We start from the raw sequence: 144,179 nt of genomic DNA on the forward strand, positions 1-144,179 counted from the left end.
AAGCACCTCGATGTGTTGCAGCAAGAGAAGGTTTTGAGCACCCAGCACGGCATCACCCTCTTTCCTCATTGCATGTGGCGCTGGGGGCGCTGGGGCAGTGTGGGTTCCCTTCCTTTGGAAAACATTAGAATGGCATCCAGGATCCCCATTGTTCTACTCCCTTTCCATAAACATTCAGGAGCTGTTAAAACATTCATAGGAAACTCATGTACCAGCAGGTGGTTAAAATAAGCACAAGAGATGTTTAGGAGTTTGTCTAAATTCATAGGGAAAATTGCCAAATCCTAGAATCAGAAGTGAAACATACTGGTATGTTATGGAACCCAATGAATCCTACAGTTTCCCTGGCAAATAATAGTAAAATTCTTCCAAAATCTTTTCTTGTCTTAAAATCATCTTTTGATGCATAGTCTCAACCTAGCCTGGGGTCCCCTGAAAATGTGGATTCTTGAATAGAACCCAGCTCCTTCACACAACCTGAGCAGCTCTCAGCCTTATAGGGCCATCTTTTTTTCTTTTCAGGACCCGGACTCTGCACATCTATTAATATCATCTTTATAATAAAGCACTAGCAATTTCAGCATCTGAACCACCTTGCAGGTTTATACTGGATTTATAGGAAAGCAAAGACCCCAGACTCTTTTCACTCCAAGTTCTCTCATATCTGAAGCACACAGTATGCCCATATTTGGGGGTTTCCCACCTTGACAATGCAGCCAAACCTCAAAGTGGAGGCCCACATGACTTTGCACTCTGCAGCTTTTCTGCTAAGGGGTGGAGGCTCAACTTGGACAACCCCTCCCCTCTGGTAAGTGTCCCTGTTGTAGAGAGAACTTGATATGGAGACTGAGCATAAGCAGTAGGACAAAAAAAAAAAAAGTTTTCTTCTCCCATCGTGGATTTTCAAGGGACCCTGTATCTAGAGATAAAAATAAACCCTAAAACTCTCACAAATGTTTAAAGTGGTAGGAGATAATGAAAGATCTCCAAGTGATGTACTGCTACTGTTTGATCATTGAGAAAGAGACAAGAACAGAATATTTGTGTGAGTGACAGCTCTTAGCTAAAAAGGAGCCCTCTGCTCTCCCTCTTGGAAAAATGAAGACCCCCCCCCCCACACACACATTTTTTATCATAGCTAAAGGGTTTCTGGGTTGAGGACTGGGAGATTCCCAGGGTCCATCCTCATAGCAACTGCAACCCCCAGCCACCCACCCAAAATCTAAACCACCTGTGCTGAGTCAGTATGATGTTGGAAATCTGAGGATTTTTGTGATTTGCACAGGTTAGACATCAAGTAATTATCCATTGGATGAGTGAATTTGATGCAGGGATTTTCAGCCAGACCATGATCTGTTTCTAGGAGACTTGATAGAATTTAAATAATATTTGAAAAGGACTGTCTCAAATGCTTGGGATAGTTTCTCTCCTCTCTCTCTCTCTCTCTCTCTCTCTCCCCCCCCCTTCCTCCCTTCCTCTCTCTCTCTCTCTCCCTCTTCAGGTTGGAAATAAATGCCTGAATGGGAAAAGTTTCCAGTTCCTAGACCCTTGAATATTTAGGTGGAGACTCTCTTGGTTTCCTCATTTATGGTGCCATTATTGCATTTTTAAAGAATGACTTTTCATCATGCAATGTCTCAGTTGAACTGAGAGGTTCATAGATCAGGAAATTTGGACCTTTTTTCCTTCCTTCCTTCCATCCCCTCTTCCTTCCTTCCTTCCATCCCCTCTTCCTTCCTTCCTTCCTTCTTCTCTTCCTTCCTCCTTTCTTTTCCCCTTCCCTCTCTGTCCCTTATAATAGAAAGTGTGTCATATCAATACCATTATTAGAAACAGGGCTACTACTAATGAGTAGTGGCTTAATGAAAACATTTGCAGAAATGAATTTTCCGACTCCACTAGATCAGTATGAACGTAAGAGGCTACAACAGCATTCACAGTGGCTGCAGATCCACAGGTCTGCTTCACCACAGATTCCAGGAGCATTGAGAAAATCACAGGTAGTCATTTTCAGGCTCTAAGGGCATTAAGAAACATGAATGTGGCCATCTTTATAAGTCGCTGTACATCTTTTTGTCAGGTCCAACTTGTCACCAAAGTAGAGCACACAACTAAGAGTTTAAAAGAACTTAAAATAAAAATTCTTAATAGGAGACAGATGAATCTTTAACATGAATTATCTCCCCCATGGGAAAAAGCCAACTTCATCAGTTTTCTCCCAATTATCCTCAGTTTTATTCCACAAACATCTCCTCTGAGCTACAAAGAGATAGAGTGAATATGCTGTTTGGAGACTGTGGAAGGAAGTTGCAATCAACAGTCCAGGGGTCTGATCTGTGTTGAGTTTGTTGGTTTGCAGTAGCAAATAGGATCCATCTTTTGGCAACTGTGAAGCATGTATATCTGTACAAGGTAATATCCTAAAAGGATCCCTAAAGATGCAGACACTTACAAAGTACAGAGTCCTCCTAACCAAGTGGCTATTCCTTCAGACAGAAATACCCAAAGAAAAAAATAATTAACACTCAGACCACAGTCTCAGAGTAGGGACACTATGGTTTGTTTTCCAAAGGAAGTAAGGGGCGGGGTGTGGGGTGGATAACACACAAAACACACAACGTAACACATGAAAAATGTACTGACCAGCAAGCTTTGTTAAGATCCAAATGGAATTTCAACATCTGAGGAATAAACCAATATGAGGAATGTGTTAATAAGGGTTTCTTCCCATGCTTCAGCTTCAGAGAGAAGACTAATATTTTTTCCCTCTAGATTTTTGGTTCTGATGACTGACATAAAAGCAAAATGAAAAATTTACCATGTGGATCTTTTAAAGCACAATGCCAATCAAGGAATGTAAAACAATTTTTAGGTTCCTTTTATGCTCTTCTATGAGAGACTGTATTGCCATTTCAAGCTACTAATGGTGAAGCTATTCTGTCTTTTCACATCCATATTCATTGTCAAGATGAGCTCGTTCATGGTAAGCAAGTGGCTGTGAGTCATTGGGCTGGAGCCATTAGTCACACGCAGAGAGGCAACGTGTAGTCTGGTTGGTTAATTAGAACTCGAAGTGAGAAAGGCCAAGTATCATTTCACAGCAGATCAAGGCTTAAAGGTTTTTGGTGTAGAACTCTGTAACACTGCTTTTCAAGATGCATACACATACACACACGTATATGTATATATACACATGTATGTATGTATGTGTGCCTATATACACACATACATGTGTGTGTATATATACCTATCACATGTGCATGTGTGTGTGTTTTATATATATATCCCCCACCCCTAGTAAGGTCTGGCAGCTTTCAGAGTAGCAGTCACCAAAAACACTCTGTTCACACAAGTTAACAAGGTAACAATGGAATGACTTCTAAATCTTCAATTTATCAAAAAAGAACTTCTAAAATCACAACATTTTTGGTTATTCTCTCTGTAAGTGCACAGTGAACAACATTTTTTACAAAATGAGAAAACAGTGCCTTAGTGATTTAAATTATAAAAACAACAGCAGGTGCTACTTTCTACAGCATGCAACACTATAAACACGGTGGGGCAAAGCCACAGTGAACCTTAGGGAGACCATCCTGACATCTGAGTTTTTCAGCTCCCAGCAGAAGCCTGAGAGGTGATGAGGAATGCGCATGAAACCATTTTCTGTTCTCCCTTCCATCATCTTCAATACACAATTGTGTTTTCTTTCAGAAATCCATACCAAAAATACTCTCTCCTTGTCAATGTATTTCATATTTATCTTTACAATATAATGATCTCCAATTTCCCCAGAGCAACCCAAATCAATGATTGCTGTACATCAAATGAGGGTAGAATGAGCTTTGTGACTGATGGGCTAAGTCACCAGTTTCTTCCTAAGGACATTCTTTCAACTTCCTTTGGCAGCAAATTATGCATATGGAGAAGTTTTCCAGGAAAACCTGGAGTTTTGGCTTTTTAAAATATGGCTTTACTAGGAATATGGCAGATTCTTAGATCTAAGAAGTCCTCTTCTCCCAATGTTGGCGCAGGAAAAAAAAAGGTATTCAAAAGAGGAGCAAGAAAGGATTGGTATATTGGTACATATCCCCATGATATGTGAAACAACGTTCTCTAGTGCTGTCTGAATTGTCCCTGACAGGGCTTCCTGAGGCTAGACAGATCCTTTCGATCTTTGATCTGCTTGGATGGTCATTACTAGTCTTTGGAACTAAAGGGTATTGCGTTGGAGAACCTTCCATGGCAGGAGTTTCTTGCCTGTTTGGCAGTGCTTATCACCACAGAGAGAGTGGGAGTGATTTGGCTAATTGGCTGAGAAAGAGGGAAGTTCCAGCTAGGGTAGTTTTTATCAGTGACCACACAGAGTCCTGGGTAGAAGATTGGAAACCACTACAATGGGGCAGCTTTGTGGCTGAGGGACACTGAGTTGATTCTTCTTTCCTGGAAAGAATTGGTTCTGTCCCTCTATTCTGCCTCAAGAACTCCATAACTGAAACTGGGCTTTAATGATATTTTGAAAGGCAGGTAATGGAGAGATGAGAATCAGCCTCCATCACAGGTATGCCTTTCATAACCTTTGATGGATTGACTTTCCTGTACTCCCAAAAGAGTTTTCTTTCCACAGTAGGTCCAATAAACTCACAAGAAAAACTTATGAGGTGAGATTATGCCCTAATAATACCTTACTTAAGTTATGGGCTAAAAAAAATGCTGGTGTTTGAAAAGGTAGTGAAAGAATTTTTTTGGCATTTTTGATCTGACAAAGAGCATTTTTAAGAGCATTGCTGAAATCATTAATAGTCATTGAATGATGGTAAATATTACAGTTTATATGTATAAAAAATGACTCTTATTTGTGCTTGTTGGTTGTCACAGAAGTCTCCATTGCTTCTTTTTAATCTCCTCCTCCTGCTCCTCTGTTTGAATAATGTAAATATTTATGGTTGTGGAATTCTATTGGTCTTCCTTAGCACTTGTGCATCAGGCATTCTACCACTGCTGTAAGTGAAGGTCCATGGGAGAATTCAAATTGAGATCTGTGACATCCAGAAAATCAATGTTGAAGATGCTTGGCCCACTGGTGGTGAGGGAGCTGAAGCTTGGTGTGGAACTTGGCGGAGTGAGGTCCAGCCACTCCATGGTTTCCCAGGGAGATTCGGTGAAGCTTAATGGCAGCCCATTGCTGTCCACAGAAGAAGGTGAAAACTGAGTGTGCATTGGGGAGAGGGGGCCTGGCAAGATCTCATGCGCATTGAAGAGGTCTTCTGAGGCCTTCCCCGAGAATCCATCCATCATGCCATCGAAAGAAGGCTCCTCACTCCCAATTTTTAGAAGGGCAACATCGCTCACCTTTCCTAAGGGGCTCTGGGAATTTAGTAAGACTTCAAGGTGCTCATCACTGTCTGTGCCATAGTGATCAAAGGGTAGCTGGGCCCCTGAAGGCACTTGTTCAAAGGAAGCTGAAGGCTTGGGGAGGGCAGCAGTAGGGCTTCGGGAAGACCTGGGCATCTTCGGGACTTTTGGTAGACATGAATGATCCTCTCGGGCATCTGCGGGCATTTCTGTTGTTAAAACACAATGCAAACTGTCAAATCACTTCACAGAGAGCACACCACATACTGTGAACCTTTGGAATGAATGAGTTACATTTAGATACAGGAGTTGGCTCTGCTTCTCTGGTCATTGATTATCACCCTGTCTCATCCTGAGCTGCTCTATATATCCCCAATTCTTCTCCCCACCCTCCACCCCCAGTCTCTCTCCAAATCCTTTCTTTCTGGAAATTTCATTGTGTTTATTAAATTCTCAAAGTAGTTTCCTTTACCTGCTCCTCCACTGACACCTGGCTGTCCCCTGAGGACATTGCATCCTCTGTTACACCCTCAGTGTGGGCTCATTTACTTCAGAGCCAGAAAGCAAGCCTTCCTGGGTGCCACCTGCTGCCACTCTCTGATTGTCACTCCATCACCTTCTTATAACTCCTCAGTGGTTTTGAGGGTCATGCTGCCCTCCCTGCAATCCCACCCCACCCCAGCCTCCTGACTACTCTTCCTCATCCACTGAAAACTATTCCCCAGTTTATTGTCTTTTCCTCACATCAACTCTTGTCATCCCATGTAACTTCAGCATCCTCAAAAGTGACCCATTGTCCACCTGGCCTCTCAGTTTCTTGATACCACCATTGCTCTCAATTTCAGTGATTCCTTCAATCTCACTCTTGGACACATGCTGGACCTTGTCATTTCCAAATACTGCATTCCCCTGAAAGCTCAATTTCAAGCAAAATTTCCCACCTTCAATCCACCCCCTCCTTTTCCCGCAGCTTACCCACGGACAACAACTTCTCTGCCACTTGGAGTCACTCCAATCTACCGACTCTGCTATTTTATCACCATCCATCAGTCCCTTCTGGTTTTTATTTCTGTCCTTGTCCAGGCTATGTACTCTGGTCCACCATTATAATTATTCCTTTATAAATATCCTCTATATCCTTGTACTTTTCCCCTTCCACCATTCTCCCCTGGCAAAACCCCACACTTGGGTGAATCTTACAATCTGTATTTTTTGAGCCTGCCCTGGATCAGTTGGACATTGTAAGAGGAAAATTACACAATGAAGCTGACTGGTTTCCCTTTAAATCCATGGTGTAGCAATCTACTGTGTTTCTCTAGAAACTCAATTAATTCATGAATGATTCATAACTTTCCTTCTTTCTTCGAATCCCCCATGCTCCCTTCCTGTACAAGTACTCTTTGCTGACCTCACCACACATTTTACTTAAAATATAAATGTGTCTGCTTTGAACCTTCTCATCTTTCCATCATAAAATGTACAAGGATACCCACATCTGTGCCCATCTTTGCCTTCTTCTCTCTTGTTACAGTGGAGGACCTGCCTGTTCACTCGCTTGTTGTCAGTCTGCCTTACCAGACTGCAGAGTCTGCAGAGGTGGGGACTTGGTCCAGCACAGCATTGAGCCAGCCACCTGGACACTCTTTCTCTGAAACCTTGTATTGTTACTTAAGGGTCAGACCTGAGGTTTGTTCCATTCTATCAACACCTACTCCTTACGTGACCTTATTTTTTTTGTATGGTTTCAAATTATAAGCACATACTGTGTAATTTTAAGTAAATAAATAAATGACTTAAAAAAGGCAAAAAGAATATGTTGATAAATTTTATTGCTAGCTTGAATGATATTTAAGCATGAATGGACCATCCAATGGGACATTACTAATTGAATTTCATTTTGAGTAGGTGGCACAAAAACTTGCTTTATCCTTCTTAATTAAGAAGATACGGACATTGGCATTAGAACAGTAGAGAGAAATAGTATAGCAAGGAAAACATTAGGGAAACAGGGACTGAGTTGAAACATGAAACCTGTTAAAATGATTGGTGAAAGTGTTCCTTGGACAAAGGGACAAAGGCAGTTAGGGATCATCCAGTAATGCCTTCCTCTATCTGCTCAAAGTGGACAGGAAGCTCAGATGGAGAGACCACTCTTCCCATAGAGGTTTGGTCCCATTTACAGTGAGCATCCGGGTTTGCTCCCTAGAGTACATGCAGAAGCAGAACATCCCAATGGGCAAGGCACATAGCATCTCACCTCCACTCTCAATGAGGACATCCAGGAGTTCGTCCATCTGTTGACTTCGAGTCATCTGCTGTTACAAATTAACCAAAGGAGGACAGAGAAGTCAGAAGGCGGCTACCTCTTCGACAGGAGATCATTAGAAGCAGCACTACAGGCTTTTGAACTAGACTTGGTTAGTTATATTTTTCATTGTGGTAAAATACATGAAACATAAAATTTACCATCTTAACCATTTCAGAGTGCACAGTTCAGTGGCATTAAGTACGTTCACGTTGTGCAACTATCACCACTATCCATCTCCGGAACTTTTTCATCTTGTAGAAGTGAAACTCTGTCCTCATTAATCAACAACTCCCCATTCCCTTCTTCTCCCAGCCCCTGGCAACCACCATACTACTTCCTGTCCCTATGAATTTGACTACTCTAGATACCATATACAAGTGGATTCATATATAGTATTTTGCCTTTAGTGACTGGCTTTTTTCACTTCGCATAATGTCTCCAAGGTTCATTCATGGCAGAATTTCCTTCCTTGTTAAGGCTGAATAATATTCATTGTCTGTCTATACTACATTCTCTTTGTCCTCTTGGGGAAGAAACACTTGGGTTGCTTCTACCTTTCGGGTTTTGTGACTAATGCTGCTATGAACATGGGTGTAACTGGGTTTTGGCCCTTCATCCCACTTGGAAGTGAATATGGTCCAAGAATGTGGCTCATATTTCTCTAGTTTCTCATTGCAATAGTTTGTGGAACCTGTTGACACTTGAAGGAAATGGACCCCTCCCTTCTGGCTCATTGGAGTTAAGTAGAGTCTTATTTATGGATGTCCACTTTGCTTGGCCTTTCTCTTTTCTTTTGAAACTGTGAAGGATCAGTTGATGTTCATAGATACCAGGGTGAGACACAGATTGATCTCACTCCTTTGAGACTGCAGTTCCAATAAACACAGGTGTCAATAATCAATACAGGTGGGAGCACTGCTCAAAGAATGAGTCATTTGCCAGCCCAGGAGGATTCAATGCCTACACAGTCTGACAGGTTATGTGAATGGGCCAAATATAGAACAAAGGAGAAGGGTAGATTGTAAAACGTACATTGTGGTTCAAGGAGGCAGTAAATCTTTGCTTCAGGCAATTGTTTTCTGGCAGAATCATGGCCTTAGTGTAGCCAGATCCCCTAATTTTTCAGAAATAGAAAGCTTACACTTTGCATAAAATCTCCTAATATTTAAAATACTTTCTAAGCCAAGTGAAACCTGATGTAATGGTGGGGTACCAGTATGGAAGAGCCCTTCATATTTTGCAGATATTTTTTCTGCAAAATATGAAGGGCTAGCTGTTACTTGATACCAACTTAGGCCATCCAGAATATAAGATCATTAATTGCTTCTCTTTTTTACCTTTTATTTTAAAAATTTTCACACATAAATGAAAGTAGAGAATACAATGAACCTCCATTGTCACCCAGCTCAATAACCAACATTTTGCCAGGAACAGTGAAATCTGAAGTAGGGAAGGACCTTACATAGTGTCACCCTGACAACTGCTTGCATAGGTTTGAGTAGCGCCAGGACGAGGTGCTAAGTGCACCATTACCTAGAATCATTATAAAGGAGAGATCAGCCCTAGTTCATGTCAGAGAAGTTGAGCATTGCCCAGCCTTAGTGACAGAGGCTGCTGTTTGGTGGCCCAGCTGGCACCAAGTTCAGCCATCTGGGTGCCCATACAAACCTCTTCCCTCAGCCTCACACAGCTTATGTACACATCAGCACCCTTCTACAGTTAGCACCTACACACTTTATCCATTCTGGTGGGCAGGCACCAGATGTACTCGATACTGGAACCCACAGGCATGAAGTCACACCCTGTAAAACAAGGTCCAATGTACCCAGCCCATTCTTCTATAAAGAACAATTCATGCGGTTACCTGCTTTACTGCATCTTCATAGGATGGAGGCTGTGTTATCTCTGGAACTGCTGAAGCTGACTTAGAAAATGTTGGGGATGGAATTGAAAATTTTGGCCCTGCCTTATCAGAAGAATGTAAACCAGCCATCTGTGTGAGTAAAATGCAGAAATAGACAACCAATTCATGAGTCAGAAATGGGACTACTTCTGTATTAGAAATTACAGGCTAAATTTTGGAAAAATTGATTTGAGGGGGAAAAAGGAGTTAGCACTTAGAAAACAAATCTAGTATGTTAACAATAGTATATATCACCACAGACTTATTGCTGGAGACAATCTTTGATGAGAACCTCACAGATTCATCTCTCTCTAAGGTACACCCTCTTCAGTTAGGAGAAAGCATGATGAGGGGAGGAAATAAAGTAAAAGAGTCCAATACAAAGAAGCCCATCACCCCAGGAGTTTCTGCAGTAATTTGTCCTCCAGGCTATTTCATTCCTAACTGGGTGTATTTGCAGAGAGTTGGAGGTGCTGCTAGGGAAATCCCTTCAAGAACCATCCTCATGTATTATGGATGGGTTTGTGCTCTGCCTAGGCCATTTCAGGGTCTCCGTCTTCAAAGGATGGCTTGCCCTGGCTGGTGGTAGGTAGTACTTTTGTGTCATGACCATTATGTTTGCTCCATCTTATCACCTTTTCATTGCTCCTTGGAACTCCCCGTATCCCGGGACCTTCATGTCCCTGATTCTTCCACCTGCTGATATGTACCATCTCTTCCTTTTTCTGCACTGTGACCCCAACTTTCTGTATCCTTCCAACCCTTACCACAGATCCATGTACTTCCCTCTTCCTCCAGCATTATTTTTCCACACTCCCCTATTCAATCTTCAACTTCACTGAAGCTGGTTTCTTCGCCATGTAGTGTCACAAACATACGGTGGTCATTTTTAGTCATCATGACCACTGGAATGATCCCAGGAAATGACCAGTTGGAGTACCTGGGCATCCCTTTGAGACCCTTTCGAGGGTACTTGCTTCTATCTAAAATGTCATTTATGTCATCTTTGAACCTCATAATTGGGAGGACAAGGGCCACAGAAAAGAGAAGAGGCAAAGTCAATCCCAAGTTTAACCCTTTCTTCAGGTGCCTACCTTTTGCTGTACACCTGGGCTTTTGGGACAAGTGTCTCCCCCAGTACCATGACTGCTGTCTGCTGGAGCTCCAGAGAAAGGGTGGTGGAGGCTGGAAGTCTTTGGAGAGAAGCTGGGAGGATGGCCCTCATGCACTCCTGAGCTCTGTGGAAAGAAAGAAGTAACAAATTAAATTCCCACCTGTGGTGTGTTTGATAGTAGCCTTACTGGCTCTGGTGTCTTATCTTAAATTCTATGACCAAAGTCTCAATTGCAGCTGTGTATGTATTACCTTCTTCTCAGAAGCTTGCAGTGGCTCCAACATATCCACAGTACAGGGTCGCCACTTCTAGCCAAGGTTAGCATTCAAGACTTTACACAGTCAAGGATTAGTTCCTTCTGCAAGTTTAAATTCTGCTAATCCTTCTTTGAGCTTTCCTGAGCATGCCCTGTACATTCTACCTCCTTAGCCCTTTTTCTCATGGAATGTCCTTTTCCCAACTCTCCTTTTTTAACTCTACACTTCCATTTAAGTTCAACCCCTTCCTAAAGCCTTCCTGGACTTTTCTATCCCTTCATGATCAATCTGCCACCCCTACCTCCACCACAATGTCATAAACACAGGTCAGTAATGTTATCCTATATTGCTCAATATCTTTTTATCATGTAATCATTCCTGTCTTTAAAGAGTGCTTTGTAAACCATAAATCACTGTATAAATTTGGATCTTCTTGAGAGTATCTATATCATTAGAATTGAATGTCTCATGGTCCAGCACTGCATAAAATGAGTTACTTTTACCTTGGTTGCCAAGGACACAATGCATTCAATAAATGTTATCAATGATGATGATAATGCACTTAAGTCCCAACACCTCCCAAAGTGCCAATTCAGGGATGAGCATCATTAATTCGAATGTGTTGTTCCACTAGGTCTATAAAAATATATTCTCATTACCTATGGCCACACCTCATACTCCCAGCATAGAGAATATTCAGTGAAAAAAGAGCTTGCATTTTTTTATTACTATTTTTTAAATTTTTATTGTTATTCAATTACAGTTGTATGCCTTTTCTCCCCATCCCTCCACCCCACCCCAGCCGAACCCCCCTCCCTCCCCCAACTCCACCCTCTGCCTTGATTTTGTCCATGTGTCCTTTATAGTAGTTCCTGTAATCCCCTGTCCACGCAGCAGAGAGAAAGAAGGAGCTTATACCCTTTGCAACAGCACGGATGAAACTGGAGAGCATTATGCTAAGTGAAATAAGCCAGACGGTGAGGGACAAATACCATATGATCTCACCTTTAACTGGAACATAATCAAGAGCTTGTATTTTATAATCAGCTAATTCCAGGTCCGTGCAACCCTGGGCAACAGCTTAACCTCCCTGAACCATATTTTCCTCAGTGGCAAATAAAGAATAATGACTTGAAGCCCAAAAGATTGTTTTGACGATGAACAAGATTGCTCATATACATGCCTCAAAGACATACATATACATAGACAAAGACATACTTACATTACATAGACATACATATACATGGCAGGAATGCAGTCAATAAGAGTCTCTTTCCCATTCTCTTTCTAATGATATAGAGCTCAGAACCTTTTGATAATATAATTTTCTTTCTCAGATAAGCTCAAATAGAGGCTCCTAATAATTCTTTGGCTTCACACACAAAGCCAAGTGTTTGATGATGACCTTAGTTTAGTCTTTGAAATAGTTCATCTTCTGGGCCATCTCCTACAATTCTCCTCTCACTTCACTCCAGCCACACTGGCCTTCTGTCTGATGCTTGACATTCCATGCATGCTCCCACCTCAGGGCCTTTGCCCTTGCTCTTCATCCTTTGCTTGACATGACTTCACCCCAAATATTCATAAGGCTTTTTCCATTACTTCCTTCAAAGCTTTGCTTAAGTGTCCCTGGACTTTTTACTTAAGGTTGTAAACTTCCAAACTGCTCATTCTCCTTCTTTGCTTTCTCTCCATAGGATGTATCATCTTCTAATACATTATGTATTTTAGTTATTTTTTTAAATTTGCTGTCTGCCTTCCCATGAGCATAGAGTTTTTTGTTGTTGGGTTTTTTTGTTTGTTTGTTTTTTTGCTAGTTCAGTACTAGTCCCCAGAGACTAGAAAAGGACCTGGTCTGGCACACAGTAGGTGCTCAGTAAATGTCTACACTCTGCAGATCACCACACTGAGAGAGCAATAAGGTCTGCTAACTCCGCATTTGGCTCTCCTAATGCATTGCTTTGACCTAGGGTAAGGAATCCTGAAAATAGGTGTTGGCAATCTATAGCCCTGTGAGCCAAACTTGTTTTTTTTGTAAATAAAGTTTTATTAGAACTCAGCCATCTGCATTTGTTTATAAGTTTCTACAGCTGTTTTTGTGCTATAGTGTGGAGTTGAGTAGTTGTGGCAGAGACCATAATGCTCTCAAAGCCAAAAGTATTATCTAGCTTTGTACAGAACAAGTGTGTTGGTCCCTGTCTCAGAGAAGCCGGTTGGTCTACTCTGAAGGCCTGAGAATCTTGGTGTCTGGGAGTTGCTGTTGCACTTTTGATAAACACTTCCCATTGAAAGTTCCAACATCAGCTCTTTTGTTTTCAATTCTCACCTGAGAATATGTTTACTGATTTGAGAGAGAGAGAGAGAGAGAGAGAGAGAGAAACATCTATGCAAGCAAAAAACATTGAGCAGTTGCTTCCTGTATGTGCCCTGACTAGGGATGGAACCCACAACTTAGGCATGTGCCCTGACAGGGAATTGAACCCACAACCTGTGGTGCACTGGATGCGCTTCAACCATTGACCCTCCCAGTTAGGGTGCAACATCAGTTCTTTAGTGTTGCAAATCTATATCCCATTTCCAGGAGGAGGGGTGCATTGGGCATGGAGCAAGGAGTTCTTACCTGTGCAGTACACCCCTGGGTGCTGACAGGTGAGGAGACCCTGTGCCCTTCTCCTTGAGTGCCTGAAGACGAAGCTAGGAAGTAATGGTTGTTTGGTGATGGGGGCAAACTAATATGCTGCGGGCTTTTCACAGCCCCAAGTGGTGAGTGCTGCGGAGAGCACTGTGGGCTGAGAAACGTGGAAGAAAGAACGTTGGTTTGACCCGAGGACTCCACACAATGGCTGCTCCCAGGGGGCAGGAGGAGTGGGGCAGCTTCGCACGCCTGCGCTGGGCTGTCCGAGTTGTTGCTTTGTCTTTTCCCAGGTATTTGTTGGGATGCAAAAGGGCAGCTGGAGACAGCATCTTCCTGCTTGATGGGGGCTCCCAGGAAGGGCAGTGGCTTCTTCTCGGAGCACTTGTTCCTCTTCTGCTTCTGCAGCTGCATGCGCAGCTCCTCCACGTGCCTCTGCTCTTGCTGCAGCTTCCAGGTGAGCTCATTGATGACCTTCTGCTTCTCCACCAGCATTTTGTCCTTCTCTGAGTCCAGCCCATCCAGCTCAGAAGGCACGCTGCCCCCGTTCAAGCTGCTCACGAGGCTTTCCTCGGGGCAGAGGTGCACGGGGGACGGGTGGAGGCCGAAGGAGGGTGACGCATCATTGAAGGTGTCCGGCAGGGACCCGGCCATCGATAGGTCGGATGAGGCAGGTGAGATGGGGGGGCTGGAGCTGGTGCTGCCAAAGTGGTAGAAGCTGTTAGACAAGGCGCTGGTGGAAGGCGAGGACTGGTAATTGGGCAGGGCGTTGGTAGGAGTAACAGGAAAAGTGACGGTCGTTATATCGCTGAAGTTGGGCACGGGGTTCCCAGGACAGTCCTGGAAGGGCCGAAGCCTGTCCATGAGGGCCGTCTTTGTGCCTGACACTGGCAAGCCTCGTATTCGAAGCTGTTGTCTCAATTCAGAAACCTAAAGAAAGGGCACTGTTAGTGTGTTGTTTAATGACGATGTTTTAAAAAGTGCGCTTATTATTACATTAACTTGAAAACATCACAAGTGGAATTTCACAATGTCCACGTCTCTTTTTAGTACTTCTTTGTGACTTCCTCCCCTGCACCTAATATAAATTGGTTCTGCACAATTTTAATAATGCTCTTAAAATATGTCATAGACCACATTTTCATGGTTCCAGAATCAGAGACATAGCCCAGAAATGTGGAGCTCAAATGAACCACAGAGGCACCTACTGTGCTGCCCCGCAAGCCCCATCCTGGTCCCTGGCCCCATTTTACGGATGAGAAAACGGACGTCTAGCTAAGTTCAGAAATGAGGGGCACCAATCATCCTGAAATGTGCTGATGCTCTGGTGCTCTGCCTCCTACTGTCACCACACGGTCCTTTTTGTGGGTGATTCTCACACCTGAGCAGGACCAGAATCACTGAAATGATATGCTATTAATTTTTTAAAATTATTGACTATTAAGAGTTGTGAAAAATGTTCATGTGTTAAACAAAAAAGCATGCCAGAAATTTATGCTCACATAATTATTTTAACACAATTATTTTAAAACAAAATAATGTCCATGGGCACTTTAAGTGTAGAAGGAAATACAATCTGTAATGCTACTTGTGAGTCAACTATCTTTTAAAATGCTCTTTACTTCTCTAAACCCTATTATATTTCAAAAATGAATATATATTACTTTACACTCAGCTAAGTTATTTTAAAAGGTCTGCAACAACTTACACTGCCACAAGCAATAAATGTGCTCTCCTCCCTTCCCTCAGTCTTGCTAGCATTGTTTTCATTATTTTCTTTTAGATTGGCTGGCTTGAAAAAGTACAAAATGGCAACTCATTGTTTAAATTTTGAATTACTTAAATTAATGAATTCTGTATTTATTTTTAGAATCTGTTCTGGCACTGAATAACTTAAACTACATTATTAAATATTGCAGCTCAAATTCTAAAATAATATGAATGCTTCTTAAGTGCAGTTTTCCTTAAATTTCAGAATGTTTGGGACAAAGTCTTGTACACCCTCTTTCTTATATTCATCATTCATATGTTTCAATCATTGAAATTTTATACCACTTATAATGCAAAATTTCAAACATACATGAAAGTAGATGCAAAAAGGTAATAAATCCCATACACCCATCACCCAGCCTCAACAATGATCAACTCACGCCCTCATGCCCAGTCTTGTTTCATTTATACGCAAAGCATATCTTCCTTTATGCTTTTGGAATTATGTTGCAGTAAATCATTTAATTTAATCTTTAAATATTTTGTATGTATCTCTAAAAGATTATGTACTTTAAAGAAACACAGATACAATGCCATTATTACATCTAAAAATATGAACCATTATTTCTTAATATCCATCAAATGTTGTTCCAGTCTTTAAGCTTCCCACTCACTTTCACATTCCCTTTCTCTCTCCCTTCTCCCAGTTTGTTAGAAACTGGATACAAAAACAAAAACAAAAAAAATGGACTGGGATATTACCACTTATAAGTGTTTAGTGAGAAACCAAACTCTTCATTACCTTACCTTTCCAATTACTTTTTTGGAGGGTCACCTTCATTAATTCCTCTTATTTCTTCCTTTCCCAAAGTGTGATCACATACATTACTTGCTTCCCTTATTCCTCTTCTCTCCTTCCTTTTCTCCCATGTCCACCCTTCCCTCCTCTTTCCATTTTGCTCTTCTATCTCATCCACTCTTCCAGTTTCAACCCTCCCTGTTATGAAAACAATCCCAAAATTTCGGTGCCTATGCCTGACAACACCGTTGAGCCCAGCCAGGTTGGTATATTCATAACAGATGGAAAGCAGACAAGTTTTTCTCTATGTTGTCCGGCTGGTACCTGCAACTCAACTTTCCCAGACTGAATGAACTTGCCAACGCCCCTTCAGATCAGTTCCTCAAGCTACCCTCCTAATTTTTGCTTCTGGTATAACTCTCCCAGGTGCACTGGATGAAGGTTTCTTCCTCTCCCCTCTCCAACACACCCAGTGGTCAAGTCCAGTTAACGTTTCTTCTGTCTGTCCCTCCCCTTGTTTCCATTCTCATCTGAAGTAGCAAAGCCTTTGAAATCAGTCACTTAAGTTCAGGTCCCAGGTTTGTCATTTATTAGCTGGTTAACTTGCATATTATTTAACCTCTTTAAGATTTTGATTTTTATGTTCACATTTAAAACTTATCTTGCAGCATAAAAATTAAAACAAATCTAAATAGAATGGAAGACTGATAGTTTATATTAAAAAATGGTAGTTGCCACTGTCATCATCATAATCTCCTAGTACCTATGCTAATTATTATGGCAACAACCAGCCAATTACCCTGTGGACACCACGGTGGGGGTTCTGACAGCTGGCACATCACCCCTGGACTATGTTTGTTCTGGGGCCAAGGCATCTCCAGTCCTACCTGACCCAGGTTCCCATCCAGAGGTAGACTACTTTAAAAAAGAAATCTTTTTTATTGTGGTAAAGACATATAACATAAAATTTACCACTTAATAATTTTTCAATATACAGTTCAGTGTTGGGCAAAAATCACCACCATCTACCTCCAGAACCTTTTCATGATCTCAAACTGAACCTCTGTCCCCATTAAACACTAAGTCCCCATTCTCACCTCGCCTGCCCCTGGTAACCACCATCTACTTTCTGTGTCTCCAAATTTAACTATTCTAGGTACCTCATATAAGTAGACTCATTCAATAATTGTCTCTTTCTGTCTGGTTTATTTCACTTAATGTAATATTATTTTCAAGTGAGAGAGCCTGCTTTTACCTCTATGGATTTATGATCTCAGGAGTGGAAGGTTACTCCACTCTAGAGAGTATTATCATATGCTTGGCACTCTCTTCCAGGTTATGGGCGCCAAATTCAAACCTCTAAGCTCTTGTACTCAAGTGGAAGGTATAGAGGAACCAAGATACATTTTATTTCCTGGTGTTGGCACTTGATAGCCATAGAATTTCCTTTAATTTGAAATGATCTCATCCTACTTCCCAAAGAAGATAATGGCTGAGAATGGGAATGAGAGTGGCAAGGGAGGGCTGAGAAAGGGCTGTCACACTAGCACAGTGAAGACCATGGGGACTTTTATGATTTAGGTTTTTGGAAACAATGAAAAGATCCTTTGTGAATCATTTCGAGAACCAAGATGGCGGCGTAGGTAGACACACTGCGCCTCCTCGCACAACCAGAACTGACAGAGAATCGAACAGCAAGGGGGACCAACACCAAGGAAATAGAAAATAAACATTCATCCAGACTGGTAGGAGGGGCGGAGACGGGCACCGGGGTGGAGAGGACTCGCGTGGCTGTGGCGGGACTGAGACTGGCGGAGTGTGGGACAAATGGCGCAGGCAGTCCGAGCACTGGCAGACCCTGTGGTCCCACATTTGCACAGATAAACCCAGAGGGCCAGACTCAGAGTGGCGGAGAACGGGGCAGGCAGAGCGGCGGGTAGCACCCCGCGGCACCACATTCGCCCACAGATAAATCGGACGAACGGTGGGGAGCGAAGCAGACGGTGTAACCCAAGGCTCCAGCACGGGGGAAATAAAGCCTCAAACCTCTGATTGAAAACGCCCGTGGGGGTTGGGGCAGCAGCAGGAGAGACTCCCAGCCTCACAGGAGAGGTCGTTGGAGAGACCCACAGGGGCCTAGAGTGTGCACAAGCCCACCCACTCGGGAACCAGCAACAGAGTGGCCCAGTTTGATTGTGGGTAGTGGAGTGAAAGATTGAAAGCCGGAGGAGAGTGAGGCGGCCGCCATTGCTCCCTCTCAGCCCCTCCCCCACGTACAGCGTCACAGCCGTAGAGACCAGCGCAACCCCGCCCCGGTGAACACCTAAGGCTCCGCCCCTTAAAGTAACAGAGGCGCCAAGAAAAAAAAAAAAAATGGCCCAAATGACAGAACACTTCAAAGCTCCAGAAAAAATACAACTAAGCGACGAAGAGATAGCTAACCTATCGGATGCACAGTTCAAAGCACTGGTTATCAATATGCTCACAGACTTGGTTGAATCTATTCGAAAAACAGATGAAAAAATGAAGCCTATGCTAAGAGAAACAAAGGAAAATGTACAGGGAACCAATAGTGATGAGAAGGAAACTGGGACTCAAATCAATGGTGTGGACCAGAAGGAAGAAACAAACATCCAACCAGAAAAGAATGAAGAAACAAGAACTTGGAAAAATGAGGAGAGGCTTAGGAACCTCCAGGACACCTTGAAACGTTCCAACATCCAAATTATAGGGGTGCCAGAAGGAGAAGAGGATGAACAAATAATGAAGGAGAACTTCCCTAATCTGGCAAAGGAAATAGACTTCCAGGAAGTCCAGGAAGCTCAGAGAGTCCCAAAGAAGCTGGACCCAAGGAGGAACACACCAAGGCACATCATAATTACATTACCCAAGATTAAACGCAAGGACCTACATCCAAGATTACTGTATCCAGCAAAGCTATCACTTAGAATGGAAGGGAAGATAAAGTGCTTCTCAGATAAGGTCAAGTTAAAGAAGCTCATCATCACCAAGCCCTTATTATATGAAATGTTAAAGGGAGTTACCTAAGAAAAAGAAGATCAAAAATAGGAACAGTAAAAATGACAGCAAACTCACAGTTATTAACTGCCACACATAAAACAAAAATGAGAGCAAACTAGGCAAACAACTAGAACATGAGGGTTGTCAATAAGGGAGTGGGAGGGGGAGAGGGGGGTAAAGGTACAGAGAATAAGTAGCATAGATGATAGGTGGAAAATAGACAGGGGGAGGGTAAAAATAGTGTAGGAAATGTAGAAGCCAAAGAACTTATAAGTATGACCCATGGACATGAACTATAGGGGGGGAATGTGGGAGGGAGGGGGGTGGGCAGGATGGAGTGGGGTGGGTGGGAAATGGGACAACTATAATAGCATAATCAATAAATATATTAAAAAAAAAAAAAAAGAAAAGATCCTTTGTTGGGGTAGAATAGTACATGAGGTGGAAGCCAGGTAAACAGGTGTAATTGCTGAAAATGGAGTGAAGCATTTCAGGAAGCATGGGAGCTCACACATTAGAGAAGTTGAAGGCACTGCATTCATCGTTTCCAGTTCTTCTGTGAATACTGGATGAACGCATATGCAGTCCTGAGGATCACTCTGAAACGCAGTAGGTTCACCTCAAAGCTCAGGGTCATCTCAGTGACCTGAGGTCTGTGTGCTCTGTGAGCCACAGTAAATCACTAGCACATTTCAGAAGGTCTCAGTCTGGGGGATTTCTGAAAATAGTACATTGTTTTAAGTCATATAATGGACACAGAGTTACCAACACTTTATCTTGATAAATAAAGACTAACATCCTTACTTGATGATATTTCTTTTAATAAAAAGAAACACGACTTTCCCAGAAACACTCAGCTTTCATCTATTCTCATCATTTCCTACTGGAAAGTATCCTTTAGCATTCAAAACACTGGGAGAAAATAAGTACTTTGAATAAAGATTAGTCAGATCTGTTGAACATATTTAGATTTGTGAAAAGCCCTCCACATGGTTCTTATTTTCTCATTTCATCATTTTGGTGAAAAGTCACCAAAGAACTGACCTCTGGCTGAGAGCTCATGTCAGCCCCACAGCTGCTCTCTGGGCAAGGCTGTATCATGTATGTATGATTGCATTTGATTTTCACGATCAATCACTTGTGCAAATGAGGAATCTGAGGTGTAATAGGATTAAGAAACTAGCCCAAGGTTGCATGGCCAGCAATAATGCTGAGACAGGCCTTCAACCCCAGAAGTTAACACTTTCACCTCCTTGAGTCCCTCCCATGTGCTTCTCCAAACTGCTCTTCTATACAAGAAATTGGTTGGTCAGAATGTTATTGACAATGTACGGATGTATTTGTTAAAAAAGAAAAAAGAAGAAAATCGTGCCAAATCCTATACCTTCAGATCATCTAGGTTTGATGGGAGTGGGCCTGGTTTGAGAGAAGAGACACCAGTTTGTCCAGAAAAACTGTTTTTGACAGGAGACAAAGGGGTATTGCTCAGTGGTGTTGAAGAAGAGTTTGAATTTCTGACCATCTGTTCATTTGGTTCCCTGAAAAACAGACAAAAAAGAGGCACTTAAAATACAGTCAAATCTATATATTATGATTTATAAGAAATAACCATATATATTTGGTAATCATATGTTTTCTGACTTACAGTTCTTAAAACCCTTGAAATTTCATAAGTGATGAGTGACAAAGGTACCTTCTGTCATATGAATGAGGTGACTTTTGGACTCTATCTAAGGAGGGATGCTGGTTGCCAAGAGACTCGGTCATGCAATGAGAGGGTAAAGCTTTTCTTCCCACGCCCCTGACCTCCAGGTAGGGGAGGGGAACTGGAGATTGAATTTACCAATGGCCAACGATTTAATCAGTTATGACTTTGTCATGAAACTTCTGTAAAAACCCAAAAGGTTGGAAGTCAGAAAGTTTTTGGGTTGATGAACATGTGGAGGTGCTGGGAAAGTGGCCGGCTTGGAGAAGGGATGGAAGATCCACACCCTTTCCTCATGCCTTGCCTTATGCATCTCTTCCATCTGGCTGTTTCCTCAGTTATATTCTTTCATAACAAACCAGTAATCTAGTAAGTAAAATTTTTCTCTGAGTTCCATAAGCATCTCTAGCAAGCTAATGAAGCCCAAGGAGGAGGTCTTGGGAACCTCTGATCTATAGCTGTTGACAATAAGCCCAGGTGACAACTTCTGGACTTGCAACTGGCATCTTAAGGGGGTGAGGATGGCAGTCTTGTGGGACTGAACCCTTAACCTGCAGAACTTGATGCTATTTCCAGGGAGCTAGTGTCAGAATTAAGTTGAATTGTTGGACACCCAGCTGATGTTGGAGAATCGCTTGGTGATGTGAGGGAAACCTCCTCCACACACAGGAATTGGGTAACCAGGACCTTTAGGGGGATGCTATATTTAGATCAGATCACAGGTTAATTGTCTACCAGGATCAGGCAAGTAATAAGTCAGCAGAAAGTGCAGGGTGAGGAAAATCCAAGCAGGTGAGATGGCAGGTGGCAAAAGAGACTCAAGCTGAGTTTGGGGGAGACAGGAAGGAGTGGTGGAGACTCTGGCATATGGGTGAGGCATATCCATGTATGACTTAGCAGGTGCACTGTCCCATGGAGGCAGAAGCATGCCCGGGAGACTGTCCACAGCATTATCGCCCACATCACCTGAGGCTGAACTGAGAGACAGCGGAAACCTACCTCCCAGCTTCAGAGTGAAGGAGACTGACCATTGAAAAGGTGACCTGGTGTGGAGGTCACACCCTGGGGCTCAGGAGTCAGTTTTCTTTTTTTTTCTCATTATATAAGTAATACATCTTTATTTTCGAAAATTTATGGAGGAAAGGAAATGATTTTAAGTACTGAAAAAATATTCATAATGTCACTAGCTAAAGATAACTATTATTAATATTTTATGGATTTTCTTTGAGTTTGTATATTTTTAAATTAAATCTATTAGGGTAAGATTGATAATCACATTATATAAATTTCAGGTGTACAACATTATAATACAAGAAAAACAGGTAGTCAGTCTTTGAGGTTGTCATTCAGCCACTCAACTGTCACTTCCTAAAACACAAGAGCTGAACTGATTTAAGAAACGTAACCTGTGTTGGAATTGCTCACAATTCCAGCATACGTTCTTAAATGGTTTCTCCTCTCTGTTCCACAGTTCAGTCTGCAAGTGCTCATACCTCCCCCTTTCCCAAGCAGGCCTCTGATTCAGGGGCATTGATTTACTTGCTCCCTCCTGACCTTGCTTTCCTGAAAATACTACACTTGATCTTAGCCAAAAGGCCGAGAAGCGATGCTTTCCTGAAAATATGTGTGATTTCTGAACAGTCATATCCTACACATAGCAGAGGAGGACATGATGCACTATGGAACTCGCTGGATCCCAAGGCGCTGGCCCAGGATGCCTCGGGTGGATAGAAGCCATCCCACCCTCTGTGTGCAGCTCCCAACCCCCACCCTCCTGACTCACTTGAGTGGTGTGTGATGAACCCCGGGGTAGTTGAGCCGGTGCTGCTGCTGCTGGCTGAGGATCTGGAGCTGCAGGAAGAGCTGCTGCTGCTGGAGCAGCCGAGCATAGGCAGAGTCCATGGGCGGAGGCGACTTCTCCGCCTTCTGGTCTGGGGGGATATACTGGTGATATTTCAACTTCTTCACCTTTGGCTTGGGGTCCTTGGGCTTTTTGTGGCGGTTCTTACTGTCGCTCAAGGACTTGGACTGCAAAAGGATAAAGACACACATGTGCTTAGGGTGGGAATGAATTATGGGTATACTGCGAGGAGGTTTTGTCTGACCAGTGTTCTTGAATCTCAGAAATATAGAACAGCAAAGGCATGATATGCAATCTCCAGGACATCAAGCTATCTACTAAACAAACCCATTGCAAGTGTAGTGCACTGAGAGGACACCCTCTAGATGGGGAGTCTGGAATCTCAGAAGTGGCTCCTGAAGTATTTTCTTCCTCAAGTAGAGTGAGATTAAGTCTGGGTTTCAGTGAGAACACTTTCCTCATCTCTACCCAGCTGATGGCCTAATAAAGGATGCCTTCTGATCCTGGGATTGACTAGTAAGAAGGTTCTTTCATATGTACACACAAAATCACAGTTAGTTAAGCACTTAGTAAATTGACTTAGAAATGACATAAACTTCGATGACATTAACCTTGTCTTTGAAAATCCAGAATTAGAAGCTTCGTTGCTTCAGGCTGAAAAGTAAGATAGAATGTCCCTCCCACTCCATCTCTAAACCCTGATATAAAATCAGGAAGTGATACCCTCTGAACTAATGACACTGTACTCACTACGGGAAAGGTTTACCACATACCAGGACCCTCCCGGAAGTTACCCTTTGTAGAGCATGATTTGGACACGTTCAAAGAAGTGAAGGGTACAGGCTAGGGAGCTAAGAGAAATTTCTGATCATGGTACAATTACATTACTACATCTTAGTTACCTCACCTGCAAGTTGGGGAAAACATTCTCTACTTTCTATCTCAGTGATCAAGATAAGGGAAATATTAGATAACATTGAAATAATAATAATAGGTCTCAGGGGACAATGTCATTACATCTATAACCTGCTCCTAAAATCAAAAGGCCTCCAACATATGTCAGGAAGCAATAGGTCTATACCATGATCAGTTGAAAAATATAAATTTTCAAACCTTGACTGTATTCCAGAAGGTTGAAATAAAGAACATGGATGTCAGGACACAAGACTAGAGACTGGGGAAAAATTGGAGGAGAAGTGAGGTACCAGCAGTGCCCAGAAGAGGGGGCTCCTGAATAGCTGGCAGTCGTGTTCTGACTGGGCAGCATCCCCATTTTAACCACAAAACACACATCTGAATGTGACCTCTCCAAAGGAGCCGACTGCTGGCTTTTCTCTGACTCAGCTCATCCCACCACCGAAGCCTCTTTTGTGTTTTTCTCAAGGAGGCTGCTTCTTGGAGACTAATGAATAGTGAGAACAAGTACTTCTCCCTGCTCATTAATTGAAGAACATTTTAGTTTAGAGTCCATCTTCTGCACCTGGGGAGTTTCTGCAAGCCCTGTAGTCTCAGCTCTGCCAGCTTTGCTCCAGCTCAGCTTCTGTCTCTACCTCAAGCTAGGACTTGCCTCGTCCTGGGGAGCTGCAGCCCTGGGCGTAGCTAAAGGATTTACGCTCCATGTTGCCTTAGCACAAGGACTGAGCCATCCAGAAGATACTAAAATCAAACCATTTTCTCTGCATAGTGAGGGCAATGTCTACTGAACACCTGGAACTCTGAATTCATGGACTTGTGTAGTTTCCCCTCTTTCTGAGACCAGAGAATAGTAAGGTTGTGGATTTGTTCTTCTGTCTCCCACCCAGAACTGCTTGGCCAATCTAAGGAGAGAACATTCATCTTTTTAAAGCAGAGGTGCATCCAAAGTCCAGTGGCTTAAGAACTGGGTGTAAATGTGTAAAGCAGGTAGAGTAATGCAACTGGGAACCATGTGGCCTGTGGTCTCAAAGGCGTTCTCATTGTAATCTGCACACACACATACTGGAGCTGCCATACCGCACAGCAGCCAGGATGGCTGCCTTCTGCTCTGCAAGGCGAAGCTGCACACTCCAGTCTGCCAGAGCAGGCTGTTCACCAAACTGCCTAACCTCCCTTCTCCAACAGCTCACCCCTCCTGCCTCTCCTCCCTGCAATTTTCTACATGTGCAGCTCCCACCTCCACTTGCTGCCTGACTCCAGCTCAGCCTTTGAGTCCAGCTCAAACCTCAGCTCATCTGGGAAGATTTTCCTAACTCCCAGTTGTGTCTGTCATCTGCAGGCCTCATGCAGCATTTCCATTTCAAGGCTGCCTAATAACTGAGGGGGTGAGGGGGCCTGAAATCCAGCCCTCATCCTGCTTCCTAGGCTGCTGGCCTGCAGGGGAGCTGTGGCTGCCTGGGGAGGGGAACCTCTTTCTATATTGTGGTAAAATACAAGTAATATAAAATCACCATAGTGACCATTTTAAAGTACACAGTTCAGTGGCATTTTAGTACATTCACAATGTTGTATAAGTGTCACCATGGTCTAGTTCCAGAACATTCCCATCACCCCCAAAGGAAACCCTGTACCCCCTGAGCAGTCACTCCCTGTTCCCTCCCTGCAGTCTCCGGAAACCCCTACCTGCTTTCTGTCTCTGTGGCTTTGGCTGTTCAGGACATTTCATAGAAATGGAATCCCACACTATGTGGTCTTTTGTTTTGGGCGTTTTTCACTCAGCACACTATTTTCAAGGTTCATTCTGGTATATCATGTATCAGTACTCATTTCTCTTTACAGCTGAACAATATTCCATTGTACAGATAGGCCACATGGTTACCCATTCTTTAGCTGACGGACATTTGAGTTAGTTTCAACTTTTGACTGTTGTGAATGGTGTTACTATGAATATTAGCGCACAAGTTTTTGTTTGAACACCTGTTTTCAGTTCTCGTGAGCACATATCCAGGAGTGGAAACTGGGTCACATGGTAATTCTGCACTGGATTTATTGAGGAACTACTACCACTCTCCGTAGTGGCTTCACCGTTTTACATTTCCATGGGCAGGGAAGGGGAGTTCCCCTCTCCACATCGTCAGCACTGGCCATTTTCTTTCTTTCTTTCTTTCTTTTTTTTTTGACTATAGCCATTCTGGTGGGTGTGATGTGGTATTTTGTTGTGGTTTTGGTTTGCATTTTCCTGATGACTGATGACATTGAACACCTTTTTATGTGATTGTTGGCAATTTCTTTACCTTTGGAGAAATGTCAAGTCCTTTGGGGCACATTTTTCTTACTTTCTAAAAACACCAAGTGGCTGTGACACCCAACTGGACTGCAGGCTCCTGGAGGACAGGAGTCCTGTGTTACACAGCCTTGACGCTCACCGACCACGTAAGAGATGTGACGGTTTTCAGAGCACTCCTCTTCATTCCATCATTGGCCCTTCATGAACCTTACCGAGTCACCAGGGCAGGGTGGTTTCCCCAGCTTGATTGCCTTCTTCTTTGAGAAGCCCCCCAGTAGTATCTTCCTAATTTGGAGATGATGTATATCGGACAACTGAGAGTTCACAGGCATTGAGCAATCAGAAAATGTTGGCTCTTACATGAACAACAAATCCTGCTCTTTATTAAAGCTGACCTGTCCTTCCTCAGGGCAATGATCACATTCTCTTACTATACTGAGGATGACGGCTTTGCTAATGTGAATCATGAAATTTTAATACTATGGTACAAGTGTTAATAAAATTTCTTTGTACACAACATTGGAAATAATGTAGATCATTCCCTCTTTCCCCCTGCAATGAACAAATGACATCAGTAGTCATATAATTTCAAAGCTGTTGAGCTGAGTGAATTGTAAACTGGGTTTAAGCTGCTGCAGTTTGGTGGGGGCCCTCTACAGGCCAGCCGAAAGACCTGCCAGCCACTTTTCTGTCTGCTGTGGAAGGGACTATGGGGCTGTTACTTCATCAATGATTCTTACTCAGTTTACGATCACTAAAAAATATTTCCTAAGAGTCATTTCAGGACTCCATAAGTGGTGGTACTAGAGGTGAGAAGACATGCTCCCAAGCCAATGAGAAATTCTATGAGATAAAATATTATGGAGAAGGCTAAATGACTACCATGCAGTTAATTGAGGAGAGAACACTCTGTGAACTATTAGATATAGTAATGAGAAACTTAAACCAAAAATATGCTATAATGCTTGCAGTTCTGTGTCTCCTGTGAATAAAATCCCTGCCTTTATCTGTATTTCCATATGGAGACGTGCTTGGATGCCACAGGTCTTACCTGTGCAAGGCCTTCAGGTCTGCCTCCCCTGCATAAAAGCCAGCTCCCCTACACTGATTTCATGGCCCTTACAAATTCTGTGTGCATACAATCAGCTGTGTCCATCTCCAGTATGAGCTTATGAAGTCTTTTCAGTCAGGAACATACTAGCTGAGCTGTGATTCTAAAGAAATGCAAACGCATAGGTTTCTCCTCTGCAGGGAAGACTCATGCGATGCTGCATAGTTAATAGGATCTTGGTCCATACTCACTGGTGGTCCATTGCTCAACTCTTGTCACACAATGTTCATAGTGGACTAAACTATTCATGGGTCAGAGTGTCTCTCCTCGTGTTGCCAGACCTAATTCAGTGCCTGCTCAGAGCCGGCTCAGTGAGTGAGCTCTCAGGCAGGGCTCGGAGGCTGGCCATCCGTACCTTGACAGCAGAATGCACGGGGTTGGGGGTGCTGAGGGGCCCAAGCCCCTGCTTCCCTTCATCTGACTGGTTGCTGGGCTGTGAGATCGAGTCATTCCTGTCATTTTCAGAGCCAGAAGTGAGATCCTGAAACCCAAATTTTAGCATTATTAGGATGTAAGAGTAACAACTGCGTGACAGAGAAATGTTAAGAGTTCCCCCCAATACACACACACACACACACACACAGCTCTACTGTTTCAATCCTAGCTTCATATCCAAGTACATGTAATTCTACTTCCTCTGGGGGAAGGAGTCACATATACAACTTGTCAACCATTTGAGGACATTTTGAGGAGAGAAAGCGGTCATTATTAGCAATTATTCCACAAGACAGGTACAGAACTGGCCTATTCTTGGCAAACTGGGACATCTGTCAGCCTGTGTGAGGGTTCCTCCCGTCTGCGACAATGCCCACCTGTTGGACTTGGTGATGGGATTTAAAAAAAAGGAAGAGGGAGGGGTGGGTGTAAGAATGGTGGGGAAGGTGGGACAACAACTACATGACAGGGCGTTAGCAGATGGAGAATAAATGTGTGTGTGTTCTGTGTATAGCTGTGTGTGTCCCTGTGTAGTGTGCACGTGTATAGTCATGTGCATGCATACATGTAGGAAATGTGTGTGTGTCTATGTGTGGATGGGTGATGTGTTCTGTGCATGTGCATGTGTGTGTGTGGGTCTGTAGTGTGTCTTTGTGTGTATGCATGTGTATTCGGTGTGTGCCTCTGTGCATGTGTGTTTGTGTGTATTTGTGTGCGTGTGTGTACACTTGTATATATGCAGGTGTGTGTGCACATGAGTGCGTGTAGTGTCAGGACAAACCTTTGTGAGAGGCATGTTTCTATATGCAGAAGACTTGGAAGGAAATATAATCATGTTCTCTCCCATTTTCCTTCATTCCTGCGCTGTGACATTGACAAAAAGGGCAGGGGCTGCTCAGGATCTCCCCCTGGGACTGCACGACCCTTCCCTGAGCCCTGGCACCTGCAAGCAAAGGTCTGCAGGACCCATTCCTCCAGAGCCTCAGTGTCTCCACCTGTCACATGGGGTTTCCAGGTAAAAGTACAAAATGATCCTTGCCTTTTGCCTGGCATTACTCAGTGTTCCCTTCTTCCCCTCTCTAGGGTTCAGTGGGAAAATGCTTGTCTTCCCCTCAAACCATGCTTACATCAGAGACTGAGGAATTTGCTGTCAGAACAATAGTACACATGGTCTGAAAGACTCTTTGATGTTATCAAAGAGGTCTGGCTGTGGAGACCAGCTACGGCAGGCGGGGAAGGAAAAGTGCTTTGATTACCAGCTCCTGCACAGTAGATGCGTGCATATTTTGGCTCTCCTTTTTATGTCTCCCTGTTCTTCCCTTTCCATGTTTTCTCCTTGGCAGCCTCAGGTTTGCTCCCACAGAGGGAAGCAGGACATGACAATGACCAGTGAGTGGCACCATTTCAGGAAACAGGGCCCAGGATGATAATTACCAAACTGTCCCTGATACCTGTATGGTGCTTTATGGTGTAAAAAGTATTTTCAGATGTAATGTCTAATTTCAGTCAATCCAATAATTCCTGTGAGGCCAGTAGGAGTGAACTCTGGCTAAAGGGCAGGGACTGAAAATCTGGAGGCTTCTTCCCAGAATGGGTGTGCCCTAGAACCAGGGCCAGAAGACCCCCATCTCATGGCCACACCAGCGGGTGTCCTACCCCTCATGTGTGGGCACCCCCACACCTGCTCTTATGCCTCCATGAGTACCAGCATGCCGGCTGAGGAAAATGAGGGTAGGCCGGGTGGCTTCTAGAGGGGGCAGCTCCAGGGGCCAGGGGCACGGCAGTGTCCCACACACCACACAGCTCTGCAGCCTTGCAGAGGGGCCTTACTTCCTCCCCTGTCAGAATCAGCATCAGTGCTCCCTGCCTGGGGGCCTGTGGTAGCCAATAGAAAATGCATATGAAGTGGCTAGCACTGACCCTGGCACACAGTGAGCCCTTAACACATGGCTGTGGCTGCTGTTCGTAATCATCACGGTTCTTTATAAATGTGCTTTTCACAATATTTTCAATATACATTCTTCACATTTTAGGAGTTTCTCTCCAGAAAAAGGTGAATGCTGTGCCGGGTTTGGGGCTGGAAGTGGACCTTGCAGTGGTTTGGCAGGTAGAAACCTGCTCACAGCAGGACCCGAGTGGGCCTCCGTTCTGTAACCCAGCACCTCTAGTTACTGTTCAGTGCATGGAAAGGCTGGGCTCTGAAACCAGTCCTGCTTGGGCACATTCTGTCCAGGACATGGTTGGTGGGGCATCTAATCTCAGTGAACCTCATGTTTATTTTCCCTGTAAAAATAGAGATAAAAGATATCTACTTGGCAGAGTAGATGCTCGTAAATTAAGTCAGAGGGGATGGTCCTGGGATTTTCTCTCAGGGCTTTCTGGAGGTTTTTGCCACTACACACAGAGCCCTGGACCCCAAAGGGTGAGGAGAGGCATGGAGGTAATAGGCTGTCAAAAGATACTTCTGGATCTCAGCTCAAAACTGTGTTGATTTTAAGACTGAAGAGATGACAGGCTGAGGTGTGGTTAGTTTACCTGGATTGTGCCCAGAGGACCTGCCAAAGAGGTCTCTGTAGCTTTAGTGTCTGGGGGGGATCTCGCTGGGCCCTGGGGGTCTTCACTTCGAGTATGATCTGGAGAAAGCCCATCGCTGCTGCTGTCTTCCTCAAAGGCAAATGCATCTGCAGATTTGGAGAAGGTCACCTGGTTACCTGAGGGGTGAAATCCAAAACTGGGTGAGTGGCTTAGGCACATCAAATGCTCCACTGGGTCACTCCCCTCCCCATCAAGATTAGCTCCATGCTCTGTATCCAGTTCAAGGGAAGAATGAAGATGAATTTTAAATTATTTCATTTCTCATCTATTTACTCCGTATGGGAACTTGGGTTTTTAAAAGTGATGTTTGGCAGGGAAGAATGAGTTGCATTACTTGTTAAACTGTATTTTCAGGTTTATCCATTCCTGAACATTTTCTTTGTGAACGCATATCTTTCTGGAACCAAATCAGGGAAGAGGAAAGGCAGAAAAGGGGCCACTGGACGCAGCCTGAGGCCAATGGAGCAAGCCCTGGGAGAATGCCCGTCACCCTCAGTCTCACAACGAGAGACAGAACTGAGATGACAGCGTGTCATGCGCATCATCTTCAGATACAAAGCAGAACACAGCACAAAATGTTTAGCAAACTCTGCTAACAGGATAAGCTATTAAGACAGCTACTAAGTTTAAATTCCTGAATGTCAGAATTAGCTAATGTCACAGGGTGTCCCAAAGACCCATTCAACTAATGCATATCTGTTTATAAGAGCCATAAATGTGTCTCAGAAAAGTCAGGGTCATCTTTACTTGCCTAGTATTTAAATTTTCTTTCAATTCCTCATATCTCTGTGTCTGTTTTGGAAATCTGCATTGGCTTACACATGCAGAGCTGCTTCCTCAGCGGCCCACATGGACTTTGGAGCAGGACAGGTACCTTAGCTTGGGGAGAGGGGTTCCCAGACCAGACAGGACTATAATGGCATCTTTGTATGTCCCTTGTGGTTCTTAACCACTCAGTTCCATCTGGTTTATTATCCAGCTGCACTTTGTAAGCTGTGCTGGGGCTGCATTGCTCATCTGGCCTGACTGTAGGCCCGGCTCTTCTGAAGGAATTTGGGTGTTATCAGGAAGTTTCCAGCCCCGGTATTCTGCAGTCACACCAACAAGAACTTCTGACTCCTGCTCTGAGCAGATAAGAAAGAGGAGCTTTCACCCTGTGGACTGGAGAGGCAGCGAAGAGCTAGAAGTCATGGAACAAATGTGGTTTGGGGCTTGTCATCGCCACCACTGCTGGCATCTCTCACGGCCCCTCACTCAGACATCCAAGGGTCAAATCAGGAAAGAGGCCAGACAAGGACAGGGCAGGTGGAAACTCCAGTTGCTGGCCCATTGGGCAGCCTGCTGACCTGGAATGGCTTGGGGACCATATTGCTGCTTTTCTATGATTATAAAAGTAATATATGCTTATCATAAAAATTCATATAATTAATATGGAATGTCCATAATAATCCCCCTTCCCCAGAGTAATTTGTTTCCTCTTCTAGATTAATTCTATACATATAGCAAGACATGCATACAAATTTTAGAAAAGTATTTCATCCAGATAGGACTGGGTAAGACATATTGTTCTAAAACTTGCTTTCTTTTACTCTAAAGTGTTTCCTGGTGATCTTTCCATGTGAGCACATAAGAGATCTTCCTCAATTAAAAATCATTATTTTATTGGTAGCAGCTACACAGTTTTCCATTGCATTAATGGGAACTTTTATTTTTCAACTTTTATTTTGTAAAGTGCACTTTTTTAAGTACAAAATACCTGAAATAATAGACAAGTATGGAGAATAATATAAAACATCTGTTTATATATCAACTGGAATAAATACAACCTATCATGTTCTTATATTTGCATCAGAAACCTATTCATTTTTCAACAGGGGCATTTCATTGGGTATTTGACAAGTATCAGCTTTTTCTTTGAGGTCAGGGTCACTCTCCTCCCACCCCTTCAGTACTCTGGTCTCAAATAGCTCCCTCTCTCTTTTAAAAGTCCAGAATTAGTTCACAACCTTCCTTTCTTTTTTTCTCACAGCAAAGCCTGCACTTCACAAATAAAGCTGTATTTGTCATTTTCATGGAATGTGAAAAAAATGTATATATTTCTTTCTCCAGGGGAATCATTGGCCTGAGATCTTCCCAGGAAGGTCCTTCCAGTTGCCTCCCTGAATATGCTTCCATTTTAAACTCAATCTATAAATTTCTTCACTTTAGACACCATGTTTTTTTGAAATTTCCAAATCCTACTTACATGTTTGGGATTAAACACTTTGTCCCTGTTAGAACAATTACATGCATTATTGGAGGCAGGTGGGCATGGGTGCTGGAGAAGGTGGATGCTACACCTTCCCCAGCCCAGGAGTCACAGCACTTCATGGGGACCCACCTGGTAAACACCCAGAGCCAACACCATTCCTGTCCTCAGGGGTTCCCGCATGTGGCTGTGCTTGCCCCTTGAGGTGCTGGTTTTCTCTGCCCAACAGGGCTCCCATCTGACAGCTTCATTATCCTATACCCCCCTCCCCGCTTCTTCAGTCTAAATGAGGATGGATCTTCTCTGTGCAGTTTGATACTTCAGGTGACAGACTCCCCCCACCCCCCACCTGCCACACCCAGAGCATCACATCTCAAATGTGTACAAATTAGAGGGAATTAGCCCAACTGCCAAATTGTTGAAGTAGTATAACATGGGTAGAAATGTTGCGAGAAGGGTTGTTGGGGGGGAGGGAAGAGAGAGAGAGAGAATGGGGTTTTTTCTTGGCTCCCAGCAACCCCCCTTTTCAAGTGGAGTGACAGCAAATGATAAGAACAGTAAATTGTGTCAGTAGTTCACTCAATAGAACATCAATAATAAAAATAATCAACGTTTTTTAGGCCTCGTGTGGACCAGTAAGTTAGAGCTGGGGGCATGTTTTCTCATCTCCCTTTTGAGGACCTTGCAAGGTCTAGTCTGCCCAGGTGTTCTGAGACTGGGCTGATGGAGGGCCCAGCCTTGGGACTCTCAGAGCCACAGCAGAAGGGTGGGAAGTCAGTGCCGCTCCCTGGCAGGGACTGTGTTTAGGGACGCACTGGAAGATCTTCTGGCTGGTTGGAGAAAAGAGCCAATGTCTCTCCTTTTTCTGCACACATGTCCCAAGGACATCCCCATATTCCACCACATATTTTGCTTGAGTTTTTGTGATTTGAGAGGCTGAATGTGACACCTTGATTGTGAGAACAGAGAAGGCGGGACACTCTGGGAAGGGTGATTGCGATGATCTCACTGGGACTTGTCTCAGAGAAAGGCTGGAGGGGTTGGGGAAACCCTGTTGTTGCTACCAGTACATCAGCATGTCCTTTGCACTTGAAATCTGGCACTGGGTGACCTCAGATTGAGGTCTAGACTTTTCCACTGGAATCACATGGAAAAGTCTAGAAGTCAAGTGTCTGGAATAAAGGAGTCACTAATCAGTCCCATTTCCCCAGTACCAGGCAGAGCACTCCTCGATTATTTTATTCATTTCCAGCCTTCCCACTGTAAGAGTAACAGAGAGAAGCAGACACATAATCAGATGCAACGTAGTGAAGAGATGGCAAACTGAGGGAAGGAGGTGATTTAGCTGTGGCCATGGGACACAACCGGAAAATTGTCGAGGACTAGGCTGGGGAGTGCTGCTGGCAGCCAGATGAAGGAGCCAGCAGTGTGGGGCTGTCCAAACAGACTCCCGGAGGAGGCAGGATTAAATGGAGGTTGAAATGACCGTCAGCTGTGGAGAGGCAATTAAAAGGGGTGGGGGGAGTTGGCAATAATGGAGAGAGTGGAGGGGAAGTGACAGAGTGGTGATTAGTAGAGCTGGGCTGGGAAGGGTGAGGGAGAAACTCTCCCAGCCAGGGCAGAGATTTATTTTGAGAGCCAATCCCTGGAGAGACACAGCTTCTAAGAGTCTACTTTATCAAGTGACATCAATCATGTAAAGAGGTTCTTCTGCTTAAATCAATGAAGAAACCATTAGTATGTGCAACCACATATAGGATACTTGTTTACACCTGGATAAAAAAAATAGAAGGGTGAAGGCCAAAGCCCCAAATATGACTCCCGTGTGGCATCTAAGATGCATAATGTGCCAGGTGTGAATATGCCGACAGACACACTGAGACCCGTCAAGTGCTGTCTAGGCCAAAAGACCCCACCAGGGGGCCCCAGCCACTCACCACTCCCTGGACGCTGCCAATGGTTTGAGTCTGATTGCCAGGGCAGGAAGGGGTGAAAGGGCAGGAGCCTACACACAGCTACACACTCGGCCCAGACTCTGTGCGTGAATAAACTGAAAGACTGTAAGAGCAGAAAGGCCCCAAGACCCAATGGCAGTGGCTTCCCTTTGAGGTGAGGTTAGGTAGTGTTCAGTGTGGTCAGTGAGAAGCTGGGTTCTGGAGTCAAACAGAATTGGTTTGTTTCTTGGTTCTGCCACTTCAGTGATAAAGTGACTGTTGGCAAGTTATTTGATCTCTGGGGCCTCAGTTTCCCCATCTATAAAATGAAAAGAATAATAATAGCTAGCTTTCAGGGTTTTGAGGATGAAAATAACACAACGTATGTAAAGCACATTGTGTGTTATTTATAATACAGAGTCCCCGATGTGTAATTGTTCAATAATTTCTAGCTGCTGTTATTGTTAGATTGTCCTCATTAAGCATATCTGCTTGTCTCCAGTTTACCATTATCAAAATAAAAAAGGCCACCCGAGAGGCAGTTTATTCTGTGGTCAGCTTTGCAAGGTCAGCACAACTCCAGGGACAGAAAAACTGGCTTGTTCCGAATGGTTCCCTCTGGGAGAGCAGAGACAGACCTTCTCCAGAGCAGGAGGAGTATCACAGGAAAGGGTGCCACATTCTCCTCTCCTTCCTGGTTCAAGTCAGATGCCTGTGGACCAGGACAAAGGCCAGCTTATCTCACCGCCTCTGGAACAACCAAGCCTATCACCTTTGTGCTGTGAGCCTGGGCCTCTGCTCCAATCTCCCCGGTGCTAGGCTCTCTGGGAGTGTTGTGCCCTGGCTATTGTCCCTGTAGACACTTTGGGGGTGTGATGACAAGGACCTGCTTTGGGAAGCCCTGATATCATCCCCCAGCTATGTCCCCGGGGCTGGCTCCGGGCACTGGCCCCTTGGGGATCTTGGCCTGGTGACTCTTAGCTTCCCCTCTCCCTCTTGCAAGTGATTAGATGAATGAGTCCGTTGTACTTTCCTCTGCATAAACATTTAAAATTCCAAGATTAGGGTGAGATAATTGGAGTCCTAGTTACCTTTCGGCTGGGCCCATACCAAGGGCTGGAAACCACAAAGTGGAATGTGAAAATGGGCTGCGCCTGCTTATCTGCTAGCAAGCCGGAGCCTGGCCCTGCCGGAGAGTGGCAGGAGAGCTATTTTAACTCATGGGCAGACCATCCCTTCACATCCTCCTGGAAGAGACTGAAACAGAATCCATCCCCTCAGTGAGAAGGCTACCAAGTGAAGGTGGATATAGTTTAAATGTGGCTCTTGTCTTGAGATGTTTCCGTACACTGAAGATACCCTTTTCTGCAGAGGATGGATTGCATCGTCCAGCAAAGACGAACTGCACTGCTCTGGAAGGGGATCAGGGTCTTCATTATGGAAACAGATGTCAGTGGACTTTTGAAGGAACAAGGATTCCTTTTCCTCACTTTCCTGGCTAGAAGTTTGCCGTAAGTCTCTAGGCAGATCCTGATCCTAAGACTACAGAAATTGGGAAAGACAGTTAACTTGGTTTTAAGCACTTGATGTAGCTCTTCGGACTAATTCTCTTGGCACCAGATCCGCAGGGGTGTAGAGATAGTTCATCACTTTCTCTCACTTCCCGTCTATAGGACCCCACACTCTCAAAGCACCCTCTCAGATTTCTAGAAACTTCTTCCCAGCTGCAGGCCCCACGTGGGCATGCCCTGCCCACTCCCAAAGATGACTATGATCACTGGGCAGCAAAGGCCAACACCAGTGCAAGCACCTTTGCTCAGTGCTAGGTAACTTTCCTTCTTGCCACTCCCACCCCACCCAAAGATCCTGGCCCCTAATTCTCTTGTCCCACCTGTTTCCCAGAACCTTCCTCCGAGAAATATTTTTCATGTATGCCTCAGTGTGTTTCTTTCCCCCAAAGATTTGCGCTTTGAAAATTATTTCTCATTATGGAATGATAGAGTTGGTCCAGAAGAAAGTTACTCTGATGCAAACCTTTTCTTTTTAAGCCAAAGAAAATGACTATGATCGGGCTTATTGTCTATTTGCCTTAAAAGTGAATAGGAGAGTGTCAGGACTTCCAGAATCTCAAAGATGACTGGATTTTTCAGCAAATATGATTCTTTTAGTTTTGTTTTATCATAAAGTCTGAGCCTTGGAGATATGAGTAAGCAAAGACTAGTGCAGTGCCTTTTAGAAAGGTCATGTGACAGTTGTGAATGGAGGACCTCTGGACCATCCCTGGTGGACTAGAAATGTTGCTTCCTGTGTTAAAGGGTTAGGGTAATAAAAATAACACCTCCCTCTGTGATAATGAGGCCGTATGTCCTGAATCACAGATCTGATTTCTTTTTTTAAGTAGCTGAAGAGCTGACTCAGACATTCAGGTGGGAAGCCTGGCTCAATCCAAGGCCAAGATGAGGACCCCTGGGGAGAAGGTGCTTGTCAATTGGAGCAGAACCCCAGGACCCTTCCACTGATTGGAGAGTTGGGAAAGCCAGCTGGATTCTCTTTTCCTCAAGCACAAACCAGGACTCTGGACAATAAACAGCTTCCTTGGTAGCTAAGGGATGGTTCTATCACATGGAGGAAACACTTAGATAACTAGAAATAGAATGAACAAGCTTGGAGTAAGCTAAGGGATCAATGAGTAACAATGACCCATGCCTAAGCTGAACAAGCTCAACACCATCGTGGAATTTCTGTTCCCATAAATCACTACTCCCACATACATAGCCTTATGTTTGTTGTGTGCAATATGCTGGACTGAGAGAGGGTGGCTGGCAGGGATCTATGGAAGAGAAACAGGGAGTCAGGTGCATGCTCTGAGATGTAACCCCACCTCACGTGGAAATCCAATTGGAAAGCTCCCTGTTCCTCCACATTACATCATTCCAGTCATACCAGCCTTTGTCTCCACCAGCTGAAGTCAGCAGAATTCTCCTTGACTCAGGAAATGCACTTCCAGGCTGGGAATGGTATTGCTAGCTGACTCCATAAGGGAGGGGGAAGTTTTTGGGAAAAGACACTGCTCATTCAGCTGACTGCAACAGGAGTCGACATCTGGGAATGAGAAAAAAAATGCCAGGGCAACAACGGGTTCTCTGTCAAAAACTATCCTCCCCTGTGTTGGGAGAAGTGCTATATATTTTTTATCTTAGGACTGGAGAATAGTTGGCCTTTATTAAAACCTGGAGGGAGCAAGACAATGACTGAGCATTCTGCTCAGAGCTTGGCAGAAACACAGAAACACAGCTACAGAGAGCTGGAGAATGCAAACACATCTGGAAAGGCATGTGGATAGAGGGAGGGGGACAATAGATACCAGGAGAGTGATACACAGTAAACCTCAGCCTGAGTCACCACTTCATCAAGGGGAGGTGATCTGATCACAAGAAGTGACAAGAAGGCGGTTGGACCATCATCACCATGGGAAAGGCTACACAAAGTGCTGTTTCTGCAGCTGGTCTCTCAGCAACTCCTTCTGCCTTTGTGACATTTCATATGATGACATCACCTTGCCCTCAAAAACTCATGCACTTTGAAAGATTACCAGTAAAGAGGCTGGTGTATGGGTTGATAACAGGTGCTCTGTTCTCCATTACTAGTGCCCACTTCTCAACTCCTTGGATTGGGTCAACCTATATCCTCCACCTCTCTCAGGAGTCATTCCTATCTTTATTCTTCACAGAAACCCTGCCTCTGTCCAAATATTGCAACAGAACTTCATTTTAGCCCTCTTTCTATATATCCTCCATTCCCCCAACCACGCTCTAGTGGGTACTTTTGACTCTTTGTACCCTGGATTCTACTTTTTACAGCATTTATTGTCTTTTATTATGATATATAATTATGTGTTTTTGTTTATTGTCTGTCTCCCCCCACTGCTAGAGCAGAAATCTTTGTATGTTTTGTTCACTGAGATATCCCAAGCACTTAGAATAGTGTCTGACACATGGAAGATGTTTGATAAATATTAAGAAATAAATGAATCAGAGGACAATCTTATGTAGTCCATCAGCTTAAATTACCATACATGCTAAAGTCTCCCAAGTCTGTAGTTCTAGACTGATACTTTCTTCTGAATCCTGGTTTAACAGTACCCATTGCTTAGTTAATCCCTGCCTATGGAACTCTTGTGAGCCTTCCAAATCCAAGAGTTAAACAAGCATTCATCATCTCTCCCCAAATCTGCTCCTCCACTCACCGTCCCTATCTTAACGAATAGCTGCCATTTACCCAACTGCCCAAAAAGGAAACCTGGATGTCATCTTTGCTTCTTCCCTTTGTCCAAATTGATATAGCCTACTGATCATCTAATCACCCAAAATCAATTGGCTCTCAGATCCTCTTTTTTTCACACCTGCCACCATGACTCTGGTTCAGACTCTCATCAACCCTCATCAAACAGTCCAATAGCCTCCTCAGAGAGCTCTGTAACTCCATTTCACTTCTACTGAGTCCACACTGCAGCTGAGGGATCTTTCTACATGCAAAACCACTGCCTTGTTCACACAAAGCACAGTGCTGATCCCCACTAGGAACCCTTCCAATGGCTCCCCACGGCTCACTGTTAGTACTAGCATTTTAAATTATGTTTTCCTCATATTGGGGAATTAGAAGAGTGCTTGAATTTGTTCCCTTAAGTGATGAGAGAAGTTTGAACCTCTCTATTGCTTTTAAGATACAATTTGAAATGCCTGTATAGCCTGACCGGTGCTACATCTTAGTCCTTATTACTAATTTCCGCCTTCTCCTTTCAGGGCTCATTGAGGAAGCCACGTCTCCCAGGATGCCTTGGGAGGTACACACATTGCATTGCCATTGTGACTTGTATCTATTCCCTGCATAGCAATTATCACAAGAGATGATAACTTCTTTCATGCCTCTTTTCTTGCTGAAGTGCAAAGTCCTGCAGGTCAGAAATGAGATGAAATGTGCTACATGTCCGCAGTGCCTGGCCTAGTCTTTACATACATTTCAAAATTGAACACACCTTGAAAAAAGCCCCATGAGACAATCATTATTATTGTTGGGGCTTCAGAGAGGAGCCACTGAGGCCCAGAGAGACATTTCCTAACTCAGTGGCCATTTGGCCAAAGTCACAGAGTCCAGCTTTGAAAACCAGGCTCCTGCTTTCCTGCCTTCAGGCACCTGCACATCCTGTTCATTACTTTTATTTTTTTTTTAATAGGCCTCATATTTTTTGTCTTCTATTCATTCCACTGACCTTGACCTTGCTCCTGCTCATGCCTTCCTGACTACTCACCTGGATGGAGTGCATTGTTTTTAACCATCAGTCTGCCTCCATACTCTCTTCAAACCTGCATTCGAAGCCACTTGATGTAAGGCCAAATTAAAAGAATTCAAGGAAAGACAAGAAACCAATACAATTCATGAGCAAATTCTTGAATGGCTTCTTTGTAATAATAATCATTGAAAGAAAAAGATTTTTAGCACGTGTTATGAAAAAGAGAGGGAGGAAGGGGAGAATACTCAAATTAGCATATTTGCAATGAAAAATGGACCATAACCCTGGGTTCAGAGAAACTCAGAACAACTGTAAGCCGATACTTTATACAACTTTAGGTTAATAACTTTGAAATTCAGGGAGGATGGTTAGAATTTTTAGAAAAATTTAAATTGTACAAATTGCCTTAAGGAGAAAATTTGAATACACAAAGAACTATGAACAAAAATGAAGAAAAGCTATCAAAGAACTACTAAGAAAAGTAGGAAGCCCCAAAGATTTTAATAGGCAACATTTCCAAGCAACAGATCATTGTGATCATATTTAAGTATTTCCCAAACATGAAAAAATATGTAAAGGTAATTATAACACTTTGTGAAGCACATGCAGCGTTGACATTTAAACCTAAGACATATAAAACAGCAACGATATAGTCTAATATTATTTGCAACATTGTAGCAGAGAGGATTAGCTGTCCATCAAAATTTATGTTCCCCTGGCCACAACATAGACACATTGCTGGGAAATCTCTTTTCATACAGAAAAGAATGTTCCCAGCCATATGTACTATTTGTAGTATTTGCACCATGGAATGTGAGTGGAAGTGATGTGTTCATTTCCAGGTTGCAGCTTTTTAAATATGTATGTGGTCCTTTTCGTTCTTTCTTTCCCCTGCCCCTCAGAGGATAGTGGAGCTCTAGGGCACAGGTTGGCACATCATGGCCTGTGACCCTGCTCTGTTTTATAAACACAGCCCTGCTCATGTTTTTACTTACTGCTATGGCTCCTTTATGCTATAGCAACTGAGCTAAGTAGTTGTGACAGACAGCTGAGATGGCTTAGTTTATTTACTATCTGGCCCTTTAAGAGGAAGTTTGCCACCCTGCCCTAGGGGCTGGTGGGGCAGTAAGATTAAAGGAGCCCTCCGTGCCTGAAAGATTTGCCATTGAGAAACACTCTGGGTTGTTTATAAATAAGATACACTTCTGTGGTTAAGCTGCCAAGATTTTGTGGTTTGTTTAGCAACTACCATTATTCCAACTAATGTTACAAGAGATTCAAAATCTCAAATAAAATACTAGCAACTTCTAGAAAAAAGAATCTGCCCTGGCTGGTGTGGCCCAGTGGTTTGAATGCTGGGCTATGGACCAAAGGGTCGCCATTTCCATTCCTAGTCAGAACACTGCCTGGGTTTCGGGCCAGGTCTCCGGTAGGGGTTGCTCAAGTGGCAACCACACATTGATCTTTCTCTTCCTCTCTTTCTCCCTCCCTTCCCCTCTCTAAAAATAAATAAATAAAATCTTTAAAAAAAAAGAATCTATGGAAGATCTTTTCCCCAAACATGCAAGGTGATAAATAAAGATAGCAATATGACATTACTAGGTTTAAAAAGAAAACCCATGTGATCTTTTCATGCATGTCAAAAGCATTTAAAAAGAGTCTCCATGTTATAAACTACTCCTAGTGGAACAGATCAGAGAAATATTTTCTCAGAATATCTACTTACACCAACAACTAATGTCATACATGGAGGTGAATGACTAGAGAAATTCCCATTTATGATAAAAACCAAACCAAACCAATGTTATCAACGACATAACAAAAAACACACCATACATGTAACAATGTCATGCTGCTTTAGAAGCACCAGCAATGCAGCAATACTAACAATTTTCTACCATGCGCTGTATTAATAATTATTAAATTGTATAATACATTTTTGCACAATATGAAGTAATATAAGTTATATGTGCTTTATATTCATACATATAATTTTACATATAATATGCATCTACATATAATGTAAATATTTAATATACAATGAAATATATTTAACTTGATTTGTATAATATAGTATATTATACTCCATAATTTACAAAATTTAACAAATTTCATATAATTTATAAATACATATATGATATATAATTTATAAATAAAACAAAAATTACGTATAATTTATGTTATAAATACTCTGTATATAATTTTAAAAATTATATTAACTATATAATCTATTAATAAAACCATAATGTCACTTGTCAAGTATCAACCAGTGCATGAAGGCAGAAAAACATACAGCAGGAGGCAGATTTTCATTGTTTGCAGACAGTATGATTGTGTTCCTACGTAATCTAAGGTAAACTGAGAAACTACTGAAACTATTAAGAGAATCTGCAAAGTTATAAAGTAAATGTGCAAAATCAATAGGTTTTCCATATGTCAGCAGTAATTGACTTTTAAAAAAACCTATTTAGGAAATTAAAGACTTGAATAGGTAGAGAGAGAGAGACTGTATTTTTGCCTCAGAATTAATATATTTTAAACATTTGAATTCATTATAAGTTAACCTGTAAATTCATTGCAGTCCCAAAGAAAACTCTAATAAGACTGAAATTGGCATGTGATAAACTGATTTTAACTTTCACCCAGCACATACTTGTGAGAGTAGACAGGAAATACTAGAAAGATCAGGCCAATGTAAAGAAACTCATGAAGACAGATATTAAAACAAATTGTAAAATATCAATAAAAGTGTATAATACTAAAACTCAGTCTTTCTCTTAAACCATGCACTTAAAAAATATCATGTCTGCTAAGGAGTAAATTATAAAAATAATGTATGTAAATGTTAGAAGACCATATAGGAGAATAACTATATTCTTGAGCTAATTTTTTTCAATAACTATATTCAGAAACCATAAAGAAAAAGATTAATAGATTTAACTATACAGAAATTTAAAAACTGCCATAGGTAAAATATACTCTACATACAAACCCCAAAAGGCCAAGGACAAACTGGTAAAAGGACCTGCAATACCTAAGGCAGATGGAGGATTAGTATTGTCTTCCTTATATAAATAGCTTGGACAAAGCAGTAAGGGAAGAAGATGCTCAGTAGGAAGAAAAGGACTAACCATGAATTGGCAAAGACACAAAATCATGTGGAAAATATAATTTCACCGTAAACCAAAGAATGCAAATTAAAATGAGGTCTTTTGCCTATCACACAAAATCAATAATAAATTTACATGCATGGAATAGAATGTTCAAAGCAATGATGAGAGATGCCCGATGGAGAGCTTTCCCTGTCCTGGACCTTATCAGAATAAAGATGGAGGAGGTAGTGTATGGTTGAGTGGGCTAGTCCTAATTCAAAGGCACAGGACAATTAGTGTGAAGGGAAAGAGTGTAGCAGATGGTAAATCACAACGGCGTATTTAGGGGCACTGACAGGTTAGCATATTGTCTCTCTTAGAGTTGATATTTTTATATTTACAGCTCTAAATATAAAATTCATGTGGCCTTTGAATGGTTGGTTGAGAGAGAAATTTTAGAATGTGGATAATGATAAGTTATTATCACACTTAATGATAAGTTTGATAATACACTTAGTGTTTGATAAAACATCTTTATATATACAGTGGTACCTCGGTACTCATCTTTAATTCGTTCCGGGACTCATGATGAGTGCCAAAATCAATGGGTACTGAACAATGAAGCATTTTCTCTTGCAGGGCAGCTTTGTGACTAATACAAGTTCTAGGGAGTGTGACTAGTCCCAAGCAAGCACCAAGGGCTGGAACATTTTTTTCTCATCAAAATGAGATGAGGTCAGTGTTTGGTGGGTTCTGAAGCCAGCGAGTACCAAGGTATGACTGTACTTTTTCAAAACGTGTTGAAACATTTAAATGTTCATTGCTTGTTAAATACATAATCCTTAGAGCCCTTTATGGGCATAACTGGAATAAAATAAGTTTGTCTATGGGAATGCTAAGCTCTCCTTTCTCCCTTCTACCATATTTCCCCAGTTTCACCCCAACCAACACCTCTATGAATGGATTCAGTACACTCAGGCTGTTTGGGTCCATTTGCTCTCAATTGTTCAAAAAGTCTACAGAATGATTTTAAACAGTTTATGATAGAATTAATGTTTGTGTCTCCCCGTTAGGTATTTGTACTCCTCTTAGCACATATGAGGGTTGCCAAAGAGTTTTCACAAACTTATAGAGCCTGAACTTTGCTCCCAGAACCTAGGAGTTGGGCAGGTTTAGTGATTCAGGTTTCTGAGAGAGGTGAACTAACCTGGGGATTCCCCAACACACCGCATGCAAACTGGGCTTAGAGTTCAGGCCTTCTCATCCAAGTTTTGGCTGTTTCTACTCTGTGGTCCACTCCCCTGTACAAGAGGAAGGCTGAAGACAGCCATGGCCCCTAAGTGATGGATGCTTGTAGAGCACATGTTTTGAGGATTATACCAAGTCCAGTTCTTAACTTGCTTAACTAGAACAAAATTCATCTATGTTTACCTGCCCTTGGAGGGTGAGTGGATGGGAATTTGTCCTCACTCCGAGGACCTCTGGTTATGGGAACATTCCTGGACAGCAACCCATGGCATGAATCTTGGCCAGGCAGAGACCTGCAGTCCCAGGGCCCAAGCATGTCTGCGCCATGGCTGCCCCACATCTCAGGGTACAGAGGGAAGCATGCCACGTGCTCTCCTACCGTTTATGGCCTCTTTCACAGTAGAATCAACAGGGAGGATGTTCTTCTCCACCAGCTCCAGCGGCCCTGGCCGGAGGGCAATTTTTTCATTGAGGTCGTCTGCAAGTCGGGCTCTTTTCAGCTTCATTTGAGCAGTTGGAATGGACCTCTCTGCAGTGGAGGCTGAGGGGTTGGCAGTAAAAGGATCAGCTGTAGAATGTGGTGTTTTTATTATTGTTTTTACTTTGTAACCAAAATCATGTGTCACACTGTGCCCTACCATCCTAGTAATTTTTCAACACAATTATCAATTCACATGGAATACCAGCTAAGACTAGACACTTCCAAATAAAGTCAAATCGTGAGTCAGGCACACAGAAAAGTTAGAGAAACTTGCTTTGTGAGGATTTTGAAGAAATGTGCGATTTGGCGATGCTGTAAGCAAGCAGTCCCTGGGGCCTGCGGTGCTTGCTGACCCTAAGCTACGACATTTGGATGCACACCCTGTCTGTATGTTCCCAGGTGCAGGCTGAGCCTGCAGTAAGTATCATCTATTATTATAATTAGTTGTAGTAGTATGATTTCTTCAGGCTTTTATACTTGTCAGTGTGATGCTGATTCAAATATCCAGGTCAGTTGTAAAAGAAAAAATTTCCTTTGAAACAGTTATTTAATTAAACTGAGGGATTTTAAAAATTGAATTTATCCAACAAGCAGTTGATGATCCTGTGTCGGGTGAGAAAGGTCGCTGACAGAGCCCTAGATCGCACCTGTGTTCCTCTGCCAGTTAGGCCCTAACTCATTCCTGTGGACAAACGGAGGACAAGCTAGTCAGCCAGGTGTTGCTAGGATGCAGAACTGTAGAGTTTGCAGCTTAACTCTCAGCATTGCAAATTTAGTAAGTGAGATATTCACAGACAAGCCTCTCAACCCCATTGTTCTGTTACTTTCATCCTATTAACGCAGGCCTAGTGTCTGATCTAGAAGTCTCCATATGGCAGCATCCATGGGACATCTGACTGTTGCAACAGGCCAGGCTTGTCTAAGAAGCTGTATCTGCAAAGCACTTGATGTGAGATGGAAGCACCAGGAAACAACCCACTGAGAGTCATAAGTGGGTGTCTTTCTTAATTACATATATATGTAATGTATGTATACACACATACATGTATGTATACACACATTTATATTGCTAGGGCTATACTTTTTCATCACAGAATTTGACTGAAAATACAGTTTATGTGTATGGGTTTTCTTCCCTGAACGTGATTGCAAATATAGTTTTGTTTTCTGTTTTTTTCTCTAAATATCATCTTGTAAACTTTTTGTCATGAAATCATTATTCTTTTAAAGCCTTATTTGTAGTGGCTGCAAGGTATTTAATTATATGGCTGATGCATAATTTATTCAGCCCATCCCTTATTGTTGGACATTTCACTATTTGCAATGTTTCAGTATCTAAATTAATTCCATAATGGACATCACTGTACATATATCTTTGCATGTCTAATTAGTTTCTTTGTATAAAATACAGGCAGATCTCGTTTTACTATGCTTTGCTTTCTTGCACATCACAGATGTTGTGTTTTTACAAATTGAAGGCAAGACCTTCCACCACTGAAGAGATTACTACTCACTTTATTGTGAGACTTGCTTTATTGTGGTGGTCTGGAACAGAACCCGGAATATCTCTGAGGTAGGCCTGTGCTAGAAATTTATTACTGGGCTAAAGGACGGGCACATTTTAAAGGAATTTGCTATATGTTGGACATTTGCTATGTGCTCGGAGAGAGTTAGGAAGTGGCACAACTAAGACTGAAACCCACATCTGATACCTTTCTAGCCATTATATGGCTTCCCGAACTGGTTGTCTAAATGGCCTAGAATGACTAAGTGACCGCTCAAAAGCACCCATTTCTAATGGCAGAGGACACTTTCTAAGAGAACTTAGCAACTGTACAGAAACAAAGAACTCTCGCAAATGGCCCACCATTTGGGGGGCACCCTGGTTTATGATTTCCTGCAGACTTACCCTGGAGTATGTGCATATTAACCAAGCCAGCACCGTAGGACCTGTTTCTGGCCTTGCGCTTCAGGGTGTCTTCAGTCTGCAGGTGCAAGCAGAGAGTAAATTCTTTTATCAACAGTTGAGTCACCTAGTTTTAATTTTAAGAGAAACCTGACTTTCTCAAAGGAGAGGGTATGCTTTTGATGACAAATGGAACATGAAAATATCCCTGGTCTCCAATGATTTGATGCAGAAACACTTACAAAAGCCTCTTTAATAGTTTTAGGATGGAGAGATAAGATAAAGAGGTGAAAAGCTTGGGTCCACATCAGTTCCACAAAGTCAAAGGCCAGGTAGTTACATGTTAGTAAAATATTAATGAAATCGTGATGGCACCAAACTGCTTGTATTATTGTTAACCCTATCCCATTGCTTCTTAAAATGGCCACAGCATTAATTAGGGTTAGAGGTGACATGTAACCTGAGTCCATCTGGTATAACATGACAACATACACCCTCCTCCTGTTATTCACCTGACTCCTCTCTTCAGTAAAAATGTAAGCCCTGCAGATTCGGACCTGTTATCAGTTGGAAAGACACTTAGAAACAGGCTGTTGACTAAGAATCATCCCTTTCTGTGGGAATGAGGTGGGCTGTGGCAGGGCCACACTACCCCTCAGGCCCCTGATTTCCACTTCTGGGTTTTCATCCCACTATATTGGCTCTCCGATTTGACCCCTGGGAGGGGCCTGGGGACCACTCCAAGTCTGATTAAACAAACAAACAAACAAACAAATGCAGTTATTCTCCAGGTATTAGGAACCACAGCCTTTCATGAGTGAGCACCTGGAAGAGTTACGGAGCTCTGTTTCTTCCTCCACTCAGACTAGTTGCAAGGCTAGAACTCTTAGACAAAGGAATCTTGGGAGAAAGACATCTGCTTTGCGTTTATGGACATCTTTGCGAAGAAGACATCTCCTTCCCATTTATACTGCGGATGCTTGCTAAATAGCATTTACATTATTGAGATGTTCAGGTGGCAGAGATTTGCTATGAAGGTATAGAATACATGCCAATCTCCCCTCAAAATGCCACCCCTCCCCCAGAAACAGAAAGAGAAATAAACTCAATGCCTTTTGCCTTAAGTAACTGCAAATAAGGTCTGTATCCACAGGCCCTACCTTAGCACTAAACTGCATTTAAAAAATCTGCTTGTTGCTAAGAAAGGACTGTAATGAAAGGCAAAGTGCCTTGCAAGCCAACTTTTGCTTCCCTGTTTACAATTTCTTTGCCCTCTTTTCTTTTTTTTTGAAGATTTTATTTATTTATTTTTAGAGAGAGCAGAATGGAGGGAGAAAGAGAGAGAGAGAAACAATGGATGTGAGACAGAAACATTAATTGGTTGTCTCTGGGGCCCAAACCCACAACCCCAGCATGTGCCCCGACCAGGAATTGAACCAGCAAACTTTTGCCCTGTAGGATGATGCCCTTTGATTTCTACTGCATCCTTGCAGTGATCTTCCCAACATCAAAAAGATTGGGGACATTTTTAAGCTAAAAAAATAACATTTTTAAAGCTAATATAGTTGACCGCATATCCACAGCTTTCAGTTTATAGAAGTAAGATTTCAGTTTCATGGGGATGGGGAACTGGCAAACTGATTGAGCTCCCTCTAGAATTCTACTGGCTTTAGCCAAAGCTTAGCATTGAGGGACCTATACCCTGGAGTCTAAGTTCAGGAAGAGGGCAGTTTGCAGAAAATTACCTTGTCACTATCCAAATGTTTTCTTTGCTCATGGAATACAGTTGGACTTTTCAGTGCTGAAACAGAAAGACAAAGACGTGAGCAGAGCTGGCCCCGGAGCTCTGGGCAGCATTGCAGCATCTGCTGGTGCGCTGGCTGAGCTGTGCACAGTACGAACGTGGTCGCCTTTATTAGGCCACAAGCAATTGAAGAGGAAAGGCCTGGAGGACACCAGTTCCCCGAAAGCCACAGGACACAGAGGAAGGTGGAATATAGGCCTAAAACAGGAGGAGCAGCAGAGGCAGGTGTGACAGGAAGAGGCGACAGGGCATTCCAAGTTCCTGAGGAAACACAGGCCTATGGGAAACCAGGGGCAGAAGCAATGCTCTCTCTAGTCTGAGAGGACGGGGAGACTGGGGTCAGTAACACCCTCTGTGACTTTGCTGTGCCCTTGAGTGCCAAAGACTGCGTGGAAGCTGTGGTCTGCGGGCAGGGGTCCCATATTGTAAGAAGGGACTTGCCCCTTGGATGGGGTATGTGGCTGCTTGGTAGGAATGTGCAGCTAAGAGTGGTGAGTGAGAAGCACAGAATCAGACTTTGAGGGCTAGAAGGGACCTTGGAGATAATGAAATACAGCTCCAACCCTGAACAGAATGGGGAAACTGGGGCACAAGGAAATTGGTTGCCTTGCCCAGGGTCACACAGGTAGGGTTAGAAGCCTAGTTGCTCTGACAACCTAACTTCTTTCAAGGTGTGTGTCCAAGATATTAACAACCAGTGGACACAGTCACTGGTCAGTCATGTCACGTAGCAGCCATTTACAACCTTGACCGAATGCCAGCCTCCATTCTTCCCACTACTTCCTGTTTCTCCTACCACATCCCAGCTCCTCCTCACCAGGATTTACTAAGCTCTTTGGACTTAGCACAGAAGTAGACTCATTCAGCAAGATTCTACATTTTTTCCTTAGGCTTTCTGATCCTCTGCAACAATCTCAATCAGGAGCCACAAACAATCACTTTCCATTACAAGTAATGGGGTTAATCAGAGATTACAGAAATGTATCGAGTATTTTTCTGTGTAAGTCTGAACAAGTGGATGAGTCATGTGACCCACAGTTCTAATATTACTCCACCAGGTGTCCACTTTTAAGCTGTAGGCAATGAAATATTCTTCCAACTTTTGGCCAGAATAAAAAACTTGGTTTCTGGCCAAATTGGCACTTGGGGCTGTGCGTGTGTGTTTATGTGTGTATCTGTGCTTCATTCAGTCCTTAAGATCTTGCTGGATTTGAACAGTTCTCAAAAGGGCGTGCTGGACATTAAGTCAAGTCCTTCATAGTCCAGACTATGTTATCCTCTCATAAGGACACTGATTGGGAAGGTGCTAAGCAAGCTCTCTCTAAATCTCACTGCTTCATTCCAGCATTAACAATGTCATCCAAAAGAGCATGCAGAATAGTCCCAGCTGGCTGCCTTGTGCCAAGTATATGGGACAAGCCCCTTCTACCACTTTGAGCAGATTAAGAGGCTTCCCTTCACATAGGAAAAAAAAATGTGTTGATTGAATATCACATTTTCTATTAATCTAACAACAGTTTCTCTTGGCTATTTTTACTCTTCCTATGGGCTTCTTTGTAAAACCTGTCATTTCAAATGGCCCCTCTCCCTCCCTCCTTTTGTCCTCACTGACTCCAAGAAATCATCTGGAGACATGTGCAATTCTATTGTGATGCTCATGCATTTTCTTTGATTTGGGTCTAGTCCCCATCCTTCGTAAGGAGGCTTGCCTTTTCCTGTATTTAATCACAGTTGCAATTTATATAGATGGAATTCTAAAAGCAACTCCTGTTTCCCTAGGCAAGATCCTACAAGTCTGCTTGAAGTCCAGTGGACCCTGGTGGGTCTATACAAGCTGAACAGATAGGTCTCCACCTGTGTCCCACACACTGGTGTTCATCTCAGTAGATGTTATATACTGGTGTGGTTTAATCACTTATAGTCCAGAAGAGGAAGTGATGTTAGTGAGGCCTGATTAGGTGGTTAAGAATAATAACACATCCTTTTCCTTAAAAAGCAACCCCTAAGGGCACAGTATATATCTTGAGATATCTCTTACATTTCAAACTAAAATGATTTTAATTGGACTTAAGACATGGGAGGAATTTATCTGGTTCTCTTGTCCCTGAGGTTCTTCAGTTCTTTCTAGCACAGTTTATTAATTGTTCTAAGAAACATTGTATTTCCTGTATCTTAGCTTGTCGAGCTATAATTCATCACTTCTTGGTGTTAACAACTCCACTGTGAAGTGACTCATCCAGACCAGTTCTCTGATTCCAGGAGCACAGAGGTCTCCTGGAACCTTCTAGAAAACACAGGGTGGAGAAGCTATGTCTGTTTAGCAAGGACTTGGGAAGAAAGCCAAAGAGGTCAACACACTGCATTTTACCACACGCTGTTCTTCTCAGGGCTTAAGGGATGTTATATGGGGCACTGGCTGGAGGTCACTTTGTGGAAAACTACCCTGCCAGGCCCTGCCACAGACATCCATGTTTTCTGTGACTCCAGAGATCGTGGGTTTAGCCACCTCCCCTGAGGGCCAGTGCCAGCCGTGAGGCACCCACCCAAATTCACTTTTTGGAAAACGTATAAAGGACCTCTTCTGCTGCCAACCGTGAGAGTATCAAATGGCAAAATTTTGTATTTAGGGGACATTGACATTTAACATTGAAAAGGAATTTGAATTTCTAAATTAAAAAAATAAGTCCATATGATTTCAAATTAAAATATGGTTGTCAGTTCAGTGAGCCACACATCTAACTCATTCCCCCTGGAGGGAGACTAATTACTTCTCCCAAGGGAACTCACGTTCTCACCTCAGAGTTTGTTACTGGGCCTCACCATTTCTGTGCCTGCAGCTCCAGCTAACTTGGGTCAGCTATGTGTACAAACATTTGCTTTCTTAGAGCTCGGGAAAAGATCTCCAGGTGAGAACAGGCCTCCTGCAGCCCTGCTCTGCACTCTAACCTCACATCTTCATCTGGAGCCCAGAAAAAAGAGGAAATAGATCACAGGGCACTGTAATCAAGTAAGGAGAGGGGCCAGCACCGGGTGGGGGCCTGGCATCAGTCGTGGCTCCGATAATAGAGCAGGGCTGTGCCTGAAGCAGAGCTCACCTCTCCTCACAGGTGGCTTGCCCCCAGGCTTGGAGGGAGAGAACTCCAAGGCTTGGAGGGCTCCCTCAGCATTTCCAATCAGGGTCAAGAGGCAGAATCAAAGTGGCAGTATCCTGGGACAGGAGCTAGAGCAGTGGTTCTCAAAGTGTGGCTCCCAGACCAGCATATTCAGCATCTCCTGGACACCTGTCAAAAATGCCAATTATTGGGCCCCACCCTAGATCTACAGAATCCAAAACTTCTGAGCTGTGGGACCCTGGGTCTGTGTTCTAACAAGCCCTCCAGCTGACTCTGAGGCACGAGATTGAGAGCTGCCCCAGAGTTTATAAGGTCCATGGGTCCTAATGTAGGGTCCTTGGGAGTTAAAAATGTGAGTAATGATTTCTAGGAGTGATTTCCAATATTTCAAAACCTGAAGAAAAGGAGTATGGTTGCTGGAAGAAAGGAAAGGCTGCTTAGGCAAAATGAACTATCACTTTTCACTATTGCTGCCTGGATTCATAACAACATGGTTTAATAGTGGTTGTCCTCATGAAAAAGCACTGGTCGGTAAGTTTATGTGACATTCATAATCAAAGACAGACACATGGGTTAATAATTCATGTGTGTAGGGTCCTTTGGGAGGAAGACAAAACTAACTCAAACATTAGATCTATGGCAGTGATAGGTGTAATTAAAGAAGTCTTGGATGACTAACATTTGGGAACCATCCATCTGAGCTCTGTCCTGGTTTTGCCACTTATTTTTGGTAGAGCCTTGAACAATTCTAATAGTCTCCCTGTGTTCTCAGTTTCCCACTTATAAAATGGGTCTAGTAATGCTTGTCCTCTCTTTGCCTGACTTGTAAGGACAAATTGGATCATGAATATTTTTATTCCAAGTAAATGAGTCAGCTGTGATAATGCTTTGTAAATTGTCCTCTTTTTTAGGTTGACAATAAATTACCAATTCAGTACTGACTGATAGTCTTAGGGGTCTTCCCAATGCAGCTTTGTAATACTGAAGACCTGGCTTGGGGCCTGGCAGAAGTGAAAATTTTGGAATTTCTCAGAAGAAGGGTACAAAGGAAAACTCATAGTATGCCTATAATCACTGGTTTATTAGTGTCTATGGAATAAAAAACCAGGAAATTGAAGGAAAAAAGAGGAAAAGAAGGAATTTAGGATTGTTGACCTATAATGGGTTTGCCATGAAAATCTAGGGTGTGCCTCTTCCTATCTCTGAAATTGAGATGTTAGAAAGAAGGGAGGAGCTAGACAGGTTAAACCTTGTGCCGTGTTCTGCTCAAACAGCCAACAGTGTGTGGTAGGGTGCTGTAGGGATAAGCCAAGTCAAATGAATGTGCTGAGGAAAGGAAGAAGGCTTTGCCCAGTCACTTCTCAAAGCTATCATGAAGCTGCCTGTGGTGTGGGAACAGGAATTGCCCCCGTCACTCTTGCTATCTTCTTGCTATGCAGGAGGAGAATCACAGAATTCAGGGATTTACCAAGGCTTTGCAGAAAGTATGTGGCTGCTGTAGCTTGGATTAGTCTGCAAAACAAATAAAGGCAGCACCATTCATAGACAGCTCATCGTATCTTTAAATTCATTTATATCGATCAGATCATGGAACCAGGCCGCCCAGACATTTCATTCTGGCCAGCAGTGGCTTTCTCAGAGTTTCTGTGGAGTCCCAGCCTCTCTGGGCCCCAGGTCCTCCACAATCCATTTCAGTCCTCTAAGCTCGTTTTCTGTGTTCCAGGATGAGAAACTAAATGTTCTCTCCTCTCTGCCCTGGATTCATATAGACTAGCCCCACTTATACAGCAGTGAGAGAAAGAAAATGTAGTTTATTTCCTTCAATCCTCCCAGATACCCGCTCCCACATAGTGATGTCAATATTGTTAACGGGGACAATTACATAGGAGTGATTCGGGTTCCCTTCTGGGCTGTAAGAGCTTGGAAACAATTTATGTCTGACTCTTCTGTGCTCTTTGGGGCCTTCCTCACAGCAGATGGTCAAAATATTTACTGAATTGCTCTCTGATCACTGATTGCATCTAATCCATATAGCTAGCTGGTCATCCTTCTGCACTAAGGCTTCTGAAGTGGTTGGAATAAAATCATGTCATTTAAGATTCTACCAGGAGAGGAATGTCCAAGGAAAAATTTGTAGGTGAGACAATTTTTGTGAGAAATGATAAACAGATTCAAGGTCCACAAGGGGAAGAGGCTGGCTCTGTCCGGCATCCCTTAGAAAGCAGAGAAACTTGCTGTCCTCTTGCAGCCTGGAGCCAGGAAGGCAGGTGCAAGGAAGCCATTCCCTGTGAATTCCAGTTGACGGTGACAAAGTAGGCAATGTGAAATCTCCATTTTGAGATTCAGAGATAAGATTTTGGAGATAAGTCCAAACAAATTCTTAAGTATTTCTAAGTTAACTTCAAAATTATTTCACTGAGATATTATAACTGTTGTGAAAATGTGAATTTCACAACTGATATTATAAGTGTAAAAGTGACTTTCAGCTCTGGCTTAGGTCCATGTTCCTGGCTGGAGAACCCCTTTCCCACTGTTTAAAGTTATTCTAGGGGCTCAGTGCTGGCCTCGGAACCCTGCCTTTCTTGACTAAAAGTCAAGGAATAATGCCTTTAAATCCATTTAAGTCACCAGAAGGGGAAAATCCTAAACCTATAATGCACAAAAGTAAGAAATAAGTCAATGCTTAATGAAATGATTAAGGGGGATCAAACAAGAGAATTTGCCCTGGTTGCTAAGGACTCTGTTACTCATTGGCAAACCCAAAACATACAGGATGCACAGCCAAGGACAGGGAAGACATTAAATTAAATCCATTTGGACTAGTTTCACTAGTTGACTGAAAATTGTGCATTGTTTAGTTCACTGGAGTCAGTGGGTGTTGGGGGCGAGAAACCTTAACAGTTTAACAATCGATTTGGCATGCAATTGAATTGAGATCTGCCACATAGGTAAGTCAGTGGAATTTTCCATACTATCTTGGTCATAGTGAAGTATTGATTATGATATAGAACCTGAAGCCATTTCAAAAAAACATTGATTTATTCTTGTTATGATATATATTATGTGTATATATATATACTCACACACACACATATATATATGTATATACATACATACATACATACATACATACATAAAATCTTGGGCCATAAAATGCCACAAAATGCTTTATGGTAGAAACTTAAGTAAGTGCTTTAAAGTTCAAGTGATTCCTTTAGAATATTTGAGAAAAGAGTGCTGTGTAGAGATCAGAAGACACAAGTTCTGGCCTCAGTTCTCCCACTATGCACAATAGGAAGGGTGCATTTTTGCGTGGACAGGCCCTTGAGATGTAACCTAATGTAAAACTCAAGATTAATTCTGCCCAATGATACCAGTGTGTCTGTTGACCAGCTAAAAGCAGTAGTACTATACAATAATAACATAAGAACAATTAACAGTTCACTTGGCTATCAACTTTCACTTTTGGCAATTTGTGATATTTTAAAATTTGGGTGAAGATTGCAAATATTTAAAAATTTATTGATAAAGTGAAAATTTTGTTAATAATCTTGTTGTACACACACTTAAATTGTCACAGTTCTAATTTGCAGAAATTAGAACATTGTGTCCAGGCTTTGGGACATTTGAAATATCTCTTAGGCCTCCTCCACCTCAGTTTTACGAACATGAAAGACAATGACTGGGGGTGTGGACTAGGTCAGGGGTTCTCAAACACTATTCTGAAGAGAACCAGCTCTCCAGGGAAGACAACTGGGGGCATCTAGAAGGTACAGGGGTACTGAGTAAGTGGGGTGGAGGCCCCCACTCTCTTTTAACCAGTACATGCGTACACAATATATCTTTAACAATTCAAAATATTGAAACTCACAGAATTAGATGATCTCTAAGGATTATCAGCTTTTCTTCTCTCCATTCTATGCCCTTCCTTCCACCTTATCTCTTTTGTTGTGTTTCAAAAAATTCAAATAAAAGAATGAAGATATAAGAAGCCCTCCTGTGAATGTAATGAGTTCTACCTGGACTCATACGTGTATTTCTCCACCCTTCCTCCTGGAATCTTGTGTTTCCCTGAAGGGCTATCTTACTCACTCTTGTGCCCACAGTGCCTGGCAGGCTGTCCTGCAGAGAGTCATGCTTGAAAAGGGTTGAATTCAATTAAGTTGGAAAGCCCCTGAGACTGTTGGATCCTCCTTCCTTTTCCCCCTGAGGGCTGACACAGGTACCCTTAGGGCCTGAGTGAACACACTGCCTGCCCCGACCTGCCCAGCTTGCCTGTTAATTTCTGATTGGGCTGAAGAGGCCAGCCGTCTCCTCCCCACCCCCACCTCTTGGCAGGTGGAGATTCTTCCGGGTCCAGCTTCCTGAGAAGAGCTCAGTAGTCAGGGCTTCTCCAGGCTGGGTCTGTGCCGTGCACCTGCTGTGGCTGGGACATTTTCCCAGAGAATCGACACCCTGGGAAAGCCTGGTTGAGAGTAGGTGGCTGAAGGCTATGCAAAACTGATGTTTAATTAACTTTTATCATTTTGCTGAACTAAAAAGAAAAAAAAATCATTTCCTTTCTCATGGGACTTTTTCCAGTAATTACTTTAATGATACAATGGACTAGGCATACAAAATTTCTGTCAAGCAGTATTTCATTAATTTGCACACTGTCTGATTCCAAAAGTCCTGGGGAACAAAGTATTCTATCCCCATTGGACCCTGTTACACAACTGGACATTTGCTTTTCCCAACTGACATAGAGGTGTTATTTTAAAATGTAGCATAGGGTTAATCTTATCCTGTTAGGTATTTTTACCAATTTCCAGAGATTTAATCCTACTAACTTCAAAAAACAAACAAAACACCCAGTTTATTCTCATCCAAATGCCGCTGTAAGACCCAGACTCAGAGAATTTAAGCACGTGGGTGGAACTCTAAGTCAGCTGTGAACAGCTGGAGCTGACTTGAAGGTCCTTGTCTATCCCCTTCATTTGCCTTTCTAGAATTAAGACAAAGAAAATCAGTGAGGGGATAGATTATTTTAATACTATTCAAATCTGTGGCTCCTCACCTATTTAAGGGCACATAGTATAGATTATGGTCTGCTGAAAGGATCCTAATGGATCTACATTTGTCTACAATCTTAGTGAATAAATCCTGTCACTAATGTAAGATTCCTAAAAAAACTGACCTTGTCAGTGTTGAGAGAAGTTGGACGGAATTTGTGTGACCTGAAGCCTGCAGACCTCTGTCTTTCCTCCATCCCGAGCACCTGCACAGGCAGTCTGACCACCACGAGCAGGCCACACACAGGAGCAGGCCATCCTGTGCTTTCTCATCACAGTTGTACACATTGTTTAAGCAGCTTTGAAATGGCAGTGAGCTGTTTCTTTTGTGTTTAGCAAACTTCTAAAACTGTTGTTCCACTATAAGCTCACTTGTGTTTTCTGTTCATTGGGTTTAGCCATTAACAAAAAGCTACTTTTGAAATACAAAGGAAAAGGCCTGAAAAATTCTTAGTTGTGTTTTGGCTCTGAATCACAGAATTATACTTAAAAATTTTAGACCTTAAATCATAGGACTCTAATATTACTAACTGCAGGATATTTTGTCAAAAACACATTTCTACTTGTTTCACACCAAACTCTAAAGTACTAGTCATAACGGGGACTTGGATTTCTGCAAGAGTCATTATGAATCTTAAATTTTAAGTTTTGTTGGAGAAAGTTAGAAACTATGACCTAAACAAACTTAAACTATGACTTCATTCATCTAGAGCACTCTTTGTTATTTCTATTTTTTTAAAGTGAACTTTAATCGCTAAATTGGTAGAAAATTTCAAATACATCTAAAAGATTTGATAATCTTTATTCTTTGACCCACATTATGGCCAGTCATTCAATATTTATGCTATAATGGTATTGCTACTCAGTAATCCAGAAAGGAAGCACTTGACAATATTCAATTAATTGTGGATACAAGTATCTGAAATAGAAGAGAAAATGAGGAGATGGGAAAAGATGATGTGATTAATGCATCTGGAAAGAATAGTGATTATATCCAATTTTAAAAGTAAGGAAAGGGTGAGGGATGCCTGTAGTGAATTGTGCTTACCCTGAAACCAAACACACCACAATGTGAAATTTTAGGGGATCATCCCCTTGTGGGTGAGTAGCATTTGGGCCAAAGCATCCAAAATCTGGGATTTCTGATGACACAGATTCTATGAAGATCCATGGGCTTAGACTAAATGATCTCTGAGGTGCTTTCCAGTTCCTAAAACCCACAGTCCCATTGTAGTAAATCAATAAATAGGACATGCAGCTACTCACGTGGTATTATGCCTTGGTTGGCCAGTTGTTCCTGGGTCCTTCTCTGTTGAAGTCGTAACTGCAAAACTTAGAAAAAGAAGTGTTAGTTTGTGAGTTAGGCCAAATGTGATCATAACCACTTTTATTTATATTGTACTTTTTTGCATAGTATATTTTATTGCATACTCTTCGCATTTTATCTCCAGAGCAGTTGTGAAAGTATGTGCATCTTTATCTCTGTTACAGGCATAGAGAAAGAAGGAGGAGAGGAACTGAGAGGGTTGCAGGGTTTTTCAGGAAGTTGGTAACAAACTAGGATGAGGAAACTTGTCTCCTCTCTGAAGTGACTGTGATTTTCATAGCACCATGCTCCCTCTGTCCCCGCTATGCCACTTGGAAGACAAATACCATCAAATTCTTCTGGGAATCGTCCTGTAATTTCAAGAGGAAGGACAGAGTAAAGCAAGTATAGGCTTTGGAGTCTCACATGGGTTTACATTCCATCCCTAGCTCCTTCACAGGTATGAAACCCTAGGTAAGACCTCTCTGACTTTCAATTTCCTCATTTGCAAGCAGGGACAATGCCCGCCTATAGGGTTGCCATAAAGTTTGAAAAGACAACCTATGTAGGTTGCTTAGCAGAGTGCTTGGAACAAAGTCAGTCATCAATGAATGGTATTATGGAGACTCTGGAATCCATTTATAAATTCAAAGAAGGGCTACTGGAATCATGCTTTACTTAGAGAAAATAAAACATTGTAAATTGTCTAAACTATACTCTATTTTATAAATATTTATGTTACTATCCATAGCACAAATAGATTATATCATATACATATATACATATAAGTAGTATATATAGAGAGTGTATTGTGTATATATATGAGTATATAGTTTGTGATTTTTCTCTTTCTTCTCACCCCTCTATTCCAAACACGTTCTATTTTTCAATATCTATCTTCTTTCTTACAGGTATTCCATTTTCTCAGGAAGATTCTGGGTGTAAGTTGTTCAGAATAAGGATAGAAAGAGCAGACATTTGCCTGCACTGGAAAAGAAGGGGATTTCTCAGGGGCTCACAACTATAATCTATGAGGCATAAAAGGAATGTGGGATTGAATTAAAAAAACACCTCCCAAGACATACACAGGTAAGTAATTGAAAGCTGTGCCAAGAATCCTTTTTGCCCAGAAACAGAAGGGGGCCTAAGGCTCAATCTAACAGGGTTGTTGGTTTGGGTACCAAAGCAGGAGGTCAGCCTCTACCATGTCCTCCCCACAGTGGACCAGGCACTGGTTATGGTCATGGGGCTGTCTCTCTGCAGGTGGGAGTGCAAATACAGCATCTTGGGAGACCACAGGATTGTTCAGATTGTTGGCGATACCCAAGAGAGTTAAAGATCCTTCATTGTCTGAACTAGCTACTAGCCATCCTATACCTCCCTGCCAAACCCTAGAATCAAATCAAAACACAAGTGTCAGCAACACATCTTTCCCCTGTAGGCTGGGCTCGCCTGCACATCACTCAGTCTAACAGAAACTCATAGGGGCACATTGGGAGGGTACCACTGAGAATGACCTAGCCTGGGAGACATGTCAGCACCACAAAGGAAAGACTCCAAACTTAACCATAAAAGAACTCATACTCAAGGTTACAGTGTGAACAAATGCAACAGTCCTTTCTTGAAGACAGGCAAAAGAATATTCATTAATTAAAACTAAACTAAACCACTTCACACACATTCGGATGGATACTACATGTGTACAAAAAGCAACAGGTGTTGGAGAGGCTGCGGAGAAACTGGAACCCATGTACACTATTAGTGGGGATGTATAAAGGTACAGCCACTGTGAAAAACAGTATGGCATACCTGAAAAAAATTAAAAATAGAACGACTCCATGATCCAGTATTCCCACTTCTGAGTATATATCCAAAAGAAGGGAAAGCGGAGACTGGAACATCCATGTTCCTTACTCACGATCACCAAAAGGTGGAAGTAACCCAAGGGTCCATCAGCAGATGACTGGCTAAACAAAATGTGGTATATACAGGGGTGGGCAAGAGTAGATTTACAGTAATCAATTAATTAATAATACGAGAATAAACTCTGCTTTGTGTAGTCACAACTGTAAACCAACATTTGCCCACCCTGTATATACCACAGAATATTAACCTTCAACAATAAGGAAATTCTGACATATGCTACAACATAGAGAAAACTTGAAGGACATTCGGCTAAGTGAAATAAACCAGTCACAAAAGGACAAATCCTATATGACCCCACTTACATGAGGTACCTAGATTAGTCAGGTTAATAGGAACGGAAAGTAGAGTGGTGGTTGCCAGGGGGTGAGGGATGGGGGTGGTGTTGGGATGAGGAGTAGTTTTTAATTGGTGCTGAGTTTCAGTTTTGCAAGATGGAAAGAGCTCTGAAGATGGGTGGTGGTGATGGTCACACAAGATGAGTGTTTTTAATGCCACTACGTTGTACATTTAAAAAATGATTAAGATGGCAAACACTTTTCAGCAGAAGCTATAACCCCTAAATCAAACACTTCTAATTATGTAATGAACATTTGTGAATGCAGATGTAAAAAAAAACCCATTATTTTAAAAGACATTTGCTAGTATCTTAATAAAGTATGATGAATTTCATGGTATCTTTCAGTTTAACAGAGACTTAGGGTTAGCCTAATGTTAGAAAATAGAATTGAGTTGAAGTTAAAATTCAGGTTAGTTCTGGACATGAGAAAGATTACAGACAGATAAACTTTTAGGATGTGTTAGTCTTAGGTTGAAACTTTACGCCAGACCTAGAATTAACGTGTTAGAATTTTAGTGTTTTTGCTTGTTGTAACATTAGAAGTGCAGCTATACTTGGCTTTATAATTTAGTTTGAGTTGAAGATATGAATGAATATTGTGGTCAGAAGGAGAGGTAGTTCTTGTACAATGACTATGTTTGGCTCTGATGTTTGGTTTGAGTCTTGTATTAAAGTTAAGTTTACAGTAGAGTGAGTGGGGAGTGTTGAAATTTGTGTTTGGTGTGAAGTTAAAATAGGTTTAGCATTAAGTTTCTTAGGTATCTACTTGCAAACCAATGTATACACTGTGTTCTTCAATGAGCGCAAGTGAATAATGAATAGTTTTTAAAAGAGCTACTCCATCCAAAACTATGTTTGTTGCCATGTTAAAACTGTAAATGGAATTAACTATAATATTTTTGAAAAGAACAAGCCTTTTGCCTACTGTATTCATATTTAGTTAGAAACATATTCTAAAAAGTTTTTAAAAAATTTTAAAGGTTACGATGGTAAATTTTAATTCATGTGTTTTCTAAAATTTTTAAAAATAAAAAACAAAGATCAAAGTAAAACTTAGTTAATTAGAATAAACAATTCAAATGGATAACTGAATATCAGGAGTAATAGAGTTAAAAATGAACTAGCAAGCCAGAGGATTGAGCTGACCTGTTCTCTTCGAGTGTAACACAGAGGAGTAAAGGGGGAGAAAGCAGATCAGTGTGTATTCAAGGTAGAGACATTGTGAAATATAGAAAAGCTTCCAGAAGAAAATACTATTGCCAAACTAGAGATAACTGTTATTAATACAGGATGTGTGTTCTTGAGGCCCTTTTTTCCGTGTTTACATGGGATCATATTATGCTTTCTTTCATTAGCTGCTTTCTATCATTAGTAATATATCACAGATATATTCCCATGTTATTTAATACTATTCAAAACATACTATTTTAGTAGCTGCATAGTATCTTATTTTTTGGTTATTCTATAAGTTATTAAACCAAATGCCCATTATTGGATATTTAGTTTGTTTCAAATATTTTACTATGAAAAAAACAGCAGTGGGCACTCTTGATAGTTAATTTTGGTGCACGCCCTCAACATTACTATAGGATACCCTTCTAGAAGCAGAATTGTCCCATCTGAAGCATCAGATTTGAAGGGTTGTGGTCGGAAGGCAAATAGCTCTCCTGGAGGTTGTTCTGATTCTCTTCTCGCTAGCGAGTGGCCAGCTCACCCACTGCCCTTGGCCCCACCACTTTTCTCGCCTGGAAGCTGCTGTGCTTCTCTCCAGAGAAGCTGGTGGCTTGGCAGCCAGTGCAGTGCTCTGTGCCCAGAGAGAGTAGCCGGAGAGCCAGGGCCAGGAGGATCTTCTCAGTGGGATATGTCCCTGGGTGGCTTCCTCTCCAGGTCTGGCAAAGCTCTGATGCCAGAGGTGGAGCACGAATGACCCCATGTCTTTCTGTGGCTACTCTCTCCTGCACATGGGAGGGGCCCCACATGCCTGGAAGTAGCTTGTGCTTGGTGAAGCAACTTTTGCCTCTGGGCACAGCTGTCCTCAGTGAGTGCCTGGCCTCCTTCCCTGACCATCTTTTTCAGCTTTGCTGAGCAGCACCTGTCTCCCTGCGTTCAGCTTGTTGTGGCCATTTGTGACCTCAGACCTGCTGGCAAACCTTCACTGACCCACTGTGGCTAAAGAAACACTGAGGGGAGGGTTGCATTTTGGCCCCTGCCTTCCCCCTACTCCCAGTTCTAGCCACCTACACATGCCAGGTATTCGTGGGGTTTCCACTTCACGTCCTTTGAGGACATATGGTCATCTCTGGGTGGCAAAGGCAAGTGAGTTCTTGGTGCATTTTCCACTTCATCCCAGTATGTTCCTTTATGATTCTGACACTCAGCTGTCAGTCTCTGTTAGCTTCCAGAACCAAAGTTTTTTTCCAAATCTATTTTTGCATTCCTTTGTCAGAATTGTAAGTCATTCGTTTGCACTGAAGTCACCTCTTTAGTCAGAATTTCTGGGCTCTTGAGTCGGATTTCCTCATCTGCCTGGCTGTACTTGTTCAGTGCTACATTTCAATGACTCTAGACTCATGATAAAGCTGTCTGTCTGGTAGAGAGAATCTTATATTACCTCTTTTTATAAATGCTGCTTGCCTACTCTGGTCTGCCACCCTCCCCTCCCTACCCCCAAATAAATTTCAGGACCAGAGAAGCAAGTTCCACCACCACCCCAAGCACTACCTCCCCAAAGAAGAGGGAATATGTTCCTTTAATATTTTATAATCATAAGTGTAAACTCCACTAAGTCAGAGAAGCAGCCCCCTACTTAATGATTATTAAAGACTATATAGAAACTTCTGGATCCACTATAGTGAAGGACCAGAAATAGACTCCCCATATGCAGATGGGGCTGGGACTGGGTGCCCATCTCAAGAATGGGAGTTAGAATATCTCTGCACACCACTGGTTACAGCCAGAAAGTTTCACTTGCTGGCACCTAGGAGAGGAGGAACCAGGTGCAATGGTGCAGGTGTCCTGAGAGTTTCAGGTTGAAGAGGGGGGAGATATCAGGATTGGTGGACATTGTCACATTTCTCATCACATAGACAGCCCCTCTGCCACATGCCAGAGCTGGTACGCAGCACTTTCTTGATGAAGAAGGGAGGCAGCTTGATGAAGCAAGGGTGTTGGGAATGGAAAAGACTCAACTTTGATTCCACTGTACTGTGTGACCTAAGGCAAGTTGTCTCCATGTCTGTGGGCCCTGGCCTGCTCATCTGTGTACAGTCATAATATTAACACTAGCCATACATCACAATTACAGTTTCATAGAATTATTGGGATGGAGTTAATGAGTTAACCATTCCCTAAACCAGGGGTGTCAAACTCATTTTCACCGGAGGCCACATCAGCCTCACGGTTGCCTTCAAAAGGCCGAATGTAATTTTAGGACTGTATAAATGTTACTCCTTAACCAGGGACAAGGAGCTCAGTGCTGCCTCCGGGTAGAAACAAGCTGCCAGGCCAGATAAAACAAGGTGGAGGGCCAGATTTGGCCTGTGGGCCTTTTGTTTGCCACCTGTGCCCTAAACTATACAAGGCTACCTTTCTGTTTTATATCGATAATGGCTGCTTCAAGAGAAAGCCCACCTGTTTGGTTCTGGTTATAGAATCTGCAGAAGAAAAGGGAGTTTAAGTTGAAGCAGGAGCACTGATGTGTAACTTATAAAACGTTAGCCATGCCCAGGGCTTCCGGTCTCTGAGGGGGAGGCGGTGCAACTTGGGAAAGAGGAATTTGTAGGAAGAGGGCACCAAGCACATGGGTTACCTGAGATGGGAAAGGCAGGAGACAAAAGAGGAGTGAACGGAAGAAACTGAGGCATTCACTTGTGCAGATCACTTCTTTCATCTTCCTGTTCACTTCTTTTATTTCTCCTCCCCGCCTCTCTGGCATTGACAGAATGAAAAGTGCTGGTCTCAGGTTAGAAGTTCTATACAAATCATCTCACTGAAACCTCCCACATATCCCACGAAGAGTGTGAATTATTATTTTGTGTCACAGCTCATAAGGCCCAGCCTAACCCTCTTATTAAGAGCTCATCCAAGGCCACAGAGTTAGAAGTGAGGGAAGCAAATTTTAAACCCATGACTTTGGACTCTGAGGTTTTGCCTCATGGGTGCAAATTCCAAATGCAACTATTTGAATGATAAAAGAGTAACTTTTGGCATGTCATACCCCGTGTTCAAAAGAAACACATTGGTGTGTGTGGGGGGATCCTTTCGTGAAGAATCAGGATCCACTAAAACATGAGGAACATTTCATGCTACCTGCCTTGTAGGTAACTTAACATAAGGGACCCTCAGTTCAGCATCACTGCCGGTGCCTCCAAAGCAACAGTCATGAAGGATATCATTCTCTTTCTGGCAGCAGGGTGACTGTTATTAACAGACATAGGGAACAGGCCCAGTCGAGTATCCAATTAGGAGGAGACTCCTGAATGCTCCCAGGCTCTGACGTATCACACAGAGTTGTTGCCATGGTTTTGGTGAGAAGTATTGCTTTTCTGAGGATTGCAAAACACTTTATGTTCCAAACCCATGCTCGCTCATTCCTGACAGAGTGGAAAATGTGTCTCCTTGGCTGAAATGTTCCTCTTGAGTCCAGCCCAAAGATGACATTTTTAGGAAAGTTTGAGAAGAATCCTGTGGCTGTTACTGAGTCACGATAGAGTGGAAATGGATCTTTTCTATTTAAAGAGTTCTGAGCTACTGTTTGAAATGTCACATTGCTAGGGAACGGTGGAAATGGAAAACTTTCCATTTGCCATCAACAAAGAAAGATCATTACTGAATGTGAAACAATGGAGCTGAAGAGAAGCTCGGTTACCTGTCTAACTGAAGTAAGAGGTTGATGGAAATTTAATCTTGAATTAGTGGCCTGAAGAAGCTCCACTTTCTAAAAAGAGATGGCTCTTCTGGAATACAGCACATGCGATTCTAGACCCCACTCTGCTACTACACAGTTGTTACTGTAGACAGGTGCCAGAATCTCTCTGGATCTCAGTTTCAATATAAACCCAAAGAAGAGATTAGATTTTATTGAGTAGATCAGTATTTCCCCTGTTTACCTTATTAGAGTCACCTGCGCCAAAAAATAAAAAACAACAACCATTTCTTTTGTCCCTTTCCTGGAGATGGCAGTCCAGTAGGCCTAGGGTATATTGAAACTATATTTTAACAAACATTATAGGAAATTTTGAGGAAAACATAGTTTTCAGAAATAGAAATAAGTAAGGATCTTATGTGCAAGAGTGAGACCACATTTTAGTAGGGTTTTGTGCCTTGCTTTTTTACTGACAATATATTACTACATTTTGTGTGGGTGTGTATATGTAGTCTTTCATTTTTAATGGCCACCAAGTATTCATCCAATATCTTTTAAACTAATGTCCCTTTACTGTATATTTAATTTCTTTCCTCCAGAAGTGATGTATCATTTTATACTCCTGGTAGGACTATACAATTTCACTATTCATTATTAACAATAGATGATACTGTTAAAGAAGAATAAAAGCTTTGCTAATAAGTAATATGATATCTCATTGTATGAACCAAACATGTTTTCATGGATTTATTGACAATTACTATCGTTTCTTTTATGAACTGCCTGATAACATGCTTTGCAAGTTTTTCCATTGAAATTTTTTAATTATAGATTTGGGAGAGCTATTTGTATTTTAAGTACATTAAACACAGTCATCTATGTTGTAAATTTCCACCAATTTTTACTTTTTCAATCTTGTTTGTGAAAATTTTTGGCATTTAACATTTTTATATGTAATCCTTTAAAAAACTTTTATAATTTCTACCTTTGGTGTATACTCAGAAAATCTCTATATCTAGATTACATATTCACTTAAATGTACTTATTATACTTTTATGTTTTTAGTTTTTGCATTTGACTTTGCAATGCAACTGGAATTAATTCTGTATATAGTGTTAGAAAATACTTTATTTTTCAAACTCTTAACTAATTATTCTAACAATTTTTATGTTAAAGGATTTTAGATATTATGTATGTCATAAATATATACTTATAATACCTTGAATCTATTTTTACCCTTTCTTTATATTCTGACCTAAATATTTATTTTGTTTAGTGGCAGGCTGGATTAATACTTGACTTAAATATAGTGTGTAGGGTGTGGGAGTCTAATTTGAAATTCCCTGAATCCTCCAATTACACAAACCTAGTTTAGATCCTCTAAACCAAGCCTTCAAAATGATTTCCAAATAATTCCAAAGTTTCAAAGAACCAAAAAGGAGAAAGTAACTTCTGCCCAACAGAGGCACCATGTCAAATTAAGATAGTATTTTAACTTGCTTAAGTGTTATATATTTGCCTGAATTTTTACATACAACAGGAAGGGAAAGTTGCATCAGATGAAATCTGAATATGAATCAGTGCTGAAGGTACTGATGATTTTAGGGGGAAGGGGAGTAGACAAAAGAGAAAGGAACAATAGGGGAGAGGTAGAAAGAGGAAGTAAAGAGAATAAAACTAGGAAAAAAGGTTTAATATCTTTATTGTGAGTGTGTATGTGAATATGTATTCCAGTGATGGCTATTAATCATGTTTTAATAGAAAATAAAAAGCGCATTAATCCAGGGGCACACCAAGTCCTGCCCCAGGAGGGAAATAAGAGACAGGCCAAGTGTCCTGAACTCCGAATTAATAAAGCTATGCCTCTGCCTTCATCCTGAGCTGTTTCCCTGGGCCTAACGTGGAGGTGATCCTAATTCTAAAAAAAGAAGGAAGGAAGGAGGAAAGGAGGGAAGGAAGGAAGGAAGGGAGGGAGGAAGGAAGAAAAAAGAAGAAAAGAGAAAAGAAACCTACTTATGCATTAAAGATTTGCTCTAAGAACTTCAGAATGAATCTGCCTATTTGGTCGACTGTTTGGATAATTTGGAAGCGGCATCAGGCAGAGGGGGTGGTGGTGGCAGGATATTTTGCCTGGGTTATGTTCCCTGCTGTAATAAGCTGGGTTATTACCCATGCCCACCTCAGTCTGGGCCGTGTTGACAAAGCTGGCAGGTCCAAGTGAAACCCAGAAATCTCTCCTATTGTCACTCAAGGTGGAGAAGAGCTGCCTTTCCCCCCATGGTTGTGGGAGACTTTCCAATCTTCCAGTAATATTATTGTCCCCAAACGATAATACGAGATATCTTAGTGGTTCCCAACTCTCTAGTCATTGTTAGTTCTTCTTTATTCTTTTCGATCTAGACAGCATGGACTCATCCAAAGAATCTCAAAGAAGTTACTGGGATCTGTGTGATAAACTTCTATTTGGTTCATCCAAATAAATTATCTTGCCAAGAGAATCGCCATTACCCATTACTTCTCCCATGTTGCAAAATACACTGCCTTCCTGAAGACCATATTATTCATATTTGATTAATTTTTCTATTCTACCCTCCTCCACTCAACTTTTTTTATACCAAATCCTTCATTTTTCTTAAACAAATTTCCTTTAGCCTCACTTGGCCTGCAGGCTCTGTGCAGCCTACTTGCCACAGCCTCTACAGCCTCTAAGAATGGTCCTGCTTTCTCAAGTAGCACCAGAATATCTGGTCTAAAAAGAAATTTTTTTCTGAATTATAAATTAATGTGTATTTAAACTTTACCAAAGTCATAAAATAATTTATGTTTACTGTATATGTAGTACATCATATTTTGGGAGAAGAAATAAATATAAAATTATGGAAAAATAGTGATTGATAAAGAAAATAAACAATGTGTGCTCACAGTAACTAACCATATGTTCATCATCCACAGAGTCATCTTCCTCTCTTTCTTCTAATGCTCCATGAATTCTAGTCCCTCTAGCAACGGCTCTGCCTTGATGAGGAAGGGAGGTGAAACTAACTCCCAAATTCTACTAACTGAACCTAAGTGTCATCTTCCCCCAACACTTCAAAATAATAGTACAAGGATTTCATTTCTCTGGGTTCCAGCCCCTCTACCCATGAAAGGAAGGACTAAGTTAGAATTATGTGCTTTCAAACTTTTTTTTAAAACACTGGAAACATTTTTTAACTGAAATATAGCATGAAAGGAAAAAAGCAATAGCAAAGGGGTGAGCGATAAATCCAGAACCTCTTATGCCAAAGCCCCGTGGAGCAGAGTTTGAAAATCACTAGATTGCATGATCTCTAAATCCCCTGTGACTGATATTATTTTTATGATTTAGATGTAAAAAAAAATATCAAACCTCCGAAGAGATATTGCTTAGAAACAGATGGGCGGTTTTATCCAGAGCAAGGGCTAGGGGTGGATTATGGTGCTATTGCACTAACATTACCCCATATTCCCAACTCATCTTGATCTTTGAACATTCCTTGTGGGAGAGTGAAGCCTCAAGAGCACAGGAGAGTCTCTGATTTCAGCAGAAGACCAAGCCCAGGTCCCTTAGCAACAGCAGTGGAAGGAAGCCCACTTTAACACAAGTAGATGGAGGTAGGCTTCCACTACCTTCTTACAATGGACTCTTGGCTACTGTTGGAATCTCCTATGCCCTGCCTAGCAACCAGCACCCCTTGGTAACTACAGAGCAGTCATTCCATCAGGCCTGTAATGCTGCTTCTAGTTTCATTGCTTTACACTTTTTGTATGTTCTGCATATACAATAAGCCCTATGTCTAAATGTAAATTTTAATAATTGAAATGTTGGACAATAAGATGCCAAATTCCAGAATTTCATAGAAAATCAATGTGAATTGTATTTAAAAATATAACCTGCATCTGAATTCAATTTTGGCTTCACACATAGGCAAAATACTTATGAGTAGTAATTAGAAAGTCTCTCAAATTTCTGTCTGACACAATGTATCAATGGAATGTCCCTTGAAATTCACACAAGAAGGCCTCTCACTAAATAGCTATGTGACCTTGGTCAAGACAGTTCACTTTTTCAGGCTTCAGTCTCCTCCTTTGTAAAATAAGAAAGATGAACTGCCCATCTTGCAGGCTCCTTGGAGTGCTAACATTTCATGACACTTGGTTCCATTTTTGACCCAGGTCTTTCTTTGTACGTCTCAAATTCAGACCTCTGAAAATTTTCATAATTTCTAGAGTTGTCCCCATGAGATTACAATATTTCTTGTAATAGTTCTTAGTATTATGTTCAAAATGCTACAGGAGGCCTACAAAATTGCAAAAGGTTCTAAAAGTCAGCTGTAAAATGTAGGGTCCAAAACTGACCCTCTAAAGGAAAGTGTGAACTCAACTAGTTATTACTTCCACGAACACCACAGAAATCTTTAGAATATTTAAAATCACCAGCCCAGTCTGGTAATCATGCATGTATCAACCAATTCAGCCTCTCAAAAAGCATTTAGCAGTTCCTTGTTATTTGCTGAGGCATCTGTTTATAGTGAAGATGCTACAAAGCTATTTCAGGCATGAAAGATCTAGTGGAGATGAGAAGACACACACATTTGAATTAGATAAAGTGTTAGCAACATGTGATTAAGGAATGCAAATACATAGAAGGAGAATTGGACTTTTCATTTTAATTAAGAGCTGGACCTTTCATTAAGGAAAACTGTACCTTTAAATTTTCAAGTGAGAGTCATATGGGTAAGATGGGTGATAAAGGGCATTCTTGACCAAGAAAAGAACACGCATAAAAATTTGAATATGGAATAAACATGATCTGCCCATAAGAGCTCTATGCCTGCTTTAACCCTGTGCTGTCACCATCTGAAATTTTTATCATTTTTGAACAAGGGGCCTGCATTGTCATTTTGCATTGGGTCCCACAAAACATACAATGTCCTCCAGAATACGTCTGATGAAAGAAAGGGATTGTATTGCAGAGTGGTAAGAGCTACTAGTAGAAAAGAAGGTGGGGATTCAGTGACAAAAAGCCTTGACTATTATGCTGAAGTGTTTTGGACTTTATCCTGCAGAAAGAGGGTAGTGCTGGCATTTTCTGCGCAGCACAGTAATATGGTAACACTGAGATTTTAGGATGAGCAATCTTGTGCTAATGTGAATGGGGACAACACTGCTGGCTTAAAGACTCAGCACAATCCATGCATAAGACAAAAAAGTCCACTTGGACATATTGGGAATGAGGAGAGGAGGGAAGATTTGAGAAACGAGTGGAAAAAAGTTACTACGTCTTGATAATAAATTAAGGAAACAAAGAGAAAGAGGAAGAAAGGGTGAGAGAATCAGGGACAGGTGAATCAAATTTATATGACAATTTTTTAAAGCAGACTTTTGCAAAAAAGTAAAACAACAGACAAAAGGGTTGTTACTATGATTTTTCACAGCAAAATTAGGAAGGCTTCCAAGAGCCTTTGAGGTAATGCTTTCATCTTCACACTTGACAGGAAGGTGAACCCACTAACATCATTCATTCATTCATTTAATAGTTTTTGATCCCCTACTATTCTTCCAGGCACCGTATTAGACAGGGAAGATCACTGTGAATAAAGCTGGCTGGGGCTCTGCCTATGTAAATTTTGAAGTCAAGAGAGAGAGAAGGGTGTTAAACAACTACAACTGTGGGATGTCATGAAAAGAGAGTTGCATGTGGTTTGGGAACTACAGAAGGCTGTTCTGGTCCTTTCTCCCAGGAAACTTAAATAAATAAATGATGTTGTTAAGCCCACAACATTTCATTTGCTTCCTTCTGGTTCCGCCCAACAACAGCTCACAGCTCATGTGTGCAAGTGTACACGTGTACGAATCATTTTTGTTTCCTAAAGATTCGCGTGCCCTATGAGAGAGGGAGATGCTGACAGCAAACTTAGCAGCAGAGTGAAGAATAAAAGAAAAAATGAATGGCTAGTGATAGCTGCCTTTTATTCTCTTCTGAGTAGTTTTTTTCCACTGGATTTATAAGGAAATGCCCCTCCTCTTTTTTAATCTGTCATGGATGTGGTTTTCATGTAGCTAAGATATTCCCCCTGGGATGCCTCTCCCAGATCACAATTTTTGTGTCAAAGATGCATATCCACCAGCCCACACTGGGCTTTTCCCCAGGAATTTTGGAAACGGGCCTGGGAGAGAGCAACCTCAGTAGCTGTGGGGTGGTCCTTGCCAAGCACATGGACTGGGGAAAACAGGAAAGCTGGTGTAGAGAGAGGGAGAAGAATGGAGTACCACTGAGAGCCAGGGAGGTGCAGGTGTCCAGTCCCTGATTCCAGCTTACTTTCTTCCACATCCCAACCACATGCCTGTTGCTGAGTTCCATGAGACACACTTGTACCTCCATAGTAAGTGCTCTTTTTTGCTTAAAATTGTTCAAAATTTCTATTATTTGATTCTCATTTGTTTGCAAACCCAGAGGCTTCCTACTGCTCGGTGTTGAGAAGGGGCATCCAGTGGAGGTGGGAAGCTATGAGAACAACCAAGATCCATTTTGAAATCCTGTCCTGCCAAAGACTCCTAGGTATGTGGACTTACAGTTTATAAAGGTGGCTGAAACATCCACATGGAGCCAGACACTGGCACACCCAGGAACTGGGTTAAGAATGCCATGGAAACTATTTTGGATGACTGTTTATGTGGCGTTCTCTCTATACAATGCCAGGTACACACCACTAGCTCTGGACACAACAGAGCATCAGTCAGCTGAAGGCTCTTCCTGAAGAAGGGCAGTAGTACCTGTGCATAATTTAGTCCTTAAACTTCTTTTTTGTTGACTCCTACCCTGGGTTTAGCTGGATCGACCTCCATGTACAAACCCTGACATTCACCTTGTTGCCTTCAAGGACACTGTCAGATGCAGGCCATGAAGAAGCTGCTGGAAGGGGATGACATCCTGGAAAGTAAGAAGCAGGACCATGATTGGAGGTTTCAGGTCCCTTCCAGAGCTGAGAGCCAATATTGTAGGACACAAATTTATAACTCAAACTCTCTTCGTCTTGCCCAAAGGACAGCCAACCCACAAAATTCTTTCCTCGACCTGGTGTTATCTGAATCTGGGAAAAAAGCCACCCTCCATATGAGTAGCCTGAGCCACTCGTCATTCTGATTTGTTCTTCCTTGGGGTACACAGGCATCAAGCCACCTGGTAAAGAGGAGACAGGGCCACCACTGACATAAAGCTGGGAGAATGTGGCCCGATAGGTCTTGTTGTCTATGCTGTTTCTGCCCCAATCCTGGCCACGTTTCCTAAACAAGGTTGAGAACTAGGGACTATTTTTGTGTGCACTGCTGAGGCCTGAGAACACTCTGCTCCTTGCTTTCCGAGTCCAGGTACCAATAATAACTTCTCCCTGGTCAACCATTGCCCTGTATGCTGATGCACAGCCAGATGGTTGCAGTGACCAAGAATGATATTGGCCCAAATGGCTACCCATCTATTGCTGGAAGTGGCCAGAGAAGAGGAAGCAAAATGATGCTCCTATCACTGAGGGACCCCTTCATGGTCTGGAGGAAGAAGGAGCTGGAGGGGAGCTGGCTTGGCCACGGTGGCCCCGCAGGTGATCACCATGGCCAAGCCAGATGGGAGAGGCCAGGCCGGCACACAGTGCTCTTTCTTCACCCTAAGAGATGTTCTGAGTCAGCTTCCTTTAACAAGACTGAGAATCATTAGCCCAGGCCAGCTCCTGGCACTGGGCGTTTGGAGGGTAAAAACCAGGAGAATATTGAAATCCAAAGAGCCCTAATTCAGAATCATCAAGCAGTTACTTCGATGACCAGGCCTCAGGCAGGGTCTAAAGTTGTTTTAGGATGTCTGTTCACACAAACACTGGGAAGCCATTCCTTCCCTAAGCACCACACTCTCAGTTTGTCAAAATATTTGAAGAAGACTAATTCATGCCTCAAAAGGAATTCTCTCTCACTCACAACGCTGCCAGGTTTGTGAGCTTAGGGCTTTTATATCACAATATCTCAAGTCACTAGAGGGAGAGGAAGGTGGACCCCAAGTGGAAATGCGTTGGGGCTTGCCATGTCAGAGAGGGGGCAGAATTCACAGTGCGCATGCTCTCTGAGAGGACACGCTGAGGGTCAGATAACTACAGCCAGCTCTGGCCAGTTTAGGTGCCTGTGAGAAGCAGTACATAGGCTCTGAAGCCAGGGGTTCCTGAGTTCAAGTCCTAACTTTTCCGTTTATTAGTCATGACATTTCCTTAACAGGGAGGTGTTTCGGTTTCTCCATCTTGGGGGGTGGGGTGGGTGGGCGGGCAACAGTACCTCCCTTTAGGATTGTTGTGAGGGTTCAGTTAGTTACACATGTTTAGAGTGTGCCCAGCGACAGATAACTTCTGGCGTGCTCTGCTGGGCCTGCAGTGAACCTCCCCACCCGCTGCCTGCATCGAGAGGACAGGCAAGCGCAGGGCACCCTTTCATGACAGCTACCCCATAGGGATCGCTCTCCAGCTGTAGGGACTTTTCTTGTACCACAAACAGGTCCCTGAAGTACAGAACAGAAACTCAGCAACTGACATAAACAATTTCAAACAATAATCTCAGAAGACAAATCGCTCCATTTGGTCATCAAGATTCCTCTCTCAGGCTTTCCCTGCTTGTTTATGTGTTCCATGGCTAAGCGCCACAAGTGAATTAAGCAGACGCGTGCACGCGCCCTGACATAACAGGAGGGGCCCGCGACAGGAAGAACCTGCCATCTGACTGGCTTTCCTTGAAAGCTACTGCTGGGGAGGTCCGAGAAAAGGGAGTCTGAGTGATGCCTCCTTGTGTCCAGCTGTTCACTGAGAGAGGTCAGGAGACCTGGGGCCCAGACATCCAGGTTCCAGTTCTCTGCCATTTGTGTGTGTGTGTGTGTGTCTGTGTGAGCACATGCAGTGAATTTCAGCAGGTCATTAACCCTTTCTGAACATTGGTTTTTCACCCCTATAAGGATTATATCATTATAAGGTACCATTATACTAAGCGGGTAATTGCAGAGATCAAACCAATACTCCTTTAGCAGTGATACATTGCTACACAAAAACTAATGAAATTAATGTAGTTACCCAGTAAATAACTGGATGGGAATTGGAAATAAAGGGGAATTAGAACTTGAAACAAAGGGTGTATTTTATGAGGGGAATGAAAAGGAATTACCCCAAATTAAGGGGAAAATTTTCTTTCCACATTGCTCTAGTCCTTAAATATCAATTAAGTTCTTTTGAGTCCCAGTTAAGCCTATGTAGTATGATAGCATTTAGAGCACATGTTGCCTTTTCTGATTGTAACACAAATGCATGCTCATTATACAAAATTGGGAGATTGGGCAAAAGTTTCAGGGTGGAAAATGAAACTAATGGTAATTCAGGTCTGTAGGAATGCTAATACTTTGCCGTCTTTCTTCCAACTCACAAACATGTACATGTATATAAAAATATCTACTCTATGATTTCTCAAGAATTTGGATTGTATTACATATGCAATTTTAAAAACTCCTTTGTACATTGTAAACATAGTTTCATCTCGTTAGATATTCTTTGAAAGTACAATTTAATGGAACTTTCAAAAACGTGCATGTTATATTACATTTTCAATAGATTCATTCTCCTTTTGTCAAACATTTTGTTTTTCCTTCAATTTTTCTGTAGCATATATAAGACTACAAAGGCCATACTTCTTTGACCCTTCATGTGATTATATGTGTGTGTATACATATACATATAGACATGTATACAATAGACATGTATATGTATATGTATTATGTATTATATACCCACACTGTTCTATGTACTATTATTGTATTACCATTTAATATATCTTACTATTGTATATATAAATACATTTATATATTACATATGTGAGTATGTATGTGTGTATATATCTAAGAAAGTATATACATTTCATTAATATAATGTACCTTTACATTTTGGGAAAACAGTTAATGCACACATGTTAAAATTTTTTTGAAGTGTTAGAATATAATCTTGGCCTGTTTTTTTTTTTTTTTTTTTTTTTACCAGGGTTTGAAGCAGCCAAAGATAACATGACAGAATATTTTCCATTTCTGGGGCTTTCTGAGGTATCAGGTTCTAATCTATGTGTTAAGACCAGACCCTCTGCAGAGGCTGGCATTCCATTAAGCCAAAAGCTCCCTTGCAAAGCCTAGCCCTCAACCAGGTCTCCTCTCCCAGTCAACACTGTGTTGACCTGGATGAATTTTCACCTGTCCTTCTAATCTGTTTCCTTCCGTCTTAAAGCCAGTGTGGATGGCTACAACATGCAAAGAAAGTTTGAAGCAGAGGGACCACTTGGTAGAGAGCCCCTGGTTTGAAAGCCAGGCATCTGCACTTTGCAACTGTTGTGACTCCTTGGATACAAATTCCAAGAGGGGTTATGTAGGAAATTTGGTTCTGGGAGCCCAGAGTCCAGAGTTCTGGTGCTAAATCTACAGAGTGACCTTGGACAAATTTCTTAATGTTTCTGACCATCAGTCTCCTCATCTGTATAACTAGCTTTACAATCTCAGAGTCTGTGTGAAAATAAAAGCACATTAAATGATATGATTTACTTTATTTTATTTTTTTGGTGAGGAGAGTTTAATGTACCATAAAAGTAAAATGTGTTAAAGTACCAGGGACATACAGGGGGGAAATGAATTGTCTGGCATCAGGGCAAGAGCTGGAGGGGCAACTTTCTCCCAGAAAGAAGTGCTGGCAGAGGCATTGTTCCTTTGCTGAGCCCTCCCCCACAGAGCCGTCAGACAAGCACCATATTTGAGTCTCCATTAACCTGGCTCACACTGTTTCTCCACACTGGTGATTCCCTGAGGCCCAACCCCACCCATCCAAGCTGTTTCCAGTGGCTTTTCCATACAATGGCCTGTCCTGGCTCATGCTGCAGACTTTCTTAAGATCTCTCAAATAAGCAGCATCTGGCCTTGGCAAGCCCCATACCACTTGCTAAGTGGCCCCAGGCCTGGCACTAGTGGAAGCCAGCCTTGGTTTGAAACTTGGCTTCTTCCCGGCATGTCCAAGCCTAACACAACTACCAGCCATCTCTAGATCACTTTGTAGCTCATGCTGGTTGCCCCAGGCATGGGTGGTGGCTGGGCTTGGCTTACACCTCTAGGAAGGCCTCAGAGCCAGCTCAACCAGTGGACAGATTTAGACCACACTGAAGCACCCACACAATTACTAACATCAGCAGCACACTCAAGGGGTGGACTCCGTAGGCACCAGAGCCCCCACTGAAGCCAGGCCTGCTCTGTGGGGTGGGCCCCTGCACACCATGTCCCTATGGTGGTGTTGGCCAGTTCTCACAGCCGATTGGCCTGGAGGGTAAATTCCTTCCATCAAGGTGCCAACAGCAGTCAAGGCTCGACTATCACAGGAGGGTGTACATAGCCCATGTGTGGGGGGGGCATGCCTGGAACACCCAGATTGGGACACCAGGAAGGCTGTGACACTGAGCCCCACAGGACACCTACTACATAAGGCCACTCTACCAACTCCAGGAGATGTAGCAGCTCTACCTATTACATAGAAACAAACACAGGGAAGCAGCCAAAATGAGGAGACAAATATTTCCCAAATAATAGAACAAAACACCAGAAAAGAACCAAATAAAATGGCGACAAGCAATCTCCCAGATGCAAAGTTCAAAACATTGGTTATGAGAATCCCCAATGAACTGAGGGGAAGAGTAGATGAATTTAGAGAGAACTTCAACAAAGAGATAGGAAACACAAAAATGGAGATAGAAATCATAAAAAAAAGAGTCAGAAATGAAGAATACAATAACTGAAAAGAAGGATACATAACAGGGAATCAAGAGTGGAGTAGATGAAGCAGAGAATCAAATCAGAGATTTGGAAGACAAGGAAGCAGAAAACACCCAAATCAGAACAGCAAAAAGAAATAAGAATCCCAAAAAAATGAGGATAGTTTAAGGAGCTTCTGGGACAAATTCAAGTGTACCAACATTCACATCATGGAAGTATTAAAAGGAGAAGAGAGAAAGCAAGGAATTAAAAACCTATGTGAAAAAATAATGACAGAAAACTTCCCTAACCTGGTGACAGAAATAGATATATGAGTCTGGGAAGCACAGAGAGTCCCAAATAAGATGAACCCAAAGAGGACCACACAAAGACACATCATAATTAAAATGCCAAAGGTGAAAGACAAACAGAGAATTGTAAAAGCAGCAAGAAAAAAGCAGTTAGTTATGTACAAGGGGACTCCCATTAGACTGTCAGCTGATTTCTCAACAGAAATTTTGCAGGCTAAAAGAGATTGGCATGAAATATTCAAAATGATGAAAGCAAGGCCATACAACCAAAATTACTCTACCCAGCAAAGCTATCATTTTTTTAAAGATTTTATTTATTTATTTTTGGAGTGAGGGGAATGGAGGCAGAGAGGGAGAGAAACATGAATGTGTGGTTGCCTCTCACACGCCCCCTACTGGGGACCTGGCCTGCAACCCAGGCATGTGCCCCGACTGGGAATCGACCAGCGACCCTTTGGTTCGCAGGCTAGCACTCAATCCACTGAGCCACACCATCCAGGGCAAAGCTATCATTTAGAGTTGAAAGACAGATAAAGAGCTTCCCAGACAAGAAAAAGCTGAAGAAGTTCACCATCAGCAAACTGGTATTTCACAAATTGTTAAATAAGCTTCTTTAAAAAGGAAAAGAAAAGACCAAAAATGTGAATAATAAAATGGCAATAAATGCATATCTATCAACAATTTGTTTAAGTGCAAATGGATTAAATGCTTCAATCAGAAGATATATGGTGGCTGAATGGATAACAAAATAAGACCTTTACGTCTGTTGCCTACAAGAGACTCACTTCAGATTGAACAATACACACAGAATGAAAGGTAAGTAATGGAGAAAGATATTTCCTTAAAATGAAAACAAACAAATAAACAAAAGTTTTGGTAGCAATATTTATACTAGCCAAAACAGACTTTAAAACAAAGTCTATAACAAGAGACAAAGAAGGACTAGCAGTTCCACTCCTGGATATTTATCTGAAGAAACCCAAAACACTAAATCAAAAAGACATATACATCCATATGTTCATTACAGCATTATTTACAATAGCCAAGATACGGAGGCAACCTGTGTCCATCAGTAGGTGAATGGACAAAGAAGAAATGGTGTGTGTGTGTATATATATATGGGGAACACACACACACAGAGGAATATGACTCAGCCATAAAGGGGAATGAAATGTTGCCATGTGAAACGACATGGGTGGACCTAGAGGGTGCTGTGCTGAGTGAAGTGGGTTAGGCAGAGAAAGATAAATGCCATATGATTTCACTTATATGTGGAATCTTAAAAAACAACAACATCAAATTAACCAACAAAACAGAACAGAAACAGACTCATAGATACAAAGAACATTTTGATGTTTGCCACACGGGAGGGGACTTGGGAGGATGGAGAAAGAAGGCAAAGGGATTATGAAGTACAAATTTGTATTTACAGAATAGCCACGGGGATGTAAAGAACAGTCAATAGTATTGTAATAACTACATATGGTGTCAGATGGGTGTTAGATTTATCAGGGCAATCACTTCATGAGTCATATAAATGTCTAATCACTGGGTTGTGTACTTGAAACTAATATAATATTGTATGTACCTGTAATTGAAAAATAAAAAAATATTTTAAAAAATGAAAACAAAAAAGGTGTTACAATTTAGCAGACTGCTCCACTAGCTGTCTGATCCCCAAACTTTGTTTCTTCTGGAGAGAGCTGCCCCCTTAATTTTAGTTTTAGACAGAACAGTATTTTCAATCATACGGGTAGGGGTTTAGGTTTCTCAGTAGAACCTCAAAGACAGTCATGAGTCTTTGCTGAGATCTTATAGCCACCAGTAACCTTGCAGGGGTCCAGACAAGGCCGGGGATCTCGCTCTGCAGAAACACACGAAGACCTGAGCTGGACACCCCTCCTCTCTAGAGGATGAAAATAGTAAAAACTCCTTCCTCAAACATTTTTTTTCAAAGGGAGATAATAAGTGATAGTATGTATGTAAATCACTTTATTGAACACTGTAAATTCTATAATGATAATAATTATGCTCTTCACTGAAACATAGCCTGGGGTAAAAAAGAAATGGGAGTAGCTCACAGCAAATCTTAGAGGATGATAAATAACAAGAGGCTGGTTGTTGCTGTTGTTGCTAATTTAGAAACATACCAGTATGATACATTATAATAACTTTTAAATTATTTAAAAATATTGTAAATTAACATTCCACAGCATATTGAAATAAATATAATAATTAATATATAATTATACTAACCTTTAAATAAAATTACTACCATTTATGGAGTACATATAAGCCCATCCCAGCACTTTTTATATGCCTTTTCCTAAAGTCTCACAAAACTTCCACAGAGAGGTACTTCTGAACCTACATTTACAAATGGAGATGTGGAGGTTTGAAAGTTTGAAGAATATATATGCTCAAGTTCATACAACCAGGAAGAGTGGAGTCAGGATTTGAACCCAGGTCAGCCAGACTGCAGCCTATATCACAATATATACATTTAAAATTTCCAACATAAGTTAATATTAGGGCCCGTGGGTTTTCGGTCTCAGCTGAGGAGCAAGTTTTCTCGATTGTAGTCTAAAGGCGAGCATGCTCTCAAATTGGTGGGAATAACAACTTAAACCCCCAGGTGTTCAGCCAACTCAGATTTAGTTGTTCTTCAGAGAAGGTGTCTTTCATCTCCTGTTTCTTCAGGACAAAAGTGAACAAGCAAATGACAGTCACTGTTAACTAGTTCATTACCAAAGTTACTCCTGTTTATTAAAGAAGGTAATAGGAGACACTGAATAAATAATCAAGATAAAGAATAAATGAAAAAGAATATAAGAAAAATTACAAATTATTCATAATCTCGCTACAAATGCATCCTTCCAGTCTTTTAAAAAAATATTTAAACACTTTTTGTATGTTCATGGTATGTCTTCATCCCTAACTTATTGAGTTTTAAAAGTATTTTCCTTCCTTCCCTCCTTCCCTCCTTCCTTCCTTCCTTCCTTCCTTCCTTCCTCTCTTTCTTTCTTTCTTACTTTCTTTCTTTTTCCTGCCTTATGGTCAAGATATTAGCCTGATATTTAGAAAGTTATTGGCATTTCTGTGTGCACTGAGAGAGGGTGATAAATTTAAAATTCTCTCCCAATAAGTTTAAAATATGTAATCAAACTAACCTCGGGCTTCATATCCCCTAAATCCTCATTTGAATTTTTGTCTATGTGATTAGACTTACAGAAGTATATTTTTTCTACTATTATAATGTCAATTTCTCTTCTTTTTAGAGATATTTTAAAATTTTCATAAGTACCTATACATTCTTAATATAAAAGATTCAAGTAGTGAAGATAGGTCCTTGCTCTCCTCCTACTCTGAACATCATTGTGTGCAACTTGACTTAGATTATTGAATGTTTTTTCTGTGTATTTATGTCTAAATAATTTTAAGCATAAATGTAATTGTGTTGCCTGTTTTACAATCTGCTTTAAAAAATTAATTGTATGACTCGGAGATCTTCCCATGTGAGTTCATATAATATTTTATCACTTTTCTTTTGCTTTGAATTATATTTCATAGAATGAGTGTATCATAATTTAATCAACCACACCCTATTGATGAATGTTTATGTTGTCTCCACCTTCTACTTGTTAGCATTATAAACTATGATGCAATGAAAATCCCTGCACATACAATTACTTCTTTAGAGTAGATGCACTGAACTTTCTTGACTGTTGGTAAGGTCACTTGAAGTCCAGTAGAAACCGTCAGACTGCACTCTTTAAGCCTCACAGATGAGCTGGTGCACAGGATGCCCGTGCCTATTTCTCCAGCTGTCCAACACTTGATGTTATGAATATTTCAAATTTGTGTAACCTGATGCTTGGAAAAAAGGGTATCTTGCTCTTTTAATTTGCATTTTCTTGAATGTTAATAAGTTGAGTATATTTCATGGGTTTATTGACTATTTTTCCGTTTTGAATTATATTTCTCTTAGGTTATATACTTTTAATCTTATGTTTATACAATTCCTTGTAATAACTTTGACATTCTCACTTCACGTATTTTCTTTCAAAATACTTTTTGTCTTTTAAAATTTTTTGGTGATATTTTTTCCATGTAATATTTTAAACTTTGTAAGTGGCCGAATACACCAACTTTTATTTCTACTGTGATGTTGGTGACAGGCTGGGGGTGGTTTGTCCCACTCCAAGATTATAAAGTTGTTCTCTGGTTTGTTCTAATATTTTATAGATTTCCTTGGCTCTTTAATCCATATGGAATCTATTTTAAGATATATTATAAAATAGCTAAATTCATTTATTTCAGAATGGATAGTAAAGTTCCCCAAAAACCTTTTATCACATATTTTATTGCTATTTGAACAATCACCACTATTATTAAAGATGAATAATTAATTAGAGATTAGATTCATACATATACACATAAAACTATGTATATATATGTATACACATACACAAAATTCTGGCCCATTGATAATATTTGCCTTTTTGACCCCTGATACTAATTCCTAGTTTGTTTGTTTTTTACTTTTCAGTTTTATTGAGGTATGATTGACAAAACTGTAATGTATTTAAAGTTTACAACATGACAACTAGGATTCATCACCTCGAGTTAATTAACACACCCACCACCCATACATTTACTTTCTGGGGGGGCAAGGGTGAGAACACTTAAGTTGTAGTCTCTTAGAAAATTTCAGTGCTGCAATTCTGTACTATCAACTGTAGTATCCACATTCTATATTCGATCCTCTTATAACTGAAAGTCTGTACCCTTTTACCGACCTCTCCCTATTTCCTCCACCCTCCAGGCTTTGGCAACCCATGTTCTACTCTCTGTTAATAGAGGAAGGGAGGGACAAAAGTTTACAGTTGTTTGAATGAAGAAATAATACAATAATTAATAAATAATAATACAAGAATAAACTCTGTGCTTTGCATGCTCACAACTGTAAACCTACTTTTGCCCAAGTTTGTATTTCTTGAATAGCTATGTTTAGTGTTTTGGGGCAAGTCTACTGTTACAATTGTTAGTTTTCAAAAATTTCTTGAATATTTTTTCTCAAATAAACTGAGATTGAAATAATCAAGTTTCATTAAATGTCTTAGGATTTGGGGGGGATGACGTGTATAATTTGTAGTAGAAACTAGTGTCTTGGTAAATCACTATTTAGAGAATCAAGCCCAATAATGGCAATGGGGTGTATGCCTGGAGTTGTAGTCCGGAATGAGGTATATTAGACCCAGTGGGCCAGGTGTGTGTAAGTGAGCGGTGAGGCAGGGGTGCGAGCCGGGGGCTTTAGGTTGCCATAGAGATGGTCACAAATGGGATCAGATCTGGCCTCTGTCATTTATTAGTTATGTTACTCTGACCAAGTTGTTTAACATCTTACATCTTTGAGCCTCAGCTTCTTCATCTGTGAAATGGGGATAATCATTGCACTTTGGTAAGGATTAAATGAGAGAGCAAAAGTGCCACAGATAATAGGTTCTCAAGAACTGCTAGTTATATTCACTTCTCCTCTGATGAATCATCAGTCATATCTGGTCATAGGTGGTCCCCACATAACAGATGACACACAAGTTCTCAAAGTTATCAGGTAACTGTGGCTCCTTTTCCTTTAGGACTGAAAAGGTGTGAAAAGCTCATCAAATATCAGTTACCATTGGATAAGTACCCAAGGTGACTCTAAGCTAGTTCTGTTATAGGAGCAAGAGTTCATTGCCACATGGAAATAGGATTATGGTTAAGCTTTGTACATTGTTAGTACTCCAGAAATACGAGCTACCATAATGGATCATAAAGATTCATATTCATTATCCCCACACTTAGAAGTTTACTGTAAAAAATAAGTATTCTATAAAAACAATCCAGAGGAAGAACAAGATTATGTGCATAAGGATTTTCATATTAGTGTTATTTTTAATATAAAAATTATAAAGGGCTAAATTTTCCAATACAAGTGGGAAAGGTTTAGTAAGTTACTATATGCTCACTCAGTGGACTTCAGTACAGTTTTTAAAACAAGAATTATGCTGCTATGTAGTCAGCTTGAAAAAGTCCTTACAATATTACACTGACTGATAAAAAAGCTGAGTGTAAATGTATGCATATACTCAAATATAACCTTATAAAAATCTTTATGCATCTGGACAAATATCTCTACAAAATAGTAGAAATATTTAAAGCATTGAGATTATTGTTCAATCAATTAATGTGGCATAGCATTTTCTGGAATTTGCCTGCTCTAGAGCCTCATAGTGCCCTGTCGGGAGCTTGAGTCCCAAAAAGTTCCACGTGGAACTCTACTTCAGATTGAGAACCCTGCCCGATCAGTCCCGAGAGAACAAAGCTGAATGGCTTCCTGAAGGGAGAGGGTTTCTGGAATTAGGAAAGCCAGGACAGTTTATGGGCCAGTCATTTCACCTTGGGGCTGTTTGTCTATATTTTATGAGAAAGAAACCGATGATTTTTTGTACAACTAAGAGGCTGAGGGGAAAGAGATGCAGACTGAGGCATGGAAAACTTACATGGTGATTCAGATTGGTGTGCCAGACAAGAGGTGCTAATCAAGACATACTAAGTATTTGAGAAGTTGCATATTCACTCATTATTGCTACACATACCATGGATGGCTAAGTTCCTATACATGAGGGAACTCAGTAAATACCTTTTACAAACAATATTACAGTGGCTTAATCCACTGTTTCTATGGCTAGGATGCTATGGTTTTTCAAATGACCTAAGGCTGAGGAACACAGCAAATGTCACCTGGAGTGACTGAAGTGGTAAGGGAAGTGCTCTAATAGTGTCTGTAAGGAAATGGGAGAATTTATCTTCTCTCAACCTATAGGAGAAATTTATTTTTTCTCTGGTCCTAAAGGGTACCTTCCTGGGCCTTGTAAAAATAAAAGTCAGGAATTGCCCTTATTTATTCTAAATTTCAGAGAATAAACAATACATTTTACTTTAAAAGAACTTGGAGACCCTGGCATTTTATCTAAGAATAATAATCAAAGTCTGATTAAGTAATGCCTGGCATAGTAGCTATTCTGGATGATCTCAGAATAGAAGTTAGTGCAAGTTACTGACTTAAAAAAGAAAAAAACACTACCTGCTTAATAAAGTTGAAAATCAAAGTACTAAAATTGTAAGACTGCAAAACTACTATTTGGCTACAGTTTTTTGCTTTTTAAACTTCTCTTTGTGTCCACACAAACCTCTTAACTACTCCGTGCTTCTCTCTTGCGCAGTCATGCCACGTGGGGAACGGGGACTGCTTTCTGTAAAGGAAACCTTCGATAACTCTCAAAGATCTTTCCCTCACAAATGGCATGAATCACTTTATCAGTATGAAAACAAAGGCCCAGTGAGCTGAGGCGACTTCCCCAAGGTCATGGGGTCACAGTGGGGTGTGAGGAGGTCTCTCTGGAGATCAGGAATGAGACCCAGGAGGCAGGTGCCTGTGAAACACACTTGCTGGCTCCTCCTTCCTGATCTGGGCAGAGATGCAAGATACATACATAGCTGGTCAGCATCTGACCAGTAAGTTCTTGCTGATGAGCTGGAAACAAGGGAGATGAATGAGCACTTCAGGCTCTAGCAGCTCCTGTTCAGATTGGGCTTTGTGAAGTATGTGAAGCTCTAGCCCTGGGCTCCAGCACTGCTGTTTCTGCCACAGACTTGGAGGTGCTAGTCTCCAGTCTAATCCTCTTAATCAGAATCCGTTTAGTTTGGTTTAATCCAATTTAACTAAATCGTATCATATACAATAAAAGATGAGCACCACTCTTTATGGCCTTAGAAGACAATATTTTTATGTACCTCAGGTACACAAAATGAGATTAGTCATAATTCTTGGTCCATGTGGCACTACCACACTATCATCATCGGTCTATGAATCAAGATTTTATAATTAACTTGCCCCTCCCACTCTAGATGTGCCTACTGTACTTGTCTGAGTTTTGTATTTCTATTCACTGATTCCTTTTTTTTTTGCTATAGTTTTAATGCCTAAATGTATCAAAATATATTTTGTTTACTGTTTTACAGTATTCTTTGGGCATAAGATAAAATGTATTATCTTAACACATATTAAATGGTTCCTTCTCTCTGCCAATCACCAGTAAAGATGAACAAATAAATAAAAGTTTTTACCCTCATGGAATAACAAATAAAATGTCTAGTATGCCCAGTAATGATCAGAGCTAAGACAGGGAAAGTTCAGGGGCCGAGAAGGTTGGGACTCTTGCATATGAGATGGTGGGTGAAGGCCACCTGGTATCTCAGGAAATCTAATACAGTCGGACCTCCGGGGAGAGCAGTGATCCTGAGTCATTCCCATTTAAGATGAAAAATACACTCATCTTTTCAGGTCCAGCTAATTGTGTTCCACTGCGGATGTCTGAAGGTGCAGCTTGCAGAAACCATGCACAGGTGTTAGAGAGAGGCTCTCATATTCCTCGTCAGGACACAGAATGTGTCTTTTCTGCTCCCTACCTTCTCCCTGGCTCCCAGCACAGTCTCCATTACAGGGAGCCATGAAAGAAATATTTGTTGAATGAATGAATTAATAAATATATAACTCTCATACCACATTTTTCAGATTGACTGGGAGCTCCTCAGGGGCAGAGAGTTGAATCCTCTGAGGGATATTTTTGGGGTGCGGAATCAGTCCTGACCCCCAAAATAATAGATCTGAGGAGTGAAGGGTGAGCCAGAGATACATAAGCAGCAGGAAGGAAAGAGTTCTTACCTTGGGGGTGGGGAGAGCTTGCCAGCAACATCCACATAGAGATTAACCCCATTAAATGAATGACTGTTGGAAACCCATGGCTTCTCTGGTTGGAGCAGAATCTTCCACAATGTGTCTGCCCAGCTGGACATGCCCTGGGACATGCCATGTCAATACAGTGCAACACGTCTGGGAATCACTGTCCTTTAGAAGCTCATAATGTACATTAGAAATATTACAGCTTTGGAGAAATCCTGAAGTTAAAAAATACAATTTAATTTTTCAGTATATTCTGCCTCCCACTTAAAAAAAAAATCCTGCTAAACAACTGTGGATTTAGTCTTTTATGGATCACCCTAGAGAAAACACTGGGATAATGGGTAGGTAACCCATGTTATGAGAAAAGTTCTGCAGGGCAAAGTCTGCAGGACAGAGGCCTTACGGAGGTGAAAGCTGGGAACGCCACATTGGAAGTTGCTGTCATAGACAGAATACTGCCCCTCTCGACTCCAGAGGTACCCACGTCTTAATCTCTGCAACCTGTGAACATGGTCTTATGGACTGAATTGTATCCTCCAACCCCTGACTCGTGTCAAAGCCCTAATCCCCAATGTGATGGTATTTGGAGATGGGCCTTGGGGGGTGGGGGGTGATTAGTTTGTAGGAGGTGACAAGGGTGGGGCCCTGGTGATAGGATTAGTCCCCTTATGAGAAGAGATACCAGCTATTATCTCCCTCTCAGACTCTGAGCAAAATGAGGACACAGCAAGAAGGTAGCCTGCAAGCCAGGAAGAGGGCTTTTATCAGAAAGTGACCCTGCTGGCACCCTGCTCTTGGACTTCCAGCCTCAGAACCGTGAGAAAATCAATTGCTGTTGGTTTGCCACCAGTCTGTTGTTAGAGCAGCCAGTGCTGGCTAGGACTCACCGCACAGGGGAACCAGTGCTGCAGGTGGAATGAAGGTTGCCAATCAGCTGACCTTAAACTAAGAAGATGATTTGGGGTAAGCCTGAAGAGATCGCAAGGGTCCTTAAATGTGGAAGACAGAAGTAGAAGATTAGAGTCAGAGAGATGGTTGAATATGCTACACTGCTGCCTTAGATGGAGGAAGGGGCCACAAGCCAAAGGATATGGCAGCCTCCACAGTCTGGGAGGTTAAGAAACCAATTCTCCTTTAGAGTCCCCAGGAGGAACGCAGCCCTGCTAACACCTTGGCCAGAGAGACCCTTTTCAAACTCCTGACCTCGGTAACTATAAGATAATGATACATTTGTGCTGCTCTAAGCCACTGACTTTGTAGTAACTTGCTATAGCAGAAGTAGGAAACTAATGCCGTCGCCACGAAGGGAATTAGTGGTTGTAAGCAGAGGAAGGCAGGAGACAGTCAGCCATGGACAGTTTGTACAGAAGTGCAGAGGGACAATTTGCCCTTAGGTTCTTCCTGTTCTGATTATGTCTAGTAGAAATTCCTGAAAGATTTTAATGGAACACATTTCCCCAACCTTTAAAAATATTCTATTGGTCATTTCAATAGCAAGATGGAATTGGGGACAAATTATTTGTGCTTCAGTAGGCTTCACACCCAAAAGCTGTCAAAGAAATTTTGAAAAGAAGACTGAACATATGAAACAATTGAAATAATTTTCTTGAAGGCTGTTGTGTTAATTATGAAAATGGTAGGTGTGAGTTATTCATTCATTCTTTTAAGAAATATTTAGTGTGCATTTGGCATATGTTAAGTTCCCTGAGCATATAACAGTTCAGAAACATCACAAGAATGCTTTTACAAAGCTTACAGTCTTTAAAACTTTACAAAAATACTTAGGGCCATTCATTTGGAAAGTACCAAATGTTAGGGCTGGAAGCAACTTCAGTGATAAACTAGCCAAAATCCTCTATGATGTAGATGAAAAAAATGAGGCACAAAGAGGTCAATTAAATTAGATTAAAAATGTATATCTATATATCTATACCTATATCTTTATATAGTTAGTTTTATAGGACAAATAATTTAACCTATATGAGTGTCTTTTCCATAATAGACATGACAAGGCACTGGGTTAAAATATTCGTCCTAAGTTATAAAATGAAGTAACGATGAGGGTAAGGCCAGAACTTGTACTTCTCTTGAGACCCTGGTGGAATTTTCTTCAGTAGTGTCCCGATGGTAAAAACCTCTGCATCAACCTCTTAATCCAGTCTCCTTGACTCACTGAAGAAACATTCAGTCTCAGAGATGTTAAGGATCTAGCTTAAAGCAGAACTCATTTGTCCTGTTAGTTGATCTGAAGGCTGGAGGACAGAAAACACACAGAAAGAGTATGGTGTATGGCATCCTGAGATGTCCTTTGCTTTTCCTGGGAGGACACAGAGCAATCACCGATGCTGGAGGCCCATCTCTGGATGTTGAAGAATGCGGTGCTGGTGTGCTCTACCACCCAACGCTGAGCTGAGCTCCGCCACTGACTTTTCATGCCTGTTCTGCATGGCCCTCGGCTTCTTTCAGCTGTGGCCCCCAGTCTGGGAGCCCCTGCACCTGAGCAGACTGTCTGCTGAACTCATTTTCCTCTTCCCCTTCCTCAGAAAGCTAAAAGGGAAGTTGTCTTCATCTTCCCTAATCCACGTGCTGGCTCTGCCCCCAGAGACCCAGAATTCATGCTTATGGCACGCCCTCCTCATTCCAAATCTCTGCTTTCATGCCTGAAATGCAAGGTTTGCATTTTGGGGAGTCTTTGGGCACCCAAATTTTGAGAGTGTGATGGATCCTGGATGGGGCAGCAGAGAGCGTTGAGCAAAGACCTCTCAGGTTGTAGGTAGGGTTGCCAGATAAAACACAAAATGCCTAGTTCAATTTGGGTTTCAAATAAAAACACACCCTCAATATTACAGTATGCTAAAATAATCATTGTTTTTCTGAAATTCAAATTTAACTGGGCCTCCTGTATTTTCATTTCCTAAATTGGACAACCCCACATTTGTGGGGGATAGACACCAGGTCCTGGCAGGTGCCAGAGTGCTGAGCTGTTTGAATGGGAAACGGAGAAAAAGAGAAAGAAACAAACGAAACACAATAGTTCTTTAGAAGCAAATCCATCAGTGCCCATCCCCTCATTTTGATCCTTCATGCATGGTGTGTGTACACACTATAAATCCTTGTGTTTTGTTCACACAGGATCATGGTATGGAGGAAGATTGTTGACAGTGATACTGATTACTGATGTTGACCAAACAATAGTAAGATTAAAAACCATAAAACTGTAGTTAGTTTAAAAGTAACACTGTTTGTTGCATTTATGTGACCTGCCTACCATATCTGCCCAACTGCCTCGCAGCCCGGTCTCAGTTTTGCCTGTGCCCAATCTTTACGTATTTTCAGAGAACCACAGAATGTTACTGAAGGGTCTGAGAAATCATCTAGTCCAACTTTGGCATTTACACATGAAATAACCAAGACTCAGAGAGAAAGTGACCACTACAGAATCTGGCTGCTTAGTAATATCAATAGTAGAACAATATTTTTTAAGGGCTCACTAAGTGCCAGGCATTTTCCTTAGTGGTCTGCTTACAGGATCACATTTAGTCCTCACAACAATCCTATGATCATTCTCATTAGTCAAATGAGGCGCCTGGAGGCAGACAGAATTCTGTAGCTTATCTAAGGTTCCAGGCTCTGTGGCTAACAAGTGGAGATGCCCACTAAAATCCCAGCTAGTGTTGTTCTAGACCCACATACTCAACCATGAAACTGTGGCCGGCCTCTCAGATAAGATGAGTTTATATCATCAAACGTGTTCATACATGGGCACTGTCACAGGTCACTGCTCCTGTGGCATGGAGTCTTCCTTAATCACAAGGTCACTCGAATATAGCTCACAGGAAGCTGGCCGGACGCTGTGGCCATTCTGGTCATCTTCAGAGTCCAAGCAGTTATCTGCTCACTAATAAACAAGCCCCATATCACAAGGAGTCTACTATGATCAGAGAACAATTTAGTTTCATTAATTTTTTTGAAATATTTTTAATGAAATATGAAATACCAGGGTCTACTGTCAAAGCAAACATTAGCAGTCAGAATTTTATGAGTTTACATTCTGAGTAGCTCATGAGAGAAAAGAAGAAACAAGGAAAAGAGAGAGAGAGGGAGAGAGAGAAAAAATCAAAACAGGGAAGAAGGCTTCCTAATCCACTGTTAGTGACCAAATAAACCAAGTCTTCTCAGGAAGAGGCAGGCCCGTGTGTGAACGCACTGCCAGCCAGGCTTCCCCGGCGGTGCAGCTGTAGTTGTAATTACACCCAGAAAGAATAATCACCATCCTCAATATTACGTCTCCTTAGTTTTACATTCTGCTTGCTGTTCTTCACTGCATTTCAGATGATCAACCCCTTGCATCACAGATGATCAATCTGCTCAGTCCGTTTCCAGACCCAGCTTCCCTGCTTATCAGAGGTGGAGGACTGAGCATGCCCGTGTCTGCTTTGACCCCATGTTCCCCGGCGCTACCCTTCCTGTGGCACCAGAGCCTGTCCAAGATTTAAAGGGGGGGGGGAAAGAGGCAGCAATTGGCATTCTCAGAAGCTCCAGAGTCTGCCTGGGAGACCCCAGAACCACACCAGTCCATGGAGGCAGGAATTGGGAGCTATCATCTTCCCTCTGGGCTGCATCTCAGAGGGAAGGCTTTGATTGATAAACCTGTCCTTGCAATCCCATCCAGTACCTCACCAAATCCTTTGAGAGACAAATGAGCACCCCCTCCCCCCACTGCCCCCCACATGAACTGGCAAGGGTGCCTTTGACATGAATGTAGCTTTTTGCAAAACAAACCTGCATCCTCTTTTCTTCAGAAAGGTGGCAGTGTTGCCTTGCGGTTTTGACCAAATTACAAAGCAGTGGCCAAGTCTCTAGTGGATTAACAGACCAACTACATCACCTCACCAAGGGAAGGAGAGGAAGGATGTAACTAACCAACACTGAACCCAGTGGCTGGCAGACGGGCCCCAGAGTACCAGGGCCCTGAGTATTATGGCAGCTAAGCTCGAGTTTTCATCTTGTTCCAACAGTACAGAGACTAAGAAAATCTCCAATGGAACCACAGACATCTCAAAGCCAGGAACATCTAAGGCAATCACAGATAACCCTTACTTTCCAGCATCCACTCTCCTCATTCTTGAAACATCCATCCCAAGTGAAACACTGAGTGGTCCTATTAGAAAGGGAAAGAACTCTTAGCAAACTAGGCCAGCATCCTTCCAGCACCTCCTCTATGGAATGTTCACATCGGAGTTCTCACAAATGAATTCATCTTCTAAGTAAAAGTTCTGCCATTTATTGAGTGGCTTGTTACTGTTTATAAAACCAGTATTATACACACAGTTATGGAGGAAGAACTTAAGAAGGTAAGTGTCTCTGTCTAAACGTGGAACCCCACACATTCAAAGCCGCCATGGGTGCCTGTACCAACCCTTCGTGAGCAGTGCCCAGCGTTCCCATCTCTTTCACTCACCTTCACTCAGCGTCCTTTGAGAAGTTTCTCTATGCGCTACTGACACAGAAATTTGGGGGGAAACTCTCCATTTATAAATATCAGATGGTTTGGGAAAAAATATTTGTGGCACTGGACATTTTTTTTTCCTACAGTGATGTCATTTGAAATACTTGTTGTGCTCCAAATTTGCTATTTTTACTTCCCCCAAGTGACTTTTTTGGGAAATACATTGTTTGGATTAGCTACATTTTAAGTGACCCCTGTAATCTGATACACAGCATCAGGTTCATCTTCTCAGCAATTATAACTAATATTATGCAGCTCATAATCTTGAAATCCCTTATTTGTTCATTTTCAAACTTGTTCCTTTTTGGTGAATCTTCCAATTTTTTATTCACAAATACACAAAAAAAAATAAAATAAAAGGATTGGCCTTTTTACAAACAAAACCACATTCAACGACTCAAAGGACTTAAAAACGGAAGACAGGAAAGGCCCCCAAAGTCAAATAAAATTTTCACTTCCAAAATGTGCTCTTGGGGAACAAGGTTGAAGCAGCAACGGCTGGCTTTGAGCCATTTATTGGAAAGCAATCTAGAGTTGAGAAGTGCAGGAGAGGAAAGTTTAGGAAGGAATGCTAAATGCCTCAGCCCTACCTGATCTGAACTTGCTCCTAATCAGCAAAGAGTGCTCAGCCCCCAGGAGGGTCATGTTGAGTCTCAGCGAGCCGCTGGTCCCTTGGCCAGACGCCCCCTGCTTTCCACCAGGAACAGGCTCCCGGGAGCCCAGCTGACAGCAGCTAACAACCCAGAATTCATCCAACTCTCCAGAACTCCCCTGGGTAGGAGTACAGTGGCAGTCTGTGGCCGAAACCAGTGTCCCCAGAAAACTGGTGTCTCCCCCCTCGCCGTACGGGGCTGGTTAACTCTTGGCTGGCAGGACCCTCCTCCTCCTGCGTCTGGCCCGGAGCAGCGGCATCCCAGGCGTTCTTGGCTGATGTCATAGGCTGCTAGCGTTTGCGGAGTATTACCACCACGCCTTTATCAAGCTCCGAAGTTTGCTATCTGATACTTTTTTACTACTGACAGGAGCTCAGCCAATCAGGAGCGGCGAGCGGGGGCCAGAGACTTGGAGCAGCCAGAGGCGTCTTCCGAGCCGGGTCTTAACTCTTTGCAGCTGGCTGAGAGGACGTGGAGGCGCAGTGGCTGGAGGCAGGGCGAGGGTCCGGCACTGGCGAGGGGCAGAGTTAAGAATCCAGAAGGACAGACAGGAGGGTTGCAAAGCGCCTGGGCTCTCAGATGGTGCACGTAGAGGGTTTGGACTTGGGTGGATTGGAGCCGCGGGGCTTCCCCGCCGCCGGGCGGCTGCCTGGGAGGCGGGAGAGGCGTGAATCTCCTACCCGAGATGCGGCGCGCGCCTGCGGGACTCGCAGCGCATCGCGCTTTGCAGATAAACTGGACCACTTGCAGATTAACAAAGCTTCTAATAGACCGAAGTTCCCTCTTTCTCTCCCCGTTTGAGGGTCTCAGGCACAGACTTTATACACCTTGCAGCTCAACTATCAGACTTGGATACATGTCCACGGAGAAAACGAAAAGCCTTTCATTTTTGTGGGATGTGCGCTTTCTGGACAACCTGACTCAGAGTGTCTCCACATCCAGCAGGACACAGTGCTCTCGTCCGGGGAAGACGCACGAGTTGAACGCCCTTTTGTACTCTCAGTAGGGTGAGATTCGAGGATGGAGGGTGTCTGGAGCAGGGGGCAAGTCCGAGCTGGGGGGTTGGTTGTGCTTAGGGTGGAGAGGCTTGAGGGCTTTTCCTAGGAGGTAGTGAGGCCCCCCTAAGGGCAAAATCCATTTGAAATTGAAGGCCGAACATTGCACACCCAGAATGTGCCAGGGGTTATCCGCTCATCAATAAATAAAATAAAGACCCTGCTCTCAAAAAGCTGCTTAATAGTTGGCAGCACAGAAAAAAAACAAAACAAAACAAAACAACAGGCTATGTATGTATGTAAAGTAGGGTTGAATTTTATTTGCAATCTTAGATGCACGTGGGCCTCCAGGTATCATCTATTACACACATGGCTGCTTGTGTCTCAGGAGGCCCCTAAACCCTTAAAATATCAGTGGGTGACAGATGAAAACCTGACATGACAATAACTCATGGTACAACTTTTAATGTCCCAGGTCTGGGCCTCTGCCCGAATTCTCTGATTCTTGAGTCCACTCTTTGGATCTGAGCAGTCATTCATTTAACTAAGGTCTTCTGGGAGAGACCACTAATCCAAATGTGTCAGAAAGGAGGCAGCGCAAGCCCACCCATGTTCCCTTTGGGAAGAGTGGCCTGGCCGCAGAGCCTGTGTAGAGGCTGATGACGTGTGCCCAAGCTTTCCAATGGTTGTGCAGCATTCCCATATAGGCTGTATTACTTTCTTAGGCCTGCTGTATGCAACAGGCCGAGGGGCTTAAAACAGTGCAAATTATTCTGTGCAGTTATTCTGCCGTCTGGGAAGTCAGAAGTCTGAGATGAGTCTCCATGCGCTGGAATCAAGGTGTTTGCAGGGCTGGGTCCAGTCTGGAGGATCTAGAAGACAGTTGTTTTCTTGCCTTTTCCCAGCTTCTGGAGTCTGTCTATGTGTCCTGGCTTGAGGCCCCTTCCTCCATCCTCAAAGCCAGCAGCAGTTGGTCAAGGTCTTACCATGTAGTATGGTTTTCACCTCTACCCTTCTACCTCCCCCTACACACTTAAGGACCCTCATGAGTACCTTGGGCTCACCTGTATAAACTCTGGTGTGAGGTCAGATGATTAGCAACCTTAATCCCTCCCATCTGTTACCTTATTCCCCTCTGCCGTATACTTTAGCATGGTCACAGACTCCTGGGATTAAGATGTTAACATGCGAAGAGGGGGCTTTATTCTGCCTGTGAGACAGCATGACCCCTCTTTCAAACCAGCATGTTCTTGTCCTCAGTCAATCCCCAGGCTCCTGGTCTTCAATGCAAACAGGTCAAGTGGAAGGAGGTTTGGCCATGGGGATGTACAGGAGCCTGAAGGAACCCTGGCAAGCTTGGAGATGCCCGTGGCAGGGAGGTCTTGTGTGGGGAAGAGACTGGTAGGATAAGGAACATTGCTGGATTATCTGAGTAGAGAAAAAAACTATTCTGAGCAACTTTTAAAACAAAAGAAATCCAAACAGATTGTTTTCCTGAGGACTGTGGAGTTGAGAAGAAGGCAGCTTGGCAGAGAATTGTTTTCTTAATGAAAGTTGGGATAAAAACAGCTGAAGCCAGCATTGAATATAAGGGTCTGCATGACCTAGCTGAGTTGGACAGGAGTAAATTGTTTTTCCTCTGATGGCCTGTGTGTCTGCAAGTGCACATGTGTGCAGGGAAGCAAGTTTCTCTTTTCAGTGTATTTGGGAAATCCTGGTAATCATAGCCTTCCTCAATTTTCCCATCATACTGTGGAGCTGCCTTCTGGGACTTATACCCCCTATGGCATGGAATATCCATGGATATAAATTTGCTCATATAGAAGCTCATCCTTCTCCCTCTCTATGCAGGCATTTTTTGAGAAAAAAAAATTTTAGCGGGACTTGATGAGGATGTTCCCAAGGGGAACAGCATGGCCTGCGGTGGGTTGGGAGCAGCAGGCCAATGCAAGAGTGGGCCACCAGGCTCTGGCCTACATCTGGTCGATCTCCTCAGCAGCACTTCTCTGCCTCACTACCCTGTGACCCTCTCTCCTGAGGCCTGGAGCAAGCGTGGATGTGATGTAGGGAGACACATAGCAGCTTCTAGCAGCAGGGGGAGTTTCATTTGAGTCTAAGCTCCCACCGTGACCTGGAGTGAGTTATTAAAGTCCTGCGAGACACTGAGCATCTTCATGTAAGATGGAGTTCGAAATGCGCTCCAGAAAAGTTGGAAAGTTTAAATGAAATAACACATTTGGAGTGCCCAGAACAATTCTTGGCACACCTAAAGCTCCTCTCTTTACCCTCTTCTCTCCTCCAACTGTTCTTACTGATTTCAAGCAATCCTGGCACCTTCTCTTTTGTTATGGCTTTCCTTTCCTTTGCCATCAGTTATCTCTGACTGTCTAACAAATTACCAGCCTAAGACAGCACACGCGCTTGTTTTCCCACAGGCCTGGGTTCCAGGCTTGACTTAGCTGGTTGGTCATCCGCTCAGAATCTCGCAAAGCTGCAATCAAGGTGTTGCCTGGGGCTATGGTCCCATCAGAGGCTTAGGGTCCTCTTCCCAGCTCACTAGCTGTTGTAAGAATTCGGCTCCTTGCAGCTCTAGAGCACATCATGGATGCTTCCTCAGGGCCAGCCAGAGAATCTGCCTTGGGGAAGTCTCTTTTAAAGGGCTCATATGATTAGTCAGACCCACCCAGATTAGCTCCCTTTTGATGAACTCAAAATCATGCTGATTAGGAACACTAATGATGCCTGCAAAATCTCTTTACTTCAGCCACCTAATACCACCTAGTCAGGACAGTGTCTTGGGTCTCCTTCACCAGTCCTTCTGTGCTAAAGGATTATGCAGGGGTGTAACTCATTGAGGGTGACTTGAGAATTCTGCCTTCCACAGCTATGATCCTTGGCCCTCCACCAACTAAGAATGATGCTATCTGTAGGTGTGTCTGTAGCACAGCTCAGGGTTGTCAGCTTGAACTCTGACCCCTTATGGACTTCCTTATGGGTCAGCACGAGGTCAGCTACAAGGTAACAGAGCAGGGTGCAATGAGCAGAGGGACAGATGGCTCACCTCTGTTGCCCTCGGAGCCTCTAGCTATCCCCTTCTAAGCACAAGATGCTCACCCCACCCAAGGTCATCACCATCTCCTTGGGTCTCTCCATCTTCCAGTCGTAAGTGCCTGTTCCTGGTATCACCTCTCGTCTGTTTCTCTTTTTTCTTTCATATGTCATAATGAGCATTTCTACTCTTTTTTCTTTCATGTGTTCAGGGGAACATTTGTTTCTCTTTCACACATTCATTGGTAATGTACTGAGGGATCTTTGCAAGTCACTTTGGCAAGTGCCCTGGTAGACATACAGTAAAGAGACAAGTTTACAAACTCAGATGAGAGGAGCAGAGTTAGAGAAAACTTGGTGGGGAGAGGGTGTGTGCAGCAAACTCAGCAAATAGCTCGTCCGTGTGGGCCAGCCACGATCTGGCTCCAGCTCACTGTAGCCTTTTGGGAGGGACAACAGATGCTCGCCGTTCCCTCCAGCAGTCCAAACAAACTGGAAATCCAGGTTATAGTGTTCAATGTATTGATTTGAAAAGATATGAGCAACTATCCATAATTTAAAAGTAAGTTTTAAGACATAGTATGAGTCAACCAGGGGCAGATCCAGGTTGTGGGACCTGAGCCTTATACAATTGGGGGTCTTTCATAAAACAAGTGCAAAATTAGAAATGTGATGGTAAATGTAAGTGTGACCATTGACCTAGAATGATAAATTGAATTGCAATGAACTGGAGCATGGATGATTCATTTCCTTTCTCAAAAGATCCTTCAGTCAACTACCCAGAAATGGGAATGCAGACATGTTTCCTAATTGCATTCTGGCTTCCTCTTCGCACCTGGAACTCACTAGAACTCCAAGCTATTCCCAGTACCCACAGTGCCAGTACAAGTGGGAGGGGCTGTGGGGAACCCTGAAGCTTAATCTTCATTAATGTCACGGTAAATCTAAATCCATCTCTGGGGCTAAGAAAACATGGGCAAACCAAGGGAGACTCATACAGCTCTGTCTTGTGGGCCCTGCTATGAAATCTGTGCTCTGGTCTTCAAGAAGCATCATCTAGACTCCAGGAGCAAGGGTGAAAGAAGTACTTCCAGGTCACCTGTTAGGGAATTACCTAGCTAAGGAATGCAACCTCAGCCTATCAGTGTGTATCAATTCTGGAAATGCTTAGCAACCACAGAAGGTGTCCTAGCACTGTAGCGTTCACAAAGATAAAGAAGATATGATCCTGGACCTTGAGGGGCTATGAATACAGTGACAGGCACCCCCAAACTCCTAGCAAACCAGACACCCAGTGTCATTATTACACCAGTAATGCAATGAAACCTCACACGGAACTCATGGGAGTCACCCTCATACAACCTGTGTTTTTTTTTTTTTTAATGAAAATGAATATAAAAGGACTTTTGCCTAATTTAAACAAAGACTTAAATCAAACAAATGTAAAAAAATAAAAGTAGTTTCAGTTGAAAGTATCTGACCATCTCCTTCTTCCCTTGACTGCCAGCAGCTCCTCTCACCCTTTCCTCCTCTCTTTGAACGTCCTTGTTCTCACTCCTGCTCAAGAAAAGAGAATACAACTTGATGGTTCCAATTTAAAGCCATCGGGTTGGGCCACATGTGCTGGAGGGCAGGGTCACTGTGTTAAAAAGTCACGCATCCACGTATTGCCTCTTCAGCTTCTCTCTGTGTCTTTCTGAGACTGTCACAGTGGGGAGGAGCAAAGATCGGAAACAAGTAATGTGCATTCTGACAGGGTTTGAATCAATCATACCAGTTGTCCCAGCTCCATTCCTGCCTTTGTCTGTCCTGCTTATACTTCAAAACCCGGTTCAGACTTCACCTTATTCAGAAAACCTTCCCTGACAGCTCAGGCAGAGCTCATCGCACTGCCCTTGCTTTCCCACCAAAAGTATCTTGTAGGTACTCCTGTTACTGCATTTGTTGAGGGGTATTATCAGTGACTTTGTTTTTTATCCTCACCGGAAGACATGCTTATTTTAGACAGAAGAGAAGGAAGGGAGGGAAACAGCAATATAAGAAAGAAACATCAATCAGTTGTCTCTAGTACATGCCCTGTCTGGGGATTGAACTTGCAGCCTAGGCCTGTGTCTTGACTGGGAATCAAACCTGCAGCCCTTTGCTTTATGGGATGATGCTCCAACAAACTGAGCCAGGGCTTGATGACTTCTTAACATGAAAATCATTCCACTCGTTTATAGGCTACTGGGAGACAGACATTTTGTTTTCATCTATGTCTATAGCTCATTACCTATTTTTTTCTTTTCGGTTTCCTTTGCTAATTTTTTATATCACTCATCATATAATAAGGAGCCCTTTGACGTAAATTGTGTTCAAATTATTATATATCAAATAGTGTTTCTTGGTTTTGATCTTTTCATCTGCAGATAGATTATAACCTTTTTAAGGGCTCTGGCTATGTCTTACATTCTTTATATTTACCAGGGGCTGTTGGATGGTGCTTGGGGTGCAGGGATTGGTTAGTTCAGATTTGCTCCATTCAGGGCCTGCTACAACATTATACACTTTCCAGAAATGATGATGAAACCACTTGTGGTTCATAAAGTGTGAGCTGATTTGGGAGTCTGCTTTCTCTTCCAAACCTGTGTGTGTATGCAACTGGTCACATTCTGTTTCCTAACTCCTCCCTTTGCTGAGCATGCCTGCCATCTCCCCCGCTCCCCAGAAAACAGAATGGAGGCCCATAAATCCCTGACCTGCTTCAGGTGACCTTACAAATCATGCATGTCTTGTCTCATTAACCCGGCACGCCTATTATGGCTAAGGAATGGTGAAGCGCTACCCCAGTGTGCAGTGGGGGCCCGGGGTGGGGGAGGGCCACAGCCACTACTTAGTGGACCACAATTGCTCAACAGCTTTCCAAACCACCTCTTCACCTCAGCCCACGTCTCCAGGGCTGTGAGTCAGAGAGGAGAGCTTTCAGCTCTAGAGTACTGTCTGGGAAGAGTATTTCTCTCTGAAAACAACATGGCTCTCTCAGGGAATTAGAGCAGCTTAGCTAAAACTGACATCTGACTGTTAAAGTTTGTACATTCCAAGTGAGAAAGTCTGAAAAGGGAGAATTCCAAGTGGTATTGAAACCAGCTATGATAACAATAAAGAAAATTCCTGGCAGGGGCTTGTTAAGCAGCAATACTCTTAGCAGTCTCTGGAACCCAGCGCTCAGCAAAAGGTAACTTAAAAAAAAAAATCATTCAGTTTACCAAATGGCCAAGAGCCATTCAGATCCACTGAATGCTTCTGCAGCAACATTTCTTTTTCTGAATATGGTTTTGAATGGATATGCCGGTTTTATAGAAATTGACCCAGCACCTCTCAGACTTAAACCCAAGTGCTACTCAGGCTGCAAACTTTGGTACGCCTCTTCTTAAAAGATTTGTTTTTATTAAAAAAAATTTAGGCCACTTTTAGGTTCACAGGAAAATTGAGAGGAAGGTGCAGAGAGTTCCCATATAACCTGTGCCCCTCACAAGCTCAGCTTCCCCATTATCAACAGTTCACCAGAGAGGCACGCTTATTACAACTGATGAGCCTACACTAACACACCGTAATCACACGCAGTCCACACTTTCCATTAGGGCTCACTCTTGGTGATGAACATTCTATGGCTTTGGGTCAGTGTGTAACGATGTGGGTCCATCATTACAGTGTCCCACATAGTCCTGTCACTACCCTAAAATCCTCCGTGCTCCACTCACTCATCCCCCAGCCCCAGGAGGTTTTCTTGTTTTACACTTGCACTATTGCCACGCTTCTTTTCTCCAATGGCATATGTCCTTTTAGCTTTTTAAGCCCCGTTGTGCATATGTTCCTCTGTGACCCTCAGAGCAGTCCCATGCGGCATTTGAGACACTTTTGACAGCCTAAGTATCTTATGCGGGAGAGAGGATCACTGATCTGTGGAGAGTCGCCCCTCTAGGTAGAGGTGAGACTGGGCTCATATCTCAAGGCTTCTGGGTGACTATTCTTTGCACAAGCTCATGCAGCCTCTCATTTGACAGGCGACTCTGAGGCTGCTCAGGTTTCCCTCTCTGGGTATACACTGCCTTCGACTGGTGGGTTTTTTTTTTTTGTGGTTTTGTTTTCTTTTTTTTTATTCCTCTCCGGTGGTCAGTGTTCATGTCAGGGAAAATTTAAACATCCTACATTGCTTCCTGGCACATGCGGTATTTTCTTACAGTACATGACCAATTTTTGTTTTTCTTCTGAAAATTCTTTATTACAAACTGACCTTGGTACTGACCCATGCCATAAAAACAATGAAACCACAAGAACCAGGATTTTGTTACATTGTCATTTAAAGCTAAAGAATGGTAACTGTGTGTCTAAAGCTTTCAACACATGAAATTGGGGTACCTTCCAGTGTGTTTGACAGAACACTTAAAAACATGACCGGAGGAGAATCCTAGAAGATCCAATAAAATGTACACATCGGCAGATGGGTTCGGTTTGGAAAGAAGCTTGTTGAACGTGGCACTGTTGGTGGTTAATCCTTCCTCTTGTGTGCAGGGGCAGGGCAGCACCATGGATGGCTATGCGAATGATGTGGGTTCTGTAGCCAGATGCCCCACCTGCTGTTACCTGTGTGGCCCTGGGCAAGTTACTTAACTACTCTGTTATTTGTGCCTGTGTTTCCTCAACTGTAAGGTGAGGGTATCTAGTTCATAAAGTTCTAGAGAAGATTCAGGGAGTCAATAAATCCATGGGAAACCCTCAGGACAGAGCCTGGTGCCTGGGAAGTTCCCACTGAAGGACATCCATGGTGATGGTTAGCACAGTGGTGGCGATGGCAGCAATGATGATCGTGAGTGTCCTTCAACTAACCCCTTCATGGGCAGAGCTAAAATGCAGAGAAGCACCTTGTATATTTTAAAGTGCTCTATACATGCTACATGTTAGAGTCCTCTGGGAAATGACTATTTGATGTGGTGGAAATAGCCAGGGCAATTCCAAAGCAGGTGTGGAAAAAAAGTCAACATGCTTTAAACAGCCTCCAGATACATCAGACTTGGTTGTCCTTGTGTGAAATCTGTGCGTGGAGAATGGGTGTGGAACCGCAGGAGGAGCACCAAGCCAGAGATGTCGCAGTCAGACCCTTGAGTGCAAGTTTGGATGGGCGGTCATCTGAGTTTTTTCTAAAGATGCCACTGGAAATGTAAGTGTGTGATGGCCCATGCTTAGGTTGATCATAATGATGAGAACAGTGATATTTGGTTTTGAGGCATTTAGATTTTGAAAGTTTTGTTTTTGCCCTATTTGAAAAGATAAAACTCTATAAACTAGTATCTACTTGGGTAGAACTTTGTGAAGTTAAACCTAACGATTCTAAAGGTTTTGTGTCCTCTTTTGTTTTTTGGTTGTTTGTTTTTGCTCTGTAGAGTTTGATGATTGGTTATCTTGAAGACAGAGATAGAGCCAAGTGTTAAATGCTAATACACACATCGATTGTAAAAGAATTTCTTGGATCTGGGCTGCAATACACATATTGATGTGTATGTGTTTGTACATATATCCTTGTATGCAGCCCATTGGCTGATATTAAGTGAATGCTTACGCTCGCTAGACTAGGGATCTGAATGGTTTCATTATCTCATGTGATATTCACAATAGCCCCAGGAAGTAGGTGCAATTTTTTCCCCATCTTACACATAGGGAACTGTAAGAGAAAGTGCCATCCTTGGATCAGGGGCGTCACCCCAGATGCCACCTCTCAGGGACCTCCTGTGCTCTGGAGTGCCTCTCTTGAAATTGTCTTAAGTCTTCTTGTGGTACCTGTGAACTGTGGAGGCCAGCCATGCCATCTGGGCTAGGTGCTCCAAACCCAAGTCAAAAAGTGTGGGACATACTTCCTAGTCTTTGTTTCTCCCCTTTGGGTTGTTCTCTAACTCTCTGCCCCATGATGGGGTCGACCAGATGCCCAAAGGAGCTCCATAATTGAAGCCCAAGGGGCTGCCCTGAGGCGTCACAATCAGTGCTGGTTGCAGGAGGGCAGCCTCAGGAGCAGGTAACTTCCTCTGACAGGTGTGTTATTGGGCTGCCAGATGGTGTTCACATGCTGATTTTGAATTACTCAAATTATTTATATAGACAGGAGTCCTGAAAAATTTTTTTTCCAAAGCCCCTGCTCTAAGCAGCACTGTTTAGAGAGGTGGATCAATTCAATCAATATCTTCCAGCTTAAGTGGCAGGGCTGTTACCTGACTTCAGGTATATGTGAAGTGCTCTCATACTTGTTCTCTATTTTAAAAGATATGAGGAGTTATTGTCCTTATATATACATTTTATAAAATTATCAATCCCCTCAACAATATTTATTAAGTCATTTTTGCACAGAATGACCAAAAAACTCTTCCACAATTTTGTCTGTGACCACCTTCCTTGCTAAGCCCACCGTAGATAAGAAAATGAATTTAATAGTCTACCTAGGTTTACTTATGGGACATTGGCACTTCCCAAGATTGAAGTAATGGTTTGGGATTGGTATTATGATACCATCCTTCAAGCCACTCATCAATGGTGTAGGCTGACCCTTGAAGAGACATTGGTAGATTTTTAGAAATAGCCTCAACTCTTTAGCTGGAAATGATACCACATGTGGGAACACAACAAAGGCATTTCTGATGTCTGACAAAAGTATCACCAAAGAGAGAGAGAGAGAGTGAAAAACAACAACAATCTACATTCATGGCTGTGGAATTTAAAAATGACTGACGTTATTTGTTTACTAAAGATTATAACTCACTTCAACACCGTAAAGAATAAAAACCCCTTAACCAGATAACAAGCACAGCATGTTCTTTATGATAATGCCAACAATAAAACTAGAAGACTTTACTCTTTGTTATTTATCAGGTTGACTGGACAAATCATTTTTCTACATGCAAGCTTGAAAAACTCTTGATTTTCTCTTCCCTTCTTATAAGCGAAAACAGCACAGAGATGGTGAGTTTATCTTGGTGCACTTGGCCCAGTAAAAGCAGCACTAGTTGACATTGGTGCAGGGACGTTCCAGAGGGTGCAGCATCAATGTTCTTATTTTCCAACAGGTTTGTAAAAGGGATTTGTTAAGCTCATGGCAACGACAGAACTTAAAATATCATTTTTCCAATGTCTATCTTAAATTCATGCATTTTTCGGTATCTTCAGCCAGCACGCTGGACCACAGCGACATGCATTTCTTTCTTAGTTGGTGTGATAACCTCCTAAATATTCTCCCAACTTTTGCCCTTGTCCCTCTAAAATCCATTCTCTGCACAGAAGCCAGGCTGACTCTTTTTTAAAAAAATATTCTCACCAGAGGATATTTTTTCACTGCATTTTAGAGAGAGGAAGAGAGAGAGACACATTGATGTGAGAGAGAAACATCGATTGGTTGCCTCCCGTAAGTGCCCAGACCAGGGACTGTATGCACACTAACTGGGGTTTAACCCCAACTGGGGATTGACCCACAACCAAGGTATGTGCACTGACCAGGAATCAAAACACAACCTTTCAGTTACCGGATGCTGCTCCAACCAACTGAGTCACACCAGCCAGGGCTAGATTGAATCTTTTAACATAAGTTAGTTTAAAGTACTCTCTTGCTCAAAACTCTTAAGTAGCTAGCCAATGCCCTCACAATTAAACCAAATATCTTATTGTGGCTACTCTGGATATCTTCTGATAGCTTCTTTTCTTTTTTTCTCCTTCTTCCTCTGTCCTACCCTTCACTTGAGAGTGGTGATATGGGAGGTGATGGGGAGGTTGGCCACCATGGTCAGCCCGTGGGGAGCTCTGGCATGGGTTAGCGCGAGGTAGGAGAGTGAGGCCAGGGCATTTGTTTCCCAGGGTCCCTTGAACCCACCAGACAGTCTTCCCCATTCTGCTCCCTCCCTGTAGCTCTTGGAGACCATTCCATCCTCTCCCTGCAGCAGGAGGAGTGATCAGGGTGTCCTGCTGTTTCTAGCCCTCGGGGTATGGTGTTGTGCTTTGTGGTTTTCCTGCCCCACCCACATCTTGGTAAATATTGCTCTTAATGAAATTTCAATTTGCCCAATTTTCATGTGCCATCTGCTCCATGCTGAACTTAAAGCTCCCCAAGTCTGGCCCCTGCCTACCGCAGGCTATCCTTATTTACTGACCTCCAGGCACATTGACCTCTCCTTTCTACACACACCCCATGCTCAGCTCCATCACTGTGCTCTCTGCCTTAGTCCAGGCCTCTGCGCACCTGGACTCCATTCACATACGTGGACACCTGCGCAGAAAAGCCTTCTCTGATGTTCTTAACTTAGGAAGGCCACTCCTCCAAAACACTTTAAAAAAAAATCAGTTTCTACATTTTGTTTTCTTAAAGTCCCCTATCATGAAAAGAATTGATTTCATCTAAGTCATCTACTTGTCTTTTTTTTTTTTTTTTTTGTCTGCATGACTGCAATGTGAGCTGGGATCTTGCCTCTCCCGGGTTCCTATTTAACCCCAGTACCTGGAACTATGCCTTGAACATAGTAGGTGCTCAATAAGTGGTTGTTGAATGTCGAATGAGTCCATTGGACCATCTCATTTTGCAGACAAGGAAGCTGAGACCTGTGGAAATGGACTGTGTCTAGATCCTCACATTGGGACTTGAACCAAGGCTTCTGTGACCCAGGCAGGGCCGCCTTTTCCAGTTTTCAAATTTCTGTCTCATTTTTATCATGTTTTTGTTTTTTGCGGGGACAGGGGGGCAGTTAGAGAAAAGTCTCTTTTCTTTGCGGTCTATTTACTGGATATGCATTTTAAATATAATGAGTAATTTCTTCGAAAGCATGGATTTTCTAACCTGCATTTCTCCCAATCTCTCTTTATTCTCTCTTTCTTGTCCGTTCACATATCTTACTTCCCCTGCCTTCCTATAGCTGTGAACCACTGACTAAGGGAGAATGCTAGGATAATGACTTGGAAATGACCAAGCTAGTCTTAGAGAACAATTGGGAAAAGCAAGACATCAGTGGTCTTTGAGAAAGTCAGGGCACTGTACTACTACAAGTAGTAAAAATAATAATTAAGTAAAATAATAATTTAGTTACCACACTTAATTGATGAATACTCACTCTGGACTCAGTGAGGGCAGGGAGCTACAGGTTATTCAGCTTCCAAAGTGAGGAATGAGACGGAAGTATGATCCTGATGAGGAGTTCAGCCAGAGTTTGGAAAATTGTATATGGGTGAAGGAATGAAATTCAAGAGATAAAGAGCACAGAAGAGCCAATTGAAATTGAAGGGCAGGCATTAGACCTTGAGCTCTGAAGTCAGAGAATGGGATCAAGGCTTATCATAAAGATGGTGCTTTCTGGCCCTTGGATGTTCTGTCATCTTCCCTCTGCCTTTAAGAGTGTTCTTTGGAAATAACATGGAAAAAAACCCTGATATTTAAGGAAGGTCTTTCTCTCTGATCAGTGATAAGGGAAGATGCTGGTGGGACCCTTTATAAAGTAGAGATAAGTTGTGCTTTTCAGTAGCTTCTGAGGCCTAATAAAGCAGCAACACAGAACAGAGGTAGGGAAAAGTGTTCAGAAGTTCAGAATATCTGGCAAAAACAGAGGAGGCCAATTGGAGGGCTGGGTGCTTTTTGATTGCCAAATGGGAGACTTCAGACCATCAAGTGTCAATTCTTACTTGCAGCCCAATGTTCAGTACTAAATGTACTCTCTAGATGGAAGCCACCTGCCCATGCCCACATTGCCCCAGAAGTCTCTCTTCTTCAGAAAAGGAATCAATGGCCAAAAAGAATGATTAGGCTGGCCTATCAAGGGACCAAAGGCAGGTAGTGGCAGCATATAGCCATGAAATATTAATCTTCATGCTTCAAGCATCCCAAAGAAATTTCTTAATTTATTACCCTGCAGGGGCTGTTGTGCAATTAACACTAACAAAAAACACTTCTGCACTTTACTAAGTCTACTTCTGAGCCGCCCAATGTTTCCATCATAATATTTACTTCTGGGTAAATAGGCTAAATTCTCTGATTCTGATACAAAACAAAAAGATCAGAGAATGAAAATAAATAGATGACATGGCTGTTTAAAGATCATGTAAAATGTTTTCTAGCAGCATAAATATTTGATTGTAAAACTTTCAATATGTTGTGTCTATTAACTAGTATTGTTCAATATTTAAATAATTCAGCCAGCTGAAGTGGGCCAGCGTCATACGGGAGGACAGCTTGAGGGCCCAGCCTGGCGGGTTGCCAACTTGCAGTCAAAACACAGCCCTGAGCTGGCCCCAGACCCTCTTCATTCCAGCCGGTGCTCCGTGGTCAGGGCTGAGCCAAGAACAAGAGAAGAAGGTTAGGTGGAACATGCAGGGACTGTTAAAATTTCCCCATCACTTTCCATTGCTAATTTGGCTTGCACAGAAGCTTTTCCATATCTTTTATTTTTGGATCTTTAGATGTTCAACTCAGTCAGTAGTCTTTAGCCTGATCCTTTGATTTTTGTGTTTGGAGGCGGGGGAGTGGACTGCTGTTTCTGGAATATCATCCAGGACTTATGTGGATTACTCTGAAATTCTATCCACCCTATGAATATTCCTGACTCTCTACATGTATAATCTGCAAAGAGCATTAGATTTATAGTCCATAGGACTAAATTTGGGAGACCTTCCTAGCCATTTGAATGTAGGCAATTCTCTGAATCTTCCTGGGTCTCACTTTCATCACTGGTAAAATGGGACCAACAAGTTTCCTGGCTATTATACCAGGCGGTTGTGAAGATCAAAATGAAAACAAGATAGAACAATTAAAAATATAAAAGTCCTATAAAACATGGTTCAAATTGAAGGGAACATTGCATTCACTTCAGAGTGTACGCCATGTTGTATGTGCTCCAATGCCTAACACCAAGCCTAGCACATTGTAAATCTCTTTACAAGCTTGTTGATCGATTGAATGAATGAGCAACTTGGGCAGCCTGTTTCTCTACCCATTCAGTTCTCCAAGGAGGCAAAGAGGATGAACTTCCAAGAGTGAGGAGCCCCTGCTCATCAAAGCCACAATGGGCCTTTGGCATTCTCCAGGGCTACATCCTGCAGTCTTAAGAATCCTCAGCTTCTGGAATGAGGGTGAAGTGGAGAAGGACAAAGCTGTGCTGCGATACAGAAATACTGGCTGATAGACTGTGCTCACTCCCTGCTTGGCGCTCTCTTTTGTCTGGCAACATCCTAAGGGATGGAATTCTTAGGAAAATGGCAAATTTCTAGACATCATGGATTCTAGGGTACCTCATAAACAGTGAAAACCAGAAATCTTAATGAGTAAATGACAAAGTTCTGCAGATTTGTTGTTTTAAGTAATTGGGAAGAAAGTAATTTTATAAAGCAGTGTGAATAATGCATTCATTTGTTTCACCTGGAAAGTGCTTGGGACTGCTCTCGGTCGCATCTACATAGCGGGGTTGCTTCATCCCACACTTTGTGAACGTTTTCCCTGTGTTTTGTGAGGTAGTGAAAAGGCATTCACATCAAGAGGCTGACATCTAACTAGTTACAACAGACCGTATATTCTCTTGTGTCTGAACTTAGAACTGACTTTATTACACTACGTGCTCTCCCTCCTTTCACTTATCCCTGCACTCACAGAATACTTAAGGGTGCCTAACTATGTGCAAAATATGAAAAATGCTACCTCCTATGTAAGATAAAACATGAGACATTAATTTATACCTTTAAAGACCTTACCATCCTTTTGGTGGGGCAGGGGGGTGGTGAGGGTGGGGAAGGTAAAAGTCATGTGTGCAGCAGAGTATATGAGGGCGGACCCCCAAAACCCAGAATTTATTTATAAAAAATCGTGTGTTTATTCTTAGGAGTTTAAACTTCAGTCACCTTCAAAGTGCTTTCCATTTGATGCAATATACTAATGGAGACATTTTTTCCACTGCTCAAAACAGTTTTGGAACTCATCAATTTTGATGCCTTTTACTGCTTCTGCCATTTTTTTTGTTTTACCTCTTCCACATCAGCAAAATGTTTCCCTTTGAGGACCTTTTTCATCCAAAGAAACAAAATAAAGTCCCTCGAGGTGAGATCGGGTGAATAGGGAGAGTGGGGCACAGGGATCATGCTGTTTTTGGACAAAAACTTCTGCACGCTCAGCATGGTGTGGGCGGGTGTGCTCATAAATCCCTCACCATGAAATAGGTAAATACCTTGAAAGAGTTTGCAAAAAAATTCACTGAAGTGAATGCAGCCTCTCACAACGCCAGCTGGTGCACTGATACAAATGGGTTCCTGGAACACTCACCTAGCCGGGGAAGCCTGTACTGAGAGGGCCCATCCTCCAGAAGATAATTCTGTTTTTTGGGGGTCCCCCCTTGTAAACTAGAGTGTAACTGCCTTGCCAGTGTTGGTATTGTTTGGTGATACTACCTGTACAGTGCCGAGCAGATGGTGGGCAATAGGGAAACATTTACTGAATCAGTAAATGAATGAATGTATGAAATGCCTACTGTATTTTATTGATCCTAAGATGGACACTTTTCCACCTTTTACTGTCACCCAAAAAGTAATGCTCCTTAAAAATCAGTGAAATGTCCACTGTAATTGGCAGGTTTTTTCTTAGTAGTATATAAATCATGCTTTATCTTACAATCAATGCCGAAATTTGGTGGTATATGATCAATAATGACACAAAAGAGGATTTATTTAAATGTTAAAATATGGCACCCAGCTCCTTGGATGTTGGAAGAAGGAGTTTTGTTGTTGTTATTGTTGTTTTTGGACCAAGCTCGGCTACATTTGAGGAGAAGGAAGATATCTGGGGGCCTGATGGTGGGAGCAGAAGGTCAACGGTCAATATGGAAATAAACAGGTGGAAGGAAGTTTCAAGTGTGAACAAAGACGCAGAGACAGAGTGATTAAAACATATTTCAGGGTTATTGAAAAGGTAGATATTCCTGCAACAAAAAGTTCACATTAGGAGGAGTCCGGCAGAAGGCTGTAAATAAGGTAGGGTTGTGGCAGATTTTAGAGGCTTTGAATAACACACTGGGAAGTTTGGATTTCATCTTGTATATACATTTTAAGCCCAAGAGTAACATACTAAGAATAGTGTTCTGAGACATTTAATCTGGGCAGAGTGGTTGGAAGCGTGTATAACCAAAGACAGGGAGAGCTGTTAGGGGCTTATCTTTGTAATCCAGCAGAAATATAATGAGAGACTGTACTAGGATTGTAGAAATGAGAATGGAGATCAAAGGAGGGATATGAGAAAAATTTTGATTTATTGGTCAATTATGCCTCATAAGTTTCACATAACTGCCATTTATTTAACCCTTTCTATGTGCCAGGCAGTATTGTCTAAGTGCTTTTAAGCATCATCTCACTTTATATTCAAACAGGACTTATTTTTATTATTTTTCCATTATTTTCTCATTATATGTTATAATTTTCATAATTTTATAGCTAAGGAAACAGTAACAAGTACATAAACTTGTGTCATTAAACATTTCTTACCTTGAATTCTTCTTTGTTTAATGCCAGTATTACTATCCCTACATTTTTTGTTTGTACATCAATTTATTTTAATTTTTATGTCATTTTGTTCAGATATTTATCTAATAAAAAACACAATTTGGATTTTCAATCTGATTCAATTCCAGAGTCATTGAATGGAAGAGGTTTAACACATTAACATTTATTGCAATAAAGTATTTGGTTAGTATTATTTCTCTCATCTTACTTGTTTTCTGATTTTCTGTGTTCCATAGTTCTTAATTTTCTTTCTATTTTTCTTTTCTATAGTGATTCTCAAATTCTATATCTTAGGTTTTTAGTCTCTAATATTACATTGTATCTTTAAAACAAGTTGAACATATATTTTTCTATTCATGCCATGATCTTTCATTTACATGTTCCCTCTGTTAGGGACAATATGCCCCTTCTCCTCACCTTGACATTCTCCAGGACTTAGTTAATTGGCACGCCTTCTGGGATACCTTCTCTGATTCTTTCTTTCAAACTAGAGCCTAGTTTCATCTCTGTACTCTTCCTCTTCTAGTTTTTTGTTGAAATCACTAAGAATAATAAATCCAGAAGATTTAATAATCAGACCTAAATAATTTATTTTTTCACTATACAGTATTTTTGACAAGAATTATTCTTACATTTACATTCAATTTAAAAATTTTTTAACCAAAATATTAAACTTCACTCTAGTCAAAATATTACTGTTTTAATTCCTCATCACCACTTATTTGTACTCTGCCTTCTTCAATCTTGCATTATTTTTTTCAATTTTATTTACTTGTTTTTGTGAAATCACTTTCTCTGGTACTTATTGCAGGAGTAAGTGTGCTGGTGTAGTTTTAAAGTCTGCATGTTAAATAATATTTCTGTTTATTGCAATATTTTCTCATTTAAAATATGTAGATTTGTCGTCTGGTTTTTAGTGTTGCAAAGGAAAAGTTTGATGTAGAATTGACTTTTTTATTTTGTGGGTAATTTTTTTAAAAAACCTTTGGATGCTAATGGGATTTCCCAATTCCCCATACTTGAATTTAAAAAAATGCAAACAAGATATGCCTTGATATGTGTCTCAATTCATTTAATGGATGTGGTACATAGTGAAAGTACTCATGACATTTTTTAGTTCAAAAACAATTTTACTTTAATACTTTTACTATTGAATCTTTGACTACTCTGATCTCTGTTTCTGGAATTCTTGTTCTGTAAAAATACTAGACCTTCTGGATCATTCCTCCCATAGTTTTCATGTCTTAAATATTTTGTTGTTTTAATAATGTCTTATACTCCAAGTTATGGGGAAACTTCTTAAATTTGTACTGTAATTAAATTATCCAGTTTTCATGCACAATCCTTTTGCTACATACTGCACTTATTGTACTTTTTAAAGTATCTCTGTCATTTTTAAAATCGCAAGTATTTTCATATGTCAGATGGATTTCTTCTCAAGAGCAGCTTCATAAATGTAAAATCCTCCTGAATAACATTAAAAAATACACATTAGAAATCAGGTTGCCTAGGATTATTTCAATAACTGTTACTGAAATAGGGATATCTATTTTGATTTACCAGATCAATTCCTTTTTTGAAGATTGTTGAATATTTTCACATTTCTACTGCTTTTCCCCCAGGATCACTCTTACATATGATTTGTCCAATATATAGATTTGAGATGATTCTATGTGTATTCATACTAAAATATTTCAGGTCTAGGTGAAAGGAAAAGGGAAATGTTTAGATTTTCAGATCCTTGGTTTGCCAGATTAGAAATCCAGTAGCTTGTAGGGAGTAAGGAGGAATTCAGACTAGACACAACTATGGCAAGAAGGAATATTGCTAGTACAACATCCCTGTGCCTTCCCATTATTTGCATGTGTGCAGGCACCAGCTCACACTGGCTTGTGAGGTTTGACTGTTTGATTCTCTTCTCAACTCCATGCTCAGTGACACTGCAGGGCTAACCTGAAATAGATGGTGGGAATATTTATACCACAGAAATTGGCAAACACTGTAAATCATGGCTTCCTCCCTCCCTGACAGATGGTTGTTAAATATTTATCAGCATACAAGTGTTCTTAGTAAACATATTCAGTTTTCATTTTCCTGCCCCAAATGTCTAAATTTGCCTTGAGAAAATTTTTGATGAACAAAAATTGATTTTGGTGCTTTTACACATTCCTCTTCTTAGAGGCTTAATTATATTCTCCCCTAATTTATATTTTGAAGTCATTATACTCAGTACTTCAGAATAAGATTGTCTTTGGAGATAAGCCTTTAAAGAGGTGATTAAATTAAAGCAAGACTGTTACACTGGGCCCTAATTCAATCTCACTGAAGTCCTGATAAAGAGAGGAGATTAGGATACATCAGAGATGTCAAGGACTACAGAGAAAAGACCAAGTGAAGATGCGGGGAGAAGACAGCTACCTACAAGACACAGAGAGAGTTGTCAGAAAAAAACACCCTGTTGACATTTTGGTCTTGGACTTCTAGCCTCCAAACCTGTGAGAAATAAATGCCTGCTATGTAAGCCACCAGTCTGTGACACTTTGTAATGGCAGCCCTGGCAAACTAATCCACTCCCTCAGGTCACCTCACACCATCTCATATTCCACATTTACCTCTGTCCTGCTAGAATATTGGTCAGAGTCTCTTCTAATTCCTTAGAGAATAGAAGAGGATTCTGGAATGAAGCCATTCCTATTTGTCAGTTCACATGTTCAGCTGATGGTGGTAAAGGTTCCAGTTCTAAGGAACAGTCAGATCAGTTCTCCTTTATAGTGCAAAACAGCTGGCCTCTCCTTTCCCTTTAACTTCCTACACTTGGCCCTAGAGTTTTTGTCAACAGGGAGCCGGGCAAGGGAATGGATGGAATGGAACAGTGTGAAACATCACACAGGAGTGAAAATGCAACAGAAACATCCAGGGGGGTGGGGTCAAAGACAATGGACAGATACAGTTATTTTAATATGAGAAACAAAGGATTTTTTCTTTTTTGGCTGAAAGAAACTCCCTTCTTTCAAAATAGACTATCTAGGAGACTATAAAATGGTGGGCTCAGCGCTTCTCACAGGAAATGCTGAAATTGGCATCTTTAATTCCAATGACATGATCAGTTGTCTCAGCTTCTTATCCTATTTCCACATAATTATATCAAACTGCATCACTTAGCCAAAAAGATCACTGAGTGATGCTACTTCAATGTCTTATAAAGAATGGTACTTCAGTCCTATTGATTATATTTAGAAAGTTGGAAAGTAGTTGATTTTTAAATGATTGATGAATTATGATTTTGCAAAAAACCTTTGTACTAAGAGATTCTTTAACATGGCGAAATAAAAATTCGTCTCGCTACCTTATGCATGCTTTAGTTTCTGATCACAGAGACTTTCAGAAGTCACGTGCTCTTTGAGATGAGATGGCGTGATGATTCATAACACTAGACTTCTTCAAACACTTGCATAGTGGCATAATATATAGGAAATTCATTCCTTCAACACAAACTTACTGAAGAAGCTTTATTGTCTGCTAGGCACTGAAGACACAAAGGTAAGTGATATATAGCTTCTGTCCTCAAGCAGTTTCAAGGCATAGAAACAATTCCCCCTTACGCTACAACAGCTTCTAATATAGCAGCTCTATCGCTATATACCGTGTACACTTGAAGGAGACATTTAACTTTTCCAAGTTTCAATCTCTTGTTTATAAAATGGGATTACTAAATCCTGTCTGACCATCCCTGAGTTTCCATTCCTGAGTTATTCCTGAGTATCAACACAGCCCTTTTGTTATAGGCTGAGTTAAGGGAGCATTAGGACAATGTTAATGGTAAAGTACCTCTCAGGCCTTCTCAGGTCTCATCTTAGAGACAGAAGCTTAGGTACTCACTGGTCTGGCTCTTTCAGCCAGAATGGTCCTCCTGTTTGCTCTAGACAATTTGGGTCGGCCTTGGTCTACTGGAGCCTGTGTACCCATAAGAGGATGGTCTATGGTTGCTTCACTTCTTGCTTCTCCCCCTCCCACTACCCTGCCCCACTGGGACACAGATTCTGCCATCTTCATCAAATTGTGGGACAGAAGGACATAGGTTTGAGTCTGAGGAGCAGGGAGTATAGATCTTGTTTGTATTTGCATGGAAATTTATTAATTTCTCTTTCATCTATTATAGACATTTGGAAGAAAGGAAAGAGACCCACCGGTAAATCACTAAGTCAATAAACTGAATAATAAATCACTCAACAGAAGTCAGATTTACCTGGAAGGACTAGTCCAGGAGGGTCCCTTCAACCTCAGTAAGACCACTCATTTGCATTAATTGAATCTTTTCTAAATGCCAGGTGCTTCTGTGAGTTTCCACAGTAATTTTTAAGTTAAAGAAAAGCCAAGAGAGGTTAAGTATCCCAAATCACATGGGTCTGCCTGACTCCACACTTTAGCTCTGACGACTCTACTCAAATTGCCTCACTATCATCCTGAGCTCCTCATCAGTTTTCAGAAGTAGATTATTTATGGAACCCTAGTTTCTGGGCTCAGAGCAGAACATTGCTCACCCACCGTTTTCTTTCCCTCATCTTTCGGGGTTATACTTTGAGTTATACGCAAACATCTTTTGATCTCAATTCCTGGATATTCCTCTGGAATAGCCCAATTGGACTCTGGAACAGTCCAATGTTAGGATCAGGGCAGGGAGTCACTATTGAAAAGAGATGATGGGGTGGGGTGGAGGAATGGGGATAAAAGGCATACAACTGTAATTGAATAACAATAAAAAAATTTTTTTTAAAAAGAAAAGAGATGATGTTAAGGCCTGTAGATTCTGAATCCCAATTCTCTATTAACTTGCATTGTGACCTTGGTTGGCTAAGATACAAGCAGATCATAGTTTCCTAAAAAGGTGTTTGTGAAACAAGGATGGTTGAGTTGGGTTTCATGTTTAAGAGTGGTGGGCACTCAGCAGAGCCCAGGTGTCCCACCACCACCGGGGTTGTTTCACCGACAGCTCTGTGGATGGAACACAGTCCTGTGGTGGCAGGAGGGAGGTCAGGCTGGCACACTCCTTTGTTACCTTTTGCTCTTTAGTTGGCAAATCCTCAGAGAATACAAACGCCTTTTCGTGTAACTCTAATCAAAACACACTTTGAAAGAGGTGCCTGTTGCCAAACATTTATATTTATCCCAAGAAAAATTAGAAACTATTTTTGGATTATCTGCACATGACTTGCCAGCCTTACTGCAGATAAATAGGAATTGCTTGCAGGCAAATCCCTGTGCTGCCCGGAACATGGCTCACCCTCCTTCCCACAGTTCTGCCCATGGAAATGCAGGCTCTGGGCACCTGCTCCTCCCTGGAAGATGGAGCGTGTGGGACACACAAAGATCTACGTCTGAATTCTGGCCCCGCTACTTCACAGCTCTGACTACTCTACTTTGGGCAAGTTATTTAACCTCGCTGAGCCTCAGTTTGCTCATGTGTAAAATAGGGATAAGTAACACTTAATTTTAAGGTACTTGCAGGGACTAAATGGAATAAAGCCTTGTTATATGGTAGGCACTTAATGGCTGCTCTGTCCCTTATCTTTCCAGATCTGTTTTTGGCCCTGAAAGAAAAGGTCTTAATCTACATTTAAGGGAGATGGCTGTGAAATGGGGTAAAACATGCACACTTACCTTAATTTGCATGTGTTTTGTCCAGGATCATCTAACTCCAGAGATGAAAGTGGCTATGAACAAGTGTCTGTAGAGCAGAAGACACACTGAAGTGGCCTCGGGGACCAGGCGTACACTGTAGTGTTGCGAGCAGACTGGCAGAATGGAAGTGATGGGAGATGCAATGCAGTGGGGAATGTGTATGCTAGCCATGGGCATTCCAATTTTTTAAAGTATATTTTATTGATTATGCTATTACAGTTTACCCATTTTTTTCTCCCCTTTCTCTCCCTCTGCCTGGCATGGCTCTTCCCTCCAGCATCTCTCCCCTCCCTTAGTTCATGTCCATGGGTCATACATATAAGTTTTTTCGCTTTTCCATTTCCTTTACTGTTCTTAATCCCCCACTCCCATGGCAGCCCAGCAAACATGTGAGTTGGTGGAGGGAGGCCCTTAGAGCTCCAGTTTGCAACTCCTGCCCCAGATGACCTTGTTTTTCATTCCTTCAAAAGCTGTTTCACAAAGACCACCTCACCCAGAAACCTGTTCTTTCCTTCCTCATGGCTCCTGACATTTTCTAGCACAGCCACTCCTTTCCAAGTGTTTGTCAAGCACCTTGTTTGTTTTGCACAAAACATTACGGAAGAGACAGAAATCTTAAAAATGTACAAGAGTGGTTGCATCCATGCAGATTTAAAGCCAAACATCTAGAAATCAGAATAGCATTTCAAACTATGGAAAGAAAGAAAAGAGTCCACTTCTGGCTGGGGGGTGGGGGTATAGGAGAGAGAAATGCCTAACGAAGGAGCTGTCACAGGGCCCTGACAGTTTTTGACAGGCGGCAGTAGAAGATGGGTGCATCCCCACAGAAGTCCGTGCTTATGGGTTTTGCTGGTCTCTCAAGTGTGTGTTTGTTCTCTCTTTCCTACTGGAATGCTGGAAGCTTCTTGGAGGAGAGGACTGTATATTATCTTTGGTTTTTTGGTTTCCTTGAAATTCCACGACACCTATCTTAGTTCTTGCTATTTAAGAACCTTGTTCTGGTCATTGAGAAAATGAGATGCCAGATTCCTCTATCAGTGAGCAGCAAACAATCTGAGGCATTCAGGGAACACAGATAAAACAAGTGAGATTGGTGTGGGTCTGAGTGAGCCTGTGGACTCCTGAGACTGCAACTGCGACTTTGGCTGACAGGTGATGTCTCCTGGTGATAATGGCACATCAAGACTTCCTCCTCAGCTGAAAGGAGAAGAATGGCAGACACAGCAGTCCCTAATTGTCCCTAATCACAGATGTTTAGAAACAACTGAGAAGGAAGACCTCACACATTCCAGAATTTACCAGGAAGCACTGGGTCAAATTATCAGCAGCCCACTGATAAAGAGTGTGAGTCCACTGTAGGAGGATGAACCCTGGCGGATTTGGCAAAATTGATGTAACAGGGACTCATCTCTTTTCTTGTAGCCTCTGGTCTTGTTGTGACAGGACAGGGTGCTTATTTTAGTCTGCTTAAGGGCTTGAGGACAGGGGACACCTGCTCTAAACCTATTATTTGCTAAACACTAAACTAACTTTTTACCTAGATTAGCTCATTGACTCCTCATAGAAACCAGGATTAAATGAGTGAGAGGCATTGCTGTTCCCATTTTACACTGGAGGAAGATTGAGCTGTGAAGGCTGCAGCCTCTGGCCCAGGCTCACACCGACAGTAAGCTAGGTGCCCTCTCTGGCAGACCCACTGTGCAAACCTCCTTTATATTACCAGGTTGTCTGCCTGTCCTAGGTCGGCTCCTCAGGAAACAGATTGACATTCTTAGGTTTTTGTGTAGAAGGCTTACTGGGAATGACTTGGGGATAACTCCTAAAAGGGAGTGAAAAAGTAGGCAGGACTGAAGAAGGGGAGAAATTCATGACTATGCTGCATCTGGGAGAGAAGTCTCAGCAGACCCCTGTCACACCAGGAACAAAGTGAGGCAAGTCTTGCCTTGAGGCACAATTTTAGGGGTTCCAGAGAACATAGTAGTCAAGACATATACTAATTTAAGGCAACATTAAAAAAAATGGAACTAATCTAAAAAGATGCATGATGAACCACATATCAACAATTTAAATAAAGATGAAATTCAACCCTATACTTGCTGATTCACCTTGTTCTCCTCACCTTACTCACCCCTGAGGTCTGTCTTTATTTAAAACTTTGATATTTTTGCATTATTTAAAAAAATATATTGCATTAAAATTTTCTGTCATAATTACTGAGATTTTTGGTGACCCCTTAAATGTTGTGCCTGGGCAGGGCAAGAGTCTGGTTCTCTTCACCCTGGTTCTAGCCCTGAATCCTAGGCAGCTCAGAAGTTGGGATGGCCCTTCAGAGTTGTCCTGCCTTGCAAGGAGGCTGGGCCTGTTTATCCACTATACTGTGGACCAGTCATTGGGTAGATCTGCCCCTGGGGAGATTATGTACCTTGGGTAAATCTCTTTGGATGGGAATAAATCTTCTAATGTGATTCAGCTGAGAGCCACCAAACCCCAACACTCCCTGCAGCTGGGGTTCTGTGGGCCAACGGTTTTGTGACCATGTTGCTGTGTCCTCTATACTCCTCAATGCAACTTGCCTCAAGTCCAGGGCTGTCCCTACTGTGTCCTCTGAACTAGAACTCTTAGGGAAAGAAATTTTATTTAAAGCTATATCATCTACAAAATAAAATGTATCATTACAGTATGATTTTGTCAAGTTAGATGCTCAGGGTTGGAAATACTAATGCATCTACTCAAGAAAATATTTTGTGTTGCTGTTTCCATGGGCAAAGGTCACCACCATAAGACTAGACTATCTGCTCCACAGAGTTTACTGGCTTAGCTGAGACTTCTAGTTTTCAGCAGTGACGGGATCAGAAGTGTCTGAATCCATTCAGCATCCAGCTCCAACTGAACCATGCACATCCCTGCTGATAACTAATTCAGTTTTGCTCAATTTTCTCCATGCTCTCTCAGAGTAGGCTATGTTGAACCCCTGGCACTGTGATCAAAATTCAGACATGTTCCCCTTGCTATGTCCTGCCTGAGACTCCATCAGAACCAAACCATAGAGATGAACTGATCAGAAACAGAAACAAACTCTCAGCAGTAGGTGTGATCATGGAGAGCCCCTTAGCTGGGCTGTGGAGCTTGCCTCCTCAGGGGTGTCAGGTCCCATGGGGACAGGATATAGGGTCACATGGATTAGAAGGCTTAGGCAAGGGTCGTACCTGGGTGAAGCATGATAGGCTGAGCTGGGCATTCAGAAATGTTTTATGAAGGGTCCATGAGTGTGAGTGGAGAGGTGGAAAGTACAGAGCAGGGCTGCAGGTGGCTGAACTCTGAATGGAATTTGTGATAGGCAGTCCTTGGTGTCTTAGCTCACTTGGGGCTGCTGTAATAGGATACCACAGACCGTGTAGCTCACAAACAACAAAATCTATTTCTCATAGTTCTGGAGACTGGGAAGTCCAAGAGCAAGGCACCAGCAGATTTGATATTAGGTGAAGGCCCACTTCCTGGTTCATAGGTCCTGTCTTCTGGCTGTTATGTCACATGGTGGGTGGGGTAAGGGACCTCTATGGGGTCTCTTATATAAGGGCTCCACCTTCATGACCTCATCACTTCCCCAAGGCCCCAATTTCTAATACCATCACACTGGGGGTTATGTTTTAACATAGGAATTCCAAGGGGATGTAAATAGTCAGTCTATAGCATGTGGTCAGGATAGCTCAGCTTTCCCAACCCCTCATTCATACCTGCCGACAGTCACATTATCCCATCGTCAGCTCTGAAGTCTGGCTGCTTGGGTTCCAATTCCATTTTCTCTACCCATAGGCTGTGTTGACTTTGGGCAAGTTACTTAACCTCTTTGTGCTCCCCTTCTTCAGAGAGAGTAACAACATGGGCCTTGTGCATTGTTATAATGATTAAAGCAATCAACATATTTAAATCATTTAGAACAGTGCCCAGCACAAAGTAAGGGGTGCTTATTTTTCCCAGACGTCTGTTCTCTCTCCCTTGTCCTCTGATCTTTTCTCTCCAACCCTCCCTTTTCCTTATTTCCCTTCTTCTCTTTCTCTTTCCCTTAGCCGATTCTCATGGGATGCTGACATATATGTTTTCATTTATTATTTAAGTTGTGATGCCCTTTGTGCTTAGTTTAAACTCAGGTAAGGGAAAGGTCTCATAATCTTCTCTTCCAATTGTTTCTTTTTGGTCATTTATGTCCCTTAAGGGAGAATTTCCCATGGCTGTATGGCTCCAAATAGAAAACCTGTTTCCCTCCTCGACCTGCATTCTCATTACCTCATCATTAAGCCTCTACCAGTTTTTTCTGGACCCTCAAGTTGCCTAGATTAGACTTAATGTACCATGGCCAAGTACATAAGGACCCCTTTGGGCCATAATAAAGGTTTCTCTGTTTCATGAGAAATCTTGAATTCATTTTGAGATGACTTCAAGAGGGTACAGAGATGTTCTTTTTTTAAAAAAGTTATTTTTGCCTGTGGAACACACCATTTCCACAAATAATGAGCCTCATCCAAAACACTGCTCTAGGCAGGCAAATCCATGGCTTGTGGGACAGTAACTCTTTCCTCTCCCCACTCTTCCCTCTTTGATGACCTGTCAACATGGCAGAGGAGGGTTATCAGCTCTTGGGAATACGCTTAGAGACACACAAATTTAAAACATGCAAGTCAGCATTGTGAAGTCAAAATTAGTAAAACCCCAAGGAGACCAAACAGTTTTTTAAATCTAGTTACTGTTGAGCATGGGGATCTGCAATTGACAGAGGGCCAAGTAAAAGAGCAGGAGCAAAACAACTTGTGAGAAGTGGGGCCAGGTTCAGAGAAGCCCAAGACCGGAAGTTTTCTTCTGCAATAAGGCCGAAGCACAAAATAGTCCCCATCGAAGAGAAGATACTATTTGTTACTCACAAGCCAAGTGAGGCCCACTAACAGAATATAGTTGCAGCTCTAAAACTTGTCCAGAGAAAACTGAAATAGAGCAACTAGAGTTCAGTTAATCAGGATTATTTATTTTAAAGCCTAACATTCAACAGTTTCAGACATTGCAATTAATATTAGCTCTAAGTTAAAGAAATGAATAATCTTATAGGGGACATAAGTGGATGGCATGAAAGAAGAGTCTATCCATTTGTCTGTAATGTGCTAGTGGCAGTACTAGATGATGCAGACGTGCAGTCTGAGCCTCTGAGACTTCACAGACGAGCAGAAAACAATTGTGCACACAGTTACAGCATGATATGATGAAATAAGGTGCCAGCAGGTCAACCTGGGGGAAGGCAGCCTACATCTGCTTAAAGGACTCAGAAGGTTTTACAGAGAAGACAGGCTCTGTGCTGGAATATTAAGGTTTAGCAGGAGTTTAAGGGGTCACAGCACTGCTCTCTCCACCAGCTGGAATGCCTCTTCGCTCTGTCCTCTGGCAGGTGTGGAGGGAGGAGGCAACCTCGTAGGGCTTTGCCTTTGGGAGATCTGCATTGCTGAAGTATAAAACACAGGGCTGCGGTTTTCGGGACCACAGACCTGTCTGAGAATCTGATGAGCATCCTGCTCCCACGGCAAATATACAACTGGATGTGCAATTTCAGGAGGTCCCTGAACCTATTTGTGTGTATCAGGCTGTGTCTTAAGAATGAGAAAAGACCGAGATGGTCTTCGCTGTTAACCACATCAACAACCTACCTACTGAAGAGAGTGTGAAATATGTGGACTCTAAAAAAAAGTGTCAAATTCAAGCAGGGAGTGGAAGAGGTGGCTGCCAGAACCTTGGGGGTGGGGGGGCTGGGGGGAATAAGGAGAGTTTGGAAAAAGGGTAATATTTTCAGTTATAAGATGAATAAGGTCTGAGGATCTGAAGCACAGCATGGTGGCTGTAGTTGATAACACTGTGTTGTGTAACTGAATCTTGCTAAGAGTGTGGAACTTAAATGTTCTCACCACCCTCCCCCCCAAAAAACAAAGAAAAGGTAAATGTGAGATATTCAATATGTTAATTAACCCAATGGAGGGAACCCTTTCACAATATATACAGATATCAAATCATCATGCTGTATACTTTACGTATCTTCCAATTTTATTCATCCATGATACCTCAATAAAGCTGGAGAAATGATTTATAAAACCCCACTAGTGCCTGATCATTGGAGTCTGTTGTGATGGTTTCATTCAACGGTTTTGTGACCAGCATGTATTTTCTTCTATAGCATATAAATAACAGACACAGTTATTCTCAAATAGCTCCTTTATTTTCATCAGGATATATTTTGAAAGAACCCCTCTAAGTATCATCTGTTAAAATGGAAAGGAATACTTAAACTGAAAGACCCACTGAACCTTTGCAGTCAAGACCTCAGGCCTCCTGGGCAGCAGCCCTGTGTGGAATGCTGCATGAATACAGCCTGATCCCGGGGTGGCACCTGCTCTGCAAACACTGGCTGTGCAAGAAGATTAAAAATGTTTCCAACACTGGACCACCTCATGTAACAACATTGCCTCATCATGGGAGTAGGGGTTACTAAACTTGAACTCACCAGATTTTGAATAAATCCTGGACATCATATTATTATGGAAATGTACCCTGAAGACAAGTTTTACCACCTCACTTCCCCTTTAGCATCTACCCCTCCCAGCCAGACCGGCACCTCTGCCACCATTCTGGTAAGGTTTATGGCAACTGGGGACTTCCAGTATGAGTGCTGCAGGCACTGGCCGTAGGTTTTCTAGAAGCCAGTGGTTTTCTCATTTTGCTTCAGATGTGAATTTAGGACATCACACAGTTAGTAGACTATAACATGGGCCTTCTTTTCTTATTCATTTCCAGGGAAAGCACAAGATAAGAGATACTCTTACCTACCATTTTAAGGATTAAACACTCACTATTTATTATAGTTCTAGGAAAATGGTATTCTTTTCAACCTTCCAGATTATTTTTTAACGTCCCACGGTGAGCAAACAAAGAGCCTTTTGCAGTCTAAAATGTTAATTTTAGACAAGTGGGTACTTCTGGAAGATATGAAAGGCTCACTGCAGTCTCTGTTTGTGAAAGAGACTGCTGGGGATGCTTCTGAACCAGCAACTCCCAACCTCCATTGCAGCTGGTAATTAGCAGGTGACCAAACTATGACCAATGAGGCATAATGCCACATTGCACGAGACTCCTGGGACATCTAACAGAGAGGGGACCACACTTTCCCTCATTCCCCTCTCCATCTACTTGGAAGGTCATCCTGATGAATAGTAAGTAGCCTGGCAGCTGTCTAGCATCATGAGGTAACCTGCAGAATAAAAGTCACATGCTCAAGGTAGCAGAGGATACAGTAAACAGCCAAGGTCCCTGATGACACTGTGGTCCCATCATACCAGCCCTGAGTCTCCCCTTGGACTCTTTATGATTAAGCCACTATTATGAGGGTTTTTTAGTCTTAGCAGCAAAACCTAATTCTCCCTGTTGCACCACTCACTCACTTTGCTCTGCCCACAGAGATCTGTCGCTATGCCTAGGGCAACAACCACATCAGTGACGTAGTCACCCACAGCTTATCTTCCTGACTGGCAGCTTTCCAAGCCTATCAGTCACTCCATCAGGCTCTGGCATCAGAAGACCGGGGGTCATCAGCCTGATGGAGAGTTCCAATGTGCATAGTTTAAGAATGGCTCTGCCCTGGCTGGTGCGCCTCAGTTGGTTGGAGTGTCATCCCGTACCTGAAGGGTAGTGGGTTCGATTCCCTGTCAGTGCATATACCTAGGTTGTAGGTTCTATCCCTGGTCTGGGCATGTACACAGGGGGAGGCAACTGACCAGTGCTTCTTTCTTACATTAATATTTCTCTCTCTCCCTTCTTCTCTCCCTTCCTCTCTCTAAAAAAGCAATGAAAAATGTCTTTGGGTGAGGATAAGAAAACAAATAATGGCCCTAACACTGCTCTTGTAAGATCTAAGAGAATCTCCAAAGTTCGGCCTTCATTCTGCTGTTTTTCAAAATCTCCTGGCCTATTGAATGGGTCTAGATAACCTTGACTCCTTCTTCTGTTGTAAGTGTTCTAGATATAAGAAGCACAACCCATTTTTCTTTCAATTATTATCGGACTCTTATGGCTATTTGACTTTTCTGTGTCAAAAAGCAAACATAGAACATTTGGATGAAGCTAGGTCTGTCTGCTACAAATGCAAAAAAAAAAAAGAGAAAGAAAGATTTTTTTTCTCTTACCCTGAATGTTTTTCTAGTGACTCCTTTTGGAATGTTATTTTGAACTTACAAGGTTCTTTAAAAAAAAAAAACTTTGTGTATTTCTTTTAAACATCCCTTGAGAAAGTCAGATTTAAACTTAGCCAATGCATTGGCTTTTTAAAAGCACTTTCTTAAAATAGTTGATGTAAATCTTGGTGGGAAATCTTTAGGTGCCCCAAATGGACAGAAATAGAAATGTTAATGGAAATGCCATTTGTGAAGACAGTAGTGACAGCTCCATTCAGATGGGCCCAGTCAGAAAGGACAGAACTTGCAAACTATTCCAGGGTGAGTCTGACTTTAGGAGCCCCAGAAGGAGGGTATAGGAAGCCAGTGGAAGACAGTAAGAAGGCAGGAGATCATAAAACTGTTTGGACAGGACAGGCTCCTAGGTATGCATGCTAACACATTACTAAAGTCACAGTTATTTTCTAACTCCTTTTTATGGAGCAACCTCATCTTTCAAAGATTACGAATATTGCTAAATGAATCACTCCAGTAGGCTGCAAAGGCCTGACATGTTGCCAGCTGGTTTGCTGTAGGTCAGGAGGAGAGTGAAGTCACAGAGACCCAAGCTGAATGGAGACCCAGTGGCAGAGGCCTGTCTGCTTGGCTTTATAGATGAGGACTTGAGGTCCAGATGTCTGTCAATCTTGGCTATGCCAGCACGGAGGTGTGGCTTGGTGATGGTGCTGTGGGGGCGGGGGATCCATACATCTACTCCAGACACTCCCCTTTTATATGACTCCATATAAAAGAAAATTACAGAATTTGCTATGGCAGTTCAGACTTTCTTAGTCTTATATTTAAGGGTGTTTGAAAGTGTCCATGGAAATGCAGTTTTGAAACACATCTTCCTACCCTCACTTCCTTGGTACTTCACCTCTCTCTTCCACCCTGAGGCTCCCTTAACCACAAACCCCATCAGGTGTTCTGTATGCACTGGAGTTCCAGCCAAGGGTGTCTGTATGACAGCACATTGCTACATATCTTGCTAGAGTCATCGAACATCCTTTAATAACACCAGGCAGATATCAAGCCCATTAATAAATGTTATTGTTTAGAATCATAGATTCCTCTATAAGGCTGGCCATTTTTACTAATGGTGCACTCTAGTGAGGGAGCATAGCTGCCTATCAGCCCTGTTGTGCCCATTATCATTATGGTTCCCTTTCACTTGTAAAAGTGCCCTAGTTTGCATGGTAAGTCATATGAATACCCTACTTGCAGGGGACCCCCAGGGCCTGTGGTCCGGACTCAGTTCAGAGGTTCAAGTGGGCCATCAGTGCCCTGTGCCTGGGCCAGTTGGCTCTGGTCAGAGATGCTGGCTCTGCCACAAAGGTGTGCTCTTATCAGAGAGGTAGAACATTGAGTTGAAACTCCCCCCACATGGAGATTTTCCCTCTATGAGGCTGTGGACAGGGTCCCTCAGGCTTGGTCATGGGCCTCACTTCAGGAGGCTGCACATGACATGCAGATCTATGGAGGTTAACCGTTCTTCCTAAGATGGAGGGGAAATCTTTCTCCCAGAGGGGCACAGGTAGTCTGCTGTCCCTCTTACCTGACAGCACTTGGATATTATTCTGGGAAGTCAGAGGAGAGAAACGCTATTGGACTGGAGGGTCGAGGGAAACCATTTGCTTCCCACCTTTGAGGTTGTGCCCTGAGGGCAGAGAGGAGGTGTGGTTCTGAGCTCCCTTCCCCACCTGCAGCTCCTTGTCCCAGGGGCAGAATGTCTAGTGCTCATGTTTAGTGCTAAATGGCCAAGGAGGGCACAGGGCTGAGTCCAGTGCTTGGTTTGTCTAACTTCTCAAACATCAGGGTGGACTCATCTGCTGGTTAAAGCATCTCCAACCTACAAAGGCAGGTGCTATTACATCCCCTGTCCCTTGTGTCCCTGGAGGTACTGCAAAGTAGCTTTCTACACTTCCTGGAACCTCCTTCCTCAGGCGACTCCAGAAATGCCTCCAGGGTCTCATTTTCTAAAGCCCTTTCTAAAGCCCTTGGAGGTTCTGTTTTCTGCATTTCTTCTGTCCAGTAGTTGGGGAAAGACTTCTTAATGACACTGACCCTTCAGTATTCAACAAACATTTTTGAGGTTTGGGGACTAGCTGGTGAACAAGACAGGTACATGGTCACCTTCACTGGGCTTTAATTAACAGGGGTGGGTTGGGGTCAGGCCTGCGCAAACCATCTCTGGATCCATCCTCATCAAGGCTAATGAGGGCTGAAAGGTGGGGCAGTATTACTGTTAAATTTTAAAAATCACAACCTTTTTGGTTTCACAACTTTCCCCCAAACTTTATTGAGATATAATTGACATAAAATGTTGCATTAAAGTGTATAATGTATTGATTTGATACAGCTGTTTGTATGAAAAATAATACAAGAATCAATAAATAATAATACAAGAATAAACTCTCATGTACTCACAACTATAAACCTACTTTTCCCTACCCCTCTGTGTTGTATCACATTTTCTTTCTTTCTTTTTTTATTTCTAGAGAGAGGGGAAGGGAGGGAGAAGGAGAAGGAGAGGGAGAGAAACATCAATGGGCAGTTGTCTCTCACGCACCCCCAACCGGGGACCTGGCCCGCAACCCAGGCATGTGCCCTGATTGTGAATCAAACTGGCGACCCTTTGGTTTTCAGGCCAGTGCTCAACCCACTGAGCCACACCAGCCAGGACACATTTTCTTTACCCTTTCATCTGTCAATGGACACCAGTTATTTCCATGTCTTAGCTATTGTAGTTAACGCTGCAATAAACTTGGAGGTGCAGATATCTCTTTAAGACGGTGATTTTATCTTCTTCAGATAATACCCGGAAGTGGAATTGCTTGTGGTAGTACTATTTTTGATTCTTTGAGGAACTTCCACACTCTTTTCCACAGTGGCTGCACTCCCACAAACAGTGCACCAAGAGTTCCCTTTCTCCTCATTCTCGCCAGTACCTGTTATTTTTTGTCTTTTTGAAAATAGCTGTTCTAACAGGTATGAGGTGATATCTTATTCCAGTTCTGATTTGCATTTTCCTGACAATTAGTGATGCTAAGCCTCTTTTTATTATTCTGCAACTTTTAATTAATATAAATATTCAAAGATAATTTTGATAAAAGGTAAAAAAGCTTTCAAGCAAACGCCCTAACAAAATTTATTTTTGTTACGTTACATCCTTGGATTTTCCTTCTTCATTGCAACAATACTGGACACACTCTTAGGTATTTTGGGGCATGGAAGGCTTTCCATATACACGAAATTGTTATCATATGTGCCCTGACTTATCACCCATGCTCTGTGTGCTCCCTGCCCCAGAGCTCAGGGCTCACTTGAGAGGCCTTTTAGCTCCTGGTCATTCGGTTCCTCTAGACTTTTTGTCCCTGGTTGAGATTACTCAGCAGCTTGCACACCTCTGTCTGACTTGCCTAAGAAAGAGCAAAGATAAGAAAGGCTTTCATCCATTTGCTCAGAGTCTCTGAGTGGACTCCTGACAGTGCTGTTTGGGAACCTACTTCTGTTATCGCTGTCAAAGGTGTTAGCTGTCTAGAAACCTGCCAAGAGAAAAATACCACTGAGATTAGCTAAATGCAGATGGCCGGCCACTGTGAACCCTTCTCAAGGGCTGGGGGTGAGAGCATGCAGCACCTCCCTGCCAGGTGTAATCCAGAAACTGTCCATTTAATGTCTCACTAGTGGAGCTCACCACAAAGCCATTGGGAGGCAAGTGGCTCTGTTCTAAGAACAGACCCAGAGCCTTTAACTTCTTACTTATTTCTCAAACAGAGATGAATCTCATGCTTTGTTGTAGTGAACAGCAGGAAGGGGAAGCAAGACGTGTTTCAGGAACTTTGTGTCCCAAACACCAGAAAGGTACTGCCCCACGATGTCATCCTTAGAACCAGTCATCAGCCTCCCAAGGTCGTGACATTAAAGGTTCCATGTAGTTGGATGTCCACCATCTCATTCCTAGGACCTTGGCAGATTTTATTCTCTTTTCCTGGAATGCTGCCTCCTCGCCTCTCGGCAGACGCCCTCTCTCATTCCATTCGTGGGTCTGCTGGGAGTGTCATTGTCACACAAGACCATCCTGACTTCTTCATCATGACAGTGTCCCCCTCGGCCCTGGAGCTACCCATACTCTGCCATTTAACATGCTGACCATTAGTCACATGTGGCCATAGAGCATTTGATGTATGTGACTAGTGCCGCTGAATTTTTAATTGTCTTTAATTTAAATTTAAAGACTAAAGGCATGTGAAAAATTTTCCTGTTGAACAACTTTATTGTCTGATGGGATACATTTCACTTTGCTGAAAATTTAGTATTACTCTAATATGAAATATGCTGTAAATGTAAAACACACTTTGGTTTCAAAATTTTTTAGTGGATTGTGAAGATTTAGTATGAAAAATAGTGTAAAATATCTCACTGTTCATATTCATTACACATTGGCTATTTTTGTATATATTTGGTTTTATCAAATGTATTATTAAAATTTCACCATTTCTTTTTTTCAACTTTTTTCTTTTATTGATTTTAGAGAGAGGGAAAGGAAGGGGGAAAGAGAGGGAAAGAAACATCAGTGAGAGAGAGAAACATCGATTGGTTGCCTTTTACATGCACCCAAACTGGGGGCCAAACCCACAACCCAGGCACACACCCTGACCAGGAATCAAACCCACAAACTTTCAGTTTGCAGGACGACACCCAACCAGCTGAGCCACACCAGCCAGGTCCACCACTTTCTTTTTACAATTTAAATGTGATATTAGAAATTAAAAACATCTACTGGGCAACATCGCTCTCTTTCTATCCCTTTTTGCTACCTGACATTACATATTTTAACAAATTCTACATTATACAATATAAATATTAGGTATTATTTATTGTTTGTTTTTCTTCTCTAGAAAGCCTACTAGGGTCTTATATTTTCTTAAGAGCAGTATTGAAATGCCTTCCTGAGACCAATGTAGAGGAACACACTGGATTTGGCCCCCAGCAGTGAAAAAATACTGACGGTGCTGGGAGTCAGTGAAGATGAGCAATAGGTAATAGGAAGTTTACAATAAACCAGAAGATGCCATGAATTTTTTTGTCCAAACCTTTCATTTTATCTGGGTGGCTCAAGGTAAAGTACTTGAATTTCTTTAGGACCCAGACTATGGGAGGATGCTTCTTTTCAAAGTGAAAATTATAGATGTGTGGTGAGATTCCTTGGGGGACAGTAACTAAGGGGACTGCCGCTAACTAAGAGGAAGGGCCTCTGTGGTCACCCAAAGTCAGGACAGCTCTATGTGCACACCTGCCCATGCAGTTCACAGAAAGATAGTGTTCTCTCATTTTACCTATAGATTCACATATACCACATCAAAAACAAACTAACAAACAAACAATTTTTGGAGTGATAGCTGCAAGCGAGAAAGAAGATGTAATAGTGTGATAATGGAGGCCATTCTGAAGCTGGCTGGAGGGAGGCTGTGGAGATGGGCCTTCTCAGGCTTGCAGTGATACACTGTACACCAGGAAACGCCACGGTGTCTTTGCCATGTGCAGAGAGTCATGGGACTTAATGATTGTATCCCATCCATTCATTCAACAGATATATTTTTAGTGCCTTCCATGTGTAAGGCATTGCTTTAACTGCTGGGAATGTTGCAATAAAAAAGCAAGGTCCCTGCTTTCATGGAGAGCATGTAAAGTGACCATCTCCAGAGGGTACAAGCCAAAGTGAAGATAGAAGCCAAGAGGAGAGAAGGCAATTGATGTTCTGTGGACTTTGGAGCCCTGGGTTTTTCTCTTTCTGGAGATAGGATCCACTCTGCATTTCCAAACCTGGCAAATGTGGATGAAGTTAATTAGAGCTAGACCTCTGCCACTTGCCTGTGAAGGGCTAACACATGAGGATGCTTCCACTTGGTTTGCAAGTTTATTGAGAGGGTTTAATAAAATAATAATGCAAAGTAATTCACGCATGACTGGCATACACAAGTCTCTCAAGAAAGAGTAATGAAGAAGATGATTCAAAAATCTCTTAGGGTTCTCCAAATCTTTCTCAAGCTAAAGACCCTCAAACAACGCAGAGCTCTATGAACAAATCTGGCCGGTGCTGAACATTTCAGAGAAATCTATGCTGATTTTGGCTGCAGAAGAGCCTGGTTTATGAAGAAAACCTAATGAAACATGTCTTTCACCTGAGTGATCTGGGCTCATCAGGAACAGCTGTGACATGTATATATCAAGCCCTCATGTTCACCCATTATAAAGTGAGTCCCAGAAGCTTACCTTCTTCAAATTTTTTTTCCTGAGAAGCAGGATTTTTTTCCTCCTTGCAAGGTCTTTTACAAACCCAAATCCTAGAAGTGGTGCTGCTCTATGCTTCTGTGGCAGCTCTGGGTCCTTTAGCTCACCTTGCCCTTGGATATCCTGGCAAATCTCTCTGGAACTTCCCCTCAGAACATATTTGGAAAACACCACTGTAGACAGTGAGGGAGAACAGAGTGATGCAGAGGTTTTAGCTTGGTACAAGTAACTGTTGAATTAGTGTCAGAGGACTTGAGAACAAGGTGAGGAGCCATTGTAGTGGAAATAGGTACTGATAACATAGGGCATTAGTCCTTACCGTTTGTCTGTTATGAACTCTGAGAGACTGAGTGGGGGCAGGTGGGGGCACAGGCACCACAGGGGCTTGAAACAGGTTTATTAATGGGATAAAAAAGAGACAAGGTTAGAAACTGAGCTTTATTAGAGTTAAATGGCAGAACATAGTCTTCTATTTAGATGTCTCTTGCTTCTCTTTTTACTTTCTAAAAACAACATGTAAGTTTCTATATTACCTTACAATTTATAAAGCCCACTCATTCACTATCTTTGCAGATTTGTATATACTTAACTTTACATGGCACTTGATCATTTATACTTAATGTGAAATTTAATTTATTCTACTTCTAAATAATTATATTTCTTTATATAATGCACTAAATGATTTTCTTAGTATCTGAAGAAAAGCCAGAAGTGTGTTTCTGCTATGCTATTCTCTCTCCCTCTTTTAAAAATAAAGCCTCTTTGTTATGGGAAATTTCAAATATACACAGACTTGAGAGAATAGTATAATGAATGCTCATATACCTTTTATACACCTTCAACAATTTATTTATAGCCAATCTATTTCATTTATATTCTCACTTTCAGTCCTTCAAATTATTTTGAAGCAAATTTCAAACTTGTCTTATTTCATCCATGTTTATGACTGATTCTTATTATTCATGGTAGCTATGTTCTTAAAGTCTCGTAAACACTGAATCATTGCTCTTGGGAAAATACAGGGGTAAGTTCCTGGGAGCCTTGGTCACAACATTTTTGTCAATGAATTAACACATAACTTTGTTTTATGTATGTGTCTGTTTAACTACACCTTATTTATCATAAATTGTTGATTTATAAACATTGATTTCATTGTCAAAAGCACTATAATTTATATCTGAATGAACCTTATCTAACACACTTATTTTTCCATAAGGCACACGACAGCTTTCCTATGCTTAGGGACACCAGACAGCCTTTCAGCACTATGCTTGAGGGCCTTTTTAAACAAAAAAAAGTCACCAGCCAAGGGCACAAGCATACAAAAAACATGACACTAAACACTGAAAAGGACACTTGTTTACATTACGAGAGGTCAAACAAGAAGACAGAACATCACTATGTGGATCTCAGGTGGGACCACAGGTGTTGGGTGGCTCCACCCTCTCACCACTCTGCTCCTGTCCTTGTGTGCCGGTGGGAGCACCGCCAGTGCTGGGTGCAGCCAGTAGTCAAATCTGCAGAGACGGAATGATGAGGAGGACTGTGTTTCCATATGTGCTTCTGAAAAATGAAAACTCATTCTAAAAATCATAACCAAAGTCCCTCTAACAGTAATTACTTGAAATTACTAAGTATCCAGTCCACGTTCAAATTTCCCTGTCTCATGATTCTTGTTTTACATGTACAGTTTGTTTATTTGAATCACTATTTAAAGATTTTGTCGACTGGTCTCGACTTTCTCATTTCTTCCAGCAATATTTTAGCATCCTGTATAGAGCAGTCCATGAAGGCCTTGCACCAGGGAGCCTTTTGATGCTCATTCCAGGGTGCTTTTCCAGTTTCTGCTCAAGTGGGAGCTGCATTGCATGTCTCTTAAACTGTGGGTGCCTTCCATCTAACCCCTTATATCTGCATTATGTTTAGCAGAAATCCTTCACAGTTGTTTTCATGCAGATAAGGCCCTTCCCCTTTTATAAAGCTGATGCAGATTTTTTTTTTTGGCTAATTTTTCTCTATGAGAGAATGGTGGTGTATGGATATTTGGAAGGGGAGGATATTAAAAACATATGCTTAACCAGTCAGCCTAACCTGGAAAGACTTAGTTTTAAAAAATTTATAAAACTCTTCATTTGTGACCAGTTAAATAAGCTTACACATATAAAACAGACAAAAAAAGCATCCACCACTTAGAAGACTGCTCAGTCCTTTAATTTGTAGATGCAATTGAGAATTCATTCATTTAAACAAAATTTTTCTACTAAGATTTCTGGACTATCTACCATGTGCCAGACTCTATGTTAGCTGTCAGAGATATAAAAAAGAATAGGCACAGTTCCTGTTCTTATGCTTCTCACAGTCTACACAGCAAGCCACACACACAGCTTATGAGGGGCAGTGGGATCCATGCTGGGCTAGTAATGGGAGCAAAGGATTCTGGGAGCAGAGGATTTGGGAGCAAAAGAAGGTGATTCATTCTGTCTGGGGCTATGCTCTTTGGAAAGCTCATGAAGAAGGTAGTATTGAGGGTAAATAAATGGACAGTAGGTAGAAGGTAAAGGGTGTGCTTAGCAACTAATGGGCAATCTGGTGCTTTTGGATCATAAAGATATGAAACTGAAGAGAAAGTAGCTCTGTGATATGAAAACTTTTAACATGAAGACGTTGGGCTTTATCTCTTAGGCAGGAGAAATCCATGGATATTCTTTAAAACAGTATTGTGGCATGATCAGAAGTTCAAATAAATGAGAAACAGTAGCCAATTGAATCATTCTTGAGTGGCCAAGAAAAGACTGGATTCACATGAACGCCAAATCTAACCACAATTTAAAGGTGTTTCAGATATGAGACTAACAGTATAGAAAAATCCCAATTTTTTGATTAAAATAAAAAAAGATCATTTTTTTTCATTCTTTAACTTGATTTTCATTCCAGTTTAGTCTTAACCTAAGTTCTTATCAGGTGCTTTTATGGAGAAAAAGAAACAAGTCTCCCAGGTTCATATTTTGATTCTCATATTTTAACTTTACAGATAACACCGACTCAATCCTCCTTAGTGGTGCTGACATTTTCCTTATGATTCAAGATCTAAATATTCTTACAGGCCAGTGAAAGCAGGAACTTCTGTCACATACTCCCACTATGTACTTTCTTTCTCTTGGTTTCTGCAATACACAGCATGTGGGGCAAAGATGGTGGTTTCCTGATCCACTTTTGTCCATATTAATGTGTCTTATCTAAATGCTTAGTCTTCTGACTTTCATTCCAGATGAAAGGATGTTTTCTCTCTAAATTTATGCATGCTTCCCAATGCCTCAAGGTTTAGAACACACCAAACTTTATCATTATTGTTGTTGCTCTTCCTATTGTTGTTAAGAATGTTTGACATATTGACAATACTTTTCAGATACCAAGCTTTGTCCTAATAATTATTGTAGAGTCCTGAGTAAATTTGGTATTTTACAACATGGTGTTCGTAAAACTGATGATAGCAGGGATTACAAAAATTGACACAGATCTTTGTTTGCTTGAAATTGGTAATTATCTGTAAAGCTCATCCATGGTATGCAGGCAGCCTAAAATTAAACCCACGCCCAACCCCAGAAAAACCACTGCCTTGTGGCTGATAGTCTTCTCTTGCAGTTCTGGGTGGAAAAGACGATGAGATTTATGGGGTGTTACAGGAAATGTCAACTTGCTAAAGTGTGACATAGGCCAATGGCATTGGCATCACTGGGAAATAGAAAACCTCAGGCCCCACCTCAGATATTCTGGATCAGAATCTGCATTTTACCTGCATGTCCTGGATTGTCTGTATGCACATCCCTGTTGAGAGCACTGCTCGAAAGGGCTCAGAAGAATTTGTCTATTATCAGTGGTTTCTGACAGTCAATTTTGCCCTCCTCATAACTGATTTATAAGAACTGGATGCAGAATCTCAGTTCACTCAAAAAGACATCTGGCTGTTTTTTTAGGTAGCTTGTCTATGTTGAAGCATGATGGGAAGACAAACGCAGGGAACACTGGGTGGTGGCACATACATCTATGCAGAGTATATTTCCTAGAATTAATTTCAGTTTGTGGATTTTTCTTCTGGATAAAATTTTGTTACATCTCTCATATCTCCATAACCAAAGACTTCCAGCCCCAGCTGATTTCCCATTTGTACTGAAATCAAAACAATAAAAGGACTTGAAATGGCCCCGTGGGATGCTTAACAGTGTAACTCTACCCGAGTTGGGAGAAATCATTTTAAATCTTTTCTCCCATTCAAGTCCAGTTCCTCCTTTGGTGTCACCACCCGTCACAAAGACGTGGTTGGGTGGCTGATTATGGATTTCCCCATACTAGATATTACTAGACTAGATTTTACGACTCGATTAAGGATTTTTGACTACTTGCTCATGGCTGGCTATTTCCCTTTTCTTCTGCCAAAAGATTAAACCTTCCTGCTTTCCTATGATCTCCTGCATATGAATGTTTTGCTCTTGATGGAGTTGCAGAGCTGAACAAACTTCCATCTTAAAGTGAAAGATCAACATAAATGATTATTTCATATTATAAGTATTCTTTTTTAAAAAGCAAGGCATTCTTATCCCAGGCTCCCAGAAGGATTTGAATATATGTTTACTTAGTTCACGTTGCCCAAGTGTTTCTGGGCCTCACAGTCTGGGGCTGATAAAAGGGTTACAATTACATATGTCCTCAAGTCGTAATACTTTGAGCTCAAGCAAGAACAAAGTCTCCTGTCCTGTTGTCCATCAGTTACTTTCCCGTGGTCCTAAAGGGGCTCCTCCTAGGGATAGAGAAACTGGGCAGTCAGCTATGGTTTCTATGCAGCCTCTTCTGTTCTAGTTTTTCCTGTTGCAAAGCATAATTCATAAACCTAATGCTTTGTATAACTAGACCAAAGGATTTAGACATATTAATGAAATTTTTAAAAGATATTTGGGGAGTATGTGATAGCTAGTATTGTCTGAACTTCAGCTCAGATAATGCCAAATGCCAAGTACCTCCCTCAGCTACCTTATGGCCAACCCTTTATTACGTGAGACAATAAAGGCAGAAGGGCAGTGGGTTTGTTTTTTTTCTTTTCCAGAGCTACACGTATTCTTGAAGCAACTTCAGCTAGGCATTCAGCAAAGGCCTAGTCTTGCTCTTCCAAATGCTGTCACTGGAAGTACAATTCCAGAAGCCCTGCAACAGATGAGACATCTGGATTGTTCTGAGAATGGGGACCAACGTGACAGCTTTCATGGATCAACAGAAGCCTAGCAGAGTATGTGACATGCTGTAGGTCCCCTAGTGTTTGCTGAACAAACAGGGTACCCTGTCCAAGCATGGTCTCCATACCCAGGGCACTCCTGAGCCTCAGGGAGCTGGCCAGGAGCCCTGGCTGTGCCTGGAACCCCAAGCAGGGTTGAGGGGCAGGGTGAGAAAAGGAGAGGGGAACGATTGACAGCATTTTTCTTAGTTTGCACTACACTCCTATAACAAGCTTCCAGCTGAGTAGTTTGGATTCTAAAAACAATGCTTATTCTTATTTCTCTTACACTGATTTCTTATTTTACACATTATTTCTTCTTATCAGCCTCTGTGTTAGTATCAACCTCTTATCAACCTCTGTGGTTTAAAAGAGTGGCCTTCAAAATTGTGAACCTTATATTATAAAAGTCCATATCTTCATGTCTCCATTTCCCTATTTGAAAAATCTACACTTGAACACCTCCCTTTGGTTCCTCAAACTCGAGCCAAAATGGACTCACTCATTCTCCCCAATTTAACTCTTCCTCTTTGGTTTTCTTATGTCTTTGGCAGCTGCTTCCCACCCCTCACCCCCTGACTTGCTGAAAAATATCTTTTTCCTTTACCTCTTCTTTTCTCTCACTACTAGTTTCCAACCAATCTTCAAAAACCATTGAATCTATTTTCTAAATCTCTCTTGAATCTATTCACTTATTTCCATCTTGTTTACCTGTCCACTGTGCACTGTGAAGTGTGTAGTGTACGACCTGAGGGCTGATTTGGAAGCTGCCCCTCATGGCTGTGCTGAGCATGGCCTGCACTGACCCTCAGAGCAACCACAACTGTCATCCGTCCCTCTGTTCATCAGCCAGAGAGTTTCTTCAGAAAGATAAATCTAACCATTCTCTTTCTGCCTTTTTGCCTGTTGAAACATTTCCTTGCCCTTAGTATGAGTTTGCTAGGGCTGCCACAACCAAGTGCCAGGGACTGGGCTACTTAAACATCAGAAACTGATTTTCTCAGGAGGCCTGGGTTCTTCTGAGGCCTCCTTTCTTGTCTGGCACACGATCATCTTCTCTTTGTATCTTCCTATGGTCTTCCACTCTGTGTCCTCATCACCCCTCAAAAGGATTACGGTCCTATTGGCTTAGGGCTTATCCTAATGACTTCATTTTGACTTAATTGCTTTGTTAAATTCCCTATCTCCCAATACAGCCATGTTCTGGGGTACTGTGGGGTTAGGGTTTCAATCTATGCATTTTGGAAGGTGGAGGAACACGGTTCAGCCCCTACCACCCTTAGGATAAAATTCAACCTCCTCACTGTCTTTCAGGGCCCCTCATAATGGGCCAATCCTCTGCTGTGGCCCCAGCTCTCACCCCTTGGTGGGCACTCCACACCCCTGGGCTTTGCCCCTGTCATGCTGGCCTGCACATGCTTTCCCCAGCCTGCCTGGCCTTTGCACATGCAGCTGTCCCAGCCCAGAACACTCTTCCTTCTCCCTGATCTGGTGTTCACCCGAGACATGACTCCTCATCCTTCAAACCTCACTTTAGGTGTACCACTTACCTTACCTTTTGTGCACCCAGCTATCCATGTTCTGAGGTGCCTCTCTTTTGATTTCCTGTGAACTCTTATAATTTCACCAATTACAGTACTTCACATACTGTGTTATCATTACCAGTTGACTTGTTGGTAACTATCATCTGGCATAAATCATTAAAACCCAAATTATCTTCTGAAAGGTGGGCCCCTTGTAGTAAAGATTTCCCCCACTAAGGGAGTGTTCTAGGAACCTATGTGTATCAGTGTATCAGCTAGTGTTGTTGTGAGAGGCTGTGTTCAGCCTCAGTGGATTTTTTTGAAGACTCTTTCAACACATTTGCCCATTGCATGGTGGGTGATTTACAAGTACACCTGCCCACCCCTCGCTGAGTGCTCAGCAGTTTTTGACCAAAAACAGCATGACCCCTGTGCCTCACCCTCCTTATTCACCTGATCTCACCCCAAACAACATTTTTGTTTCCTGGATGAAAAAAGTCCTCAAAGGGAAATGTTTTGCCCACATGGAAGATGTGAAACAAACAAACAAAAAAGGCAGAAACACTAAAAGATATCAAAATCAACAAGTTCAAAACTGTTTTGAGTAGTGGAAAAAACGTCTCACAGGTGTAATGCATCAAATGGGAGTACTTTGAAGGTGACTGAAGTTTAAACATATAAGTACACAATTTTTTATAAATAAATTCCATTTTTTGAGTCCCCCCTTGTTTATTTTTCAATAAAGTGAATGAGGGTGGGAGACCCTTGGGATAAGTGGTGTGAGCAGCCATATCACAATGGCTTCACCGGACATTGCCTAATCACCGTGAGCCCAAAATCATTGGCACATCCATGAGATGTGATATTTATATTTTTATAAGTATAAATTACAGCTTGGAAACCATCCAGCAAATTCATTTCTGGGCAAGACAAACATACAAGATGATTGCATTACTTGGATACGTGTCCAAAGCATTACAATAAACATCAGTCACATTTGCATTCAATTATTAGTCTCTTCATTCCAGATATGCTGGAGCTGTGATTATGTGATAAACATGAACTAGGCAAAATGGTTATTTATATTTTGTCTTCAGTTTTCCAAAAGCTGTGTTTAAGTTGAGTGATTTTATTGTTTTCTCTCATCAGCTGACTGTCATTTCCTCTGAAAATCATATTACAAATAACCAGTCTAGCAGGAAATTATGTTTCATGCTGTTAAACTATTTTCTTTATTTATTTACATCAAAACTCTCATCTTTACCCTTCTATCTTGAATGGACTTACCTAAGCAATGGCAAGGTATGTTGAATCATAATTAAAGAAATATTTATTAAAATTAATCACCAGAAGGCACGAAGTTTCTGTGGCCCCAAAGTTTCCAGGGGCAGGCATGTGGCCCAGAAATCCCTAATACAACCCATAAGACCAGAGATTAGAGAACTGCATCTGCCCCCACTCACCTTCAGGGATGTTTTAAACTTTAATTATTTTATCTTATAATTAATGTATGTTTGATTTATACATTAGAATATAAAAATAAGCAAAAAATCACCAACTTAAAAGACATTTAAATAAAATCATGCTGATTTGTTTTTTCTTAGTTGACCATGCTCACAAATATACTTCTTTATAGACCTGCACCATTTCATTTTTAAACCAGTTTTATTCTTCACTATATAGCATGTGTAGTCATTATAAAAAATTACACGCATGGACTCTGAAAGTCTTTAGGTCTCACATGGTAATCGAACTCCTCAGATATATACTCTTTTTGAAACTGTTTTGATACTTTTAATAAATTTCTTATTTTGGAATATTGTGGATTTTCATAAAAGCTGTAGAGATAGTACAGTAAGTTCCCACATGCCCCTCAACAATCCCCCATTGTCACACCTTACTTTATTGTGGCACATTTCTCAGAGCCAAGAAATTGACACTGATAGATTACACTTCACTAAATTCCAAACTTCATGTGGATGTCGTCGGTGTTCCATTCACGTCCTCTTTCTGTCCCAGCATTCAGTCCCAGATACCACATTGCCTTTACACGTCACGTCGTCCTGTGGCAGCTTTTCAGTCATCTCTTGTTTTTCAGTCATCACAGTCCTGAGGAGGACTAGCCTCAGGGAGCTTCTTTTCAACCTTTTATTAATTTTCCTATGTATGGGTGCTCACATGCTAAACATAGCAAGATACAGAATTTTGATATAAATGTGACTTATACTTTACTCCTGTTTTATAATTTTTTTAATAGTAATATCATTTGCCAGCGGCACATTAGGAAAAGCTTCACAGTATTCCATTGTGGAAACACTATCTTAATTATTAACCAAGCTCAGATGATAGATGTCTCCTTAACTTTGGATATTGAGATGCTAAACTAAGAGGCAATGAACAGCCTTGATCTAAATACCCAGGCCTGTCATTGATAGTTTTCAAATGATAAATGTCAAAAGTCATCAAAGACATTTCACTAAAATATTATCTAACGGCCCATAATTCTCCGGAAAGTTTTTGTGCAGTCACACTGCCAGAGCACACACGCTGCATATCGCCCACCCAGGGCTTTCCTACAGGGAGCGTTGGTGCCTTTTATCTTTGACAACTTGATCAGTGAAAAGCAGTTGATTGCATGTGAGGCTGAACTTTCTTTTTTTTTTTCCTTTTTATTGAGTTTGTCGGGGTGACACAGGCGAACAAAATTATACAGGTTTCAGGCACACAATTTCACAACATACATCTGTACTCTGTACTGCATTTCACCCTCCCAAGTAAAGTCTTGGTCCATCACCATTTATCCCCCATGCCCTCCCTGACCTCTCCCCACCCCTCTCCTCCCAGCAATCACCACAGTGTTGTCCATGTCCATGATTTTCTCTTTTTTGCTCCATCCCTCCACCACACCCCCACCGAACACCCCAACCTGCTCCCTCCTCCCATCCCAGGCTGAACTTCCATCATGTCTATTAGCCACACGTCTGTCTTCTTTGTAAGGCACCCTGTGTGTGGTCATGGCCGCATTAGGGTAGGGGGAGAAGAAGGGACAGATCATCCTTTCTTAAGTCATTTATTAAAGAATTTTCTGTACTGAGAAGAATTAACCCTTTAACCTGATACATCAAAGTTATTTTTCTTAAGTTATTGTTCTTATTTTGTCTATGGTATTTTTTAAATAAAGGGACACTTTAAAAATGTTAATGAAATCAACAATCATGTTTTCCATTATAATTTCTGCTCCAAGCATTTTAGTCATAAAGCTTTTTCCCATAACGTAGTTCTATCACTATTCACCTATATTGTCTTCTGATATTTTCATGCCTTTTAATTTTTTTCCATATTTAACCCATTTATGGTTTATTTTGGTTTGAGATAGGGTCCTAACTTTGTTTTCCTAAATGGTTAGCCAGCTGTTGCAACATCATTTAATGAACAACTGGCCTTTACCCACTGATTGAAAAGTCCATTTTAACACCTCATATTGAGGACTGGAAGGACCGAGGAGAGGTTTCCAACAAGAGAAATGGAAACTGGCACTAGCTGAAAATGCTCCCAGCTCTGTTTCCATGACCACTTCCAGTTAAGCTGCCAGTCTTTGCTGAAAGACAAAGATGCACTTCTATACCTGCACAGGTGCATTTCTGTCCGGCCTTGTATCTCTCTTGTTCTCTGCCTTCTTCCCAGGAGTAGAGGGACCCAAGCTGCAACAACTGTTGGCAGAACTGCACAAATACTCTGGAATGTATTTCCTTAAAAGATTCCACAACCTTTATGGTAAACTTGCAACTTTTGCTACTGATGTACATTTTTGCATAGAGAAGCTCTATTTCCATAATTAAGAAATCCACCACAAATCACTAAGTTCATAACAGTTTACAAGCTTAGCTGCAAATTTATTGATTTACTTGAAGAATTAAAATTTACCTTGGATAATAACTATCTAGAGACCAGGCACTGGACTCAAATTTTTAAATTCACCCAGTTTGAAGGAATGGGTACAATTATTGTCTCCCATTGTACAGATTTCCATCTCCACCACGGCCTGTGCTGACAGCCATCACTTTGACCTGCACCTGAAGGCTGATACATTTCAATGGTACCAATATAGGGTTTCTCATGTGGCCTCTGCTTCCTGAGCTGACAGATTTTAGTAAGTATCATGACAACTTCCTAGCCAATGATTCATTTCACTTTTGAGCTGTATTCTTTCCAGTTTGTGAAGGGAAATCAGCAATGACTCCAAGCCTTGAGATGGATTGTGGGCCCAATAAATTGCATTGCTAAGTCATTTCTCCAATTGTACAGAAATAACATTGCCAGAATTTTACTGGGTTCTAAGGGTTTATATCTGTTATATTTTCTGTGGACTGTACCATCTACCATGAATGATGGTGGCTGACACAGAGTAATTATCTTTGTTTCTTCAGGTCTCTCTGTGTTCCTTTCTGTTGGCTCACAGTGAGAGGTTTAGTGTGATTCATTACATTATTAATTTTCGAAAGATGTCAATTATAACAGGACATAGTCATCTTGAGCTCAAGGTGCTTAAGTGACCTCTGCCCTTCCCCATATTAGGAATGAGGAACCAAAGTTGCTTAGGGTTAACTAAACGTCCAAGGGCATACGGCCGATTGGTAGCAAGAGTGATGGAATCCTCAGATCTCCTGACTCCCACACTTTGCTCTTTGTCAGACAGCTGCCTCCACATGTATGACCAATTCTGCTTTTGGGTGATTTTTTCCTTTTCAGTCACTGGATGGCTGACTCAGGTTTCATGTAACTAAACACAGCTTGAAAGTTCTCTTCCCTGTCGCATACAACAAAGTGCCTGCCAGAGACTTTATGGTAGAGATATGTGAGCTGGATGTCAGCCTTCTAATCTTTCCTCAATATAGAGACATACGATTTATAGTGTCGCACCCCTGCAACGTAGGGATCAGAGCCTGAATAGTTTGTGAGTACATCTCCTAATTCCTTTTAATGATCAGATGGCACAAATGCTTTTTAGAGAGCCTGCAGAACACAGTCCTTGCATATTTTGGTTGTCACTACATTCGATCAAAATACACTCTACAAAATATGCTTTTAATTTTCTACATAAAAATACTATGTAAAAACTGCAGTTGGCTCACTTGGCAAACATTCTTAGGCCCTTTTTTCTTTGCATCATCTACTCTGGAGTCTGGAAAATTGAATACTTATTCTTCAGCTTCCCTTTGGTTGGCCATGTGATATGTAAGTACGTCTGTTGAAGGGGGTTTCTGGGAAACAGTCCTGAGGAGAAGGGGGTCTAAATGCAGAGTGCGGGCTCTCTTTCTCCTTTCATCAGCCTGGAGTGTTGGTATAATGCTTAGAAGTGCAATAGCCATCTCGTAACTGTGAAGCAACAAGCATATTTGTTAGCTACTTGTATTCCTTGTGCAAATGATGTCTTTGGGCCTCTCCCTAATCATTTTTAACATATAGTTCTCATATTTCTTTGAATAATTTATAAAAATTATTTATATTTTAAAGACAGATGCATTTATGTATACAATGTTACAAATTTATTCATATTTTGATTATATAGTGGGCTTATATTCTCTCCTATAGTTTTGTTTTAAAATTAATTACACAGCCTTGGCCGGTGGCTCTGCGGGTTGGAGTGTCATCACGCACACCAAAATTTTGCAGGTTTGATCCCCAGTCAGGGCACATACGTGGGTTGTGGGTTCCATCCCTGGTCAGGGCATGTACGGGAAGCAACTGATCGATGTTTCTCTCTCACATCCATGTTTCTCTCTCTCTGTTTCACTCTGTCTCTCTCCCCTCTTCCTCTCTCTCTCTCTACCAAATCAATAAACATATCTTTAGATGAGAATTTTTTTAAATCATACAATTAATCCTATAATCCCTTATAAAATTAATTAATTATATGATTAATGATACAAATAATCTAGAGTTTATTTTGAAGTATTATATGTGCAGAGATCTTACTCTGCTTTTTCTAGTTAGGTAATTTTTCAACATTTGCTGAAATTTGTACTGATTTTTTGAAGTGTTTTTTGTCTGGTTGACTGTTTTGTCCATTCCTTTGACAACAGTTAACACTTCCATATCTTATACTTTTAAATTATTATAGTATTGACAGCTACTTCCAGGAAGCTGGAATAGACATATATTTTCTTATTCCTCCTGCTAAGTACAACTAAAAATCCTGGATAGTCTATACGAAAGAAATAGTTGAAACCTTTCAAAGGGAAGAGAAGGTGGACTGGCTAGGGATCGCAAGGTCCTAGGAACAACAAAGCCATGAATCTTCTGAGTTTTCTTTCTTGCTTGATATGTCCCAAACTTAGAACTGAAGAAACTCATAATGCAGAACACTTAAGTGGTGCAGACAAAAAAGGCCCCAACAAATGGCTGTTCTCTCCAGCCACGAACTGGGAAAGGTACAGTCCTGCAAGATAAAAAATGTTTAAACCACAGTGGTTCACACCAGCCAAACAGCACAGGAAGAACTGTGGCTACACCTGGCAGTGTCCAGGAAAGACCAAGGAGAGAGCCCAGACTTCCATCATTGCTGGGTTATAACAAGACACCCTAACGTCCCCACCAGGTGGGGTCAGCAGTGGCTGCCTGGAGAGTCAGGATGTTCATCATCATTCAGTGGTTAACAAAGCCAACCAACCCCTCCCTGTGATGTGAGTGGAGGCCACATGGGAAGCAACAGTGCAGTGCTGTACCTCCTTTTTGCTGCAATAGTGTTAGGGAAAGTCTAATGGGAGACTCAACTCTTACCCCTCCTCAGTGGGAATGAGGAGCCCTTCCCCTGGCCTCCAGCTCACACTGAGGCTGAGCGGAGAAGTTAGAGCTTCCAAGCCCATCCAAGTGGCATAAATGAAGTGGCACCCTCTTCCCTCACCAGAGTGGTGTCAGAGGATTTAAGTAAGATACAGTATTATGTCATGATATCCAAAATGCTTTGGTTTCAGTAAGATATCATTTATCATACCAAGAACATAAAACATTTAACAAAGCAAGAGAACACTTCAGCAAAGAAATATAAGGCATAAAAAGGAGCCAAATGGAAATTTTATAACTAAATTATAAAACAACCTAAACAGAAAACTGAACAGATGGGATCAACAGAAGAATTGAGAGGGACGAAATCAGATGACTTGAAGACAGAACAATAGAAATTGTCAGTCTGGCAACAGAGAGAAAACACACACACACACAAAACAGCCTCAGGGACATATAGGACCACAACAGTAGATGTGAGTCCCAGAAAGAGACAAGAAAGGGCGTGGGGATGAAAAAGTACTTGAAAAAAACAATGGGTGAATTTACCAAACTGGAAAAATAATGTATAGATGCAAGAAATCCACTGTAGGGACACATCATAGTTAAACTTCTAAAAACCAAAAACAAAGAACAATTCTTCAAAACAGCTGGAGAAAAACAATGTATTAGCTATAGAGCACAGGTGCTAAATACAAGGCCTGAGGGCTGAATCCAGCCCTCCACCTTGTTTTATCCAGCCCAGCACCTTGTTTCTACCTGGGGGCAGTGCCAACCTCTTGCTTAACTGTGAAGGAGTAGTTACAGTTATACAGTCCTAAAATTACATTCAGCCTTTTGAAGGCAACCATGAGGCTGATGCAGCCCCTGGTGAAAATGACTTTGACACCCCTGCTATAGAGGAAGGACAATTTAGATGACAGTAAATTTCTCATCAGAGGTCCAAGGAAAGTGAGACAATATATTTCAAGTGTTGGGGGAAAAAAACCCTGTCACCTCAGAATTCTACATATATTCAGAGAAATATCATTCAGGAATAAAGGGCAAATTAAGACAGTGTGAGATAAAGGAGAACTAGGAGAGTTTGCCACCAGCAGATTTACCCTCAAAGAATGGCTCAAAGAGGTTATCTAAGCAGAAGTGAAAGGACAAAAG

General features: G+C 41.9%; 1 protein-coding gene across 4 annotated transcripts; it reads right to left on the minus strand.

The window, feature by feature from the left end:
- Positions 1-212: 212 nt before the first annotated feature.
- Positions 213-91,977, minus strand: MYOCD (myocardin). 4 transcript variants are annotated; one of them, XM_045199219.3, is made up of 14 exons: positions 91,610-91,977; positions 57,439-57,504; positions 47,950-48,005; positions 46,208-46,283; positions 44,197-44,358; positions 29,946-30,121; positions 27,331-27,456; positions 22,585-22,829; positions 20,481-20,634; positions 13,555-14,496; positions 10,658-10,801; positions 9,525-9,653; positions 7,610-7,667; positions 213-5,561 (listed from the first exon to the last, which is right to left on the minus strand). In XM_045199219.3, the coding sequence occupies exons 1-14, from the start codon at positions 91,662-91,664 to the stop codon at positions 4,990-4,992; spliced, it is 2,961 nt and encodes a 986-aa protein (XP_045055154.2). In that variant the 5' UTR covers positions 91,665-91,977; the 3' UTR covers positions 213-4,989. The 4 variants fall into 4 exon arrangements, with proteins under 4 accessions (XP_045055154.2, XP_045055156.2, XP_045055155.2 ...); XM_045199221.3 differs by lacking the exon at positions 91,610-91,977 and adding an exon at positions 52,590-52,633 and having other exon boundaries at positions 57,439-57,500; XM_045199220.3 differs by lacking the exon at positions 47,950-48,005 and having other exon boundaries at positions 91,610-91,669.
- Between the last annotated feature and the right edge of the window lie 52,202 nt (positions 91,978-144,179).

This window comes from Desmodus rotundus, chromosome 9 (genome assembly GCF_022682495.2).
Source record: "Desmodus rotundus isolate HL8 chromosome 9, HLdesRot8A.1, whole genome shotgun sequence".
NCBI lineage: Eukaryota > Metazoa > Chordata > Mammalia > Chiroptera > Phyllostomidae > Desmodus > Desmodus rotundus.

What these genes read in the sequence shown, in the direction of transcription:
- MYOCD (XM_045199219.3), bottom strand. Translation starts at nt 91,664, where the DNA reads ATGACCCTCCTGGGGGCTGAGCACTCTTTGCTGATTAGGAGCAAGTTC. An exon ending in TAGGAGCAAGTTCAGATCAG is followed by an intron (nt 57,505 to 91,609) that starts GTAGGGCTGAGG and finishes TCTTTTTCTAAG; the next exon opens with TTTTGCAGTTACGACTTCAA. An exon ending in CCGTGCATTCTGCTGTCAAG is followed by an intron (nt 22,830 to 27,330) that starts GTACGGATGGCC and finishes ATCCTTTTGCAG; the next exon opens with TCCAAGTCCTTGAGCGACAG.